General features: G+C 33.4%; 5 protein-coding genes and 2 long non-coding RNA genes across 8 annotated transcripts; 3 read left to right on the top strand and 4 right to left on the bottom strand.

Moving 5' to 3' along the window:
* Positions 1–47,602: 47,602 nt before the first annotated feature.
* On the bottom strand, positions 47,603–48,302 carry LOC122278131. The gene is made up of 2 exons (XR_006229298.1): positions 47,969–48,302; positions 47,603–47,796 (listed from the first exon to the last, which is right to left on the bottom strand). It is a non-coding gene; the product is annotated as an uncharacterized LOC122278131 (long non-coding RNA).
* A 7,846-nt stretch (positions 48,303–56,148) lies between these two features.
* On the top strand, positions 56,149–58,296 carry LOC122278566. The gene is made up of 3 exons (XM_043088744.1): positions 56,149–56,986; positions 57,077–57,233; positions 57,546–58,296. The coding sequence occupies exons 1-3, from the start codon at positions 56,149–56,151 to the stop codon at positions 58,294–58,296; spliced, it is 1,746 nt and encodes a 581-aa protein (XP_042944678.1).
* Positions 58,297–58,433: 137 nt separating this feature from the next.
* On the top strand, positions 58,434–60,395 carry LOC122278565 (ATP-dependent DNA helicase PIF1-like). Its single transcript, XM_043088743.1, has one exon. The coding sequence runs from the start codon at positions 58,434–58,436 to the stop codon at positions 60,393–60,395; it is 1,962 nt and encodes a 653-aa protein (XP_042944677.1).
* Positions 60,396–65,729: 5,334 nt separating this feature from the next.
* Positions 65,730–70,802, bottom strand: LOC122278135 (internal alternative NAD(P)H-ubiquinone oxidoreductase A2, mitochondrial-like). 2 transcript variants are annotated; one of them, XM_043088236.1, is made up of 9 exons: positions 70,563–70,802; positions 69,260–69,886; positions 68,443–68,656; positions 67,851–68,011; positions 67,688–67,753; positions 67,436–67,599; positions 67,210–67,324; positions 66,303–66,482; positions 65,730–66,120 (listed from the first exon to the last, which is right to left on the bottom strand). In XM_043088236.1, exons 2-9 carry the CDS (start codon positions 69,836–69,838, stop codon positions 65,965–65,967), a joined length of 1,635 nt encoding a protein of 544 aa, XP_042944170.1. In that variant the 5' UTR covers positions 69,839–69,886; positions 70,563–70,802; the 3' UTR covers positions 65,730–65,964. The 2 variants fall into 2 exon arrangements, with proteins under 2 accessions (XP_042944170.1, XP_042944171.1); XM_043088237.1 differs by having other exon boundaries at positions 69,260–69,878.
* Positions 70,803–74,441: 3,639 nt separating this feature from the next.
* On the top strand, positions 74,442–76,394 carry LOC122278848. The gene is made up of 2 exons (XR_006229354.1): positions 74,442–74,736; positions 76,052–76,394. It is a non-coding gene; the product is annotated as an uncharacterized LOC122278848 (long non-coding RNA).
* Positions 76,395–80,170: 3,776 nt separating this feature from the next.
* LOC122278809 (endonuclease 1) lies at positions 80,171–84,430 on the bottom strand. The gene is made up of 9 exons (XM_043089012.1): positions 84,204–84,430; positions 82,455–82,635; positions 82,233–82,340; positions 81,901–81,956; positions 81,708–81,791; positions 81,518–81,613; positions 81,341–81,405; positions 81,119–81,192; positions 80,171–80,491 (listed from the first exon to the last, which is right to left on the bottom strand). Exons 1-9 carry the CDS (start codon positions 84,393–84,395, stop codon positions 80,367–80,369), a joined length of 981 nt encoding a protein of 326 aa, XP_042944946.1. The 5' UTR covers positions 84,396–84,430; the 3' UTR covers positions 80,171–80,366.
* Positions 84,431–122,005: 37,575 nt separating this feature from the next.
* Positions 122,006–128,643, bottom strand: LOC122279886 (ankyrin repeat-containing protein ITN1-like). The gene is made up of 7 exons (XM_043090777.1): positions 128,547–128,643; positions 127,642–127,741; positions 126,794–127,273; positions 126,399–126,548; positions 124,666–124,719; positions 124,130–124,563; positions 122,006–122,668 (listed from the first exon to the last, which is right to left on the bottom strand). The coding sequence occupies exons 2-7, from the start codon at positions 127,739–127,741 to the stop codon at positions 122,063–122,065; spliced, it is 1,824 nt and encodes a 607-aa protein (XP_042946711.1). The 5' UTR covers positions 128,547–128,643; the 3' UTR covers positions 122,006–122,062.
* Positions 128,644–144,179: the final 15,536 nt, after the last annotated feature.

The raw sequence follows: 144,179 nt of genomic DNA, 5'->3' as shown, positions 1-144,179 counted from the left end.
AAGCTACATAGAGGCTTGCAGACAGAGACTTTTCTGTTCTGTTCTGTTCTTTTCTTGTTTTTCTAATGGTTTGAGCGAGAGATTTTGAGTGCCCTGTACAGAGAGAGATTATGTATTTAATCTGATATTTCTACGTTCTTGATTCAATCTTGAGTATTCCTTTTTACTTTACCGGTAAATTCAATCAGACTTTGTAAACATCCCATCTCTCTGTTGTCTCACAGAAATATTTACTGCTAGTTTTCTGAGAAATATTATCCTGCGGCGCCAACTCAAAAAGAGTTGTCCTGCTCTGTAGGCAATTGGCATATCTTTTCATCTAATTTTTGGCCACAAGCTGAAAGAAAAAACCCTCTAATTATTACCGGTAATTAGAACTTCCTTGCATTAAACATAAAGCTGGAGGGACCATTCCAACCAAAGGATCGTGGGCATATAAAAAGGGTCCATAATATTTTAAAAACTAAGAAATCTAGAATTTAGACCTAGCATGAGCAGGGCATATAAAAAGGGTCCATAATATTTTAAAAACTAAGAAATCTAGAATTTAGACCTAGCATGAGCATAAACATTACGAAAGAATGGTTAAAAAGAATTAAAAAAGAGACATGCATGGCGTAACTTTTAACAAAAGGATAAAAATAATAATAAGTGATAGGATTGTTCAAAATCCTAAATCTTGATGAGTTCCGATAAATCCTGGAAAATGTATGTGCAACGAACGAGCCTATATATACAGGTAATCTTTAAGGTTTAAGGAGAATAATTATTTTTAACTGACTTGAGCATCGGAGTGTTTTTAGGAGGAGCCCCCTCGAGTTTCCACAAAGAAGAACGGCTAGGCAGTGGGAGATTGGAAGTGAGACACGTCCCAAACACTGGTACCGTCTGTGGGATGTTGTGATTCAGCGTGATTCTCACAATCCAATTGTAACACGCTCAGTAGCAAGCCAAATGATGGACGCCAGACAGTCATCTGTGGAAGCGCGACTAGCAGTAGTAGAGTAGAAATTGAAACAAGCTCTAGAGGCCATGGGAGTCTTGCAAAAAGAGAACGACGACTTGAGACGAAGAAATGCCAATTCTCATAATGACGATGTACCCGCTCACAGTGAACAAGGTGAGCAAGAAGCACATTGCAGGGTCGAAAAGGATGCTGAACGCGAGGAGAAAGAAAAAATGCATAATGAGTTGAAGGAATTGGCAGGGAAATATGAAGAGATGGTGAAAAAGATGGGCGATTCCTCCTCAGTGGAAAGCCTGCTCCACCAAACAGACTTGTCGTACAGTGCCCGTATTATGGCTGTATCGCTCCCACCAAAGTTTAAAGTTCCCCAGATAGATATGTACGATGGGTCCTAGGACTCGGTAGATCATTTAGAAAACTTTAAAGCTCACATCACGCTTCACAGTTTCCAAGGAGAAATTGCATGCCGAGCCTTCCCTCTAACTCTGAAGGGGACCGCTCAAGGATGGTTTGGGACCCTTAAACCAAGGTCGATAGACAATTTCGAGGAACTGGCAAAGCAGTTCTTGACTCAGTTCATGCCCAGACGTCTCTGCGCCCAGTCGCCTACCTGTTAACGATTAAGCAAAGGGAGGATTAGAATTTAAAAGCCTACTTGGTCCGTTTCAACAAGGAGCGGTTAACAACAAATGACCAAGATGAGAAGATCACCCTGGCTGCCCTCTTAGGAGGGGTATGACCGCGCAGTCCTTTCATGGTAGAGTTGGCCCAAAGGACTCCTTCCACCCTCAGGGAATTCATGGACAGGGCGGATGATTTTGTCAACGCAGAAGATACTCTGCAAGTTTTGGTGGACCCCTGTAAAGAGGATGCTCAGGTTGAGTGGAAAAATGGGCGAGTTGATAAGAAGGGTAATCCCAATAGGATAGAAAGAGCAAGAGAAGGGCGGACATATCGCAACCTTAGATTGATGCACAATAATCAAGGCGTACAGGAAGGAGAGAAGGGAAAGGAAAGCCGCCGCCCTACCAAGGCCGACGGTCGGTACTACAAGTACCATCAGACAAGTTCGCACTAGACGGAGGACTGCACGACCATGAGAAAAAGGGTCGCTGAGTTAGCAGGAACTGGCGAATTGGAGCGAATGGTTGCGGAGCGATCAAAGCCTAAAAGGCGTTAGGAGGCTAGGCAAGAGTAAAGTGGAGTTTCAATCTAGAAAGGAAGCGCCATGTCAGTAACTGACAGGACAGGAGAGAGAGATCGCCTCCAAGAGGCGATCGGAACAAGGCACCTATAGGAGAAATAAAGACCATAGCGGGAGGTTTTGCTGGGGGTGGTACTTCCATGTCTAGCCGAAAGGCGTATGCACGAAAGGCAAGATATGAAGAAGTGTTTGTGGCGGATAAAGCACACAAACAACCAAAGCTCAACAATGAGTGAATGGTGATATCCTTCGAAGAGGCGGACTAGGAAGGAATTATATATCCGCATGACGACGCTCTAGTAATAACCCTCGTGATAGCTAATTATACCACTAGGCGAGTACTAGTGGACAATGAGAGCTCAGCTGATATACTATTCTGGGAGGCGTTTGTCAAAATGGGGATTGACGTTGGAAAACTGAGGATCTCTCCTACGCCGTTAAAGGGTTTCTCAAGGGATACCATCCAGCCAATGGAGGCGATCACACTCCCAGTAACTGCAGGCACGGGAGCGAGGACAGCAACCACGATGACCAACTTCCTGGTGGTGAAAGCTCCTTTCTTCTACAATACTATATTGGATAGACCGACACTCAACCATTTAAGGGTGATAACATCCACCTACCACCTCAAGATAAAGTTCCCAATAGATGGCGGCATGTGAGAGGTGAGAGGCGAGCAAGTCTTGACTCGAGAATGTTATGTGCAGGAATTAAAGAAAGTCAAGAAGGAAGTTTACGCGGTCGCAAGACAGGATGGGGCCTTACCGCCTCTACCTCCACCTGTAGCCGTAACTCACGAGAGAGACCTAGAGGTCAAAGATGACCGAGTTTAGTAACATGCGGAAGTCAACGAACCTCTAGAACTCGTGACATTGTACGCCAACGGCACTGGGACCACAACCCGTATCGGGACACAAGTCCCACCGACAGATAGAGAAGCGCTGATACAGTTGTTAATAGAACACAGAGATGTCTTCGCATGGAACCATGAAGAAATGCCCGGTACAGTCAACAACATTATTGAGCATTGCTTAGGCGTAGACCCAGCGCACAAGGCAGTGAAACAGAAGAGGAGATTGTTCGGCGCAGAGAAGTATGCCGCCATTAATGAAGAAGTTGAAGGACTACTTGCGGCCAGTTTCATCATAGAGGCCCACTACCTAGAGTGGTTATCCAATGTTGTCATGGTGAAAAAGGCGAATGGAAAGTGGAGAATGTGTATAGACTTCACAGATTTAAACAAAAATTGCCCAAAATATAGCTCCCCTTACCACGAATCGACGTCATTGTAGATGCTACAACGGGGCATCATATGCTGAGCTTCATGGATGCATATTCGGGTTACAACCAGATACAGATGAACGCAGCGGACGAAAAAAAGACATCTTTCATCACAGACCGAGGACTGTATTGCTACCAAGTCATGCCTTTTGGGCTGAAGAATGCAGGGGCAACCTACCAAAGGCTGGTAAACCGGATGTTTAGGGAGTAGATTGGGAAATCTATGGAGGTATACATGGATGACTTGGTAGTAAAAAGCAAAGAGCCCGCCCAGCACCTTGTAGATTTATGAGCGGCGTTTGGAATCTTACGCCGTTACAAAATGAGGCTGAACCCATCAAAATGTGCTTTTGGATCCAGTCGGGAAAATTTCTAGGCTTCATCGTGTCTAAAAAAGGAATTGAAGTCTCTCCAAATAAGATAGAAGTCATAATCAATATGAAGCATCCACAGAATCTGAATGACACTCAATGACTGGCGGGGTGAGTGGCCGCCCTGGGAAGATTCATAGCTAGGTCAATAGACAAATGCGTCCCCTTTTTTCAAGTGTTGTGGAAGGTACATCCTTGGAATGAGCAGTGCAACAAAGTGTTCGAAAGCTTAAAACAGTATCTGGCCAGTCCACCCCTTTTAAAGCGACCAAATAAGCGAGTCATACTCTATGCGTATCTAGCAGTCTCCTCACACGTTGTATCCGCTGTCCTTATAAAGGAAGTAGAAGCCATGCAACATCCAGTGTATTATGTGAGTCGAGCACTCAGAGGAGCGGAGGCAAGATACCCTCGAATCTAGTTGTTGGCATTTGCCTTGGTATTGGCGACAGGAAACTCCGTCCTTACTTCCAGGCCCACACAGTGAAGGTACTGATGGAGGCTCCATTGGCAAAAATACTGAGGAAGCCAGATTGCACAGGGAGGCTGATAGGTTGGTCAATCGAGTTGACCGAATTCGATATAGAGTACGAACCAAGGAAAGCCATTAAAGGGCAAGCAATGGCGGACTTTGTAGCAGAATTCTCAGACTTTCCCCAAGAGGAGGTAACAGCACCGTCAAGAAAGCCCTGGGTATTATTTATAGACGAATCATCCTGCCGGTTAGGCGAAGGCATGGGAATATATTTACTGAGCCTCGAAGGTCAAGAGTGGTATTACATGGTCACATTAGCGTTCAAAGTAACGAATAACGAAACTGAGTATGAAGCTTTGATAGTGGGATTGTTTATAGCCGCCCAAATTGGGGTAACCGAAGTAGACGCTAGGTCAGATTCACAAGTAGTAGTAAATCAAGTGTTGGGCGTGTACGCAGCAAAGGGTGAAAAGTTGAAGAAATATCTCGCACGAGTTTGGGAAATACGTGACCTCTTCTCATACTTCGCTATAACTCAGATACCAAGGGTGGACAACAAATTCGTAGACAGATTGGCACAAATGACATCAAGAGGGGAGGAGCTTCCCCTGCCATGGCCAGTCGAGAGAAGGGTCGTTGAGATCCTAGCTGTGGGCATCGAAGGAGGAGTTCTGGGGTCAAGTACCCTAGACTGGGCAAGTAGTATAGTAGAGTACTTGGATGAAGGAAAATTGCCAGAAGCAAAAGAAAAGGCAACGAACATAAAGAAAAGGGCGGCTAGGTCTACTCATCGATGGGATCCTTTATAAAAGAGGTTTCTCTGTTCCTTTACAGCAATGCATCTTTGCACAAGAAGCACAGTATGTCCTAGCTGAGATACACGAAGAGATACGTGGAAACCATAGTGGAGGAAGAACCTTGGCTAGTAAAGCGGTTCGGGCAGGATATTACTGACCTAATGCGCTAAGGGATGCACGGGAATTCGCCAAAAGGTGTGCGAAATGTCAGGCCTATGCACCTGTACCGCACACCCCTCCAGAGGAGTTAGCATCAGTAACAGCACCATGGTCTTTCACCCAGTAGGGGGTGGATCAGGTGGGACCCTTCCCGCCAGGAAAAGGTGGTGTTAAATTTATGATAGTAGCTGTTGACTATTTCACAAAATGGGCAGAAGCTAAGTCGTTAGCAACAATCACAGGCAAAGTCGTGACAAAGTTCTTGTGGAAGCATGTCGTCTACAGGTTTGGAATTCCCTAGAGTATTGTAACCGATAATGGGCACCAATTCGACTCAGATCACTATAGGGAATGGTGCGCGGATTAAAGGATCAAGGCAAAGTACTCCTCCCCAGGTCACTCCCAAACAAATGGTCAGGCTGAGGCGAAAAACAAGACATTACTCTTAATTTTCAAGAAAAAGGTCGCGGAGAAGAAAGAGAATTGGGCAGACGAGCTGCCAGGGGTACTTTGGGAGTACAGAATTACAGCAAAGACTCCAACGGGAGAATCCTTGTTTACACTGGGATACGGGTGCGAGGCGGTTACAACAGCAGAAGTAGGGTTGCCAACCTAAAGAACAAACCATTTCTCGGGTGCTCAGAATGACAAAAAGATATAAGAATACCTCGACTTACTTGAAGAAGAAAGGGATATTGTTACGCTCCCAAATTTCCGTTTGGGATTGGACGAAAATTTGAAGCGTCGAGACATGCAACACAAAGTTACCTGCCCCCGTTCATGACATATAAGATGCAATGTTCCTAACATGCTTCTAACATTATGCAATATTCGCAGCGGATAAATTTTTCTTTAGCAATACTATGCACCAAATTGAAAATATCCCAAATGCTTAAAACATACTTCATATATAAAGACCCATTGAACAACTAAGATCATAACACTAGTCCAAAATGCTTATGATCCAAAAAGTACTGGAGATGCAACTCCATCGTACAAGTAGTAATTTATGTTAACTATTATATTAACATTGACGTTGCATCATCGCTCAGTCAACTGTATCTAGTTGGTCAGCTCCTGATTCTCCTTCAGGTCCTGTAACAAGATATACCATTCGGGAGGAATGGTAGTTGGAACTACCACAGTGAGATTTGATTACAAATCTAAGTAAGTTAACAACAACTTCCACACAGGTTAATGATGCATGGATGACAATAAAAGCATGAATGTATAATCAAATTCATAAATAATTAAAGCATAACTTGATGTACAACATAGCATACTTGACATAACTTAAATTGAAACGTGAACTGAACTTGACTTGACATGAACTTGATCTGAAACTTGTCTTAACATGAACTTGTTCTGAAACTTGACTTAACATGAAAAATACATTCTCCACAGTTATTGTGGCCCCATGTACATAGTATAATTGACATAACTTAAATTGAAATGTAAACTAAACTTGACTTGACATGAACTTGATCTAAAACTTGTCTTAACATGAACTTGTTTTGAAACTTGACTTAACATGAAAAATACATACTCCACAGTTGTTGTGGCCCCATGTATTCTACACGTCACAATGCAGTTAAATACATACTCTACAGTTGTTGTGGCTCCATGTATTCTACGAAAACTTATTCTTTAACTGCTTAAATACATACTCCACAGTTGTTGTGGCCCCCATGTATTCTACGTGTTACAATTGCTGTCTCACGTAGTGTATGCGTCACAATTGCTGTGACCCCATACATAAGTAATCAAGATGAAACATGACTGGAATACGAAAAGACTGAAGCTCTGACGTAACATAACGTGACTTGAACATAACTTGAAATACATGACCAACTTGAGATAGAAACATTTCGTAACATGGCATAACATATAATAGACAACATATTTAACATGACATACTTGCAACAGTGAATATTATATGACTTGATATACATGTAATAGATGGCATACTTAGCATGATGTACTTGTAATGTACAGCAATACATGACAGAATATATTATATAATAGATAAAAACTGATGACAGAATAAATTCTGTATAACAAACAATTACGTGATGACTTGGCATGGCATGACATATATGATAACACACATACATACACTGTAGTTCCTTCACTTAGCACACATACACAGTAGACTGCTAGTAAGTTAAAAGCTAACTTACCTTGATCTCCCCGTTTCTTATAAAACCTCAAGGGCAATCACGAGCAACTGCAATTAGTGATTCTAAAAGTTAGCACTAAATCACTAATAATTTGAAATATGTAAAATACTAATTTAAAGAGTAAAATTTTCATTTTACTCTCTACATGTAGGAAAATGACCGTTGTACCCATAACTTAAGGATTTTGCATACTAACTCCAAAAGTCACTAAAATTTACATGCCTCATGTAAATTTTATCCTCAACTCAAATATCAATTTAGAAAAATTTAAAACTAATCACCACTATTAAAACTCCATAGGGCCGAAATTCCCATATGCTATTTCCATTGGTTTTTGTTTCTAACTTGTTTTGATTAATCTTTTGATCGATGACTTATAAAGATGTGATCTTCAAACCAAACCATCACATGGTTTAAAAAAATGTCCTAAAACATATATAAGTTTCTAATTCAAGATCACGTGGTTAAACATTAACCAAAACATAAATTGAGCCAATAACATCCACACTTTGGCCTATCCGAATATCTCTTTGCATAAAATTTCATATATTTGAAACTAATATCAAATATCTTCAAAATAATAATATAACATGTATATAAGATGCTTAGGATCCTCCAATAAAATTATCAAAATCATTGGAATAGGTTTAGACCACCAAAGAGTTAAACTTTCTTAAAACAGAAACTGTTTTTCCTCTTCCAGTTTCTAAGTTTCTAAATCTAAGAAAATATTTCATCAAAACCTTTAATCATGCAAGCATCCTCAACCAATAATCATATAAACATGTTAACAATACTTCATAAAAATTTCGGACCAATATCTATCCATTAGCTTGGTTAAAAACTCCAAACTATAACATATTCTCTAATTTATCTCCCAGAATGACCTTTCTATAGTTTATACAATATTTGACTGATCAAATGATCTTTAAATGAGACAAATAAGATATCCACATAAACTAGACTCCAAAAGAAACAACGTATATGAAGGAGACTTTATGATAAAACACTTACAAAAGCTTTGAAATGGGTGTGCAAAAGAACTCCTAAAAGCTGTCCGAGAGAGAGTGTTTGGTATTCTTTTAATGGAAAGTGTAAATGAAGATAATTTTGTGGGGGGTGGCTGGAGATACTTATGGATGAGATATGAAAGAGATGAGACTGGAGTGAGAGTTGAGTGTATATCTCTCTTACCTAGAGTGAGAGTTAAGTGTAGGACTTTCTTACCCGATAATATCTACAAAAATCATATCAAGATATTTTTTTACCCAATAATATCCATGAAAATTAGTTTAAGATATTTTTATCCAATAATATCCACAAAATTAACTTAAGATATTTTTATCCAATAATATCCACAATTTTGAACAAAAATTTCGTCCGAAAATATGAAAAAGTGTTATTGCGCCATAAGACCTTAAATGACCCTCCGAGTCTAATGGCACAAACCATAATACATTTTGACACTTCTAACTATCTCCAATAATCAAAAACACACTTCTGATAGCATAGTAAATAATAACACTAACTATGTAGTTAGACTAAAACCTATACGATTAATGGATTCGTGAAAACTTATGGAGTCTTTACAAGATTCCTAAAGCTAATAGAAATTTTACAATTGAATTTCTAGGCTATTACAAATATAGTCGAGGCTCGAATGCTGTAGGAAAAGAGAAAAGCCACGCAGTACTTCAACAAAAGTGGGGTAACTACTTGAGGCGAAGGAAAAATGGGACCCCAGTGGGAAGGTCCTTATCTAGTTGTAGCTAACAATCGGCCTGGATCGTACAGATTGAAAGATAGTGAGGGCAAGGAACTACCGCACCCATAGAACGCAGGGCATTTGAAGAAATTTTATCAATAATTTTTGTAGTATTTATCGATTTAAAGTTCCATATCTTTTTATTCCTGTATGAATGATTGAGACTTCACTATTTATGAATATATTCCATTTCATTAAAAAGTTCTATACAAAAAAAAAAAAGGTCCCCAAGGAAAACATCCGCCCCAAGAAAAATAAAAGGAGCGAGAAAGGTCAGGGACCGCTCGACCCTAAACACCAAAGACAAGCCTTAGCAGCTCGTGGTGCCATGAAAAAAGGGCACGTAGGTCCTTAGACCACGGCAACCCTAAACACCAAAGACAAGCCTTAGCAGCTTGTGGTGCTATGAAAAAAGGGCACGTAGGTCCTCAGACCACTCTTACCCTAAACACCGAAAACAAGCCTTAGCAGCTTGTGGTGCCATGAAAAAAGGGCGCGTAAGTCCTCAGACCACGCCAACCCTAAACACCAAAGACAAGTATTAGCAGCTTGTGGTGCCATGAAAAAATGGTGCGTAGGTCTTCATACCCTGCCGACCCTAAATACTAAAAACAAGTCTCAGCGGCTTATGGAGCCATCAAGAAGACAAGAAGTAAAGAAACACAGAAGCCAAAAATGCTCAACAGAACATACCAAAGTCCAATATTACAAATGTACAACATATATCGAAAAACAAATGTTATTTTTCACAATCAAATACAAAAAATGGGGAAGAGCATTCAAGGGGCATCTTTAGGCGGGAAGGCCATGGCACGTTAGCAAAAACGTCGGGGATCTCCTTCCGCCCAAACTCGTCAACCAGTTAGAGGGAACCTTCCTTGGGGTAGAATAAACTCTGGTCGAGATCCTAGTGTTGGCGGCAGGATTAGCTAGAAAATGGTCCCTTAACCTCCTAATGCCACTGCCATACCCAAAAGCAAAGGCATCATCCCTTGTAGTAAGGACATGGGCCAACTAGTCGCGAAGTCGTGCGACCTCCTCTCGAGCAGCAGTCAGCTCCCCCTCCTTCTCGACTAGACTCTGCTGGCTGGCTCCAAGGGCCAAGTTTACCTCTCAAAGACTCTCCTCAGAGGACCTGCAGCTGTCTTGGGAACGGGCCAAGTCTCCACGAAGAGAAGACAGTGCCTCATCACGGGCGGCAAGGCGAGAGCTTTCAACCGTAAGACTCTCCTGATCCTCCAAAAGTTGCCGCCCGGCAGAGTCCCTCTCTAAAATGAGAATCGACGAGGTGAAGTCTGCTTTGGCCTTGGCCTCGTTTGCTAGGTGGGCTGTTTCAGATCTATGCAAGGAGTTCAGCCTCGCGTATCTCCAGATCACCCTGCAAAGAGTGGGAGTAGCCCTCAGATTGCTCAAACAGGATTCTCAGTCCCTATCCTCAGTGAGAGCAGCCAATTTAACCTTGTCTGTCCGCCAACTCTCCAAGGCACGTTTGGCTATGTAGCATAGCTGGCGACGCCAGCTGACCTCCTCCTCTAGATGGGCACGATCGGCAACAATCCATGCCGCCAAGTCATTGACCCCCTGCAAAAAATAAATAAATAAAAAAAGGTCACCAAAACAATAAAAAAAAAAAAAACAGGGCAAAAGTATAAGTGTACACAAGAAAGGATGCAAAATACAATACCTCAAAAAGCTAATTTTTTAGACGATTTGCCATCTGGGTAGTGGCCTCTGCCTGAGAGTGGGCTGATGTTGAAGAACTACCGCCACTAGTATCACCCCTCACGATCTCGCTAGGGGCTGGAAGATTTTCTCCCCCGGACCTCGCAGATGGAGCCATTGCCCTCCTCGATGGGTCAGCCAAGCGTAAGGGGGGCAGACGAAGTGATGGTTGAGCCGAATCGGCATCACGAAGGTGGGCTTCTTCCTCCAAAAACTTCTCCCACTCCATCTCAAGGAAGGAGTCAGTATTTCTGCCAACAAAGGAAGCATGGGTAGGAGGAAGAGAAAGTCCAGGCCCACTGCCAATCGGCGAAGGGGTTTTTCCTCCCGAGATGGTGTCCGGCAAGCTCTTTGGGGAAGTTGGGCATGAACCAACCTCACCGCCTGTCTCATTTGGGCATTGAAGGAAGTCCCTTATGGCACCATCTGCCTTATCCACTGATAAGGCACCTAGTGGTCTATGCCTTGGCATTGGAGTAGCGAGTCTCGTAACGGGCCAATGTCTGCCCATCATCTTTTTTACGAAATCCAAGGACATTGCCCTTGGAAGCCTCCCTCAGGCCATAAAAATACAAAAACTCCCAGGCAGTTAGATCAAGGTAGGGGTCCCCGAGAGACTCCAAAGCCATACGAAACACTATACAGGCGCAGAGGTACGTTCTCAACGCGAAAGGATGCATTTGAGAGGGATCGAGGTTGAGGAGATCCAAAAGGTTGCGGAGAGGGCTGCAAAAAGGGAGCCTCAACCTGTGCTGCAAGTGAGAAATAGTGATAGCTACTCTAGGGGCAAAGCCCTCGCTATCACAAGCCCCATACTCAGGAAGACATAAGACAACGGTCTCAGGAATGCGATAGTCCTCACAAATCATGGGAAGGTTTTTCTCTTGGAGGATTGAATGCCACCAGTACCCAGCAAAGACTGTGCCCTCAGGGATCGCGAAGGGGCTCTCAAAAACCTCCCCTTCAACATAAGAAGCCATTGAGAAAAGATAGTAAGAAGAGAGCAAGAAAAGGCAGAGAATGTAACAGGGAAAGGAATGAAGAGGCAAAGAACGTAACAGAGAAATGAATGAGAGATAAGGAGAAGAATGAAGTTTTGAAGGGTAGTGAAACGCGAAAGGCCAAACGGAAAGAAAAGTAACTTTGCAAGAAGACTAACCAGCATAACTAACTGTCTGTCTTCCCTACCACAATAACAGGAAATGATGACAAATCTACAGCTATTCATAACCAGATCTTCATGGGGGGAAGGAAAGGACACAGCACGGCCAGAGGGTGTAACGGGCTAGAAAACACAAAAAGGCCGTGGGTTGTTTGGGCCCGTGATCCAGTCTACATAATTTCCAAGTACTCAAGCCCATACAGTCACACCCAGCATTCTCACAGTGGTAAAATTCGTCAAAAATAAATTCCATCCGCCAAAGGAAAATAGAATTGGCGGGGTAGTTGGAGGGACTATTCCAACCAGTGGGCCCTGGAGCATATAAAAATGGCCCATAATACTTTAAACACCAAGAAACCCAGAGTTTAGGCCCAGCATGAGCACAAACGTCAAGAAGGAATGGTTAAAAAGAATTCAAAAAGAGACATGCATGGTGCCACCTTTAATAGAAGGATAAAAACAGTAAGAAATGATAGGATTATTCAAAATCCTAAGTCTTCATCAGTTCCAATAAATCCTGAAAAATGTATGTGCAACGAACGAGCCTATATATACAGGTAATCTTTAAGGTTTAAAGAGAATAATTTTTCTCAACTGACTTGAGCGTCAGAGCGTTTTCAGGAGGAGCCCCCCTCGAGTTTCCACAAAGAAGAACGGCTGGACTGTGGGAGATTGGAAGTGGGACACGTCCCAAACAAAAGCATTATAGGCAACATAAAAATATATCTTTGTGCGTTTCTTTATGAGCAAAAAGGGTGTACTGCCACTGCGAGTTGATATAATTGGGAAGGAGAAATTGGGTGAGGAGGACAATTAGGGTGACAGTATATGATACCATCTAAACGAGTTAGATGCATCATATTTAATTAATCTAATAAAATTTAATTGGTGTGTAGTGTCATGTTACCCATTATTTAAACTGGTCGAATCTGAATTTTATGATCTGACCTATTTAATTAAATGGGTTTGATTTGGAATGACCCCTATAATCTAATATTCATTACCACGTAAACACGAATTGACATCCCCTACATTTGCTTGTGGTAAAATTAATGGTTTCAACGACATTGTTGAAGATGACCTATTTGACAATAAATGGCAAAAAAAAAAAATTAGGCATTTATATCCCTTTTTCCTATTGCAAGATGTGATGTTGTATGAATAATAATATTAGAGAAATGCTTTAGTTACAAAAGAAATTTATAATAAAATAATTTAAATTGATATAGTGCGTTAGATTGTAAAGTCATTTGTATTATAAAGTAGATTTAACGTATCATATAAAATCATATCAGTTTGTATGTTTATTTTTATGAAATATTTTTGTGATTTTAGCATTTCTCGACTGACTTGCTCTATATTAGTTTAATGACAAGGAATCTCTCGTTGTTAAAAAAGAAAATAATTTATAAAGATTTAAAATGTCCAAGAATTGAATAATCATTAAAAAAACAGACACAATAAAAAGTGATTTTTATGATTAGGCATGCTAAAGTTTTTTGGTGCCAATCTGTTATATAGCTTTAACAATCCACGATAAATTGTCTGTCAAATATATCTACTACTTTGAATGGTTATAATGGGACTCACTATCATTAATGATAACTTGATATTTAATATAAGGTATAATACTAAAATAAATAAATAAAGAATACCAAAGATAAATTCTTTTTATGTAAAATTAATAAAAAATTTGATTTCTTGGATTTCAGATCCACACATGCTTGTAATTGTCCAGACTTTCTTGAGTAACAAATTGAAGGCTACAAGCTCCTGTACCGTACAATCTCACAACATATGTACTATACTATATATGTCGTGATATTGTCTTAAGGGTGGGGAACATATCTCATACATACATATGTGTGCGCTTTCAAGCAGCCGCCTTATTATTGAAAAATTTAGTTGTAAGTATAACTGTATATTAATATGTATATCAATTTAATTTGATTGGTCAAAAAGTAAATTTTATTAAAAATAGTGTTAATTTTAAATTTTGATTATGAATGAATCAGTATTAATATACAGATTAATATGTGACTTTACTTGTAAGTAGCAAAACTCAATCGCAATTTGATAGGAATATATTCCAAATTCCTCTTTAAACACAATCTGACATGACTTGCATCATTTTAAGTGACTTGAGAACCTTATGAATATATATATATATATATATATATATATATATATATATATATTTAAAGCAGAAAATCTATATTTATAAGTTGGCGTAAGTGGAGTACAAATAGTGCTAGTATATCAAGATTTAATTTGTAAAACAAAATTATAAATTTAAATTTTAAAAATCAAATCATGATGTCACGTTAATTAATTATAGAAATAATGTATTCTCCACTATGATTTAAAAATAAAAAGATTCTCTTTAAGTATAATTTATAATATAATTAGAACATGCACGTTCTACTAATTTAATTATGTCCCCATTCACAGAACATGGTGTTCATTGAGACTTTTAAAAGTTGATTTGAATTCTGAAAACCCATGACTTTCACACTGCCAATTCAAAACGAATGAACAACTCTTAAAAATAATGGGACCAATGGATAAGGAAAGCTAAGTCCTCCCATGATATCATGTATATATAATTAATTTCTTTTTTATATTTTGCAGCTTTTGAATTAATTTGATCGAATTGATTGATAGTGAAATTATGCAAAATTAGATAGGTTGGAAGAAAATGGAAGAAAGTTAGGTTGGAAAGGAGTCATGTTGAAGTGAGCAGTGAGAGATGGGAAATCTAGCTGGGTGGGTGGTGCATTGCACTTCCCTCTAATCCAACGGTTCACCTCATTTGAACCTAATTAATCTGGCAGTAGGATTGATTATTGGCACTTAGAGAAAAAACAAAAGATAAAGATAATACAATATATAATTGTGAAGTGTGTAAGTATCGTATAATTGTTTTAAAAAAGTGAGATTCGTTATTAAAAATAATTTTTTTTAATATGGGTCTGATATTTATTAATTTTTTTAAAGTAATTACACGATAATACTATATTCCCAACTACAAGTTTCATTCCTCAAATTTAAAATCATAACAAGCACATTTTTCTTTTACTTACATGTAGGTATGCAATTGTGGGCATGCGATCTTCCTGTAACATTTTTCTTTCTTTCTTTACATAGACCAGGATCGAATTCAACTCATTTATAATACCATGCATGGACAAAGTAAGTTGGTCACACACACTACTACAGATCAAGACGCAGCCTTTCAGGTCTTGTATTACCCATTTTCCCTTCTAATTTAGTCAACATCAAACTCAAAGGCTTCGAATGAATTCAAAATCAGAGAAACGATGTCGGGTCAAATCCAACAAAAATGATAACGTTTGTGAACACGACAGACAACTGGCAATTAGGTCAAGGTCATCGCCAACAGAAAATCCAATAAATAATGAAGTATAAATAAATAAATAAAGCATCCCACTTATTTTTCATTCATCTTAATGAATATAATTAAATTAAATTAAACTGCAAAAGTATCGTTTTTAAAAAATTTTGAATATATTATATATTAGTTTGGATAATTTGAGAAAGAAGGCATAAAATTCATATTAAAGAGAGAGAGTATATTTTCCAAAGCATAATAGAGAGTTTTGAGGCTTTGATCATGAGCATGATACGAAATGGGTATTCGATTTTTATTTAAGAATGAAATCTTATTGGAACTGTCATAACCAAATGAATAATAATACCCACACAACACATATCACAAATATATGTTTTAAAATAAGGATGTTTTTGTAAAGTGATCTTACTTTTTAAGATATTTTATAAAAATATCCATAATTACGTAAAATATTATGAAAAGTGATATGTATTTATTATATTTTTAACCAGCTCATTCTTTCGAATCATATCACATCCGATGAAATAAAATGAATCGAGACAGAATTTTATAAATAAGTAATTATCTTGAATATATTAACTATTTCTTTCTTTTTTGGTTGGTCAGAAGAAAGAAAAGGAGTACTTGTTGATTCTTCAACAATTTCTTATCTCTAAAGGGACTCTTAAGTAGGATTAGTGACCATCTGTCAGAGAAAAAGAAAAAATGGATCTTGTACGTATTGAAAATTTGGACCTCTCAAATTTACTCATAAGGATCTACCATTTGCAGGAATAACAAGAAAAATAGAGAAATAATAACAACACAATACATTTACATAAAAACTCCTAAACAGGAGAAAAATTACCAGACCCAAAGAAAAAAATTCAGTATGTAAAAAATTCTTACAATCGCACAATTTTTCTCCTCACTCCAAACATACCCACAAATCTTCCCTACTAGCAAAACTTTAACTTTACACCTCTTCTTCTTTTACAAAAAGGCCAACAGAGAAATTTAACTAAAATTAAAAGTTACTAGATAAACTTTCAATTAGTGTACTTAAATTAAGAGGCTAAGCTTTTTATTTATAAGCCTGACATAATTCTCTTTATTTACTTCTCACCGGTGTGAGACTAAAAAAGGAGCAACAAGTCAACAATTTATACCTTTCAATTTTGATTGATCCCACAGCCAAGCTCCACCTCAATGAAGATTTTCATAACTTCCGCTATCATGCTTCACGATAAAAGCATAGCTACTCAGAATAAACCAATTTTAAGCATTTCATTTCGGCCAATGTCGAAAACAACCTTGCTGAAAATTATAGTGTAACTTCCACATTTTGGTTTCTTGGAAGTTGATCAGCCATCAACATAAATTTTCACCACACACCCTGCATCAATGCCAAGCCAATGCCTGTGTGCAAACTTGTGGATCTGCTAACATTAACACATCCTCTATCATGACAACGTTTAAAAATTAACGACACAATATTAGCATCATTTCTAGTATCTCCATTTACTGACTTGGAGCTACTTGTCGAACCTGCTCCAGCTCTTAGACAATTTTTCTTGACTTGCCCAAATCGTCCATACTTCCAATAGACTACTTTCTTCTTCATGGAGTTATTCATCTTCCCATTTCTATCTGCTATCATTACTAAGTTCTCAAGTGAAATATTACTTCCACTACTTAGTCTTCTCTCTTCAGAAAAGATTTTATTGATAACTTCTGAAAAAATTATTTTCTCCTTCCCATGTATCAAAATAGGCTTCATGTGCTCATAGGAAGGTGGAAGAGACTAGATGAGTCTCAAGGTTTAATCCTCATCATCAATTTTAATTCCAATAGATTCTAGTTCAACGACAATGTCATTGAGAACGCTTAAATGATCTGAAATAGTTGTACCTTCACTCATCCATAGTATATGAAACTGCTCATTCAGGTACACACAATTTGAGATGGCTTTCATCTGATACAACTCTTCAAGTTTTTTCCAGAGTTTTTTTACCGTAGATATTCCATTCACATTTGCAAGAATATTTTTAGTCAGGCACAGATGTATCGCACTTGCTATTCTCAAACCCAGATCCTCCCAATTTTCATCGCTCATTTTAGATCTGCTCCTCTCACTAGTCACACTAGTACTAATGCTGACTTCAGGTGTTGATCTGCCTTTCAATACCTTGTGTAATCCTGATTGAATCAAAACATCATTGACTTGTACTTGCCACAAGTCAAAATTAATTCTCTCATCAAATTTCTCCACTTCAAATATGACAAGATTTGAAATCCTACTTCCTGACATTGCTTTGATGAATTTACTGTAGAAATGAATAGTACCTCACTAAGTGAGTATCTAGGAAAGATTAGAGGGTCACAATGTATACGCTTAAAATTTCCAATCTCCTAGACAGAACTTCCTTAGACTGTACGTATCCATACTACCACACAAAACTCCATCCCACAAAAAGAATCTAGTGGCTCTAATACCAATTGTTGGGAATTTGGACCTACCAAATTCACCTACTAGGATCTACCACTTATAGGAATAATAAGAAAAATAGAGAAATAATAACAACACAAGATATTTACGTGGAAACTCCTAAACAAGAGAAAAACCACCAGACTTAGAGAAGAAAATTTATTATGTGAAAAATTGTCTCCTCACCCCAAACACACTCACAAAGCTTTCCCACTGATAAAACTTTAACTTTATACCTCTTTTCCTTTTACAAAAAGGCTAACAAAAGAATTTAACTAAAATTAAAAGTTACTAAATAAGCTTTCAATTAGTTTACTTAAACTAAGAGGTTGAGCCTCTTATTTTCAAGCTTGGCCTAATGCTCTTTATTTACTTCCCACCGGTATGGGACTAAAAATGGAGCAACAAGTTAACAGTACGATAATGGCATACATATGACTGCTCACATGTTGCGTTTGCTCTTTCACCGCTAACCCAACAAGCTGTGTTTCTAAAGCTTCTACTTCATTGGCATATATAAGCTTTGGTTGCACTAATCTATACCAACATCCAACATTTTCACAAGGTAAAACTAAATAGACACTACAAGAAATTAGCCCTTTTGCAGCGCTTAAAATCGTTGCAAATACATTCAAAAAACGCTGTAATTGATCAATTGCAGCGTTATTACCCTCCTTGCATGTTCGCCAGTATAAAAGTGATATTTTTGATCAATAGCAACGTTATTGAAAAAACGCTGCAAAATACTTCATTTGCAGCGTTTTTAAACCGCTGCAAAGTCACTAATTTCACGCTGCAAAAGGCCACCCCATGTGACTGCCATGGCGCTGCATTTGATCAATTGCAGCGAAATTTATCCTTGCTATATCATTAAATTTCGCTGCAATAGCCTCCCAACAACAGCAGCGCTACATTTGGTTCGTTGCTTTTGCCATTTTTTGCAACACTTAAAATCGCTGCAATTGATTTATAAGCGCTGCAATTGTGTACGTCAAAAGCAACATACCATTCTAGCGCTGCTTTTGATACTTTTTGTAGCGTCTATTTATCGTGCAAATTTCCATAAAAATGCTGCAAATGTGCCATATCAGAAGCAGCGCTTGCTTTTTTGTTGCATTTAACATTTTTTGCAAGGACTAAAATCGCTGCAAAAATAAAAAAGCGCTGCAAATGGCCAAAAGCAACGCTTGCTTCCTTTGTTGCATTTTGCATTTTTTTAAGGACTAAAATCGCTGAAACTGATTATTTGCAACGAATTTTGGCCTATTTGCAAGGACTAAAAATCGCTGCAAATACTTAATTACAAAATTAAAAAAAAATTACTATTGAAACATACAGTTTCAGTAATTTTTTTCACTTGTATTAGAAGCAAAGTTAGTAGATCAGCTAGGACTTAATTCCCTTTACTTAATAATACAAAGGGTACATAGAAAATAACAACAAAGTACTCATGGATCCTTACCGAAGTCAAATTATAAATTCATTTACATTATAATTTTAGAAAACAATGACTTGAATAAAAAAGCTTCATGCTCACAGCAAGCAATGTGCAAACTTGTGTTTCTTGAAAGGCAAAGACACTATGCTACAATCAAACAGATTGATATAATAACCTAAAATCTAACCTAAGTCAATCAAAGAAGGCAGTGATGAAAGAAGCTTCAACCACTAATCAGCAATCATGAGTAATTAGTCTAAAACTGGTTAGAAAATAAGGTTTTTTATTAAATCACCATGGAACAAGGACAGCAAAATGTCCAAATCTAATTTCGAGTGGAAAAACAAGAAATTTAGATCTAAAGACTTGCTTGAGCCTTCAGAGATTCAAAGACCACACACACACAACACATATGGAGAACTTGGAAGCTAAAACCAAGGCAGCATTGTTAAATAAATCTTTAGTATTTGCAGTTTGCACAATTTCCGGCCATTATCTACCTTGGAGCATAGACAAAGACATGAAACGGCCAGCCAAACCAACATCTAGTCCAACTCAATCCACTAAACTGATAAGCATTGTATTAGACTCAAAATTTTATAAGCATCCTTTGTAGAGAGATTCAACTCAGGGCATACTACTTCACTCAATAAACAATATACAAAGAGCATACAAAACCACCAAAAAATGGCATTTGACAGCTTTTTAGTAACTTGTTGCAACTAAAATAAGTTTCTTTTTCCACAATTACCTAAAAAAAAACACTCAACCATACAACAAACATTTGGTAGATATCTATGTTTTTGGGATCATTAGTTAGATATTTCAAAAGCAACATTCAAGCAACCAAACCCTTAACCAATGTTATTGGCTTATGCAAGCTATCAAAGTAACCAACTAAACAACCAAAAACAGCAACAATTGATACATTCCCAGACTTAGAAGCCTTGGGACAAGTTTTTCAAAGTTTTCAAAAAACATCTACCTTAATTTATAACTGAAAAAAGTAAGACTCTTTTAACTTCTATGGGACATGTTTATGACAATATCAAGACTCAAAATGATTACAACCAAAAAAGAGATGAAGTTAGAAACTAGTACCACAACTTTCTAATCTAGCAAAACTTAGCACAATCTCAAACATCCAACCCAAAATTATGAAGATATGGTAAAGTTATTGTACCTGGGAACTTTTCCATAACCACAATAATAAACTGCTTGTTAAACCACAAAGACAGCCCAATGCTCCCACCTCCATACATAAGGTCTAGCCTCCTTGATACCTTTACATGCACTGCCCCATTTCCCCAATCCTCCCACCTCCATAGACTATCACTGATCCAATGCACATTGACATGATATTGGTTTACAAACTGGGAAAAAAATGACAAAATTCAAACTACTGCAGCCTCCAACAATGCATAAAGTTTAGAAATTATGTGTGTTTAACTTTAGCATAACAGACACATGATCCCATATTATCATGTACACAATACAACCTATAGAATATAAACATCCGTATACCAAAAAATAATAATAAGGACCCATCAAGATGGCCACTAGCCTGAAAGGAGCAATACAACCCCTTTTGAGGTAGAACTTAAGAGGAATCAGTAGAAAGAAAAGAGAGGAGCTGTGTGTTGCTGTTCCTCTCAGCTCCAGCTAAGGGGCAAGAACTTTAAGAGGAATCAGAGTTAAAGTCATGTCAAATTTTCTGCACTAGCTTGGTAAGCCAATAGTTACACACCCAACTAAACAAGTATTAGGGGAAAAAAATGTAAGGATAGATGAAGTTGCACCAAACCATGATAGAATCTGTTGCAGAAAATTTCAGAGAAGGTTGTGTGTTTGCTGCTATATTTTTAGGAGCAAAACGTGAGGTAAGAGAGGGAAAAATGATGGAGTTTTGAACTTATATTAGCTTAGTCTTCTTACAAATGAAATTAAGCCAACGTTCCAGCCTTGCAAATACAATAAAGTATAATGTTAGCACTCTAATATCACCATAAACTATAATGATAATGTGATAGTGTTAGTTTAATTAAGTGATAGTTCAACTTATAACAAAGCTGAAGTGTAGAAGGCATATAGGGGCTCAAAATGGTCGATGGTCAAGGGGAGGAAATGACCACAATCAATGCAACAAAGGTACCATAAAACTTTGGAATCATGCAACATTCCATAAAGAAGAATGACTAAATATATATGTAGCTGGTGGAAGGCATATAAATTTATATTACAAAATCAAAATACATATGTGGCTCATGGGTGTTAGTGATGGCATGTGTGTGAATTGCATTGAAGTTTGGCTCTAGCTTGTGTATCAATTAAATATGTACTCAGTGAGAATAGTTATTAAACTATTCAGTATGAAAAAAAATGATTTTGACTCAATAATATAGTTTTGGCCAAATGCAAGTACATGATCCATATATATATATATATATATATGGATGAATTGTGTCTCCTGATTTGGCCTAGGTTATAAAATTAATCAACATGTATCAACCAAGATAGCCATTCACACCTTCAAAGAAAGTAAAAGGTTTGAACTTATATTAGCAATTGATTAGAATTTTTGTTAGAAAACAATTTCTACAATAAGTAGCTTAAATTAGCAGCACATATGAACTCAGAACTATAAGTATATTAATTTCCCAATCAAGTTTTCAATATACTTTCCATACAGAAGGCGAATCATTCAAATTATGACTCTTGATCTTACAGAGGGAAAGAAATCAAAGCAACCAGTGCAATACACACAATATTCAACCAACAGCCAGCACAAATATATAGATAAAAACTACCAAACAGTTCAAAATGAGTTCAAGGACTTGTGAAGATGCAAGATTTTAGTAAAAGAATAAGCTATCAAATAAATAACTTACAAATAAATCTAATAAAAAACATGGAGTGACCTGGAAACTTACTGTAGCTAGCTAAAATTTTTAATCAGCGACAGCCCACAATACATACAAATATGTATTATTTTCGAAAGCTTAAAGTAGTTAATACTCAAAGATTTGGTGTGTGTTTTGAAAAGCTAGATGTAGACATATATATAGTGGCAAGTGTTTTAAAATAGTGACCCTTTGGTACGTCACTTCAGTATCTTGTTGGTGGAATTTTTTTAACAGAATTTCAAATTTAATGCTATTAAAGAAAAAAATGAATATGTTTGTTGTTAATAAAAACTTGAAAATTGTTAAAAGTACTTTTCACAATCTCAAAATACTCGAAATCAAAGCTGACAAGGCAGAAAATCATCTCACCTCTTCAAGCAGTAGATAGCATGAATTCTTCATGTTTCTGCCTTCCCATTTATCCTTGGTTACACACCCAACTACATATTTAAGCAGTGAATCCACATTAAAAAAGAATGAGACTCTTGCAAATCATAATGAGGCTACCAATTCAACCAAGTCAAGCTGGCTTTTAAGAAACAAAGTGACCAATAATTGTGTGTTAAGTGACACCAGACAAAGTTTACCTGCTGCTTCCCTTAATTTTAAGAAACTAAAGGCTTAGTATGATAAATAATTTTTAAGGGATGATCACAGATAAATTTAACATTCTTTGGATTAATGAATCTTTTTTCCAAGTCTCTCGGCTTAAGCTTGTATAATAAATAGTTTTACATATATGACCTAAACCATAATTGATGAGGTGTCACTCTATCATGTATATCCCACACAATAATTATTTCCAATTATATAAACAATATACTAGCTTCATATGTTACTTACTTATCACTGTTTAATTCTCAATAAATCAATTTGTTCCTTCAAGGTACTGTGGACATGCCTGCTTGCTTTGGAATATGTTGTTTTGAATGTGGAGTCTTAATAGTATTTGCAGCATAAATGCATTTTAATAATAATTGACTACACCAACATTTGAAGGAAAACTGATTGTGCATATAATTTGAGAGAGATAGGCTAAAAACTTTTCTATAAGAAAAGTAAGAAAAACAGCACCCTGGGGGGGCTAATCGGATCCCCCCAATATGCTTGTATGTACAATGAGGAGAGGCATGAAAGTGAGGAGTTAAAAAAACTAAGGAAGGCACAATATTATAATTAGCATGATCAATTATATTGCCTCCTTAATTTGTTATTAAATAAGGAAAAATTAAATACCAGTTTATGTGTGTGTGTGTGTGTTAGAGTTTATTCCTCTTTCTTAGTCTATCAATTATATTGCCTCATTCTGTATCATTTTGACATTTCTAAAGAAATGGGTCTGCCATCAATCAAGAGCTGTTCATTGACTTAGTTAGCAGTACTACAGACAGTAGTCTTCATTTCATATTATAATTATCATTTACCTTCCATTTAGTGGTAGCCTAACCAATAAATTAGAGTAAATCATTTGGTATGATAATTCAGGTAGGTGAGCACTTATGACATGAATTTAGGGATTTTGATGGTTAATTTCTTTAAAAGCCATTTTATGGAACAAGGCCATAACTTTTTTCACAGTGCAGAGATAGACATGCAGTCTGTTGTGGGGGTAAAGGGGGTTTTTCTATATACAATATTAGTTGCATTCTCGATGGATAAAGAGACGAAGAAGGGATTTCAATTATATATCAGTCAATCGGAAGACACACAAATTAAAACTATCACCCAAAAATTATGAACATCCGTATACCCACATCAACACTCAACCAAAATGCAGATATATATATATATATATATATATATACATAAATCGTGCAAGAAAGGAGATGCTTTCATATTCAAACATCTATCAATAATCTACAAACAAAAAGCTACCATATTTGCAAAGCAACGAGCGCGGATGAAGAGGGAGAGAGAGAGAGAGAGACAAATTTCGTTGCAGAGATACCTGTGGTGACGGAATGGGGTAACCCAACAGTCGGGCTCAACAACATCAACTTCAGGTTCAAGGTAGAAATTGGTGTGAAACTCACTCCGATAGTAATCACCGACAAACAGAGCTCGTATGGGGAGGAAACTATGAACGTAAATTCTACGGAAGGAAAATGAACATTTCAAAATTGGGATCTAGGGTTGGGGACGTAGTCGACGAGGGAGGTAACCGAAGTCGTGATTCTCAAAGGGGGTGAAGTGGAGGAGAAGGGGAAATGGTAAGAACGTTGAAGTGGAGGAGAAGGGGCACTCGGGAACAGAGGGTATATATTTTCGGGGGGAAAAATTAAAGTGCTCGAGTGAATTGCCGCCCACACCCAATAGCAACGAGATTATCCGCTGTAACAAATTTTTTTTCATTGCAAAGCATATTTTCGCTGCTTTTAAGTAAAAAATCGCTGCAAAAAAACAAAATTAATATAACCCCATTTTAAATTGTATATTAATGTGAAAACGTTGCAACGAGTTTAATTTCGCTGTAAAAAGCTATCTATTGCAGCGATTTTAATTGCAACAAAATAAAAAACGCTGCAAAAAGTCATATTTCTTGTAGTGAGAATGATTCAAAAAAATAAAAACTAAATATTTTTAATATTTTAAAACTAAATAGAGTATTGGTATTTAATTGGAGCTTATAAATAATCGTCATACACCACATGAATGTTTCAAGATTCTTTATACTCGCACTCACTCTCTATATATGCCAATTCACCGCAAATTAATTTTGTCACAAAGCATATTTACTATTCTAAATAGGTTATGTCTACTCACTATACATGAATGATCCCTACCTTGATATTTAATATAAATCAGAGCATAATATTTTTTTTTTATAAAAAAAATAAAGAGTTCCAATTAACTTAATCACTTAATTGCTTTGGTACAACGATAAATTCGATCTTGTTATCTAAAGATGGATTAAAAAAGAAATATGATTTCTTGGATTTCAGACACTTTTGAGTAACAAATTCTTATTGTCGGGATATTGTCTCACAAGTGGTCAACATATCTTCCATATAAGTATATATTACAAGAAGAATATATAATATACCATATATAAGCAGATTTTGCGCAATTGTTTTTGTAAAAAATGTATCTTATCAAAAAATAATTATGTATACTTTTTATAAAGGAGTCTATTGGACCTGCACGAGATCTACACATCTAAAACTTATATAAATTATGGAAAAATATGGTTATAAGTACAATTGTACATTAATCTGTGCATCAATGTGATGTGATTGGTCAAAAAGTAGATTTTATTGAAAACAGTGTTAATTTAAATTTTAAGTATGAATAAATCAATATTGGTACATAGATTAGTGCGCGACTGTGCTTGTATGTAGCAAAACTCATAAATTATTATCTTGTATATAATGTTACTAAAATATGAGTAATCAGATGTATAATGAGCTCGGTGTCGAGAAGACTATTTTTTTCTAATTCAAATTTTTATGTTCTTAAATATTTTTTTATAAATAAAAAAATTCACGACATTACTAAAAGACAATTCTTTAATCATTAAGAAAAAGAATCAAAAGTGAATCGGGATACAAGTTCGAGACCCACATTCGGTGGGTTTAGTGTTTCTCTACTAACATATTCATAATTATATGTTCAATTAAGCAACCGCCTAATTAATATCTTAATTATAATTAGATTAGAATATATTCCTCTTTAAACACAGTCCGACACATACAAATTTTTTAAGTGCCTAAAGTCGAAGGATGGCATGCAGCACATTGTACCTTGAGTTTTAGAAAATATATATAATATATGAAATATAATTATAACTTTAGGCCCTACTCATTTATGTTCATCTGAATTCACAGTGCCACTTCAAAAACTAATGAAAACCTCTAAACAATGGCCGGGGGCCAATTGATAAGGAAAGGCGCTAAGTCCTACCATGCAAAATATATTTTAAATGTTATATGTCAGCGCTCAACTTCAGCCACTTCATTTAAATGGGTGGTCAAGATTTGTTGAGTTCGAATAAACTATGGTGGTCAAGATTTGTTCACGAGCTATTTAATTTTGACCAAATAGATTTTTTATATTATATATTAAAATTATTTTTATATATTATTTAAATTTTTATAGGTATTTTTATATAATTTACACATGCATGCGTAGTATTAGAAACATCATCTCCTCTTATATTTTAAATATATATAAGAAAAATAAGTATTTATGATGAAAATAATTATTTACAACGAAAACAGACTCATTTTAACAATATAAATAATTATTTTTACATGAAATAATTAATCATAAATAAATAGTTTTCTTGTATTAATATTTTTTATTTATTTAAAGGATCGAAGAATATGAATAATACAGGTTAGGCCTAATCAAGATTTTTTGGTTAACAAAAAGCCCATTTTCATTCTCAGAGAAAGCACAAAATATCTTCTTCAACTCTTTTTTTGTGTTTTGCCAGAGAGGAGGGTAGATCGACTCCCTAACTCCTCTTTGTCAACGTCCGTCTCCACCTTGTTCACAAGGTTTTCCAAATTTTTCTTGTTCTAGTTTTTACTTACTTTTCTCCTACACAGACTTGATTTAGCTGGCTCCATCTGGCATCTAGTTTTCGGTAACCAGCGGTCGACATGCACCTCACGACGCCTTTCCCTAGCCTTTCCTAATTAGTAATATAATATTTATAGATTTTTCCTCTCACCTTAACATTTACTAATAAACAATTTCATTACTAGTGATTTTACCATTTCCAACTCTATAGATCTCTGACTCACTCCATCCCAACACTGTTCACGAGCCAAAATAGTCACATGCCGCGATTTCTGGCATTTGGCAACTTGGGCGAGTCAAAGTTATCTATCCAACTAATTAAAAGTTTTGAAAATAATAGAGTAGATCTCTCCTTCAAACAATTCAACGACAAACTCAATCGCAGTCCCCTGGTGAGAGAGATATACTAATAAAATGCTAGTTGGAGGATTCTTGAGATTGCGTCAACAGAAAGACAAACGTGCCCGATTACAATATAATTATATGGCGTTCAATAACTGAGCCCGTGATTCCGTGAACATGAACATGAACATGGTCAATAAACGTCAATTTTAAAACAAACAGCAAAGAAAAGCGGCAGCGCCTTTTGATTATTAATATTATATTATTATATAGCTCAATGCATGAAGGGCATTTCCTTTCAATTTTTAATACACCGATCCAAGTCTATAAAACCAACGGTGGGTGTCTTGTCCACCTCCACAAGTTCACAACCAAAGTAAAAAGAGTTCACTTTACTTTCACCCACATCTGCTGCAAACAACCTTTGCTCTTCTCGGCCTCCTCCTACGTTTTCATCTCAAAAAGATTTGGACGGAAAGAAAGAACTATTAGATGGCAGGAGCTAGGAGCGTTCCTATGATCAACGGTGGATACTTCTCTCCGAAGTTTTCTGGGCGTCCGATTCCCAAGAGGGGTCGAGTGAAGCTTGGCATAGTGGTGGGATTGGCTCACTCTGTTGTTTCCATCTTCTCTCTCAATAGGCGTCAGCGATGTGCTGGCTCTCATGACTTCTCTCAGTAGATCGAAACACAACCCAGTCTTTCTACGAGGATTAGGGAAAAAGCTACATAGAGGCTTTCAGACAGAGACTTTTCTGTTCTGTTCTGTTCTTTTCTTGTTTTTCTAATGGGTTGAGCGAGAGAGATTTTGAGTGCCCTGTACAGAAAGGGATTTTGTATTTAGTCTGATATTTCTCTGTTCTTGATTGAATCTTGAATATTCCTTTTTTCCTTTACCGGTTGATTCAATCAGATTTTGTAAACATCCCATCTCTCTGTTCTCAAAGAAATATTTACTGCTAGTTTTCTGAGAAATATAATCCGGTAAGGGGGAAATAAACAATTACGGCGCCAACTCAAAAAGAGTTGTCCTGCTCTGTTGGCAATTGGCATATCTTTTCCTCTAATTTTTGGCCACAAGCTGAAAGAAAAAACCCTCAGAATAGTAATTAGAACTTCCTTGCATTAAGACTAAAGTGATAAAGCATTATTATAAGCAACATAAAAATATATCTTTGTGCTTTTCTTTATGAGCAAAAAGAGTGCACTACCACTGGTCCACTGCGAGTTGATAAAATTGGAGTGGAGAAATTGGGTGAGGAGGACAAGTAAGGTGACAATATATGATACCGTTTAAACGAGTTAAATGCGTCGTATTTAATTAATCTAATAAAATTTAATTACTAAACAAGTCTATTAACAGGTTGTGTAATGTCTTGTTACCCATTTTTTAAATGGGTCGGATCTGAATGTTATGATCTGACCTATTTAATTAAATGGGTTTAATTTGAAATGACCCCTATAATCTAATATTCTACATTTGCTTGCATGAATATTAATGGTTTCAACGACATTGTTGGAGATGACCTATTTGTCAATATATGGCAAAAATAAGTTATTCATTTCTTTAGTTTTTCCAATTGCAAGATGTTAAACAGAGTAATGTTGTGAAAATAATTCTTCTTCATATATTCCTTGCATAAGTTAGAAGGCAATATATAGATACAATTATCCTTTAAGAATGGAAACAACCTATTCTAAGGTAAACTAAATATTCCTAAAAATAGAAGATTGGTGATTACTACCAGATTTTTAGGAATAATTACAGATTACAGAATCAATCTAATATATTACACCTCTCACATACAGCTCATGCAGACACAAGATGCGACTATATATGAATAATAATATTAGAGAAATGCTTTAGTTACAAAAGGATTTTATAAAATTAAACCAATAAAATAATATAAATTGATATAATATATTAGATTGTAAAACTATTTTTATTATAAAATATATCTAACGTTTCATATGAAATTATATTAGTTTGTATGTTTATTTTTGTAAAATATTTTTGTAGTTGTCGCATTTCTTGACTTGTTCTATGTTAGTTTAATGACAAGGAATCTCTCGTTGTTAAAAAAGAAAATAATTTATAAAGATTTAAAATGTCCAAGAATTGGATAATCATTTTTTGAAAAATAAAACAACCCTAAGAAAAAGTGATTTTTATGATTAGGCATGCTAAAGTTTTTTTTATGCCAATCTGTTATATAGTTTTAAAAATCCACGATAAATTGTCTGTCAAATATATAACTACTTTGAATGGTTATGGGACTCACTATCATTAATGATAACTTGATATTTAATATAAGCTATAATACTAAAATAAATAAATAAAGAATACTAACTTAATCACTTGCTTTTTTTTGAAGAGATTGGGTCACATGTCTAAGAGTGATCCATTCTCAATTTTATTAAGTGTCTTCACTTATGACGGACCAAACTTAACCGGTTACACCCCTAAAAACTACCAGTTCTTGTACTGTTCTGTACAATCTAACAACATATGTACTATATATGCGTGATATTGTCTTGAAGAGTGGGGAACATATCTCATACATATCTCTCTATAATAATAAGCGCCTATCGCGCTTCTACAGGAATGAGTAGTGAATTCACACATTCTGTTTTTTTCTTCTGTATTTATTGCATAGTTACTTTTTTAACCTGTTGTTTTCTTCCTTTGTGTCCGTTAAAATAAGGATGTTTTGGTATTTTGTAACTGTGTTAGAGAGTTGGCTGCTTTTCTCGATTCTTCTTCTCTTCGTCTCTCTCTTCTCTCTGATCTCTTTGTCTCCACTCCCCGTCTTGCTAAACCCCCCCCCTCTCTCTCTCTCTCTCTCTCTCTCTCTCTCTCTCTCTCTCTCTCTCTCTCTCTCTCTCTCTCTCTCTCTCTCTCTCTCTCTCTCTTCGTTTATTCCTCTTCACAGAATCTCCATCAACTTTTACCTCCTCCACGACCGCTTTCTTCTTAGTCTTCTTCTATTTTCTTTCATTTTTGTGTTTTTTCTTACTTGAAGAATGATAAAGATTGTGTAATTTTGATACGATGGGCGAGTTTGATTTTTAGGAGCAGACATAGAGCCAACAACTCGCTCAAACCCAGCTCTTAGGTACAAGAGGTCACCACCGCCATCCCCATCCACCTCGGACTTGTTTGGCCCAACTGCTGGCAGAACACCTGCTCCAAAAGAGACCGTCTGCATCTGCTTCAGCACCACCACGTCGCTCGCAGTCATTTGACAGCTTATTGCGAACCCAACCTTCCTGTCGTTGCAGTACATGGACCAAACGGGCACGTTGAAGAGCGAGCAGCTGGAGATGGCGGTGGAGCTCATGGAGGAGGAGCCGGACCTGATCATCATCTCCTTTTGTCTCCCACACTCGAGAGCAATTCTCAGCACGCCGTGCTGCATCTCTCAGGCAAGGTAGGCAGTGGGGACAGCGAATTCCAGCAGCAGAAGAGGCGAGCTTCTGGTGTCATCTTGCAAGCAGAAGCTAACTCGGCCTTTCCTGTAACCGAAGAAGGTGCCTGTTACATGCTTGTGTATTCGGACCCTATTTATCTTGCTTGGTTGATTGGCAGACTGATCACATATTACTGTTTGGACGAATTCCCACGGCTCTCTTTGTTTTGATAGACGATTTTTCCTTGGAAATTGCAGATTTTGGTTTCTCGTTTTCTTTATGACAATTAGATTTTGAAATTAGCTCTTTTGTTTCTTTTGATTTAGAATTAGATACATGAATTATCTGTTCAAGCACACGGGCCCCGTTATTTGGGGCCTCCATAAATTAAAAGCATCTCTCTTTTTTTCTCCTTTGATTTATGGTACTTTTAGGATGTTTGTATTTATTTTAGACATGAGTGGTGATGACTTTTAAAGAAAAATACAAATGTTCTAGTAAATGGGAGATCATATATATGTTAATTATTTCCGGATGTTATCATATATAGATTAAAATATTTTTTTTTCTTGCACTAATTAAAAGTCTCCACAAACACCTCTACCAATCTAACGTTGTTTTCTACATCTCACAATCATTGTTGTTTTCTCAAGACGTGCTCAAGAGCGGAATCCGAGGATCACTGACCTGCTCATATGATGGAAGTCTGTGTTCCTCTCGTGCAATATGCACGCAATTTCCCATTTCAGTGCAGTTTTTCAAGGTCAGTCGCATCATGATATATGACGAATCTTGTGCTTATCCAAAATTATAAATATAACTTTCTTCTTTCTACTTTTGACTTTTAAGACACCTTTCGTTGGATAATTTGCTTTATCGTTTATTGTGCTTTCTATTTCTTACTAATATACGAATCTATTATTGTAGTGTGGGGACACTTGCAATCTATTGTACTTTCTATTTATCCCGTGATAATATATTATGGAGTATAATATAGGAAGTGGGTAGGGTCGGTTGCAAGGGTTGTGGGGTCATTTTCCTTATCTTACGTTTCTTTCCTGTTTCAAAGCAAAAAATATAAAAACAATTTGTCCAAAGTTTGACAATAATGCTTCTCCAATGAAAGCAACCACTCACCTACTCTCTCTCTCTCTAGATTGCTTGTGAGGTATGAATTCAATTTCGTTAAGTTTGCCTACGCCATACGAAATCAGAAATTCTAATTGGACAGCTGGGGAAGATTAGATGCTTACAATATTGCACATTAATATATGTTATAATTGGATTATCATTCCCCAACTCGCATCAGATATATTTAATTATAATAATATAATATAATTTTGTATGATTTCTCATTTATCATCATGTCTTTAATGCTCCAATGGTCGATGTAACATCAGTTGTCAATTGCATATATATATATATTTATATATAGTTAGTTAGGTTCTCCTAATTTTTTTTTTGTCAATTTTTAGAGGATGTAAATTATATTTTATTCTCTCAAATAAGACTAGAAATTTTGGTGGGAGTAGGCCTGCATGCTGTTTCAGCTTAAAGAAATGGCCAGTGATGATTCTCGAAAGCATAACCGGCCAATAAAGAAAAATATATATGCAAGTTGATTTGCAGGCATTTCTTCATTCTTTTGGACATGGTAAAAAGTATCGAACTGATCATAAATTGATTTGATCATCTTCGTTAGGAATTCATGTTAATTTAATTCCTATTATATTGATCTATTTTTTATCGATAAAATTGAAGATAATTAGTGTATGAGATTTTACATTGTTTAAAAATGAGAAATTCTTATTCTTAAAAACAAAGTAAATAATAAACATATGTATGATGAGTTTCATCTTTTATTAATTAACATCGCGCTCGTCATTATCTCTATGCATGCATGTTATTCTTTGTTAAAGAAGAATCCAAGGCAACGAATTATTTACCTAAATTTATTTTAAAGAAAAGTGAATAAGGTACTAACTAGGACAGGTGCCACCTGTTTTTAAAATTAAAAATTAATTATCAAGCACAGTTTGGTTAATTGCATTGTTATGAAAGGACATCATATATTATTATATAATAAATCCATTACAGATTTGATACAATTTAGCTAATAACATCATTAATTACAACTAGCTAGCTAGCTGCTACCTTATCAACATGTTGTCTTTTTTAATACTTATTTCGTTTCCATTGGATAGACAACACCTATATATATATAATAATTATCCTTTGAAAGTATTATATATCTCATTTAACAGTTGAAGAGTGTAGAGATTTTTCATGAGAGAGTAGTTAGATTTGATGAGAAAATAGGTGAGACTATCGGGAAAGAATCCAAAATTTATTGACGTGTTGAATTGAAAATTGCAAAAAATTAATGGAAACCGTTCAGTTATTTTTTTGTCGACTTCTCTCTTATTTTCTTTCTTTAACTTAGAAGTTTAAGCACAATTTTTTTTTTGCAATCTTTAATCAATCATAATTAATATTTTTATATTTTTTTTGTTAAGACTAAATACCAATACTGTAATTGAATGATTGATTAATAATGAACGGGTAACGTAATGTATTAAATATGATGTTATATCATGTTGATGGTGTTGCGAGTAGAGTAGTTAATCTAGGGATCTAACGGGTCGAAGACATACTTAGTCGAGCATCCAAACAAGTCGTAATTCACCAAAAAGCAAAACCGAAAACCGCTTTAAGGACACCTGGTTTTCATTTGGTAGGAGGGAATCCACTTCTCAGCACAAATACATTGCATGTGGGTTTCCCTTGTGTGTATTATCACGTACACAAACCTCCCACATTCCTCTTACGAAATAAAACTGTTTTCCATTGACCCACCCCGACTCCTATCATTTTGCTCCTCACCTTCTCTTTTCTCTCACTTTTTTTCTCTACTTTTTTTTGCCCTATCTCATAGAATTTGCATGTGGGTTTCCGTTTTTGTTGATAAAGCTCTGTACGAAGAGATTTTGACTGTAGTCTTCTTTGGTTTTCTCTTTTTTGCTCTGTTTGGAGGGTTTTCTTATGGAAAACGGTGCGGATTCGACCTCCCGGGATTTTTTCAGCTGTACCCATGTCTAACATCTTCGGTTTCAGTGGTAAACTCTCGATTGCCTTAGAAAAACATAAATGATATACTTTAAGTGTTCTTCTAAATAACATACTTAGTAAAGAATTCATCAAAATTAAGCAGTTAACTTCTCTCTCTCTCTCTCTCTCTCTCTCTCTTAACAAGAGCGGTGGTCCTCTGTTTTAGACCAGACAACTCTGATCCGTAAGATTTTTACAGGTCTTCTGTAGCTGTCAGGCGCCGCACAGCTATGACACTACATTGCTCTTCTGTAGTTGTCAGGCGTCGCAGCTATGATATTACATTGCTCTTTTGTAGCTGTCAGGCGCCGCAGCTATGATACTACATCACTCTTCTCTCTTGTAGAGAAATGCTTCACGAGAGATGATTCGTCATAATTTTCTCCATAAAAGAATTATTCAGTTCATCTTCTTTCGCATCTCATCTTCTTCACTTTTCTGAAATTAGTTTGCATTCTTACTCTGCAATCTCTTTCTGCTTTCTCATTTTGCAATGGCTCAACAATCTTCTCATTACCAATATATGAGGTATTCTGCACCTCGTTCACCAATTGTTTCTGCTTCTTCCGTAGGTGCTATAATGCAATCCAACAATGATCTGACTAATAAGTCAGATAATGAAATTATCTACGAGCTTGTGAGTCTCGGTACCCGATACTCATCAACCATTGTCGCATATTCTCAGCGACTACAATCCAGGACTGGTGGGGTTGACAAACTCCATGAGAATATTTCTATCCTTCAGCGACTTCTTTTGGAATCTAACATGAAGATAGAAGCACTAAAGCGAGAGAACAGAGAGTTAAAATCTTTGCTTAAATCTTCTTTTCGATTGCCTACTCCTTTAGATAGGAAAGACATGCAGATTTTTGAAAAGTAAGAGCGTTTAAAGATTGAGGCGAAGAGCCTCAAATTTCTATAATTTTGCTTCGAGATAATAAAATAATACTTTACAAATATTCATATTTGTATTTCTATCTTCTGTTAGATCTTCTATGTGTTCCATTTTATTTCTCCTTTAATAATGCACACTTTCTTACAAAACCGTAATATGAATCTGAAATACTAATTGTATTTAAGAGATGATATTTTAGATCTAATAATTTCATTCATGTCTCCCATAAATGTTCTCTAAATCCCAATTGAAGTTTCTCATTTTACAAATTTTTTAGTTACAGTTCACTTGTAAAATCTTTGCTTGTTATTTGGAAAAATTCCAGTGGATCAAGATATCAACAATCATGACAATGTTGCTGCTCTCCTTCTAAACAGGTTGATTTACATGAATAACCTCAGTTGCTTCAGTATACTGAATGAGATGTACTTATTTCTTCTGTTCTTTATTTTAGGGCATTCATAAATTTGAATTTGACGATGTACAAAAACTTGCTGCTGAGCTTTGTGGTCGCATTCACCCCCAAGTATCAACAACTATGCCCAACCTTGTTATTAGTGCATCTTATTTGGCTCATGCTTGAGATTGTTTGATTATTTGATTATGTTCCTATTAGGAAAAAATTGTAATTTTAATAAAACTCTAATTTCAATTCCTCCAAATTTGTATCAGTTTTAACTTATTTGTCTTTGACTTAATACTTTAGTAATAGAAAGTAATTATTACTATCATTACTATCTTTTCATGCATTTTATTTATTCAAGCATTGGTCTTTATTTTAGGAAATTTTGATAGTTGTCTGGTAATATTATATCTAATGAACATATTTTTCATTAGATACTATATTTTTTTCCTTCCTACTAGAGAAAGGAAATGGACACATCAAAGGCTGGAACCAGGTCACATGCAGGAACATGAATAGAATAATGATAAGGGGGAATGACCAAGGCAGCATCAAAGATTGGAATAGAAGCATCAAATATGTATTTTAGTCTACCAAGGTTGTTTGAAAATTACAAAGCGATTTTGTTAAGTAGGATATGATATTAATGTGTCCATGGAGTACATAAATTTTGAGTACGTAATAGCAGCTTTTATTGATAAAATAATGTTCTACCCTCGATTTGAATGTCAAGTTATAATGTAGGGACAACAATGGTTACATATTTAATTCACATGCAAAATGTGGCAATAAAACAAAAAGTCCATAATGACTCATTAAAAAAATCACATGTATAGCTAATATATATCGATCGTTTCGTTTTGATCTTATCATCATCATGTATAGCTAATATATAGATATACATCTATATAATATAAATTAACTTGGTTGTTGACATTAGACATCGACTTCTTGAAATAAATTATTGAACTAAAATTTAATATATCAATTTCCAGACTCCATCACTCCAAATAATTTAGTTTCTATAAAAAAATAATTTAATAAACAAGTTAATTGTATGTCAATATATTTAACTGGTAATTAATTCTCATATTTGTATGGCTAAATTAAATTGTTATTATTAAAAGAATATAACCTTAAGATCGCATTAGATTTAAAGAATGATTTTGGATGACATATCTATTAGAATTTTAGATGATAATTTAACGGAGAGACATTTATAAAAAAAGTAATGACATTCTTAACTCATGACATTCTTTTCAACATTTACCTGCACAAGTAAAATTAAATCTATGTCATAGATTTAAATAAAGAGTCTTCATATAAAACTTCTTTATCTCAATCAATTATAGCAATATTAATAATAAAAACACTGCATGTGTATTACCATCTTCCACTAAATTTTGTTTTTTGTAATAAAAACAATGATGTCAAGTAATTGGGCAGACATCATACAAATATGACTAAAGGTATACAGTAATAGATTATAACTTTCGATATATTAAAACTTAATTCAATAATTTATTTCAAGAAGTCGATGTCTAATGTCAACAACCAAGTTAATTTATATTATATAGATGTATATATATATTTATATATATATATATATATATATATAATATAAGGCAAATCCAACGAATGGATCAAGAAGATTGAACTCAATCAGATAGACAAGATATCACACAGATCTCGAGCACAGGCATATCAATAATGTAAAAGTGGAAGTCTCGGAAGATTTTAGAGGAAAGACGTGGGAACTGTAGAGGGTGACATCGAGATGTGTACTGGTTTGTGTCTGTCTAGCTCACTCTATATAGACAGCCATGTAATAACAAATAAACCAATCCTGGCGGTTTGACTTCGAGGTCTCCACTTGCAGGTAAAGAAAACTCATTTTTTTATTGGTGAAAAAGGAGGACGGAAAATGGACACATCAAAGGCTGGAACCAGGTCACATGCAGGAATATGAATAGAATAATGATAAGGGGGAATGACCAAGGTAGCATCAAAGATTGGAATAGAAACATCAAATATGTATTTTATTCTACCAATGTTGTTTGAAGATTACAAAGCGATTTTGTTAAGTAGGATATGATATTAATGTGTCCATAGAGTACAGAAATTTTGAGTACGTAATAGCAGCTTATATTGATAAAATAATGTTCTACCCTCGGTTTGAATGTTAAGTTATAATGTAGGAATAGAAATAGTTAAATATTTAATTCACATGCAAAATGTAGTAATAAAACAAAAAGTCGATAATGACTCATTAAAAAAATCACAAATCCTTTTCCATATGACTTTATTTTATTGGTCCAACAATGAGACAATTTTTAAGGCAGATATTGAAGGGATCAAGAGTGGATGCAAATGTTGAGACAGAGGAGGGATACAAAAATAGTTGGGGGACCTACATCTTGAAATTTGCGATCAACGATTATTTTGAAAATGATATATATGATATAATATTACCCCACAAAAATGATATATATCGATCGTTTCGTTTTGATCTTATCATCATCATGTATAGTTAATATATAGATATACATCTATATAATATAAATTAACTTGGTTGTTGACATTAGACATCAACTTCTTGAAATAAATTATTGAACTAAGTTTTAATATATCAATTTCCAGACTTTATCACTCCAAATAATTTAGTTTCTATAAAAAAATAATTTAATAAACAAATTAATTGTATGTCAATATATTTAACTAGTAATTAATTCTCATATTTGTATGACTAAATTAAATTGTTATTATTAAAAGAATATAACCTTAACATCGCATTAGATTTAAAGAATGATTTTGGAAGACATATCTATTAGAATTTTAGATGATAATTTAACGGAGAGACATTTATAAAAAGAGTAATGACATTCTTGACTCATGACATTCTTTTCAACACTTACCTACACAAGTAAAATTAAATCTATGTCATAGATTTAAATAAAAAGTCTTTATATAAAACTTCTTTATCTCAATCAATTATAACAATATTAATAATAAAAAAATTGCATGTGTATTGCCATCTTCCACTAAATTTTGTCTTCTGTAATAAAAACAATGGTGTCAAGTAATTGGGCAGACATCATACAAATATGACTAAAGGTATATAGTAATAGGTTATAAGTCATCATGAATCTGCAGAAAGATTTGGTTGTAGCAGTGGTTTTGTAGGGTGATAGGACGTCTGGATGATTGAGGACAACACGCACCTTAAAACGGTCTTTATGGCTCATTTGTGTTCACTTCTAACTTGGTCTCGTATAGCTGATTCGGTTTTTGTTTCAGAAGGTACGTATTTCCTTAGTTTTATTTCTTTTTTCATGGTAAGGAAAATCTACCTACACATAATCTGCCTGTGTATATATATATATATATAATACAATTAAAACTTACAATGCCTTTTGTGTCTAAATAGGAATTGTCCTCATCAGGAGATCTAAATATATAAAAGACTCTCTATTATTTATTTCAAGACCTGTAAGTGCCTTTATATATATATATATATTATATATCTCTTTTTGCTGGTTCCTACTTATAATTTTTTGGTGGGTACTTGCTTTGAATGACAAATTAATTTTGAGAAATATTTTATTCAAGAATTTTGATATGTGATATCGATCTATACTTTTTATAAGTTCCATTTTCATGGTATTTTTTCATTCCATGTGTTATTTTCTTATCTTTATTTCCTTATTGATTTAAAGTATAAATAATTTGGTTGTATGTATTTTTCAACATATGAATCAACGAAATTATTTATAGCATTTAAAATGCATCATGGAGGTATAGATTTCGCATAAAGCAATTGTTATTTATTCATTTAGTTTTGGTTGTGTGGAACAGTATCCATCTTTTGGAAGAATCATTTGGTTCGTTAACATAATGAGAAGTGGTAAGATTGTGTTAATAAATTATGTAGCATTTGTTTTGAAATAGTAATATTAATTTTGTAAAAGTTAAGTTTGGAGACTATGTTTTGAAGATCATAGAAAACAAAGTGTGGAGAATATCCCGTATAAAGATTTACCAGAAGAGAAAAAGGAGGAACTCCGTAGAAAACAGAGAGAAAGATATGCAACTTCATCATTAAACGATGTGACATATCGTTCTAATTGTTCGAGTGATTCTATGGATTTTCTTACACGTAAATCAGGAAATACATACATAGATGAAACAACCGTCTCTAATCAGTTTCTGATTCAACAGGTTTTCCTGAAATTATTTTGTTATCTTTCGTATTCAAACATCCTTCTATTCTTTTTCATTGAAATTTGGGAACATTCTATTCAAATAGGCTCCATGTGTTGTTCGAGAACAGTCAAGTTTTGAAACAAGTATACCGCCACCTTGTAGGGGTAAGAAACCAGTATAATTATATTATTCATTCTTCTGATTCCATTGTCAACTCTTGCCACTCTTCCAGTAGTGTCCTTGGTCAAATCATTCAAAGAACAATCGATGAGTTTACACCTATTATCTTATATTCACTTTTGAACTCAATAAGTGAGGGGCATCGTCGCTCTGCTGGACTTAGGCAATTATTACAAATCGTGTCATCTGAAGCATATTCTTTGCCATATGTGCCTTGTTGCAGACATTGTAAAGCAAAGCGATTCTATCATGAAATGAACGGATTTTGTTGTGCTGATGGGACAATTTCTTTGGCCACAAATGTTGTCCCTAATCAACTTTATGATCTTTTCATGTCTAACATAGATGAATCTGTGCATTTTAAGACCTATGTTCGGACTTATAATAACAAGTTCGCATTTACATCTTTTGGAGTTAAATTCGATAAAGATCTTTGCAGACGGAATAGAGGAATTTATACCTTTCGAACTCAGGGACAGATCTATCACTATATCGATGATTTAATCCCTTTAAATGGTCGTCCTTCTTATCTTCAATTGTATCTCTATGATACGGAGCATGAATTAGAAAATCGCATTTCTGATTCAGACAGAATGAATCCATCAATTATAGCTGAACTCATCGATATTCTTCGCATCAATCCATATTCTGTGTTCTTCTGGTCTCTTGATGATTTGTCAAATTTGGAAAATCAAGTAATCCATATAAGATCAGACGTTAGTCTAGATCAATGTGTATTCAATGCCCCGACATCTTCACAAGTTGCAGCAATATGGGTTGAAAATGAAGATGCAGATCAGCTAAGAGGACGAGACATTTGTGTCTTTAGTCATTCTGGTGGAAGTCATATAGTTCAATATTATTTTGTCTGCTATGAACCACTTCAGTATCCGTTGTTATTTCCTCTTTGGCGATACTGGTTGGCACCAAGGCATTCAAAGGGTCAATAGAGGAAGCACATTAACAAGTAACGAAACAACCCGATCAATAGATCCTCACCAATCAATGACAGCAGAATAATTATTTAGAAGAGAACAGCGAGGTTATAGTGTAATCTTAATCTTCTCATTTTGTACTTAGTTTATAGACATCCAATTTTGTAATATTTCATTCCTCTACAACTTTTGCAGCATTAAACAGAAAAAGAAGGGATCCAATTGTTTTGTGTCGTGAATATTATTGCTACAAGTTACAAATCAGAGAAAATGTCAGATCAGTTTTGTTATTGTCTGGTCGCCTATTGCAACAATTTGTTATCGATATGTATGTTAAGATCGAGACGTCAAGATTAGATTATTTTCGTAGCAAACAACAACATATTCGATCTGAGTTATATCACGGTATTGTTGATACCATTACACTTGGGGAAACTGATGCTTCTAATGTTGGAAAACGGATTATTCTGCCTTCGTCATTTATTGGAGGTCCAAGAGATATGCGAAAAAGATATATGGAGGCAATGGCTTTAGTTCAGCGTTATGGTAAACCAGACATTTTTTTGACAATGACGTACAATCCAAACTGGCAAGAAATTTTAAATGAATTGCGCCTGCATGAGGAGAGTCAAAATAGGCCTGATTTGGTTGCTCGGGTCTTTTGTGCAAAATTAGAAGAATTAAAGGATCGATTATTCAAGCAACATATATTTGGAAAAGTCTCGGCATATGTTTATGTTATTGAGCACCAAAAAACAGGTCTTCCACATGCGCATTTTTTAATTATATTACAGAGGGATTGGAAACTCTATGCGCTTGAATCTTTTGATGAGATTGTATCAGCAGAAATACCTGATAAAAATATAAATTTGCACTTGCATAATGCTGTTATCAAGCATATGATGCATGGACCATGTGGAGTGTTGAATCCAACAAATGTTTGCATAAAAAAAAATGGTTGTTGCAAAAGCCAATATCCAAAAAGTTTTGCATCAGGTACGACTGTTGGAAATGATTGCTTCCCAATATATAAGCGTTCTGACAATGGAAGAACTGTCAAACTGAGAGGCCATAATTTGGATAACCGTTGGGTCGTTCCATATAATCCATATTTGCTTGCAACATTTGACTGTCACATTAATGTCGAGATTTGTTCTACGATAAAAGCAGTCAAATATCTTTATAAGTACATTTACAAAGGGCATGATCGTGTTGCTTTCAATTTGGTTTCCGAACAAACCAATCAACAAATTGATGAAATCCAACAATTCCAATTGGCCCGATGGATTGCTCCACCTGAAGCTATGTGGAGAATATACGGCTTCATTGTTAATGAAATGTACCCATCAGTATATAGCTTACATTTACATCTTGAGGATCAACACAAAGTAACTTTTCGAGCAAATGAAGACTTAATCAATGTTCTCAACTCTAATCGGTCTGCAAAATCAATGTTAACGGAATTTTTTGTATTAAACCGAGTGGATGAAAATGCCAGGACATTGTTGTACAAAGAATTTCTAGAATTTTATGTTTGGAGCCAATAATACAAAGAGTGGACTCGTCGGAAAAAAAAAAAAAACTGCTATAGGTCGAATTGTTCAACAAATCCATTTGAAGGTGAGAGGTATTATCTGCGAATATTGCTAAATCATATAAGAGGACCTTTATCATTTGAAGATCTTAGGACAGTTGATGGTGTCGTGGCTCCAACATTTCGTGAGGAAGCAACTATGCATGGTTTGCTACAAAGAGATAGTAGCTTAGAAGATTGTTTATATGAAGCATCTCTATATCAAATGTTGTCCAGTTTGAGACGATTATTTGCAACTATTTTGGTTTATTGTAATCCAACCAATCCGAGAGAGCTTTGGGAACGTTTTGAGCAAGATATGTCAGTTGATTTTAGGTCGACTGAAGATTCTATATTGAATGTAAGAATGCAAATTTTGCGCTCAATCTCTTTTACACTTGAATCGATGGGGAAATACATTAATTCATTCCATCTTCTTGATGATGACATTTGTTTTGGTGAAGACCAACTTGAATCTAGGGAAATCGATGATAAATTGGCTGTTGAAATTCCAGAAGAAGATATTGTTGCATCAGAAGCCCTTAATAGTAAACAACGACATGTTTATAATTCAGTTTTGGGAAAGGTTTTTTCTAATGAAGCTGCTACATTCTTTATTGATGGCCCTGCTGGGACGGGAAAGACATTCCTGTACAAGGCACTTCTTGCCGCAGTAAGATCAAGAAAATTAGTCGCGCTTGCAATTGCTTCATCTGGTGTTGCTGCATCTATCCTTCCTGGAGGTCGAATAGCACACTCACGCTTTAAGATTCCACTGGATATTGATGAACATAGCATGTGTTGTGTCAGTAAACAAAGTGCCATCGCAAAGTTACTACGTATGGCAAGGTTAATTATATGGGATGAGACCCCTATGTCAAGAAAACAACATATTGAATCATTAGATAAAATGCTACAAGACATTAATGATTCAGAGTTAACATTCGGTGGAAAAGTTGTCCTTTTTTGTGGAGATTTTTGCCAGGTTTTACCTGTGGTTCGTAAAGGAACAAGACAAGAACATGTTGACGCCAGTTTGGTTTCTTCTTACTTGTGGCCTACATTGATCAAGTTTTATTTGACTGAAAATATGCGAGCAAGATTGGATCCAGCCTTTTCAGAATATGTGTTAGAATTGGGCAACGGAATGCCACCAATCACAGTTGATGAAACTATAAAAATTCCTGATGGCATGCTTGTTTCGTACGAAGATGACTGTATTTCTTTGGATCATTTAATAGATGCTGTTTTCCATGATATTCATGAATATTCAATAAATATTTCAGCTATGATGAATCGGGCCATATTAACACCAAAGAACAGTTATGTTGATGAAATAAATGCATTACTAATTCATAGATTTCCTGGAGAGCTTAAGCGATATTATAGCTTTGATGAAGTAATAGATACATCTGAACAGTCAATTATGGAAGATTTTTTAAATACTCTAACCCCAAATGGACTTCCTCCTCATGAATTGTTACTGAAGATAAACTGTCCTATCATGCTGCTTAGAAACATTAATCCTTCAGAAGGACTATGCAACAGAACACATCTAATTTGTCAGGCTTTTGATCGAAATGTCATTGATGCAAGAATCGCAGTTGGGTACCACAGCGGAAAAATGTTCTTTATTCCAAGGATCCCATTTTTACCAAATGTTGATGAAAATAGTAGCTTCCCATTCAAACGAACTCAGTTCCCTATCAGATTAAGTTTTGCAATGACTATAAATAAGTCATAAGGGCAAACATTGGATTTTGTTAAAATATATTTACCTCAACCTGTTTTCTCACATGGTCAATTATATGTGGCTTTATCAAGGGCAAAGACTGCATCTACAGTAAGGATTTTAATACGGCTAGTGTCAACTGAACAATCAGAAAAGAACTGCACAAAGAATATTGTCTATACGGAATTATTAAGATTTGCATCTTCAGATTAATATTAAATGGGTAATGATTCGATTGTATAATTTCAGTTTAATTATTTCAACAACATTGTGCACTTAATAGAATTTTCTTTTCTGTATATTTAGTATTGTGTTTTTTAATTTATTATACTCTTAAATTTTCTTTGTAATTTTTTTTTTAATTTAGTATTGTGTTTACTATACTTACACATTTAATATCTTTGTATGTGAACAGCTTTAAAGATGCGGACGGTTTATACATCGATAAAAGATATCACTCCAAATACAAGAGACTGAAAAATCAAAATGATTGTGGCAGAAAAGTCACCCAAACGAACAGGCCAACGCTCACCAGTGAAGTACCAAAGCCTAACATTGATTGATCCAGAGCTATAGTATTTATTTCTATCTATTGTCTTATATTTTTTTTAGTGGATTAAAAACTGGTAAATGATTTTGTTATTTTTACATTCTATCTATTAAGTTTTGTTTTTATTTTTTATTTTTTTACTACTAATTTGTTGGGTCTTTTGATGTTTGACTTTTTAAATCTTTGGCTTCCTTATATAAATGTCGATAATGTTCTATTAATTTAGTTATCTTCCTGTAACACATTTAAAAACAAAAATTTGACATATAACTCAAAACAATTTAAAATCAAAGAAAATCATTATACTCAATTATTTATTACAATTTATTTTTTGTAAATTATTTGTTACAATTTTTTATATTATACAGGGAAATCAACTGCAAGTTACGATATTTGATAAGGATATTGACTCGCGACAAGATACTTTGCACATTTTCCAGTCATATTACATCAGTAATACATATGTGAAGCCATTGGATCTGAAGTATATAATTGAAACACATGAATATCAATGGATCTTGAATGCTAAAACGATAATTGAAGAAGTTCCAAAGGATGAAGGACAATTGGAGCCACCAAAGTACCAACTCATTCCATTCAATAAATTAGATGCTTACAAGAATTCAATTGCAGAAATAGGTAATTCACTCTTTATTTTAGAATATTTAATTATCAATATACTAAAAACTTAAATCTTATTTGTCAGACATTTTAGCTGTTGCAATCCAAATCAAGCCATGTAGAGAGATAACTTTAGCGCATGGACCAACAACTATTCAAGAGATATATGTTATCGATCAAGGGTAAAATATTTTTTGAATAGTTCACTCTTTTTTAATTATGTTTCAATTTTTATTTCTTGCATATTCTGCTAATTCTTTTTTTTTTATTCCAATTTTGTAGCTTAAACCCCATATGTTTAACTATGTGGGGTCGATTCGTGCAAGATGAATGCAAAAAAATCTCAAAAATAATTGAGATAAAGCCAATTATACTTGGAACAAAAATAAGAGTTCGTTCTTATAATGGTATTTTTAATAATTAACAATCTTATATTTTCTTTTACATTGTATATGATTGCATTAATTATGATGCCTATTTCTAATGAAGGATTATCTCTATCATTACGTCCGAAAAGTAAATTTATGATCAATCCTGTTATTCCTGAGGCAACTTCATTGCAAGAGTGGTAATCATTACAAATAAGTCATTATTTGTTTCATACAATTTGAATATTGAAATTTTCATATTTTTATTTCTTATGTTGTATTTGTTTTTATGAATTTTAAGGGCAGTGATTAATGATTTACTACTCAAGAGTATTATTGCAAAAAGCTTGACATATCCATCTGCATCTCTATCTTCTGTTGGCATTTGGGAAATAATCAAGAATTGTGATGTTGCTGAGTTCATCAAAAGTTTGCAACCCATGGCGGTAAAATCCTATTCTTAGTAACAGATTCAAATATTTATACAATCAATTCTTCTAAAAAATTGTCTCTAATGTGATGCAGAAAATAAAATTTTGGATAAAGGCGAAGATAATTGTGGTTGATTTGCACCAGATATTTTTTTACATGTCATGTATTGGCTGTAATAAAGGAACTGGATATGATTACAATGATACATTTCTTTGTTAACACTGCAAACACCAAAGTATTTCCCAACCACGGTATGTATCTTTCAAATCTTTTGTTTGATAATTTATGTAATAGATTTAATGTATAGTTTTTATTGATTCTAACTTAAAATGATATTTCCAACAAATTTATAGCTGCCAAGCATATGTTGAATTTGACGATGGTACAGGAAGACTATCTGCTATTATGTTTGGTGAAATTGTAGAAGAAGCATTCGGTTGTTCGGCAGTTGAGTTTATGAATCATACTGGAGATGTACGTCTTCTTATTTTCCATTCGCTTTATTGTTGCGAGTAGAAAAGTCTATCTCAAAATTTTCAACATATTTAATACATTATCTATAAATACATTGAGGTTTATATTAAAAAAACTTTTAAAAGTAAATTAGAACAAAAATCGTTGAAATTGATTATTATATACTTCTCTATTATGTCAATTTTATTTTTATTTACAACATGCATAGTAATTTAATTAAAAACATTGCATTCAAAAATTTGTGTTAATTTAGAACACATAAATTTTCAGCATATAAGGTATTTAAATTTTTATTAATTATGCAATTATAATTAAAAATTCCCTTTGCAGGAACATTTTTCATATATAGAAAATCTTATGGCACAAGTTTTACAGAAAGATTGGAAGATTGAACTTTTAGTAGACCTCGATCGACTCAACCAAAAGCAGTACAAGAATTTTAATGTCGTCTCTATTGATGCTGTACAGGATGACACAAAATGATGGATCAGAGTAAAAAAACATCAAAGGATTCATAGTTTGAACTGATGTTTTTGTTGGGCTCGTATTAAACTTATCACATGTGTTGTACTAAGTTATGTTTTGAACTGATATTTTTGTTGGGCTTGTATTAAACTTATGACATGAAACTTTGCTAAAACTATCGATATTATAAATATCTGTAGCTGTCAGGCGCCACACTTATAATACTACATCGCTCTTCTGTAGCTTTCAGGCGCCGCAGCTATGATATTACATCGCTCTTCTGTAACTGTTAGGCACCGCAGAACTTTAATACCAAAACCTTTATGTTGTATTGTAATGAATATATATATATATATATTTTATCATTTTGTGTTGATTTAGCAGTGAAGGTTATACATCGGGCTTTCGACCATGATCCATGCCTTTGGATGTCACAATCTATTATTATTGTAAAAGATAACTTGGTATGTTCCAATTTCTCAAACATACAGTTATTTTAATACAATTGCTATATTTTTTTTATACTATTATTTACTTTTATGAAAAAATTTTACATTTATATTTTTCCTCCACTAGGCAAATGTCCCTTGGACGTTTTAATTATACTAGTATATATACACACACAAACATATATATATATATGTATGTATATCTATAGTGATAATATAAACGAGAATCCGCGATGTACAGTGTTAGGAACAGTAAATATTTTTCCCCCACCCCCTTTTTTTTTTTTTCGCTCCAGCGTTTTTTTCTCCATTTTACCCTTCAGTTTATTTGGCAATTACGGTAGCTTATGTTTTAGTTGTATTCCACCGACAGCCGTTTTTGTCATTTTAACTTCCCACCGACAGATTTATTTTTCTCTTTTTTTTTCCCGATTTTACCCTTATTTTTATTATTTGCTTCGTTGTTCTCAGTGTCGTTTTCCTTTGCCGGTTTGGTTATATTGTATTTTTACAGTTAATTCTGATTGGAACTGCAGTTTAAATATTCAAATTTCTTTCACATTTCATTTCGTTGGGGCTCTCTACTACGTTCTGCACTCTCAGCAATTGACTTGTAGGTACGTTTTTATTGTTTTCCTCAGTATATTGCAAAAATTAACTGTCTTGTATGAATCAATGAATTTGTTACATTATGTAATTAGATGATATGTAGATGTATTACAGCAAAAAAAAAAAATTCAAAGATAAAAACTATGTTTGCATATTTACATCTTTATTATTTACAGAGAGTACACCGAACAAAAAAATTTAACGCATCATATACAAATTCAATCTTCTGAAATTTCATCTTCTGGTTTGTTGTTGTGTGCTGAGAATAGGAAAACAAAACTGCAGTTAGTCAAAAAAACAAAACCCAGTTACTAAATTTTTGAGAAAAAAAAACTATCGGATTGAAGAATTTCACTCTACATGTAAAGTATATGTATAGTGATAATATACATCAATACACCAAAAAAATGCACAAATGAAAAAAATTTCACCTTTTGGCGTGGCCGTGCGCTTCCACGGGTGGCCATTTGCTGCGGATGTGAGCGGCGATGTGAGGGACATCCAACAAACAATAGATTCAACCGAGAAACCCACAGATCCAAATAACAAACCAAAAATTTCGTTCAGATAAAAAAAATAAAAAAAATAAAAAAAAAAACCGAAAAACCAAATAGGTGAAAAATATCACACCTTCCGCGGTGGTCGTGGCCTGCTACGCGCCGCCATACCCAGCGGATCTGAAAATTTTCAACTTCAAACAACAAAATCGAAAACAATAAGAACAACATAAGACAAAAGACAAAAACAAGAACAAAAAGGGACAAAGAAAATTAAACAAAAAGAAATATGTTCAGATCTAAGAGGAAAAACAAGAAAATTGAAAAACCATAAAAACATCAACAGATCTGTTGTACAGATCTAAATGTTAAAAAAAAAAAAAACTTGCTGTAAAGATGAGTACTGCGAATGAAACTGCAAAATATTAAAATAAGAAGAAAATACAAACATAAATCAAATAAGAACATGAAAACTGTGAGAGAGAGAGGCGGCGGCAACGGCCGTACATATCGTGACCGTAGTTGTTGTACATATCTCAAAATTTCAAACTTCAAACAACAAAATCGAAGACAAAAACACGACAAAAAAAATCAAACAAAAACAAATATGTTCAGATCTAAAAGGAAAAAAAGAAATGAAAAACCGTAAAAAACAATGTTCATCTGAAAGTATGAAAAAACAACAAAAAATATAGCAAATAAACAGTTTTAGATTATACTCTAAACAACAATCTAGATCTAAACGCACAAAAGAAAAAAAAAAAAAAAAACCCCAAATAAACGGAATAGATGAGTGCTGCGAACGAAACTCCAAAATATTAAAACAAGAACAAAACACAAAGATAAATCAAACAACAAGATGAAAGCTCTGAGAGAGAGAGGCAACGGAAGATGAAACGAGAAGGGACCGAGAGAGAGAGAGAGAGAGAGAGAGAGAGAGAGAGAGAGAGAGAGAGAGAGAGAGAGAGAGAGAGAGAGAGAGAGAGAGAGAGAGAGAGAGAGGACGGAAGATGAGAGGCGGCCGAAATATTAGGGTTAGGTTTAGAGAGGCTTATATAGAGCTTTCTAGGATTAGAGCAAAATGACTTTTCTGCCCTCCTATAATTTGTTTATTACCGGATTATTTAGTTATATATTTATATCTATATTTCTATATATATATATATATATTTACATAGATATATATTTACATAGATATATATCTAGCTATAGACGGACCTTTTAATTTTTAATTATATATATAAATATTTATATATTTATAATCATTTAAACTTTATATTATATTTATTTACTTTTAATTATTTACACTTTTAATCTTACTATATTTAATATAAATTTAAATAATGATTTTAAAAATAATTTAAATAGTTATGGAAATATAAAAAATTTAATTATATAAATATTATCATACTCACAAAAAAATTATTTAAATTTTTGTTTAAAATATTCACTAAAAAAATACAAAAATAGTATTTTAATATAATAAAGAAATTGTAAAGATTGACATATTGGAAGTTTATAAAAATTGAGTAAAATTTAGAGAAAATTTTTTTAAATTATCATTTTTAACTAAATTATAAATAATTTCATGGGAAAGTTAATGTGAATGGGTTTATAACATAAGTTTTTTATTATTTTTTCAAACTTGTCTATTTTGGTTTTTGTTAGATTTTTGTTTTTTTCTCCATTACTTACACAGTTTATATATTAGTATAAAATTAATTTTGAATATTATTTTTTTATTAATATTTTTTTCTAATCATGTAAACTTTTTATTATATTTATTTACTTCCAATTATCTACACTTTTTATCATAATTATATTTATTATCTTTTTAAATAATAATTTTAAAAATAATTATGGAAATATAAAAAATTTAATTATAAAAGTATTATCATACACAATAAAAATGGTTGAATTTTTTGTTTAAAATATTCAATAAAGTAACATTTCAAAACATACAAAAATATATTGAGTTGTTAAAATTCTAAATACAACTAAGATAATAATAAAAAAATAGAAAATTATTATTTTAATAGATTAGATAAACAAACTAAGATAATAAAAAAAAAGAATAGAAAAATATTATTTTAATATATTAGATAAACAATAGCAAATCAAATGTTATAGGTTTTTAAAAACTAAGTAAAATTTGAAAAACAAATTTAGAAAATCTCATTTTTAACTAAATTATAAATAAGTTTATGGGAATTTTAATGTTAATGCCCTTATAAAATTACTTTTTCCGTATTTTCTCAAATTTGTCTATTTTGCTTTCTATTAGATTTTGGTTTTTATTTTTTTCGTTTACACCATTTATAGATTAGTATAAGAAGATTAATTTTAAATATTATTTTCATATTAATATTTCCTTCTAATCATTTAACCTTTTTATTATATTTATTTACTTCGAATTATCTACAATCTTTATTATACTAATATTTATTATAATTTTAAAAATATTTTAAATAATTATGGAAATATAAAAAATTTATCATATCTAATTTTTTGTTTAAAATATTCACTAAAGTAACAATTTAAAAAATAAGATAAAATATTGAGTTCTTAAATTTATAAATAAAGGTAAAAAATTAATAATAAAACAATAATAGAGTAAAATAAATAAAGAATAAGCAATTGAATCTTAGAGGTTTAAAAAAAATAAGTTAAATTTAAAAAAAAAATTAGAAAATGTCATATTTTTCTAAATTAAAGATAATTTTATGGGAAATTTAATTTTAACACTTTTTTAATATTACTTTTATGTTATTCTCTCAAATTTGTCTTTTTTTTTTTTTTCGGTTTTTTTTCCTCATCATTTCCACCACCTATACATTAATATAAGATTGATTTCATATTTATTTTCTTCATTTTGTAGATTTTATTGTTAAGTAAAATTATTTTCCTTTATTTTTTTAACTTTTTAAAAGAATATTTATAAAACTAAATATGAACTAAATTTATAAAAGTAAATCTACTTGTAGGATGGGTGACTAAATCTATTCATGCTTTCCATTTTCAATTGTTGTAGTATTTTTGTCTTCTTTATGTTTAACTTTTTATTTTTTTTAACACAGATGTAATCAATTATTAGAGTAGCCATTTATTTCAATATTCAAAAAATCTTTGAAACATGAATAAACTCAATCTAAAAGTCTTACACATAATAAAACAATAATATTGAGTGATATAAAGGAAAAAACAATTGTAGATGTAGCTAAAAATACAAATATAATTTAATATACTTATAAAATTGAATAATAAATGAGAACATAACATTTCATTTTTATATATGTCAATAATCCATAAAAATAGTCAATATTGTCAATTTATATAAGTATTAACAATGATTAGCTTAAAAATGATCAATCATATTGAGTAATATAAAATAGAGTAAAAATTTTACATGTAACTTAAGAAAAATATATAAAAAATTCATACCAATAAATGACAACTTATCATTTTATTTTTGTACACAAAAAAAAAAAGGGGAACAAATCAAATTAAAATATAAATATTTATTAAAAAAACACTTCAACAACCAAAAAAATTATTTAGAAAAAAATATTATATTGCTGTAAAAAAATTAAACTAAAACAAAGTTGATTCAAGTTAAGAATAAATTGTTCAAATTTTTAGACATATGTTATATTCTGTGAAAAAACAATTTCAATGAAGAAAAAATATATAAAAACATAACAATAAAAATAACAACTAAATTTTTTTATATCTAAAAATATAACATTTAAAAAAAATTATATGCTTTTCTTGTTAATAAAGAAATCAAAATTCAAATCACATTATAATCTTTTGAAAAGAAATTTTGAAATAATAAACAAATTTTGAAATAATAATACATATTTAATCTTAAATATTTTTTATTTTACCTTTTGCTGAAATATTGCAAAAATCTGTTTATCATATTTTGACTTTTATTTTTTAATAAACAAATGCTATGAAACTTTAAAAAAAAAAAAAAATGACTACATATTACTATATGTTTCTTTTATGTAAAATCATTGTATATATTATATACAAATCTCAATTTATTCTTACATATTAATTACACAATTATAAATGTCTTAATTTTTCTTGTTCTTTTACAATATTTGCATTTTATATATCCATTCATACTTCAATAATTTGTTTCTTTAACAATAGTTTCATTTCTTTAAACATATTTCGTGAGACTTATTATATAAATGTTATTTTTTGCAAATATTTATTGATTAACATATGGTCAATAAAAATTTTAATATAGATTTCAATCTAAATAATGGTGTTTCCGTCAAGTTTTAATCTCAAAATCACTATAGAACATAGTGATTTTAAAAATAATACCATATTTGGACAATGATTTGTATGTAAATTTGATTTTATCAAACTATAAAATTTATACCTATAAATTCAAAAAAACATTTTATGACCAATTCTTTGACTGTAAATATTTGCAAAATAAAACATTATAATTTTTTATTATTTCTAATTTAAACTATTTAAATTTTATTTTTTTTAAATTTAACCATTTAAATAAATGTATGAATTAAAAAAATTTAAATTAAATACAAACTTAATATATAATATAAATTTTTATAACTTCTTTTATATAATTCGTTATTTCAAAAATTCAAAAGAAATTTTTAAAAAAAGATTTGAATGTTATCAATTGTATCCCTCGTCAAAATTAATTGCAACAAATTAAAAATTTTTCATCTCCTTAAAAATTTTAAAAATAAATATTTGTTTTTGAAAATAACATACATTTTTTTTAATAGGTACTACATTTTCAAGTAAAAGATCTGCAGTTAACAAATATCGTGCTAGCTAAAGAAACTGTAAGTATTATTTTTCTTTATATACTACAAATTCTTTGCTTTATTCAATTTATGCTTAAAACTATATCTTTATAAAACTATAAAAAATTTATTTGCAAAAATTTATTATTTTGACTGGAACAATAAATTGTTAATTTATTTGCTTAAAAAGTTAGATTATATTTCAGATAAAATTTATCACATTTATTTTGGTGGTTTCATTTCTATAAATGAAATTTATGTTACTTTAGATTTAAAAGAAATATTTTCTTATTAAATAAATTCTAATGTATTATTTGTTGTCAAAAATAGGGACTATCTTATCAACAGGAAGATCAAAATTCAGATAACATTATAATCATTTGGTAAGAAATTTGTAAGTATTCATTTGTCTTATTAATATTAAACATTTATCTTGTGTTCAGTTATATATTTATTGGTACATATTTCTTTAAAAAAAAAAAAATCTAATGCATTATTTGTTGTAAAAAATATGGCCTTTTTTATTAACAAAAAATTCAAAATTTAAATAACATTATAATCTTTTGACATAAAATTTCTAAATATTATATTAAATATTTATTTTTTTATAAATATATATTTAATAGTACATATTTAGTCTTAAATATTTTTTATTTTAGCTTTTGCTAAAATGATGCAAAAATCTATTTATCATATTTGTGTTTTAATTTTTTAATAAACAAATGCTATGAAAATTTTTCAAAAATAACAAATTTACTACATATTAATGTATTGTTCTTTTATTTAAAATCTTTGTATATATTTACAATTGTCTTTTATATTTTGTTAGTTCATAAATTTACACATCATCTCTTTGATGTGAAATTTATTTCCTAACAAAAGTAAATTTATACATTTCTTTTAAAATTATTTCACTTATTAACTGTTTGTATTTTTTTAAACATTTATTTGTCCTTGAACATCAATCCATCCAGAACTTTATTAATAATTGATATCTTTAAAACATTTATTAACATAAAAAAATAAAAATAAAAATAAACTTCTATTTTTTATTTTTGTTCTTTCCAATTCTTAAAAATTTTAAATTTTATAAATATGTTCTTTAAACTTTAATATTTAAATATAAAATCTTTGCATATAAATTTTAATGTTCTGGATGGATTTTTGTTTAAGGATGAATATTTTGTTCCTCTATGTAATAGAATTAAATACCAACAGTTATAAAATATTGTTTTGTCACAATACTATATATAAATCTCAAATTATTCTTAGATATTAATTATACAATTACAATTATAAATGCCTTAAATTTTTTTTCCTTTCAAAATATTTGCATTCTATTTGTCCATTGATACTTTAATATTTTGTTTTTTTAACAACAATCTCATTTCTTCAAACATATTTCATGATAGTTATTATATAAATGTTATTTTTTGTAAATATTTCTTAATTAACATATGATCAGTAAAAATTTTAATATAGATTTCAATCTAAATAATGGTGTTTGGATCAAATTTTAATCTTAAAATCACTATAGAACATGGTGATTTTAAAAATAATACCATATTTAGACATTGATTCTATGTAAATTTGAATTTATCAAGCTATAAAATTTATAGCTATAAATTTAAAAAAGACATTTATGACCAATTCTTTAACTGTAAATATTTATAAAATAAAACATCCTTATTTTATGTTTTTTCTGATTTAAACTATTTACATTTTATTTTAATTAAATTTAACCATTTAAAATAAATGTATAAATAAAACAAAATTAAAATAAATACAAACTTATTATATAATATAAATTTTTATCACTTCTTTTATATAATTCATTAATTAAAAATTCCAAAATAAATTGTTAAAAAAACATTTGAATGTTATTAATGTTTTAAATTTGATATTATAATAACAAATGACTATTCTTACTATTATATATCAACTAAAGATCAAATTCTTGCAATTTCGTTTATCAATTGTATTATTTTTGTATTTACAAATAATTATTATAATATCTCTAATCAAAATTAGTTGCAACAAATTAAAACATTTTTATCTCTTTAAAAATTTAAAAAATTATATTTCTTATTAAAAATAACATACATTTTTCTTTTTTAAAAATAGGGATTATATTTTCAACTAAAAGATCTGAAATCAACAAATATCCTGTTAGTTAAAAAAACTGTAAGTATTTTTTTCCCTTGTATATTACAAATTATTTCATTTATTCAATCCATGCTTAAAATTATATCTTTATTTAGCACGTAATATTTTATTCAATAAAGTATATACTATAAATAAATATATTTATTATATGTTCTTTTTTGTTCCAATTAATAAACTTTCTGAACTTTTTATTTATTGTCAATTTAAAATTTTGAACTTTTAATTTACTTTATTGACATATCAAATGATAAAATTTTATTATTTATTTCGAAAATCTTTATTTCAGGAAATAATTAAATAAAATTCTGCTTCAAAAACAATCAACAAAAAAAATGTCATCTAAAGATCTTCTACAAAACAAAAAAGATCAATTGCAGCAAAGAACAACAAAAAGACATTGTCAGAAACAAGTTTCAAAAAGAGATATGGTTGATTTTCAAGATTCAACGCCATCTGATATTGATCAAATGATTATATCAATCGATGATACATCAAATGATCATCTCGAACCTATTGGCAATATTGAAAATTCTAATATTCAACAATACCATGGAAAGAGGCCCAGAATTTCTCGCCGTAATTTTAACATTCTTGGAATGACCTCTTCAGAAGAGCCTAGCGTATGCCCAAATGTTCACCTCCTTGCTGAAAATTCAGAAAAATCTACACAATTAAATATTTCATACAGTTCTTCTACTGCCTCAAGTTATTCTGTAAATTTCTCGAAAGAAAAGTCAACAAATGCACCAACAGAGACAAGTCAACTTTCTGAACAACTTATGGTCCAATAGGTTTAGTAACTTTTCTTTTTTGTCATCATATATTTTATTTATTTACTCTCTTTCAATAATTATTTTTTTTTCTAAAATAGGTTCTTCTTGTTGATCAATCACAATCAAGTGCTCAAAAAAATATGCGAAGATGTACTTTTGGTAAGAACTAAAAATAAAATGAATTATTTAATAACATTATATTTTATTGTTATTTATATTTAAAATATTGATTGAAAAAAAATTATTTAATTATTTCTAATGAAATTTCTTATATTTGTTTTTCCTTTACCCCAACTCAATAGGCACATTACGTCGTCATAATGTTGTACATAGACAGATATTACAAAATGTTCCAGTTGAAGCAAATTATTTACCAAATATGCCACATTGTCAGCATTGCAAAGCAAAAAGATTCTTTCATGAAACAAACAATTTCTGCTGTGCTGATGGATCAATCTCTTTGGTTACAAATGATGTTCCAGATCAACTCTATAATCTGTTTGTTTCAAATACTGCTGAATCTACACAATTTCGGACATATGTTCGAACGTACAACAACAAATTTGCTTTCACATCTTTTGGAGTTAAATTTGATAGAAATTTATGTCGAAGAAACAGAGGAATATATACATTTCGAGCTCAAGGTCAAATTTATCACTATCTCCCTGATTTGATTCCTTCAGATGGTCAACCTTCTAATTTGCAGCTATATTTCTATGACATTGAACATGAATTCGAGAATCGCATTGTTGACTCAATCAGAATGGATCCTTCTATTATTGCTCAACTTATGGATCTCCTTCGTGTAAATCCATATTCAACATTTTTTCGATCTATTGGTGATTTACCAAATTTAGAATATCAAAAAATCTGTATAAAATCAGATCCTGGTTTAGATCAACGGGTGTTTAATGCCCCAACATCATCAGAAGTTGCAGCTATTTGGGTTGAAAATGATGATTCAGAACATTTAACACCTCGTGATATTTTCGTATTTAATCATGTTGGCGGGAGTCATTTAGTTCAATATTATTTTGGATGCTATGATCCACTTCAGTATCCTCTGTTGTTTCCTCTCGGAGATATTGGATGGCACCAAGGCATACAAAGAATTAACAAAAGAATTGCATCTGTATTTGCCAATAACTGCACAACTCAATTAATTGATCCTCATCAATCAACATCAGCAGAAGAATTACTCAGAAGAGAAGAACAAGGTTAAATTTTCTATCCTATCTTTTTTATACAACTTATTATTAATATATTTGGTATGTATTTTTTTAAATAATTTTTTATTGCTTTTGTAGTTTTAAAGAAAAAGAGAAAAGATCACATTGTTTCTTGCCGTGAATATTACTGTTACAAGTTGCAAATCAGAGAAAATCTGAAATCTATTCTTCTAATCTCTGGCCGACTTCTTCAACAATTTGTTGTTGACATGTATATCAAGATAGAGACTTCAAGGTTAGATTATTTTCGTTGCAATCAACAACATATTCGATCTGAATTATATCAAGGCATTGTTGATAGCATTAATCTTGGACAAACAAATGCTTCAAGAATTGGGAAACGTATAATTTTGCCTTCATCTTTTATTGGAGGACCAAGAGATATGCAAAAAAGATATTTAGAAGCAATGGCTTTAGTTCAACGATATGGCAAACCAGATATTTTTTTGACAATGACATGTAATCCAAACTAGAAAGAGATCTCAACTCAATTGTTACCACATGAGGAAACCCAAAATCGACCTGACTTAATTGCTCGAATTTTTAGAGCAAAATTAGAGGATCTGAAGTATGAACTATTCAAACGAGAAATATTTGGAAAAATCTCAGCATATGTTTATGTTATTGAGCACCAAAAAAGAGGACTTCCACATGCTCATTTCTTAATTATATTGCGTCAAGATTGGAAATTATACGCACCAGAATCTTTTGATGAGATCGTATCTGCTGAATTACCTGACAAAGACAACAACTTACATCTCTATACAGCTGTTATTAAGCATATGATGCATGGCCCATGTGGAGTTCTAAATCCAACAAATGTATGCATGAAAAAACATGGTTGTTGCAAAAATAATTACCCAAAACAGTTTGTCTCAAACACTGTTATTGGAAATGATTGCTTCCCAATATACAAACGCTGCAACAATGGAAGAACAGCCAAAATCAGAGGACATGATTTAGATAATCGTTGGGTTGTTCCATATAACCCTTATTTACTTGCAATGTTTGACTGCCATATTTATGTTGAGATATGTTCTACAATAAAAGCTGTCAAGTATCTCTACCAATACATTTATAAAGGCCATGATCGTGTTGCCTTCAATCTGGTTTCTGAACAAAGCACTCAACAGATTGATGAAATTGAAAGATTTCAATCAGCTCGATGGATTACTCCACCAGAGGCTATGTGGAGAATATTTGGCTTTATTATCAATGAGGTTCATCCAGCAGTCTATAGCTTACATTTACATCTTGAAAATAGCACCAAGTTACTTTCCGTGCACATGAAAACTTAACAAATGTGATAAACTCTGACTTTTTAGCAAAGTCAATGCTGATTGAATTTTTCGCAACAAATCAAGTTGATCAGAATGCCAGAAAATTGTTGTATAAAGAATTTCCTGAATTTTATGTTTGGAGCCAACAATACAAAATGTGGACTATTCGAAAAAAACAGGTTGTGATAGGTCGAATTGTTACAGCAAATCCTTTTGAAGGAGAAAGGTATTATCTGCGGATGTTATTAAATCATATAAGAGGTCCTTTATCATTTGATCATCTCAAAACTGTCAATGGTATCTTGGCCCCCACATTTCGTGAAGCTGCAACTATGTATGGTTTATTACAGAGAGATGACAGTTTAGAAGAATGCTTATATGAAGCCTCTCTTTACCAAATGCCTTTCAGTTTAAGAAGACTATTTGCAACAATTTTGGTTTACTGTAATCCTACAAATCCAAGAGATCTCTGGGAACGCTTTGAACAAGATATGTCTGCTGATTTTCAATTAGTTGAAAGTTCTTCATCAACTGTTAGAACTGAGACTTTACGCTCCATCTCCACAATATTTGAATCAATGGGTAGAAACATTAATTCGTTCCATCTTATCAACCAAAACATTGATTTTGATCAAGATGAGTTTTTGTTTAGAGAAATTGATGATAAATTAGCTGTTCCAATTCCAGAAGAAGATCTTCACGCATCAACACTGCTTAATTGCGAACAACAAAATGCTTATAATTCTATCTTACAAAAAGTTTTGTCAGATGAACCTGCGATGTTCTTTATTGATGGTCCTGGTGGTACAGGAAAAACATTTTTATACAAAGCACTCCTTGCTACAACAAGAACAAAGCAATTAATTGCTCTTGCAACTGCTTCATCTGGTGTAGCTGCATCAATCTTACCTGGAGGTCGAACTGCACATTCACGATTCAAAATTCCACTACATACCAACAAAAATCTCACATGTAGTGTCAGCAAACAAAGTGGACTTGCAAGATTACTACAAAAAGTAAAGTTGATCATATGGGATGAAGCCCCTATGTCAAGAAAAGAATCTATAGAAGCATTGGATAAAATGCTAAAGGATATTAATGATTCAGAATTATCTTTTGGTGGAAAAGTTATTGTATTTGGTGGAGACTTTCGTCAGATTCTACCTGTGGTCCCAAAAGGAACAAGACAACAACAGATTGATGCCAGCTTAGTTTCTTCCTACCTATGGCCAAAATTGACAAAAATTCGTTTAACTGAAAATATGCGTGCAAGATTAGATCCAGACTTCTCAAAATACATATTGGATTTAGGGAATGGGTTACCACCAATCACAATTAATGAATGCATCAGAATTCCTGCAGTCATGTTAATTCCATATGAAAATGATGCTGCTTCTTTGGATCATTTGGTGGATACTGTTTTTCATAATATTTCTGATTATTCAACAAATATTTCAAGCATGATGAATCGAGCTATATTGACACCAAAAAACAGTTATGTTGATGAAATAAACACTTTGTTGATTCAGAGATTTCCTGGAGAGTTAAAACAATATTACAGTTTTGATGAAACAATCGATGCATCTGAACAGGCAGTCATGGAAGATTTCTTACATACTTTAACACCAAATGGACTTCCTCCACATGAATTATTGTTGAAACAAAACTGTCCAATCATGTTATTGAGAAACATCAATCCTTCAGAAGGGCTATGCAATGGAACACGACTAATCTGTCGCAATTTTGATCGTAATGTTATTCATGCAGAAATTGCAGTTGGTCATCACAGTGGCAAAAAGGTTTTTATTCCAAGAATTCCATTTTTACCAAATCCTGATGAAAACAGTGGTTTCCCATTCAAACGAACTCAATTCCCTGTTAAACTAAGCTTTGCAATGAGTATAAACAAGTCACAAGGACAGACATTAGATTTTGTTGGGATATATTTGCCACATCCAGTTTTCTCACATGGACAATTATATGTAGCTTTATCAAGAGCTAAGACTATTTCTGCAATCAAGATTCTAATACGACCAATCTCAACTGATGAACCAGAAAAAAACTGCACAAAAAATATTGTCTACATAGACTTATTAACATTGGCCTCCTCTGACTGATGTTATGCAGGTAACAAATTTTTTTTTTATATTTAATTTTAACTGCTATAAATAGATTAAAATTTTCCTACAATTTTTTTTTTTATATTTCCAATATTCTATTAATTTATTCTTATTAATTAATTAATACATATAAGTTTCTATTAGTTTTTATTTTACAGTTTAATTAATTCCATTTCTTTCCTTTTATGTTTATAGACTTCATTTCTTTTTGGCTTATCAGTTTTCAAAATGCGGATCACTTATACATCAATTAAAAATATTACTCCAAAGACAAGGGACTGGAAAATCAAGATGCTCGTGGTTGAAAAATCCCCTAAACGAGTTGGGCAACACTCATCAATAAAATACCAAAATTTAATGTTGGTAGATGAACAGGTACAATATTTTTTTCTCTACTTACAATTTAATCTACAAATATACTCATATATATATATATATACTTTATATAACATATCTTATACATTCTATGTAATTATAATTACTTGTAAAATTTTTTTACTTTTTTTTAAAAACAAATTCCTTACTTATTATAAAAACTAACAACCAATACTTTCTTATATAATATAGGGAAATCGTCTGCAAGCAACAATGTTCGGAAAAGATATTGATTCAAGAGAATACTCTCTTCAGATGTTTTGATCCTACTATATTATAAACGCATATGTCAAACTACTGGATCCTAAATATAAAACTGAGTCGCATGAATACCAATGGATTATAAATGCAAAAACAATCATCGAAGAGATTCCAGAAAATGAACAACAAGTAGAGATGCCAAAGTACAACCTCCTTCCCATTAACGAGTTGGATGCTTATAAAGATTCAATTGCAGAAATAGGTAAATTATTATCATTTTTTAATTTTTTTTTCCTAAACAGCTAATCATTTCAATATTTTTAATCAGATCTCTTAGCAGTTGCTCTTCACATCAAACCTCCAAAAGAAATAACATTAACAAATGGACCAGCTACTCTTCAAGAAATCTATGTTATAGATCAAAGGTAAATTCTTTTTCCCCTTTTTAATTTTTGAAAATTTTTTTATAATCTTTACTTTTTAAATTCTTTTTAATTTTCTCCTTTCATATCATGTAGCTTCAATCCTATCTCGTTGACTATGTGGGGACGTTTTGTTCAAGACGAATGCAAAAAAATTTCTGAAATAATCGAAACAAAACCAATTCTACTTGCAACAAAGCTCAAAGTTCGTTCTTACAATGGTAATTCTAATAATTCAAATTCTTAATTCTTATTTTAAATCTTACATTTTTTAACTAACAATTATTTATATTAACGAAACAGGACTATCTCTTTCATCTCGACCAGCAAGTGCATTTACAATCAATCCTGTTATCCCTGAAGCAAAACTGCTGCAAAGATGGTAATTCATATTAATTACAATATTTTTTTATTGACATATCTGTTAAAAATGTTCCAATTATAATTTCTTTTTTTCTTTTTTTAGGATTGCAATCAATGATTCAAGACTTGAAGTCATAATTGCAAAATCATTAAAATACCCATCCACATCTTTATCGTCAGTTGGTATTCGACAAATAACAAAAAATTGTGATGTTGCTGCATTACTAAAAAGTTTGCAACCAATGGAGGTAAATTATTTTTCTTAACATCATATTTATATTTATATTCCTTCTCATTAAACAAAATATTGTTCTTAATATAATATAGAAAGCAAAATTCTGGATCAAAGCAAAGATAAATATCATAAATTTGGACCAAATCTTCTTCTATATGTCATGCATCAATTGTAACAAAGGAACTGGGCATGACCATAATGAAAGCTTTCTCTGTTACCACTGCAAACATCAAAGTGTTGCTGAACCACGGTACACATTTTTTTTACTTCAATAATTAACAATTCATTTCAAAATTATTCACATATTAATTTTACCAATACTAACAAAAAATAATACTTTTATTATTTACAGTTGTCGAGCATATGTTGAAGTTGATGATGGGACAGGAAAATTAGCAGCTGTTATATTCAATGAACTTGCAGAACAAGCATTGGGTCATTCAGCCATTGATTTCATGAATCATACTGGAGAGGTAACTTTATTCTTTTTCACAAAATTTTCAAATAAAATTATATATAAATTATTTTTACATTTATTAATTATCTAAACTCACTAAATATTTACTACACAGGAACATTTACCATTTATACAAAAAATAGCATCAGAACCTTCAGAAAATCAATGGATGATTCAACTTGCTGTGGACCCAGAAATATTCAACCAACAAAAACACAAAAACTTCAATGTTATCTCCATCACTCCTATCCAATATGGACCTGAGCTTGAATGACACCTAGACAAAAAAAAACAAATCCATAACTCATTTTGTTGTTTATATTTGTGTAATATTTTTGCTGACAAATTTTTGTAACTTAACTAAACAGTTAACAGTAGAACGAAGCAAACGTGCATCGCACGTTGGTCCTCAACTAGTATATATATGTGTGTATATGTGTGCGTGTGTTTTCAAGCAGCCGCCCTAATATATATCCTAATCGCAATTAGATTGGAATATATTCCTCTTTAAACACAATCCGACATGACTTGCATCATTTTAAGTGACTAGAGAACAATATGATTTATTATTATTATATTTTTAAGCAGAAAATCTATATTTATAAGTTGGCGTACGTGGAGTACACATACTGGGTTTAATTTGTAAAAAAAATTATAAATTTAAATTTTAAAAATCAAATCATGATGTCACATTAATTAATTATAGAAATAATGTATTCTCCACGATGATTTAAAAATAAAAAGATTCTTTTTTAAGTATAATGTATAATATAATTAGAAGTTGCACGTTCTACTCATTTAATTTATGTCCCCATTCACAGAACGGTGTTCATTAAGACTTTTAAAAGTTGATTTGAATTCTGAAAACCCACTTTCACACTGCCAATTCAAACATCTCTTAACAATAATGGGACCAATGGATAAGGAAAGCTAAGTCCTCCCATTATAATTTATATGTATATATAATTAATTTCTTTTTTATATTTTGCAGCTTTTGAATTAATTTGATCGAATTGATTGATAGTGAAATTATGCAAAATTATATAGGTTGGAAGAAGATGGAAGAAAGTTAGGTTGGAGGAGTCACGTTGAAGTAAGCAGTGAGAGATGCGAGATCTAGGTGGGTACGTGGTGCATTGCACTTCCTTCTAATCCAACGGTTCACGTCATTTGGACCTAATCTGGCAGTAGCATTGATTATTGGCAGAAAAAGCAAAAGATAAAAGATAATGTTCCGTATAATTATGAATTATATAAGTGATATATAATTATTTAAAAAAAAAGTAATTTATCATTAAAAATAATTTTTATTAATGTAAATTTTATATTTATTTATTTTTTTAAAATAATTGTACGGTGATAATATTCACGACAGCAAGTTTCATGTCTCAAATTTAAAAATCTTCATATAACAATTTTCTTTCCTTCTTTACTCTAAACAAAACTTAGATCAGGATCGAATTCAACTCATTTATAAGTTGGTCACACACACTACTACATATCAAGACGCAGCCTTTCAGGTCTTGCATTACTATTTTCCCTTACAAATTAGTCAACATCAAACTCAAAGGCTTCGATTGAATTCAAAATCAAAGAAACAGTGTCGGGTCAAATACAACAAAAAAGATGGACGTTTGTGAACACGACAGACAACAGGTCAAGATCATCGCCAACAGAAAAATATCCAATAAATAATGAAGTATAAATAAATAAATAAAGCAAACTGGTAGCAGTAATAGTATATGCATGCATTTGAATCATTCAACAGTACTCGCCCAGATATCATGCATATAAATAAAGGCAGCAAACCACCCAAGTTTGCATACCAAACTACAACGTTTCTTCAACTCTCTCTCTCTCTCTCTCTCTCTCTCTCTCTCTCTCTCATTATTCCTCTCTTCTGCTTTCTCTTTAGACTCACAGAGAGAGCGATCCTTTTGGGTATTTACTGGAAGAGCTTTTTAAGCAGCATAGATCATCGATCATCGAAGAAGAGATGGAGGCTGCAAAGAGGAGGGAATTGATGATCAACGGAGGGAATTTGTGTCAGAGGTACTCTGGCCGTCCGATCCCGAAGCGGGGCAAGGTGAAGGTGGCAATCGGATTGGTTTTGATTCACACCGTCTCTTCCATCTTCTCTTTCAGTGGCCGTAATACCCGACACGGTGGTGCTCACTTTTCTTGATTCGGCTGTCTGAGCCAACTTTGATTCCTTATCGAAACAGACACAGAGCACCGACTGAGGTGGCCCATGTTGCCGTTTACAAAAAAATGTACAGAGTTTGTCATGTAGTTTCTACCTCTGTGGAATTTAATTAATTAATTTTGTTTTTTTTGTTTTTTTTAGATTTTCTATGGGTCTTTGTGTTTTTTCCTACTTTGGTCTGAGGATTTTAATTATTAATATTAACCCAGTAAAATTTTAAATTATTAAAAATTGACATTTTGCAATTCATATGCTTTTGAACTCATCCCACTTATTTTTCATTCATCTTAATGAATATAATTAAATTAAATTAAATTGCAAAAGTATCATTTTTTAAAAATTTTTGAATATATTATATATAATTAGTTTCGATAATTTGAGAAGGAAGGCATAAAATTCATATTAAAGAGTAAAAGTATATTTTCCAAAGGGTAATAGAGAGTTTTGAGGCTTCGATGATCATGAGCATGATATGAAATGGGTTTTTGACTTTTGTTCAGGAATTAAATCTTATTGGAACTGCCGTATCCAGATGAATAATAATACCCACACAACACATATCCATAATATATGTTTTAAAATAAGGATGTTTTTGTAAAGTGATCTTACTTTTTAAGATATTTTATAAAAATACCTATAATTTTAAAACATAATTAAGTAAGATATTGTAAAAAATGATATATATTCATCTTTTTTCTAACCAGTTCATTCTTCGAAACCATATCACATCTGTTTAAATAAAACGAATTGAGACGGAATTTTGTAAATAAGCAATTCTCTTGAATATATTAACTTTTTCTTTCTTTTTCGGTTGCTCGGAAGAAACAAAGGGAACACTTTTTGATTCTTCAAGAATTTCTTATGGGACTCTAAGTAGGATTAGTGACCATCTGTCAGAGAAAAAGAACAAATGGATCTTGTACAATAATGGCATACATATGACTGCTCCCATGTTGCGTTTGCTCTTTCACCGCCAACCCAACAAGCTGTGTTTCTAAAGCTTCTACTTCATTAGCATATATAACATCCAACATTTTCACAAGGTAAAACTAAATAGAATGATTCAAAAAAATAAAAAATAAAATATTTTCAATACAGATTAAAAAATTATTATTCTATTATCATGAGGGTTACATAAACGATTGTATAGAATTTGTGTAAATGTTGTATCTACCATTTCTCTTCCATAAAATGCCTTGAACAAAATTTCACAAATTCGTGGGATCAAAAATTATTTAATGTAACCAGGTCGAAGACTGGACAAACGTGTAGATGAGTAGTAGCGAAGCCAATAGCATATGGCGGTTTCAACCTATTCGGGAATTATCTCTGCCGAAGACCAGTGTTGTTGCCCAGTTTACGGCCACGTAAAACCTGTTTCTCCAGCTGACAACACGCGTGAGATAGGCGGATCGCCAGATCAGCCAGCTTAGAAATCCAGCCATAGATACGCCTTTGGCATCCTGAAAATATACCAATTGCAAGGGCTTGTCAGATTGGTATTGGAGAATCTCATGTCACAAGGACCAATGGAAATGGAGTAGTAGGGGCAAGCTTTACACAAAACATAACATGCAGCACAAAGTGATATTATGCAGTCCAGCTAAAACCAAATCGTGCACCGGTTACCAAGCATTTTGATTACCTTTGATTGGCGTAGATCCACAAGTGCCTTATAACGGCCGACTGATGCCATGCTTCCAAGATGCGTGTAGACAAAAGGCTCTCCAAGGGGGATGTCTTTCACAGAGAAAGCCTTGCCCCCATTCTCCTTCCCCATCCTGTTAAACAGCTTTACTAGAAATTTGCCTTCCCTTTCTGCAACCTGTGTGAATTAAACATCAAACATTTTTTCGCGGAACTTATTAAAACTAGTAAACCATCCCTCCTATCCAGCCCACCTTCCTAATCAAGGGAAAAGACAAAGCAATACTTATAAAAGTAGCACATGAAATTGATACTCTGTTAAAAGCAATGTAATAAATCTTAGTAAGTAGGTAAAAGCTGATACAAAAGCAATCCTCATCTGCAGCATTCATTGATTATCATAATTCTTCCACGTGAAGCTAATACCTAGATCTTACACGGAAGCTCTATTCTGGTATTTGGAGGTTACAAGCACATCATCCCATTGACATCTCACTGGTTTCTCATAATTGTTGACTAACATTTGCAGTTTGAATGATCACAAATTTTACAATAGCCGAATGTGTAGAAAAGTATACTCACCCGGGGGGGGGGGGGGGAAGAGAAAAGAAAAGATTCAGAAGATAGACCAGCTGTGAAACTTCTAGCTTGCTTTATTCCGCGAGAAATTAACCAGCCAAATAATTTTCCTAAGCCATCGATTAACGGGTAATAAATCTATCAACTTCAATTTACAATAGCCATTCTAACATTTTTCTTGGCTTAACAGTTGCAAGATTTTAAGGGGTAGTTTCTTAGGTATTGACATAAAGGGGTAGTTTTTGACTGAAATGTGCAGTTCCAAAAAGCAAATGGAGGATGATGCTAGTAGCAGAGAATTTACAGAAGGTAAAAAAGAATCAAACCTGAGCTAGAGCTGGAAGAACTGGCTTCCCTGTCTGTTCAAGAAAGCCTGCACAATCTCCAAGAGCAAACACATCTTCCACAGAGGGAACCCGCAACCATTGATCAACACCAATCCTAAAATTATTGGCAAGATCGATTAAAGACCTCAATAACAGATAGCAAAGAAAGAAAGGAACAAGCAGTAGACTTTGAAAATATAGTGGAAAGGAATGCTAATGCATATACCTTCCACCTGGAGACTTGGGAAGATTGAGTGACTTCACAAATTTGGAGGGACCAACACCTGTAGACCAGACGAGAAGGCCGTAAGGAACATCAGTCCCATCATTGAGAACTATCTTCTTGGAATGCACCTCCTTCACAACACCTCGCATTAGACGAACACCACTCTGGCATGAAGTTCCAAACGTCAGAAGCAATTTTGAATACTATAAAGAAAACATCTCCCCTGGAATCTCAGAAACCAAACTGATTTACCTTGTTTAAGTGATTTGTTGCATACTGACGTAGCCCTACGTCAAAGGATGACAAAATTTCATTTGCCTGTTCAAGGAGGAAAATAAAATCCAGTCTATTACCATCATAATTCATCTCTTCTATCGATATTAATTCATGGATATGGAAAGAAATTGCAAATAACCTCTATGAGGGTAACTTTTACGTAATCCTTGACATGGGCATAACGGTCACGAACATCTTTCATTATAAAATCACTCAATTCACCACTGAATTCCACCCCTGTAGGACCACCCCCGATAACAACACAATGTAATAATCGCTTCTTCTCTTCTTCTGATATGCCTGCATCATTAAATTACAGATATAAACTAAAATTTCATTCATAAAAAGATGACTACAGAAGTAATTATAAAATCCTAGATGGCAAAAGACCTTGTCCCTTCACCAAACAGTTCTAGATGAGCTTTAGCCACAAGAAGGATTAAATACGTAAGTATGAAGACAATAATAATGAGGGGACATAGTCCATTCCAATTGAACCTATAACACTTTGCAATAAAGGAGAAACCAACTGGAAGAACAAATGTAACCAATAGGCCTAGATTCTCTACTCAAAACGCCCTCCCTCTGGCACTTAAAACTACAAGTGAATTCAAAGCTTAAGATGCTTGATAGGCGAAATCATTATACAACATTTTCTTTTAATCCGTTCTTCTTGAGAACCAAAAAGAGCCTTTAAGAGTTTAAAAGTTCAATAAATAAATGCCTCTTACCTGGGTTTTCAGAGAGCATCAAGTTCAAGAGAAGCTTCTTCCTTATTTCTTGGGCATGGCTCACTTCACGAAGGAAATATGCATGTTCATATACCCCCTTGATTCCAAAAGTCAAGGGCTCAGCTCCGGCAGCAATGACAAGCTTGTCATATGCAACTTTGAATCGGTAAGGGTCACGAGGTAATCCACCATTGCTAACAGTCTCACAATACACCTGATTCCGTCAAAGAGCATGATTAAATATTTTTTATAATTTACTGATAAAAAAATATTGTTTGTAATGACTTCTGAATGTGACATAACATAGAGCAGCAGATTGTATTTTTTTCATTTCTATTTTCATAGCAATAGTCAACCATGAAGCTGCTGCCCATTTTACATGTTTTACCCCACAGTTGCTAAGGTTAAAGTGCCAAATGAAATAATCAAATGACACTCAAACAACATTTTGTAATAATCTAGCTTTCGGTACTGAAGAAGCATCAAGTTGAACAAAAATGATATCATGATTGTGTCGATTGTATGCATGCTTTAACAAAGTATCAAAGGGCACTGCCATTAACAAAGTTTATTGGCCACTACCATGGCAGTAAAAAGCAAATCAATTAAACAGAGTGGGTATTCACATGTGAAATTCATCAAGAACTACCCTACAAATAAATTTTCCAATTTTAAAATAGTTTGCATTAATTGGTGCATCTTTGTTTCATTACATATCCATCAAATTAAAAGGAGAACAGGAAAAAGAAATGCAGGCATATAAATTATTATTGAAAAGAAAGAAAGAATTATAAAGTTGGAACGAGTATTCACTTACTTCATGTTTGTCGGGGTCAACGCCAATGCAAGAAGCTAGATAAAAGTAGGAATTGGGGTCCTTCGCCAATGCAGTCTGTATCTGGCTAACAGGTTCAGCTACAGAGCGAAACTCCAGGGTTCCAACACAGGTTGAAGCAAGTAAAGGAGTGAAGACCATGTGATTCCGTGGTGATATGCAAACAATATCAAAAATATTGTTGTCTAGTCCCTTAAGGAAACGACAAGCAGCCCACCCGGTACCAAGGACAACAACCCTTGGCTTTTCACCAGGTTTGGTTGCTTCTAGACCCGGATACCTTGGATCAACATATTCTGCATCATATTGCTCTGCAATCATCTCAGCAGAAGGAAACTCATAATGTGGTGTTACCCTTATCCCCCTGCTCCAAAAACTCATGTGATTTACCTTCTTGATGCTGGAAAAGTATGACAGATTGTTGTTTTCCCAGGGACTTTCAAGGGACGGTAGGCAACATTGGCGCGAGGATACTCCATAGGAAACATCTTCTATTCTGGAATTGCCAAAGGGGCCTACTGATCTTCTACAGCTATTCCTTGCAAACCTTGCCAATGCCATGAGGGGAGTACGCCGGTCCTTTAAAGCAAGACCTGATACCCTTTGGACCAAATATTGAGAACTCACTTCAGATATTTCAATCTAATTGTTTTATAAGATCAGTTTATTGAACCGATATTGGAGAAGAAGAGAGAGGTAAAGCTATGTAAATTTCAGAACTATAGTTATAGGCAACAAATTTGGCATCCCTGAACACGCGAGCAAGTAAAGACAATATGTTGCTAGAAGGGTGGTCCAAGAAATTCAAGGTTTTTTTAAATAGATAACAACGATTCTTTCCAAGACTGCTGGAAAAGAAAACAAAAAAAAAACCTGGCTTTGCTCAACAGCTGATGGCACAAACAAAGAGAAATGTTTCATATAGTTCTATCACAAGTAAAAGCACATTAAAAAAAAAAAAAAAAAAAAAAAAAGAAGAAAAGAAAAAAGCCTTTTCCCACATGAGCAAACACGTTTGGCAACTTCCATGCAACTTGCTACTGTTGGAGAAAGAAAAAATATGGATTCCCTTAACCAGCTCAGAATCATACCAAACATGACCTGACCATTAATAAATCCCCAAACCCAATCAAATCGAAAAACACAAGTCCCCAACCCAACAAAGTATAAAACAAACTGCTGGAATTTCCGTTAAAATAGTCACAAAAATCCAACATTCAACATTCTCATTACATGGGAACAGTTTTTCGTAAAAATGGAGTTCCCGAATTCAAAAGAAATATACCTTTTGGCACGGGGGCGATGCACGGCTAGTCTCGGAGGTTCTGTGGCTGGATTAGGGGGTAGGAGCTACGGTTTCGAAGGTTCAGGAGGGTTGTGTCCGAGATGAATGCGGCTTGTCCAAGGAGAACGAGGGAGGGAGAGACGAAGTAGAAAATCGAGAGGGAGAAAGTCTAAGGCGTCCGTGTATCTGGGATTGTCGGCACAATTCAAGGAACATTATTGAATATTATAGGAAGCTCTAAAACCAGAGGAAGGTTCAAGGAAGCTTTTAAAATTCGGATCTTTGACAACTGGCGTGGGACTTGAATTTGATTCGTAAACTTAATTGCCTAATTTGGATTAATATTTTCAATTTAAATCTGATTACAAGTAAAGTTTAATTTAATGAAGAAAAAGTGCCAAAGAATACTCTTCAAACAACTACTTTTATGCCTAATTCGAGCTGAAAAAGCTTAAAAATTGATTTTTAAGAAAAAAAAAATGTTTGGTAAATTTATTAAAATAAAAGCAATTTAAATTTTTTTTTTTTTTTTAGAAAAACACAAAATTATAATTTTTATTGAAAAGTTATGCAAACTTTATACTTTTTTAAAAACCATAATTAAGGTTTATTTAGAATTTGAATTAAATTAAGATCAATTTAGTTCAGTTTGATTTTAAATTAAATTTAACATTTAAACATCCAACTCTCAAAGTATTAAATTCATCTCAACTCAAAATATCTTTACACATGAGATTCATAATATTTTTTAACTTCTTATAAATACATATAAACTTATCTTAATATTTAAATACATATAAACTAATCTTAAATACACCTCATAAAACCCATTCCATTATCTCAACTCACTACTATTTATAAAAAAATTCAATTTATTTCAACTAAACTCAATATATAAAGTGTGCCTAAAATTACTTTAGTTGCGTTATTACCAAATAATAAACAGTTTTTTTTTTTTTAGTAATAAGCCTTTTTAGTAAAATTCTACCATTAAAAGCTCTACTACATAATTTATAATCTTCCCTTAAATTATTAAATGCCACAATCACTCTTTCAAACTGTAAAAATTTTAATGAATTATCTTTCCATTAAAAATATCCAAATCCCCCATAATAATTTACAAAAAATATAACTATATTAGATTAAAGAAAAAAAGAAAAGTGACCCAAAGAATTAAACCAAGTAAACAAAAAAAATCAGTATTTATTTTTTAAATTTTAATGAAACATACGTTTTTAAAAATAGTTGTCAGCCCGTCACGTGTATTTGAAAAAGAAAAGAAAGTGGACGACCTCTTCGGTGTAGTGTACACCTTTCAAGGTTTTTTCTGATTTTTCTTGCGTTGGAGTAAAGTTTTAAACAAGAGCGGGGGCAAGTTAGTACTTTCGGACAAAGAGCACTTCTACACAGCAATTTCATATCATAATAATAAAATAGAAGATGGTAAAATAATAAATTTATATTTTTTAATAATGTAAAAATAATATTAAAAAATATAAAGCTAGTATGTAGATTTTCTGTTCGGTCAAAATTGAATTCACTGTCCCAAAAACATCGGATTGTCAGAAACTCCCAGGCTGGCGAATCCAAATTTGCAACACGTTCAGAGGGCCCACCACAATCTATGCCACGCCAGCCCAAAGGCACTGACGCATTGGAGTTGTCGTGGCGCAAAAGGAAGAGAATTCGAGAAATAAAAATATAGTTAATCATAACTTTAGGTCGTGATTAGGTAGCAAATAGATATTTTATAAATAATAATAATAAAATAATATTAAGTAAAAATAACAATTAATAATGAAATATTTATTATTCAGAATTTTAGATTGTGTTTACAAATTGAAATAATTTTAAATATTTTATAAATAATAATGAAAAAGTAATAATAAAATAATAATAAATAATAAAAAAATATACCGAAAATATTTCACCATTCAAATTTTAGTTTTTATTTTTATATATTTTTATGACTTTTTTTAATGAAAAAAATGGTGTCCTTGTCGGGTTCTAGTAGGAGACAAGGTTGACGGAGCTTTCTCTACGATTTCGTCAACATGTAAAATATCTCGACTGGCCGCCAGTCTTGGTCTCCAGCCATCTCGTGGGCCTTTTGTTTTTGTCTTACATTTTTTCCTTCTTTTATCGGTCACTCTCTCTCCCTTTTTTTGGGTCTTTCTTCGCGTGTTTACATACTTGGGGTAGAAACACGCCAAGGAGGAAAAAAGAAAAGAAAAACGGGAGGGCCCCAACATAATTGGAAATTGGGGTATTCAAATTGGAGGTGCTGACTGCTTAGCGCTCATTCTCAAGTTGCCTTTCATAATCTGTTGACACGTTTAATTAATTCAACGGTTTACTTTCATCAATTGTACGAACCATCACATTCATTCGTCAAAAACAAGAATATTGGGTGCATTTTCTAATGATTCTTTAATTATAAGCATTGCTTTCACATGTTACGCATGTTCCCCTCCCCTTGTTATTGTTTCTCGTTTATCATTTTTGGTTTTGGACATGTTTTAATTACACCCGGGGGGCTAAACAACATTGAGTGGTTGGGGGCGGGATAAAAAATGAGTAATATTACATATAGTTATAGAATGTATAAGTATTATATAATAATTTTAAAAAATAGTAGAGTCTGTTATTAAAATATTAATTTTTTTATTTAAATCTCATATTTATTTTTTTTAAATAATTACACAGCGTTTACATACTAACGATTACAAATATAATTTCTCTTTTCAAAAACTTTATTTATTTAGTTTTTTCACGTTTCTTGCACTAATTCTTTTCTCATTAATAACATTCACATTCTCACACTAACTTTTTTTTTTTTTTAATTTTTTTACACATCTCATAATAGCGCAAAAAATTTACTAGATAATTTTTCAAGAAACAAACTATTTGGTAGATTTACGTATTCATTTTGCCTATTTCTTTACACTTTTCATTGTCTTCCACTAGCTAGCTAGTTTGTTTAGGTTGGTTTTATTAGTAACATTTATGTTACCATTGTATTAAAATTAGGAGTAATGGCAACAAATCTCCCATTACCATTTCTATCTATATTAAAGAGGATTAGAACATTCAATTTTAGATTTAGTAAAGATGTTTATTTTCGGTTTTCTTAATTTTTATTCTTTACTTGTACTTTTATGATGGATTTGTATAACAGTTTTGGCTTTTTCTTTAAATTTGATCGATTTTAGACAAGTATAATATTGGTTTTTTTTACTTCAAGTCTTTTGTTAGTAAAGTACATAATAATATAATAAAAATTATAATGAAATTAACATTCAAACGAAATTAATTTAGATTGAGGTACGAAAATATCACTCTCTTTAAGGATATTTAAGCTCTCTGCAGTGTATAAAATCTTGCATTAACCAGTGTAATAAAATTCTTCTTGACTTAACTCATTTAAGATACAACAGTTTAATTGATTATCGTATAACCCGAATCAACTCAAATAGTTGATCTCAAAGCTCCACTAAAAGAATATCTTTTCTTTTATCTAGAAATATTCTAAAAATTATTAACATTGAAGAGCACTTGAATGCCACTAAGAGCACTGGCAATGGGTTATGTAAAACCCAGATTCTTGTATAATTTGAAGAAAAGAACAATGTTACATACAATCGTGAAATTATAAACGCCGCACAATCGCTTTAAAAAAGAGTAGAGTCCACGATTAAAAAGTTAGTCTTTTTTCATGTGAGTCCCATATTAATTCATTTTTTTCAAAGCGACTACACGTCACTTGCACAACCACGATTACAAATATCATTCCTATGAAAAAAATCGTCTGAAAAAGGTGCCCAATGGATGATTTATTTCATTTGTAAAATCCATTTTGCTACAGTACTACCACTACATCTAGTGGTAACTGTTTAGGAATGTAAATTATTTTTTATTCATTTCTCTCTCATCTGTGTAATTTCCCCTCGCCTAGATGATTTAATTAATTTCATTTCAGCCCCTGAAGCCATCAGTTTATTTCGCGCGTCTTCCCTTCCTTGCCCATCTACCTTCTGCTCGTCTCCCATTGTGTGAATGAGAGCTGCTTCAAATCTCTACATTTCCAGTTCAAGCATTAGTGGGGTCACAATTGCCTTCTACTCGTCTTCTCCGATAAGTCCCTGTCGCAACTCCTATTCCGAGTGGGTTTGGCGTATGGTTCAACCTCTTCTCTCTCAATCTCTCTATTCTCCTTCGAATAAGTTATGTGATAATTTTTAGTAGATGAAATCTTGGATTTTCGAGCATGTTGGTCTATTTTGGAGTTTTTTCTTCTTCAAATTTGGGGATGGTCGCATATTTAGGGTTTCTTGTTAGATTCTGGGAGGGACAATGTTCTACTAAAGCCTGGGAGGGACAAAATTAAACGAATCTGGGAGGGACAATGGTTTTGTATATGATGGTAGGCTAACCCGTAGGTTTTGTATATGGTTTTGAGCCACCATGATCGACGGGTTTATGCAAAAAGATTTAGTGGATGAAATCTAAGATTTTCAAGCATGGAATGTGTGATTTTGGATTTTTTTTCTTGTGCAAATTAGGGGATGGTTGGATTTTTTTCAATTGGTTTTTTTTTTTTTTTTTTTTTTTTTTTTTTTTTTTTTTTTCCTTCTAAAACCCAACAAGTTTGGATTTTTTTTTTAATTTTTTTTAATTTTTTTTATCCAGCAACTCACAACCACTTGTTGGAAAATTTGGGTGCTGCCTTGAAATCTACTTCTTCCTAGTTTTCGTGGAAAATTTGGGTGGGAGTTTTTTTGTGGTATGGTTGATGGCTTGGAAAAATTTGCCTTGGTTATTCTACCAATTTCAGTTAGGGAAGATGCAATTTTTAGTGTGTTAGTCTCTATATTTCCATTAGACCAACTTCTCTGGTATTTTTGAAAATATATTTGCAGCACCATGCTTCTGTAGTCAACTTCTGATCATTATGATGCAGCCAAATAAATAGTGTTGATACATTGAGCTTCAGCCATCATCTTCACCATGAAAGTGTTTTTAACATAATTTTAAGGCACTAATTGTAAGGGATTCCGTATGAAAAGCTCTAACAGCAAATTGAAAATGAATTTGACTTTGTAAAATCCTCCCACATGGCTTAAGATTACTAAAACTTCAAACTTATTGATATGAAGAAACTTATCATGCTTATACTTGAAATGCTTATAGTTCGTATTTGAAGTGCATGTCCATCTTCTTTTATACTTAATTTTTTGCCTCCGATACTCCTCTTGCTTATACTTTTTTGCCTATAGTGCTACGTGTCCTCTGTTTTTTGCCTATAGTGCATGTCCTCTGATTGTTTTTATTACTCTTGCTTATACTTCATTTCTATAATTTTTGCAGTAGCTGATTTTGGTTGAGTTTTCATTTTTGGTTGACTATCACAAGCTTTTTAATTGAGTTTGGTTGACTTGCATGATCTCTCTCTCTCTCTCTCTCAATATTTTTTTTTTTTTGATTTGAAGGATGGAGTCACAACTGCATGGAGTCCCTTCCTTCACTACCCTTTTACAGGAGGGGGAAGAAACCTACAATGACCAACTGAAGCCACTGTGCAGCCAGTTCTATAAGTTATGTTTTGATTTGTTTTTGTATAGAATGTAAGCAAAGTTCCCATGCTAAATTGTCTTAATAGTGTAATGTGTTCTCTCTTTTGGAAATTATCATCGTGGCACACTAGATTATGAGTATTAGCATGTATCCAAAGCAGAAAAGAAAATTGACTGAGATTGAAGTTCTTAGAATGTTTGAATATTATTAGTATGAATCTTTATTTTGTGAATGAATGAAATGCGAGTATTATTTGAATTTTGGAATGAATATTATTATGTACTCGTGAATAAATATTCTGTAGTATGTATACATATTTGGATCATATGTAGTATGTGTTTGGATCGTGGTGGTGCATGAAGGTTTGTAGTATGTACGAAGATCATATGTATTGAGGAAAGAGATTATTTTTTGGGGTGCAATAGCAAACCAAAATGTTTGTTGGTGGTGCGCGTGGTAGTAGGTATATACCATGCTCCATTTTATTGAATTAATTTATATTTTGGTTTTTAACTTATAAATTTGGATTAATTTAAAATAAAACATAATTATATGACACTATATATGGGGAGCTATTGTAAATATCAAAAGATATGAGGATATCTTTGATAGTTAGAGAAAATATTTGAAATCAATAAAAAAGAATAAAAAGTAAAATATTTAAATGATATGAAGAAAAAATAGATAAGCTGATATATAATATATTGTAAAAGTCAATATGTAAAATAAAAAAAGTGAGTTTTGATGATATATTTTAAAAGATAAAGATGAAAGAGTTATTGGGAGTGCTCTAATAAAGAGAATAAAAGCAACAGTACTACCACTTGAAAGGACTATAGTGCTCCTCAACAGTAAAAGAAAAGATATTAAAAAATACCAACACTTTTAAACAAAAAGTTTTGTTACGTACAATAAAGTTACGTACTAATCTATACATTAGTATTGATTTATTCATATTTAAAATTTAAATTAGTATTATTTTTAATAAAATTTATTTTTTATCAATCATATTAGATTAATATATATATTAATATACAGTTATAATTGCAATTAGATTTTTCGTTAAATAAATTTTTAACTGTATGCGCGCCCTTATATGTGGAGTGAGACTACGAGAATTTACATACTTCAATATTTATATCGGTTGCCCCCTCCCAAACAAAAGATTCTTCATCGTCCATGATTGTGTACCATTCAATTAATACGAAATTCATTGTCATAATAAATTGACTCTTTTTATGAGATTTTAACGGCTGGTATGGTTTTAAAAACAAAACTATCTTATTTAATATAATTATTATAATTTTATCAAATTTTTATCTTAAATATAATAAATAATTTAATTTTTTTAAATCTTAAAACAAAATTAATATTAAAAAATTATATTATAATCATATTTTATTTAATTTTTAATAAAAACCTCTCATCTTATATCATTTGAACTGCTTAACTAAACGAAATTACGAAAAATTCTATTTCATGTCTTCTTAATTACCATGCTCTCATGATCTCCTTATGCGGTATTCAATGATTCGAGAATAAGTAAAAAGTAAAAGATGATAAATATTTTTTCAATTATTTAGTACCACAATAGAGGATAATGGGAGAATGAGACCAAATGATAATAAATAGCATTCTCTTTAGTTATTCATAAAGTGAAGCACAAAAAGCTCTCTAAGAATGAAGATCGTAATGTGGTGTTTGGTTTGTGAGACTTAACATCCCTTTTAGCATCTATATTTCTAGAAACATGATGTTTGCAAATTTATGTTGTGTTTAGGTAGTGAGGTGATTTCAGATATTTTATAAAAAATAATGAAAAAGTAATGAAAAAATATTAAATAATATTAAATAGTAGTATGCAATAGTAAAAAATATGTGAAAAATAATGATAAGATAATAAATAATAGTGAAATATTCTCATAACACTCAACTATCCAAACTAGCCCTTATGAATAAACTCATGTTTAAAATATTAACGAATATGATCGGGTGCCATGTAATATAGCATCACCCATGTAATATAGCATAAGAGTTTTTCTCCTTTTTATTTCAACAAGTTAAAAGGCATAAAAAGTCAAACATTAACATAAAAATTTCTTAATCAAAGCAAAAAATATCATTAAACTAGATTGTGTCCAACAAAAGAAAACATCGAAACGAAAACAGAACCCAAACAAGTTTATGAAAAAGTTACAAATACCATTTTTTTTTTTAAATAAGAATACTCGAAAATATATTGAAATTATGCTATTACAAGATCGTAAATACAAGGGAGAACAAAATCAACATCAATCTTCTCAGCATCCAACAATACAATCTCCGGGACTTGCTAGCCCATGTGCAATTCGGTTTGCATCCCTTTTGACTTGTTTGAGCATCAAATCAGTTTCTTGCAGCAACTGTTTGATGTTTGCAATAAGAGGATTATAGCTATCATCTTCCCCATTCTGTTGAAGTACGTCGTTCACAACTTGAGAAGAATCACCCTCAAACATGCAATATTCAAGTAACCCCAATTCTTTACCCAACTTGACAGCTTCAAATAAGCCTCTTGCTTCAGCATAGTTGCATCTGAACAATAATCCAGAGATTACATCAGACTCATTAGCACTGCTCCTTCCCAGTCTCAAAGTATATATATTAATGTCAATACCAATCTTATTTGATTGTCTCTTAATAGCAATATCCCAAATAATCTTTATATAACCATTTGGTGGCAACTTCCATTTCACTACAACATTTGGAACTGAAAACTTTTGTTGAGAAATAGCCTCCATAGCTTGTTGGAAAGAATTACACTCATTGATAGCATGCTGAAATAAGAATGAAGGATGAGTAAAATTCTTTTAATTTTATAACATGCTGTTATAAAACGAAAGTATCAAATCATCTACATTTCAGGAGAGTCTAATAATTTTCCATAATGGACTCACGTTTGCATCTGCGAGCACTTGAATAACATAGCCATATTTGTATTCATTGAAAAACATAGTCAATGCTTAGGACTTGTTTGGCTAATGAGATAAGATAAAAACTTTTCAAATCTTTCTAAAATTTTTTATAATTTCATTTTTAAATATTACTCAAATAGAAAATAATTTTTAATTTATAATTTTTAAAATTTTTATTTAATTATTACTTAATCATTGTACCTTTTACAAATTTTAAAACAAAACACAAAATTTAATACAACTTTTTTAAACTTAAAAAAAAATTAAATTTTTTTTTTAATTTTATAATAATTTAATCAACTCTTTTTTTTCTCATTTTTCAAACCTAATAAAATATCTTACTTCAAATTATTTTACTACTATTCACAAACTGTTTAACTAATATTCATAGAATTCTAAAATACTCCAAGTGTCTAAACGAGATCTAATTCTCTTCCTTTGAATATTTATGGCCTAGTAAATTATAGTTTTATATATAAATAAAATTACATGCGTAGTTTAAAAAATTAAAATGGGTAATATTTCAATTTAAAATAAAAAGAAATTCCCAACTCCGTGGGAATGTGGATTCCCACCTATTTAGAAGATCAGAATCCACATTCTGTTCAAATGGATCGAGGACCGGGCATTCTCATATACATCTAATTCTTCTCATGAAGCCATCCAAACCGAGTAAATCTTTAGGATTCCCAACCAAAAACCACACAAGAACTCTTACATTCATATTAAGTGAAAATGTGAGAGTTTTCATGCATTTGATTTTTTTATGCTTGTATTTGTTCTTAAAATTTTTGATTCCCTTAAAATATATGAATAATCTTCACATTTTAGGACTTTTATTTTCTATTTTTGTAACTCTCAAATTTCTTTATACATATAAGTTATTTCTCCGTTATAAGTGAGAATAATCAATTTATAAGAAGTAGATCGATGAAAAACATAGATTCTATTCATTTTTTTCTCATTCATGAAATTAATGAAACATTTATAACGTACTTTATTTATGGTTCAATAAACAAGAAAGCATGATCAGTCGAAAATATTGTTTTTACATGATTTGAGATATACATGAGTCATTTCTACGCAATTATCTATAATAATTAATTAAAAATGAGTCGCCAATGACTAACATTGTAAGGGATTATCATTAAATACAAGTAATGAAAATTATGGAGAAATGGAGTCAAACTAATTCTGTAGGTATAATTGGATAAAATGAAGATCAATATGTAATATTGAACATTGAAAGACATTGCGGGTTGCATGCATGCATGCTTTAAGTTGGTGTTGCAAATCCTTCTTTAGAGTCACCAAAAACTCGGTTCAAAATCATAGCCAATCGAACTCCTCCCTGTGCAATTCGTTTCATAACAATTGGCATCCTTGAGTCAAAGTAATCATCTGCAAGCACACCAAAATTGTATTTAACTCAATTTAATTGATCATTGTCTGTCATCATTTTTCTGATTCATTTCCTAATACATACAATGAATTAAGGCATTAGTTTGTAATATTATTTCTCTCCCTCAAAAAGTTTTACTACATACAAGTACAGTCGCGTATTAATTAATCTGTGTACTAATACTGATTTATTCATACTTAAAATTTAAATTAACACTGTTTTCAATAAAATCTACTTTTTGACCAATCATATTATATTGGTGTACAGATTAGTGCACAATTATGCTTGCAACTATATTTTTCCTAAAGTGTATGTCAAATTTTAGGTAAAATGATACACATACAGTCATTTTTATAATTACTGATCTTTAGGTAAGTATGTTTTAAAATAAGAGTACTTTTGTAGAATGAGTAATGCTATATACAATCGTAAAATCGTTTTGAAAAAAAGTAAGATCTATTATTAAAATATTAATTTATTTTCATGTATATATCGTATTTATTTATTTTTTAAAAATAATTATACAATATTTACACATATACGAATTATTATTTCTCTTGCGAAAATGACAGGATTTTTCAACCATTTTATAGTTTTTAGGAGGTGGGTAGGATTTGCATATATACCCGACAGAGTGGTACCGGGCTCGACTCCTTTGTAACCCCATTTGCAAGCTATGTTTATGCTCTCTAGAGCCCACCTACATATGTGCAAAAATGAATCATATGTCAGCAAATTAAATTAATATGTAAAAGTTGCACGTATATATTGGCTAAAAGAATTAAGAATATTGTGTGAAATGAATTAGAATGAAGAAGAGGGAATTATTCCACAGAGAGAAAGCTCACTTGGTTACACATGAAAGAATATCATCACAATGCTCCCATGATGTAACATCAGAAGACCATATTCCCTGTATTTTTAACGTTAATTAATATTAAAATAATTTTATAGTTTAATACACCATATTAATTTATGAATTTACTTAGAAATAATTGAGGAAGTTAATTAGTTAGTTGTCTTACATCGGTGTAGTTTGTCTCTATGTTTTCCAAAAGGACTTCCATGTCCTTCTCATAATAATCTGACATAGTTGTTGTAATAATGTCCCTATCCCAAACCTGTACAGTCAATAGATTGGTCAACTACAACGTGAAGGGAGAGTTGCAAGGACATGAAAAATTATCTCCACCGTTAATTGGGATATTGGCTTACATGATGCAGATTGGACTTGCGCCTAAACCAGCGTAGATTAATGGTGTTTCCCCCTTCATCACTGGTAAATCCAACATGCATCGGCTGAAAGACCAAGAACAAACACATGATATCATCTTCCATGAATGCTTGAATTGGAATCCCAAAGGCTTTAGAAAATGGATCTTAAACTTTATCACATGTGCATTCATACCTGATGGATATCTCCCATGAAGTGTGACAAGAATAACAAGGCCTCGGTCATATTATCTGCAAAGGCCTTGATCATATAAGAATAGACATTCTTGTTGCTAAACTGAATTAGAGAGTTCAATTTTAGAGAGACACACACATTATTAAATACGGCTAATACAAGGTTTTCTTAGAGAATTAACCTCACATGGGCATTTAATGTTGTGTCCAATAAGATCAAGAAACTAGAGAGAATCTCAATTGAAAAACCAAACATTCTAATGACAAACAACACAAGTTGTTACATAAAATTGACAACACAAGTTGTTACCTAAATTGGATTTATATACTTACATCGACGATCAGCACTTCCTTCTCTGTAGTTTATAAGTTGAGATGTAAAATTCTGAATGGCACCTGCGACACACATGTCCTCCATGCCATGCGGATCATGACAGTCCCCTAAACCCACAAAAGTTTCAAGGTTACCATTTTAATTGATATGACATTGCTATGGGTTTGATGATGATAAGGTGACATGATCATCAAGTTTTTGGTGACAATATTTAGGCTTACTTTCATAGTCGAACGTGCAGTCATTGTCTGGTGTGTCAATGAAGTGAAGAGGGCTTGTCCACCGGTACTTGTACCAGTGTCGAACTTGGTCAGGCCATATACAAAGGGCAGATAAATCGCCATTCACATAATGGGGTAACAAATTTCGAACAACCTCTGCTGCTTCAGACCCTAGAAGTTCCTGTTAATTTTTGGTAGCACAATTTCGTCATGATTTCTGGATTTATAAACCTTCTTGAAATATCCCCTTCTCTTGATCAGGGAATGAACATGAGATGCAAGATGAGCAAACTCGACATGTATTAAGAAGAGAAGTGCTACAATTACAACCATGCACAAATATATCAAGTGCTACACCATAAAAAATTTTATAAAAATAAACTTACAAATTAACGTGACTTTATGTAATACGTTAGATTTACTTTATAATAAAAATAATTTTACAATTTGGTATATCTCATAAACTATGTTAATTTGTCAGTTTATTTTTATAAAATTAATCTTTTATAACTAAAATATTTCTTTATTAAGAAATAAGACAAATAAATATTTTTATATTAATGATCGATACTGCTGTATTTAATAGATATTAATGATACTACTGTATTCTAAAAATTTTAGAATTAATCATGAGCTCAATCACATCTGATTGATTTTTATAATGAAAAATCTAAAACCTTAAAATAAACACTAAACTCATAGAAACTCAAATACTAATATTTAAAAAAAAACGAATAAAAATACTAATTATTTTTAAGACAATCCTTAAAAGAACACCTACTGTTTGGGTGTGGGTATAAAACTATTAATCCCAACTTGCCAACAAGGATTCTCTTATTTTTCAAAAAAATTACATATATCACATGTCAATTTTATTTTCCACATTTTCTTAAATTAAAGAAAAAACCTAGGACAATACTTATAGGATGATCCAGTCGCCTTATAGGTGGCAGCCGCCGCCCCTCAGGATGGCTAGAGATCCACCGGTACACAGCACAGAGAGGTCGCCGAACCAACCACTTGGCTTGTGTTGCGGGCGGCCTACCCAACCACTCCTCTTAGAGTGGTCGGACCATCCTTGAAGGCTGTTTAGCCATCCTTCTACCAAGTGAAGAAGGCTTAGCACTAACTTCAAAGCGCTGTATGCTTTAGGCGTAGGAATCATAATTGATTCATATCATAAATGGATAGAGTGGGTAATACGAGATTTCTATCTCCCAATTAATTTAGAATTGCGGAGCCCCTCATCCTTCTGGTCTGGCTTGGCCTGTCCATCCTCCAAGACCAATTTTAGTTCACCAAACACGAGTAATTATTAAGTATTTTTAGACCTGAGAAATATTGCGAAAGTCTGAAACAAAAGGCATGAGAAAAGAAATGAAAGTAGCTGAATTGGCAAACACAGCAAGATTAAGTCCAAACTTGAGTACTACGTTCACGGATAGGCTCTACATACGTACAAGTGACAAAACCACTCATCCTGATCTGATTGTCAAAAAACCGAGACGACAAGAAGTACAAGGAAAGGGCGGTCAGACGTAGTTCAATTGTTTCTATGGCATATTGACCTATAAACATAAACTAAAAAAATAAAAAATAAAAAAAATACAAAATACAAAATTTAAGTACTTTTGTAAACATCAAGATAAGTGTCAATCGATCCCTTGACCCCCCACGTCGTACAGTTCCCCAGCCATGGAAACAAATCTTGCGGAAAAAAATGGGATAATATATATCAAGATGGATTACCTGCGCTATCCGACATGTCATGATATGCCCCTCTTTGCTCCAGCCCTGTGCTCCTGGTCCTACTACCAAAGCAAAACTCAGCACCAAAACATACCAAAATGCAGGAGACCAGCTCCCCATAATCTTGCCCATTCTCTCTAAGTATCTCGGTTTCCTTTGATCGCCTATTCCTCTTATCTCTTTTTCCAACATTACAACACAAAACAGATGAATTAAGCCCAACCAAAATGTGCAAGCAACAAATAAATACGTACAAGTTTTAGGTACTGGCCATATTGATCATTGGGTACAAGTTATTACTTCCCACTTTTTTAAGCACCCTAATCATGTTGACATATAATACAAGCAAGGTGGTGGATATTCCGGCGTAGAGAAGGAATCCCATTCTAAATTAGGCATGAACTCAGTCGAGTACAGGTAACTACAAGGCAGAAAGTCTTATGTCTTGGCTTAAAAGATAGTTGAGAGAACGTGGAAGGATTGTGATTTGTGAGGTCTTCGAGTATGGGAAACTTGAAGCAACTTTATTCTAATGGTTGAGTGGGGCCCATGCTATACGGCCTATACATCAGGAAGATGCAATATTTCATTTCATAATCATAATATAATAGATTAATTATACAATAAAAGGAGGGTCCTTTCCACTTGGAAAGTCTAGAATACATTGAGGGATCCAGTTTAAGGGTATTCTTCCGAAGACTTGATTAGAAGCCGTCCATTGCACCAGTTGCTGAGCGCATCGATATTGAGATCGATGAATTTTTTTTACAGTCCACTAGTCAAAACCTTGTAGCAAGTGATGAATATCTCTAGTGGTTGTCTGCATGGTCCAATCTGTGGCAACTTTCAGATTGTTGATGGCCAATATTGCTTGTGCTAAGTCACCTTCAATGATTATTTTTTTGAGTCCTCTTTTTGCTCCTTCAGTTATTGCCATTAGTGTTGCTAATGCTTCTCCTATATTGGAATTTGTATTGTGGATGATATCTGTCTATGCAAAGACTGGAGTAACCTTTTTAGATTTGCATATAGATGCTATAATGCTCTCATTTTGTTTGACGACTACATCGAATGAGAGAAAGAAGACTCTTGTAGGTGGTGGATGCCAAGGAGGGTCCTGTTGAGTTTCTATCATGCTCCAAGTTGCTAGGTGCTCATTGAATTTTTGTTTGATTGTTTTAACAAACCAGGGAATGAAAAAACATTGAGGACCATGAGTAGTTTAGTTTCTAATAAACCAGATGTTGTCCATGGCAATGACTGTAAAGATTTGGAATGGGTGGGAATCTTCTTGTGGTATTCCTAGTTTGTTGAGGGATTAAGGATGACTGACATTCCAGTTATGGATGGAAAGATGAGAAAACATTTTGATGTTAATTGGCCATCTAAAATGTCTCCATAAGATTTGAGAGAAAGGACAGTTGAAAAATAGGTGGGACATGTTCTCTTCTTCTATATTGCACAAAGGATAGAGTTCTTGGTTTTTCTCCATTGGGATGAATCTTTTAATATTTGACTTGGTGAGAAGGATTTGATGCATGACTTTCTAGAGGAAATGTTTTAAGTGATCTTGAATTTAATTTTCTACAATATTTTTCCAATCTTCATTAGGGATTTGTGATTGGTTGGGGCAAACAAGAGTATAGTAGGTTGATTTAATCGAGAAATTTCTAGAAGAGTGATGGATCCATTTGAGTTTGTCTTTGATGGAGGAATAGCTAACGATGGAAATTGGGGTTTTTTTAATGGCATTTATTGTGTTAGGGGTGAAGAGGGCCTGGAGTAAAAGAATGTTCCATCTTCTTGGCTATTCTAAGGTTAATTTTGCCACTTTCATTTCAAGATCAATGTTTGTGGTGATTGGATTGGGGAGAGGTGTTAGAGTTGGCATATCAAGGATCCAAGGGTTAGACCACACTTTTGTTGTCGTTCCATCATTGATTTGGAAACAACGGCTATTTTTAACAAAGTCTCTTTGCTTAAGCAAGCATTTCCAAAACCAGGAGTAAGAAGGTTTGCTTCTAACTTTGGCGAAGGAGGAGGCTTTCAAGTATTTACTGGTAAGGAAGTTTTTCTAGTGTGAACTTGTGTTAGTCAAAAGAGACCAACTAAATTTTGAGATGAGAGCTTTATTAAAGGATGGAGAACCTTTTGATACCTAAACCTCCAAAAGAATTAGGCATGCAAATCGAGCTCTAGGCCTTAGGAGTGAATTTGTGAGTGTTCTGATCATGACCCCACCAAAATTTACGGCAGGATTTATCCATTTGTTTGGTTATTGTGGTAGGCATCCAAAGGGTGGACATGGTGTAGGAAGGGATGGCGTTAAGCACTGATTTAATGAGGGCTACTCTACCAGCTTGCTAGAGAATCTTTATTTTCCATCCTTGGATTCTACTTTGAATTTTTTCTTTTATTTCTTGAAAGAGTAATTTTTTACCTTCACCAAGATAAAGAGGAAGCCCAAGGTATCTCAGTTTGGGAGGAGAAGTTTTGTAGTTAAGGATCCCTTTTATTTCTCGGAGGATTTGATTTGGGGTATTACTGCTAAAATGGATAGAAGATTTTTCATGGTGATTCTTTGGCCAGACCAAGCAGTGTATGTTTTTAAGACATTGAGTGAAAGTTTTTGCATTTTGAGGGTTGCTTTGCCAAGAAGGATAAGGTCATAAGCAAATAAGAGGTGAGAGAAGAAAGGGCCCCTTCTGGAGTAACTGATACCTTCAACGTTACTAGCCATTTCTTCTCTAATGATTAATCTTGACAGCACTTCACTATCAAGAATAAAAAGGAAGGGAGATAAAGGGTCTCCTTGCCGAATACTTTGTGAAGGGCGAAGATAGCCAATTGCAGATGCATTAATGAGAATGGAGTAAGAGACTGTAAAAATACATTCTTTTATCCAGTTCACCCAAGTTTGGTTGAAGCCAAGAGCTTTGAAGATTGAAATAAGAAAAGACCATTTCATGTAATCGAAGGTTTTTTCCATATCGATCTTAATGGCCATTAATCCTTGTCTAAATATATATATATATATATATATATATTTTTTTTTAAGGTATGAAAAATTTCCCGGGCCATGATTCTGTTTTATTGAATGGGTCTTCTCGGACGAAAGCCTTTTGGAATGGAGATATGATTTTTAGCATAATGATTTTAAGTTTGTTTGCAAGAATTTTGTAACAGACATTTGAAAGTCTTATCAGTCTGAAGTGTTGAGGAGAATTGGGACTATCAGTTTTCGGGATAAGGGCTATGTTTATATGGTTCCATTCTTTGAGAAGCTTGCCTTGAGTGAAGAAGTTGTTAATCACCGCTAGAATATTCTCGTTTATGACATCCCAGTAGAATTTATAAAAGAGGCCAATAAATCCATCAGGGCTTAGAGCTTTGGTGGGAGGTGTTTGGCCTATGGCACTCAGAATCTCTTCTTCATTTGGGATTTGACAAAGAAATTGGTTTTTCGAGTTTGGGATTTTTTGAGGAAAGAGGTTTTCAAGGTGTTCAGGAAATTCAGGATTTGAAGTTTGGAAAATGTTTTTGAAGTGTTCCTAGAAAGTTTGTTTGATTTTCATTTGGTCTGAGGTCCATTGGCGAGGTTCTGTCTTGAGGCATTCAATTTTATTTTTTCTCATTCTTATGGAGGTTGAAATGTGAAAAATTTTTGTGTTGGGATCTGTTGTGGTAAGCTAAGTGACCCTAGATTTTTGGCACTAAAGAGATTCTTATTTTCTCAAGATCTCATTCAGGTTTTCCTTTAAATTCTCTTTTCTGATGATATTATTATGGGTCGGGGGTTGGCTTTACATCATTGCAAGGGTGGTGTTGATTTTTTTCTTTTTTTTTTAATCTTAGTTTGGATGTGGCCAAAGCAGGTTTTATTCCAAATCTTTAGAGCCGGTTTTGTGACGCCCCCAAATTCCGTTTGGGATTGGATGGACATTTGAAGCGTCGAGATATGCAACACAAGGTTACCTGCCCCCGTTCATGACATATAAGATGCAATGTTCCTAACATGCATCTAACATTATGCAATATTCGCAGCGGATAAATTTTTCTTTAGTAATACTATGCACCAAATTTAAAATATCCCAAATGCTTAAAACATACTTCATATATAAAGACCCATTGAACAACTAAGATCATAACACTAGTCCAAAATGCTTATGATCCAAAAAGTACTGGAGATGCAACTCCATCGTATAAGTAGTAATTTACGTTAACTACTATATTAACATTGACGTCGCATCGTCGCTCAGTCAACTGTGTCTAGTTGGTCAACTCCTGATTCTCTTTCAGGTCCTGTAACAAGATCTACCATTCGGGGAGAATGGTAGTTGAGACTACCAAAGTGAGATTTGATTACAAATCTCAGCAAGTTAACAAAAAAACTTCCACACAGGCTAATGATGCATGGATGACAGTAAAAGCATAAATGCATAATCAAATTCATAAGTAATTAAAGCATAACTTGACGTATAATATAGCATAATTGAGATAACTTAAATTGAAATATGAACTAAACTTGACTTGACATGAACTTGATCTGAAACTTAACTTAGCATGAATTTGCTCTGAAACTTGACTTAACATGAACATGATATGGAATTTGACTTATCATGAACTTGTTCTGAAACTTGACTTAACATGAACGTGATATGAAACTTGACTTATCATGAACTTATTCTGAAACTTGACTGAACATGAAAAATACATACTTCACAGTTGTTGTGGCCCCATGTATTCTACACAAACTTGACTTAACATGAAAAATACATACTCCACAGTTGTTGTGGCCCCATGTATTCTACGTGTAAATACATACTCCATAGTTATTGTGGCCCCATGTATTCTACACAAACTTGACTTAACATGAAAAATATATACTCCACAGTTTTTGTGGGCCCATGTATTCTACGTGTAAATACATACTCCACAATTGTTGTGGCCCAATGTATTCTACACAAACTCAATATGAAACGTGACTGGAATACGAAAGGACTGAAACCCTGACGTAACATAACGTGACTTGAACATAACTTGAAAGACATGACCAACTTGAGATAGAAACATTTCGTAACTTGGCACAACATATAATAGACAACATATTTAACATGACATACTTGCGACAGTGAATATTACATGACTTGACATACATGTAATTGATGACATACTTAGCATGACGTACTTGTAATGTACAACAATACATGACAGAATATATTATGTAACAGATAAAATCTAATGACAAAATAAATTCTGTATAATAGACAATTACGTGATAACTTGGTATGGCAAGACATATATGATAACATACATACATATACTGTAGTTCCTTTACTTAGCACATATACACAGTAGACTGCTAGTAAGTTAAAAACTAACTTACCTCGATCTCCGCATTTCTTATAAAACTTCAAGCGCGATCAGGAGGAAAAAAGTTTCGAAATGGGCGTGCAAAAGAACACCTAAAAGATGTCCGAGAGAGAGTGTTTGGTATTCTTTCAATGGAAAGTGTAAATGAAAATAATTTCGTGGGGAGGGGTGGCTGGAGATACTTATGGATGAGATATGGAAGAGATGAGGCTGGAGTGAGAGTTAAGTGTAGGACTCTCTTACCCGAAGTGAGAGTTAAGTGTAGGACTTTTTTACCCGGAGTGAGAGTTAAGTGTAGGACTCTTTTACCCAATAATATCCACAAAATTAGCTTAAGATATTTTTATCCAATAATATCCACAAAATTAGCTTAAGATATTTTTATCCAATAATATCTACAAAAATTAGCTCAAGATATTTTTTACCCAATAATATCCACAATTTTGAACCGATGTTTCGTCCGAAAACATGAAAAACTGTTATTGTGCTATAAGACCTTAAATGACCCTCTGAGTCTAATGACACAAACCATAATACATTTTGATACTTCTAACTATCTTCAATAATAAAAAACACATTTCTGATACCATAGTATATAATAACACAAACTATGTAGTTAGACTAAAACCTATATGATTAATGGATTCGTGAAAACTTATAGAGTCTTCACGAGGTTCCTAAAGTAAATAGAAATTCCACAATTGAATTTCTAGCGGACTGTTACAATCTCCCCTCCTAAAAAAATGATTTCATCCTCGAAATCGAAATAAGTAAGAAATAACAAGTTAAGAAATAGGTGTTGCTTATCTACCTTTGAGATTATGTCATTTTTTTTAACTCTCTTACTTTAACCAACAATTATATTATACTTCTTTCCATAAGGTTGGCCAAGTTGTATCGACATACTCTCCAAACCTAAAACTTCAAGTAAATAATCTTCCGAAACTCTTCTTTAGAAAAACATAAGCGATATACTTTAAGTGTTCTTGTAAATACCATAGTTAGTAGAAAATTCATCAAAATTAAGCCGTTAATCTCTCTCTCTCTCTCTCTCTCTCTCTTAACAAAATCGGTGGCCCTCTGTTTTAGACCAGACAACTCTAATCTGCATGATTTTTATAGCTCTTCTGTAGCTATCAGGCGCCGCATAGCTATGACACTACTTTGCTCTTCTGTAGTTGTCAGGCACCACAGCTATGATACTACATTGTTCTTCTGTAGTTGTCAGGCGCCGCATAGCTATGACACTACTTTGTTCTTCTGTAGTTGTCAGGCACCGCAGCTATGATACTACATTGCTCTTGTCTCTTGTAGAGAAATGCTTCACGAGAGATGATTCGTCATAATTTTCTCTATAAAAGAATTATTCAGTTCATCTTCTTTCGCATCTCATCTTCTTCACTTTTCTGAAATTAGTCTGCATTCTTACTCTGCAATCTCTTTCTGCTTTCTCACTTTGCAATGGCTCAGCAATCTCCTCATTATCAATACATGAGGTATTCTACACCTCGTTCACCAATTGTTTTTGCTTATTCCGTAGGTGCTATAATGCAATCCAATAATGATCTGACTAATAAGTCAGATAATGAACTTATCTACGAGCTTGTGAGTCTCGGTACCCGATACTCATCAGCCATTGTCGCATATTCTCAGCGACTACAATCCAGGACTGGTGGGGTTGACAAACTCCACGAGAATATTGATATCCTTCAACGGCTTCTTCTGGAGTCCAACATGAAGATAGAAGCACTAAAGCGAGATAATAGAGATTTAAAATCCTTGCTTAAATCTTCTTTTCAAGAGGCTACTCCTTTAGATAGGAAAGACATGCAGATTTTTGAAGAGCAAGAGCGTTTAAGGATTGAGGCAAAGAGCCTCAAATTTCTATAATTTTGCTTCGAGATAATAAAATAAAACTTCACTAATATTCATATTTGTATTTCTATCATCTGGTAGATGTTTTATGTGCTCCATTTTATTTCTTTCAGGGATTTTCATATATATGACATGATCCAATTACTTATATAAATATGCATTTAATCATGCATATCAAACTCTTGGTAATCTTCAAGTTAATAAAAACCTCAAGGAGTTCTACTGGTTTAGGACTAACTTACTTCTTTATAATCGCAACAACCAATCCTCTTCCTATACTTCGATAACTGACCAGTTAATAACTTAAACTTGAGACTTTCTCTCTTATGATTGTCATAACTCTGCCATCCATCATGAGCTATCACTTATTCTAACTCTAAATGATTTGTTCCTAATGTTCACATAAATCCTCAAGACTAAGATTTTACTCCCCATATAATAGTCTCTAAAAGAAGATCGATCTATGTATCCATAAAGATAGTGCTTTGCTAGAAATCATTTACTAGCGGTGTGGTAATACTATTATCATAAATGAATCCTACTAAGATTAAAGCTTCTCCTAATCAAATTACTCTTCCAAACACAATTTCCATCGTATTCTCATAATCAAAACAATTCTCCAAATATGTGGAATACCATTCATCAATCCTAAATATCCTTCCTTATATTACTAAAAGGTATTCTATATCTATATCGGTATGAACAACAATACTTCTAATGAAAATTGTTACTCTTACCACTAGGGTAACAATTCAGCTTCCAAGCTGAATTCTCAAGCACTACCACAATTAATAAAAACAATAACTTATTTGAATCAAACAATATACAATTTACTAACCCCAATGACTTGACTTACTTCAAAATAATAATAATGCAATACTACCATCAATTGCAATTAGATCAACCTTAATTATGTTTAACCACACATAGGTCCTAGTAAAATACTAGTGACGATACCAGCTCTTGCAGTTCCTGGGGCGCTAGCATCTATGTCTCTCTGAGTGATAGAATATATTCTAATGGGTATGTGTACTTGCCGTAGTTGTGGATGTCTAAACACGTTGGTCAGCAAACTTACCACCTCAGCTAATCCTGCATCCATCGGGGAATTCTGATCCTCTTGATTGTTATCTCCCTTAGGATTCAGAGGTATTCTACCACGAGTCATGTGTCCATTCTTGAAACACACAAGTATATGTATTAAAACTACATACTACCTTTCATACCTTAAGAAATTCAAGCCTACTGACGACTAAAATTTCAAGCCTAATGTTTGGTGCATTTCCTAAGGACATGTGGATTTACTGCCCAGAGACGTATTGCTCTGATACCATCCTGTGACGCTCCCAAATTCCGTTTGGGATTAGACGGACATTTGAAGCGTCGAGATATGTAACACAAAGTTACCTGCCTCCGTTCATGACATATAAGATGCAATGTTCCTAACATGTATCTAACATTATGCAATATTCGCAGCGGATAAATTTTTCTTTAGCAATACTATGCACCAAATTTAAAATATCCAAAATATTTAAAACATACTTCATATATAAAGACCCATTGAACAACTAAGATTATAACATTAGTCCAAAATGCTTATGATCCAAAAAGTACTAGAGATGCAACTCCATCGTACAAGTAGTAATTTACGTTAACTACTATATTAACATTGACGTCGCATCGTCGCTCAGTCAACTGTGTCTAGTTAGTTAACTCCTGATTCTCTTTCAGATCCTGTAACAAGATCTACCATTTGGGCGGAATGGTAGTTGGGACTACCAAAGTGAGATTTGATTACAAATCTCAGCAAGTTAACAAAAAAACTTTCACATAGGCTAATGATGCATGGATGATAGTAAAAGCATAAATGCATAATCAAATTCATAAGTAATTAAAGCATAACTTGGCGTACAACATAGCATAATTGACATAACTTAAATTGAAACATGAACTGAACTTGACTTGACATGAACTTGATCTGAAACTTGACTTAGCATGAACTTGCTATGAAACTTGACTTAACATGAACATGATATGAAACTTGACTTATCATGAACTTGTTCTGAAACTTGACTTAACATGAACGTGATATGAAACTTGACTTATCATGAACTTGTTCTGAAACCTGACTGAACATGAAAAATACATACTCCACAGTTGTTGTGGCCCCATGTATTCTACACAAACTTGACTTAACATGAAAAATGCATACTCCATAGTTGTTGTGGCCCCATGTATTCTACGTGTAAATACATATTCCACAGTTGTTGTGGCCCCATGTATTCTACACAAACTTGACTTAACAAGAAAAATATATACTCCACAGTTGTTGTGGCCCCATGTATTCTACGTGTAAATACATACTCCACAATTTTTGTAGCCCCATGTATTCTACAGAAACTCAATATGAAACGTGACTGGAATACGAAAGGATTGAAGCCCTGACGTAACATAACGTGACTTGAACATAACTTGAAAGACATGACCAACTTGAGATAGAAACATTTCGTAACTTGGCATAACATATAATAGACAACATATTTAACATGACATACTTGCAACAGTGAATATTACATGACTTGACATACATGTAATAGATGACATACTTAGCATGACGTACTTGTAATGTACAACAATACATGACAGAATATATTATCTAACAGATAAAATCTAATGATAGAATAAATTCTGTATAACAGACAATTACGTGATAACTTGGCATGGCAAGACATATATGATAACATACATACATACACTGTAGTTCCTTTACTTAGCACACATACACAGTAGACTGCTAGTAAGTTAAAAACTAACTTACCTCGATCTCCACATTTCTTATAAAACCTCAAGCGCGATCACAAGGAAAAAAGCTTCGAAATGGGCCTGCAAAAGAACACCTAAAAGCTGTCTGAGAGAGAGTGTTTGGTATTCTTTCAATGAAAAGTATAAATGAAGATAATTTCGTGGGGAGGGGTGGCTGGAGATACTTATGGATGAGATATGGAAGAGATGAGGCTGGAGTGAGAGTTAAGTGTAGGACTCTCTTACCCAAAGTGAGAGTTAAGTGTAGGACTCTCTTACCCAATAATATCCATGAAATTAACTTAAGATATTTTTATCCAATAATATCCACAAAATTAGCTTACGATATTTTTATCTAATAATATCTACAAAAATTAGCTCAAGATATTTTTTACCCAATAATATCCACAATTTTGAACCGACGTTTCGTCCGAAAATATAAAATAGTGTTATTGCGCCATAAGACCTTAAATGACCCTCCGAGTCGAATGGCACAAACCATAATACATTTTGACACTTCTAACTATCTCTAATAATCAAAAACACATTTTTGATACCATAGTAAATAATAACACAAACTATGTAGTTAGACTAAAACTTATATAATTAATGGATTCGTAAAAACTTATAGAGTCTTCACAAGGTTCCTAAAGTCAATAGAAATTCCACAATTGAATTTCTAGCGGGCTGTTACAAGTTTTGTTACTTTGAACTTTTTTGTAAGGACATAGGCTGGGGTGCTGTGACGCGCCCAAATCCCCATATATGGACACGGAAAAATCGAGACTTCTGGATGATGACAACACAGGTCACCACCCTATCGACGAGTGCCAAGTGTGTGTAAAAGCAACAAATGTGCAAAAGAAACATGCAGCGGATAACGAAAGTCATAACTAAGTACCAGAATTTTTCTTAGTTTAATACAAAACTATTCAAAACATACATAATAAAATATTACAAAACACAAATATAGTTTCAAAGCCAAATACAAAGCATAAACTCCACTCAGAACTTCGGCGGAGCCGCATCTGCGGGCTCAGCCTCCTCCTCTTCCTCAAACTCTGTACCAAAATGTACGGTACAAAAAATGGTACTGTAGGTAAGTAAAATCCAAACACCACTAGATAAAAACATATTAAAACTCAAACAATATGCATGAAAGAAAAGCCAATACACATGTCCCATGAAAACCACATTTTTCCATGCACGCCAAAAATCCATTTGGCCCAAAAACATTACCATTAAACCCATTCCTTGCCATTATCCTAGATAATGGCCCAAAACAGAAACCACCATTTTCCCAGAAAATGTATCACAAAGCCTTAAAACCAAACCTCGTCATTTTTCTCGAAAATGGCTCGTAACTAAAACCATAAAACCGATCCAATTATGCATGCACCACGATCTCCCTTAGGGATTATCCGCACACTCTGGCTCTGTGCCACACTGCAGGTAACGCCTATGCGTGTGACACCTAAACGAGTGATGCCCAGTACTCGCGCCCAGCGCGTCCCTAGCCAGGCCAGCCTCTAGTCCCCACCACTCTAGGGACCACAGAGTCGACACGACAGCGTTACCGGGTTATGCGATCCGGTCGTTGTCCTATGACAACCCAGGGGATGTCACTCAGTATTATCCACTTCCGAGTGACCAGAAGAGCTCCACCGAGATAATGCCCCATCCCGACTTGGGGTTGTGATACACACGCACCCGAAAATCCATTTACGCCAACAAAACATGATTTTCTCAATTTAAATAAAATGCATGTGCATGCACCATGTAAATGCAACCACAAGGCACAAACCAACCAACCAATCACAATTCAACAAATCAAGCAACTCCGTCCTCAATCCATCCGACCCCCGAACTCCTCGGACTCAATCCGGAATCAACCAACCAGCAGATAAATAATTATTGTAAGAGTAAAATATATTTAAATCTAAAAGTAGAGTTTGGAAAATACTTACAGCGCTATACGGTATTTTTTGAAAGCTCGCGGCGTTGCAAACGACGGAGGAAAAGTAACATAACAGTGTAATTTTACACTGTGGCTGTGGGTAATAAATTACCCACTTTCTAACGGGGACAAACCAAGACACGAAATTGATAGGAAAGGGTCTAGGGATGTTAATGAAGCTAGTGGAAGTGAGTTTTGGCCGTGGGTGGCGGTGGAAATGGCAGTGGAAGGCCAAAAAGGGGCTGAACGGAGATGAGCTCGTGGGAGCTGCTCCGGCAACGGATCGGGGCCGGAAATGGGTGGGTTAGGTCGGCAAGAGGTAGAGGAAGAAACTGTGAAGAGGTGGTGGCCAGAGGTGGAGCGACGACGCCAAAATCGGCAAGAATCCGTGCGACCAAACACAATTACAAATGTGAGAACCCAATACAAACATAATAATTTTCGCTCTCTTTTGAACATTTGTCACTCTCTCTCACATTTTATATTCTTTTTTCTGAACTTCAAACTTGCGCATCAGTACGTCATCCAATGTCTTCCAAACCACTCTCTCTTGTATGAATGTTTTCCTCTAGCAAATGAGGCATATCCACCCATATGAAAAATTTACATATCGTTTCTCCTTGGACATAGTAAGAAAATTTAATCAAATCATGATGATGTATGAGTTGCAAACTGAATCAATATGCAAATATAACAAAGATAAACTTGCTTTATCGTGTTAAGAACCTGGAGAAAGAAAGCCAGCATCGACTTGGAGAACTTGATTAATAAGTTGCAGTCAAGTTTTTCCATTTAATCTAACCAGTAGTATGCCACCAAAGACTAATAGTAAAATCCTAATAAATTGACAATAATCAAATTAGCTTGGAAGACAAACTGACAATACAGGATGTCCTCCCTTCCATAAAATGTTTTAGAAGACAACAATACAAACTCTTATTAATTTTGAAAAATAACATTACTTAACAAAAAAAATTGTGAGTATAACATTCTTTATTAATGAAAGTTTTTGATGGATTGAAGTTGCTAATTTGTGTATACAGAATGATCAAGTATACATGTTATTTCAGATTCACAATGATACAATCACACGAAACAACCCAACTTTGTACATTTTCATTTTGCAAAAAACATCTGTTTTGAAGGTAGAAGATCAAAATGATCAATTTTGAAGTTTCACATCTGACAATTAAATGATAGAAGATCAAAATGATTCAAACTTACTATGGAATTCGATGACTTTTCTTTAGTCCTCACACTACGGCAATTCGGCAAACACCTTTCCTTCAAAGAACTATGTTCAGTAATCTTTACTGCCTGCAATGACAACTTCTCCGTATGAATAACAGACCAATGAAAATAATCAAAATAAAATCAATCACTAATTTTCTTTGGAATACCAGAGTAATAATTGCCCGAAACATCCACAAAAATTAAGACTTACTGTTTGTTAGCATAAGTCTAAGACGAAAACAATTACCTTTATAGAAGAGAAATTCTCTTCACAGAAGGAAGATCGAGGAGAAGCATTATATAGGGGATGGGCAAGAGGACGGGCGATGCGGAGGGGGGAGAGGATGGACTAGGAGACCCTGGCAGCCCAAGGGGGGGGGGGGGGGGGGTAGGTGCAGCGGGAGTGGATGGGCAAAGAATTTGAAATGGGTTTCTGTTTCTGTGGCTTGGGAATGGGAGAGATGGGTGCTTTCAAATTTCGAATGAGTGAAACTAGAGAGAGAACGTGCAGCTGCACAGGGAGTGAAAGGGAAATTTACTTAACCACGTAAGGTGTGATCTGGCTACTGCTAAATAGTGGCTAATGCCAATATTTTCTCTTCTAGAAATAGTTCCAAAGAGTGTTTGCATGTTCGTGCGGGCATAGATTTCCATGGAATATAGTTTCAATGCTTCTACAAGTTCAGCCACTACTTCGAAGGAAATTCTTGCATAGATGTACGTGAAATTCAAGTCAAATCTTTTAGCAAAGGGACTAGACATGAAATGATGAAGGTAAAATAATTATTTTTTAATGACTTATGTGATGTTGTTTTATATCATGTTAGATTAATTGAGACTTTTTACATTTTATTTTTTGTTTTTGTATGTAGGAATTTGGCACTTTTCAAACTAACGATTTTGCTTCCCACAAACAAAAAAGTCAATTGAAGTTCTATTTGGATGAACTTAAGACAGATAGAAATGCAGACATTGATATTCTTGTATTTTGGAAAGAAATTTAATTTTGTTGTCCCGATCTTGCTTCCATGGCTCATGACATTTTGGGTGTTACCGTTTCTACAATAGTATATGAATCTACCTTTGTTGTTAGTGGACTTTGTTGATTAGTTTAAGAGTGCAATTGAATAATATATTGTTAAAGCACTAATTTGCATAAGAGACTGGTTGTATGGCAAGAAAAGTAACGCTATTGTAGTGCTTTTAAAATAATAATAATAATATATTCTGACATAAGGCTTTGCTAATTCTATATTTTCTAATAGAAACACATGCAATGAAATTGTACGAGCAAACTAAAGATGTTATGGGACTGGATATCAACAAGAGTAAAGAGAACACTCCACTACCATCTTCAAGTTCTATAAATGTTTAGATTTATGCTAGTTGTTTTTGGGATTGTAACATTAACACTATTACAATATAACTATGTTAGTTATTGTTAGGATTGTAATATGATCTTGGACATATTGGTATTCTCACAATATGTGTATGCTTGTTATTGTTGGGATTGTAATATTGGTTTTAGTATATATTAATATCTCAAAAATATTGGTTTTGTTGGTAGGTATTCCTATTTTCTGAAATACTATAGTTATTACAAACTATTAATTTTAATTTTTATTTGAAATTATATTAATAAATTAAAACGAGTTATGCGGGGTTCTGTGTAGCCTTTAATTAATTTATTTGATATTTTGGCTAACATCAATCCTAGGTTGTTGGTTGGGCCCAAAGGTTCAAGCTGGACACATAGCCCTAACTCTGGGGTGGGTCAAATAGAGTACGTGCTTGTTATTGCCAACATATATGTAGTTGTGTGTATTTTGATCATGTGAACATCCTATATGATTATACATAATGTGTTGAGTTCATGCGGTTGATCTTGCAATGATTGCGTCTTAGTTCTTTATTGAGTGATAGGATATTATCTGTACACGTATGTCGCGCACTGGCACAGGTCTACTTCTGGAGACGTTCGAGTTGAAACTCGCGACTTTTACGTTTCCGATATATAAATATATATCCGTTATACCAGGAGTGATATCAAGGACTGGGGATGTTAATCAAAATTTGAATTATTTGTATAAAAAAATCAAATTAGATTAGGTAAATTTTAATATAGTAATTGACTAAATATAGAAGACCATTTTTATTTACTAAAAATTAAAATATTACTTTGTCACTCATACACTTTCATTTCACCAATCAAAATATTAAAATATTCTACACTTTTATTTCACCAATTAAATATTAAAATATTCTACATTTTCATTTCAAAGGATTAAACTACCTTTGAAAATATGTGTTTTTAATATTAATTTAATTATAATATAATTATTAATAATATTAAATTGGTAGAATTATAAAATGTGATAAAAATAATTTTTTTTTAAAAAAAATATTAATTTAATAATATTTTATTATTATATAGAGAATGAATAGCTAATCCAATGTAGAGATTAAATTTAAATGAAATAGAGGATAATCTGAAGGCTAAGGTTGAAATGCTCACTGGGGAGCTAGAGGTGTTAAAGAATAAAGACTTAAAGTCAACGCATGTGGCTAATCATCTAGAGTCTTTTGGACTATGTTTTGTGTGTGACGGGGTAGATCACTTTGCCCAATAATGTCCCACATTTGCTGAGATGAGAGAGATATATGAGGAACAATATAATACCTTAGGTATGTACAATAAGTGTTTTACACCTTTCTCCAATACCTATAATCCAGGGTGGCATAATTTTAGTTGGAAGTCTGAAAACCAGCCATCTGCACAACCTCCTAGATCATATTTTGCATCATATGATGCACCTTCATCTTCTAGGAGTCCTTTAGAAGACACTTTGCATACTTTTATTGAGGCACAGGGTAAGACTAACCAAAAGTTTGAATATTTGATTACGTAGGTTATTGAAGAAAATAAGGAGATAAAGAGCCAAGGGTCCAAACTGATGAGCTCCTTGAGTGTGAATGAGCGAGGTAAGTTTCCTTCTCAAACTCAATCCGTACCCTATGGTCAACACATGGCACAAGAGAATTTGAAGGATGTGAATGCCATTGTGACACGAAGTGGTAAGTCATTATACATCCAAACAATGAACAAATCAGAGGATGTGGAAGATGATCAAAGCAATAGTGGTGCCGAGCTACCCAAAGAAGCCGAAGTAATAAAGAGCCCAGTTAAGATACCATTTCCTCAAGCTTAAAAACTGAATAAGTGAACTTTGGATCCTAACAATGAAATCTTGGAGAACCTCAAGCAAATAAAAATTAATCTCACTCTTTTGCATGTTATTAAACAAGTTCCTACTTATACAAAACTTATTAAAAATTTGTGTACAGTTAAGAGGAAGCACTATGTGAAGAAGACATCATTTTTGATACAGCAAGTTAGTGCTCTAATTGAGCAACGAATTTCTCCCAAGTACAAGGATCCTAGTTGTCCAACCATTGCATGCAGCATTGAAAATCATGAGTTTGGACAAGTTTTGCTAGATTTAGAAGCTAGCATGAATCTAATGCCATATTCTATTTATTTGCGGTTGGGGTTGGGAGAAATCAAACCAACTATTATGGTATTGCAATTGGCTGACTATTCAGTCAAATTACCCCAGGGTGTGGTAGAGGATGTTCTAATTCAAATTGATAAATTTTAGTATCCTATTGATTTCCTAATCCTTGACACTAGCTCTGTTGTTGATATTACTTTTTAAATTCCTGTGATTTTAGGTAGGCCTATTTGCCACTGCTAATGCTCTTATTAATTGCAGGAATGTGCTCATGAAACTTTTTTTTGGAAATATGAATCTTGAGGTGAATATCTTCCATATTGCAAAATAGCCAGAAGACGATGATAAGGGCCAGCAGACATACATGATTGACTCACTCATAGAAATGGGAGTTTCTATAGCTCATGATTTTGACCCCCTTGAGTATTTTCTTATTAATTCTAAGTTTGATTCTATCAGTAATACATCTAATGTAGTTGATATTTGTACTATCTTTGATAGAAATCAGGATTGTGACACTCAGGCCTGGCAACTGAAGTTTGAGGAGTTGACTGAGAAAGAGGAAAAACAAATTCTTTCAAGTGTGGAAGCACCCAAAGTTGAACTAAAACCTCTACCTAAGGGTTTAAAGCATGCTTTCCTTGGTCCAGATGATACTTTTCCTATTATTATCTCATTTGAATTGTCTGAGTCTCAAGGTGAGAAATTAATTTGGACCCTAAGTGAGCATAAGTCAGCCTTAGGTTGGAGCATTGCTGATATAAAAAGTATTAGTCCCCTAATCTGTTCTCATAAAATTAATTTAGAAGAAGGAACTAGTCCTTGTACAGACCCCCAACGTAGGCCTAATCCCACTATAAAAGAAGTGGTGAAGAAAAAAGTGTTGAAACTATTAGATGCAGGAATCATATATCCTATTACTGATAATAAATGTGTAAGTCCTACACAAGTTGATCCTAAGAAGTCAGGTGTTACTGTGGTGAAAAATGACCTGGGAGAGCTAGTCCCTACAAAACATGTGACTAGATGGTGGATGTGCATTGATTATAAAAAATTGAATGCTGCCACCCAGAAAAACCATTTTCCTCTTCCTTTTATTGATCAAATTCTTGATCATGTGGTTGATCATCATTTCTATTATTTCTTGGATGGTTATTCTGGTTATTATCAAATTGAAATTGCATTAGAAGACCAGGATAAAACCACTTTCATTTGTCCTTTCGGTACTTATGCTTTTCGTAGAATGCTATTTGGATTGTATAATGCACCTGCTACTTTTTAACGTTGCATGATGAGCATTTTTAGTGATATAGTTGAAAATTGCATGGAAGTTTTTATGAATGACTTGACTGTTTTTGGATCTTCTTTTGATGCATGCTTATTGAATTTAGAGATGGTGTTGACTTGGTGTGAGAAGAAGGAATTGGCTTTGAATTGGGAAAAATGTCACTTTATGGTACCTTCAGGTATTGTCTTAGGGCATATTATTTCTTCTAGGGGAATCTATTAATCTCTAAGTTGCCTACATCAAGGACAATAAAGGATGTGAGTTCCTTTCTTGGTCATGCGGGCTTTTATAGGAGGTTTATACAGAATTTTTTCACTATATTTAGACCACTATGTGACCTCCTAGCTAAAGATACTCCATTTGAGTGGACACAAGATTGTCAAGAGGCCTTTAAAACTCTAATTGGCAAGCTTACCTCAGCACCCATAATGCAGTCACCTGATAGGATTTTACCTTTTGAGATTATATGTTATGCAAGTAATTTTGCTATAGGTGCTGTACTTGGACATCGAAAGGAGGGAAAGCCTTTTTTCATTTACTATGCTAGTAAAATTCTAAATAGTGCTCAGATGAATTACTCCACAATTGAAAAAGAGTTTCTAGCTATAGTGTTTGCTTGGGATAAGTTTCGTGCTTACTTGATTGGCTCTCCTATTATTATTTTTATAGATCATGCAGCCCTTAAGTACCTTCTTACAAAGAAGGATGCTAAGGCATGATTAATACGGTGGATTTTACTTTTGCAGGAATTTGACATTACCATCAAAGACAAGAAACAAGTAGAGAACGTAGTGGCTGACCATCTCTCGAGGCTCACATTTGAGGACACCTCTGACCACCTACCAATTAGGGATGATTTTTCCAATGAGCATTTACTATCTATTACTTCTCTACCATGGTTTGCTTATATTGTGAATTATTTGGTTAAGGTGAGATACCAATGGATTGGAGTGCTTAGGACAAGAGGAAATTCATAACTAAGGTACGTAATTTCTAATGGGATGATCTTTTTCTTTTCAATTACTGCCTTGACCAAATTTTAAGGTGTTGTATCCCTGATGAAGAGATTGCTAGTGTCTTAGAATTTTGTCACTCCCAAACTTGTGGGGGCCACTTTTCAATGAAAAAAACCACTGTAAAAATTCTACAGTGTGGATTTTATTGGCCCATCATATTTATATGCTAACATCTATTGTCGTTCATGCGAAAAGTGTCAAAAGTTAGGAGTTATATCCTTTCGTGATATGATACCCTTAAACCCAATTTAGTGATTGAAATTTTTGATTATTGGGGCATTGATTTTATAGGACCATTTCCTCATTCTTTTGGATATCAACATATTATTGTAGCAGTAGATTATGTGTCAAAATGGATAGAGGCATTAGTTTGTAAGAGAAATGATAATAAGACGATAATTAAATTTCTCAAAGAGAATGTGTTATTTCGATTTGGTACACCACGTGCTGTCATTAGTGATCGGGGTACACATGTTTGCAACCGTTCTTTTGAGGTTTTGATGAAAAAATATAAGGTGGTATATAAGATCTCTACTGCTTACCACCCAAGATAAGTGGACAGGTAGAACTTGCAAATAGGAAAATTAAGCAAATTTTAGAAAAAAGGGTCAACCTAGATCACAAATCTTAGCCTTTAAGACTAGTTGATGCATTTTGGGCCTACTGTATGGCTTTCAAAACTTCTTTAGGTATGTCACCTTATGGGTTTGTTTTTTAGAAGTTTTGCCACTTACTTGTGGAGCTCGAGCATCGAGCTTATTGGGTCATCAAGTATTTCAATTTTGACATGGAAGAAGCAGGTAAGTTTAGAAAATTTCAGTTGATTGAATTATAGGAGTTGAGAAATGATGCTTATGAGAACTTTAGAATCTATAAGGTTAAAATGAAAGCGTTTCATGATAAAAATATTTTGAGAAAAATGTTTAAGCCTACTGATCGAGTGTTCTTATATGATTTTAGACTCCATAAACACCGAGGAAAATTTCGATCTAGGTGGACTAGCTCTTTTGTAGTAAATAATGTTTTTGTAAATGGGGTAGTAGAAATAGAAGCTCCTAAGGATGGTCAGATCTTTAAAGTAAATGGTCAATGCCTTAAAGTATTAATTGATAGGCAAGTTCCGGAAGTCGAAGATATTCTACTTGTGGATCCAATTTATTAACCTTGACCACACCACCCAGGTATATTTTTCTTTATTTATTTTGTTTCGCTTGGTTTTATTTTTGTTTTCTCTTTTTTTTTTTTCTTTTTGTTTGCTGTTGTTTTCTTTGTTTTTTATTGCAGGATAGTTTCATTTCGTCATTTCAGGTTACTATCTTTAGTGCTTAGCGAGCTACCATCGTCACTCATAAGGTGTATTTTACCATTTTCAGTTACTCCCTATTCAATTTTGATTCTTAAACATTAAAGACAATGTTTCATTTAAATTGGAGGTGGTAGTGCAAATTCAGTATTTAAAATACTTATTGGAACTTTGTGGCATATTTTCATGTGTCAATTTTTTTTTTAATTTGCATCACACATGTATTATTTTCACATGTGTACTTATTCTCATTCATAGCCATCTTCGTGAATTCACCAAACCCACCATAATCATTTTTGCTGAAGCATTCATAGAATCCTTAATCCACTCATCCAACCTTTGTAGTAAGATGGTAGTTTGACACATATAACTAGAGAACTCTTTTGCTTAAGTATTCATGTGAGTTTGGATAGGATTGAGAGCATACAAATGCATTAAATTGTGATAAATGTTCATTGATCTGTTGAATTGAGCACTTTTTTTGAGAATATTATTACTTGGTTTGTGGTACGATGGTGGATATACTTGGGATATGATGAAGTTTAACTTAGGATTAACGTTTGGGCCTTTTAAGCTATCAATTTCCATTATAGACCCCTAGTAGCCAACTTTGAGCCAATAAACACATGTAGCTTTTTCTTTTCATATGCCCATATCATCCATGCCTCTCCACATTGGAGTATAACCTATACACTGATTTTCTTACCCTTTTTACTTCCAAGTGTATACTAGGTGTATAATTTACATTTTCTTTCTTTTGTTTTATCATTTTCAATTAAAAAAAAGAAGAAAAAGAAAAGAAAAGTACAAGTTGTAAAGTTTTTAATTGAGTGAGCTTCAAAGGCCAAAAAAAAAAAAAAAAAAAGAAGAAGAAGAAGGTTGGGTAGCAATGGCAAGAATACTAAAATGGCATGTATTTGTCCATCAAATTGTTAAAGACAAAAAAAAGAGAGAAGAGGAAAAAGAAGAAAAACAATTATTATTTGATAATTTGAAAAGTTGGAAAGTACATCAAGTGAGAAGTATGGTCTACTGAGATATTTAATAAAATTCTCTTTATATGTACTTGGAAGTTTTTGAATATCTTTTATCATTTTTTTTATATAGCCCCGAACCCAAGCCACGTTACAACCTTTTGTGTTAACTGTTCTGATCCTAAGTAAGCTGTTAGAAAGACTAGTGGAAGTCTCATTTATTAGTGTTCCTATCATAAGATCAATGTTTGTTTGTTGCTTGTACATAATTGCCTAATTCCCCATGAGAGTTTGTGTACCCATTGTCAACTCCATAGAGAGAATCCTCACACAAAACACTTTTATACCCATGAGTTATGGAGTTGAACCTTTTGTTTGAGATTTTTTGATGTTCCATGTGTCAACGTTAGTGGTAAAATGGTTATAGTTTAGAGAACACATACACACCTTGTGAATTGCTATAGGTGGATTAATCTTGATGGGTTATTGGATTTCTTAGATTGCTTTGATGTGTAAACCTGGAAAATGTGACTTTTGGCCTTTGTGTGTGATTTTCTTTGGTCTTTTCCGTTATTTTGACATGAAAACTGCTAAGTACTAACAATGAGTAAGTTGGGAAGTGTGATGAGTGTGTGAAAGTACACTCTAAATAACCTATTATTGAATTAAAATGATAAAATGTGAATAGAAATAATAGAAATTAATGTATATTTTTAAATTGATTTTATATTTACATTGAGATACTACTAAACAGTTTTTTATGTTTAATTTTAGAGTTTATAAAATAGCAAGTCAAGCCCAATCAAATTCAAAGGAGGACATTCATGGGTTTGAGAGCAATTTGGAAGAAAATAAAAAGAAAAAAAAATACAAGAAGTCCAAGTTTGAAATTCTCTAGAGGACAATATGAACATATTTTAGTCTTTTGACTGTAACTTTTTACTCACATATTGGATTGATATGATTCTTACTGTATTAGAAAGTTATCTTAAAGGGTTATAAAGTTGTCTCTAATAAAGATTTCTAAATTCGAACTTCTGAATCACTTACGTGGCTTCCAAGATAAGTCCTAAAATTTAGGCGATTCTTTTATACGAAAATTATGAAGATATTAGGGTTTCTTTCCTACTCTATATAAGCATTTCATTAGCACGAAATAGAGGAGGAAGAGAGGTATAAGAGGCAGATTTGAAGAGATGAGAAAATCACTTCCATGACCACCGTTCGCTCCATCTTTCTCTGGAGATTCTTGTTGTCCATTATATTTATAAATAACTAAATTCTCAAGTAAGATTAGAGATGAACTTGCACATTAGATAGTATTTCTAATTTATTTTTAATTCATGTATTTGATTTTCAATTGTTAAAACTCTTTTGTTTTATAATTCTCAATTTATTGTTGATGATTTATTCTTCAAGTATAATCAAAGAACTAATCTATTCAAAAGAAAAAGTATGACTTAGTCTGAGTCTGAAATTCTCTAGAGGACAATCTAGACATACTTTAGTCTTTTGATTGTAACTTTTTACTCACATATCGGACTGATACGATTCTTATTATATTAGAAATCTATCTTAAAGGGCTATAAATTTGTCTCTAATAAAGATTTCTAAATTTGAACTCCTGAATCACTTACGTGGCTTCCAAGATGAGTTCTAAAATTTAGATGATTTATTTATGCGGAAATTATGAAGACATTAGAATTTCTTTCTTACCCTATATAAGCATTTCATTAGCATGAAATGGAGAAGGCGAAGAGGCACAAGAGGCAAATTTGAAGAGAGGAGAAGATCACTTCCATGACCACCATTCGCTTTATCTTTCTTTGGAGATTCTTGTTGTCCATTATATTTATGGATAACTAAATTCTCAAGTAGGACTAAGGATGAACTTGCACATTAGATGGTATTTCTAATTTATTTTTAATTCATATATTTGATTTTTAATTGCTAAAACTCTTTTGTTTTATCATTCTCAATTTATTGTTGATGATTTCTTCTCTGAATAATTATAGAATTTATTCTATTTATGTATTCAATCATGCTTTTTCTATTGAATGGATTAGTTCTTTTATGATGCTTAGAGAAGAAATCATCAACAATGAATTGAGAATGATAAAATAAAAGAGTTTTAAAAATTAAAAATCAAATACATGAATTAAAAATAAATTAGAAAATATCATCTAATGTGTAAGTTCATCCCTTGCCCTACTTGAGAATTTAGTTACCCATAAATATAATGGACAACAAGAATCTCTAGAGAAAGATGAAGCAAACGGTGGCCATGGAAATGATTTTCTACTCTTTTCAAATCTACCTCTTTTGCCTCTCCTCCTCCTCTATTTCATGTTAATGAAATGCTTATATAGGGTTAGAAAGAAACCCTAATATCTCTATAATTTTTGCATAAACAAAATCGCCTAAATTTTTGAACTCATTTTGGAAGCCACGTACGTAATTTAGGAGTTTGAATTTAGAAATCTTTATTAGAGATAAATTTATAGCCATTTAAGATAGCTTTCTAATACAATAAGAATCGCATTAATCCAATATGTAAGTAAAAAGTTACAGTTAAAAGATTAAAGTATGTCCAAACTATCTCCTAGCGAATTTCTGACTTGGACTTCTTGTGGTTTCCTTTTGTGATTTTTTTTCTTTTCCTTTTCTTTCAAATTGCTCTCAAACCCATGAATGTCCTCCCTTTAATTTGACTTGGCTTGACTTGCTCTTTTATAAACTTTAAAATTAAACATAAAAAACTACTTAGTAGTATCCCAATGTAAATAGAAATACAATTTAAGAATACACATGAATTCCTATGATTTCTATTCACATTTTAGCATTTTAATCTAATAATAGGGTATTTAGAGTGTACTTTTGTACACTCATCAAATAAGTAAATGCAAAGAAGTGTTGATATTGACCAAATTTGAAAATGAATTTGGCCAAGCTTATGAGAATGCAATTGGTAAGATTTACTCTGATCATGACTACTACTCAAGTTGTATTTATGTACAAGGATATGAGTTTTTGTTTCATGATTTCATCTTCTCCCTTCGCAACTCAAATATATTTCTCTATTCCTTTGCTCAGAAATGGCATGGAAATTAACTGAAATCAACATATTTCAATCAACAAGTACAACCAAAAAACGAACACTAGCAAGTTTTCCAAAATCATGCTTCTCTTTAAGATTTTCCTTATTTTCTTAGGAAACAAGCAGACTTTTTCCATCACGAGTGGGACCTAATGCATTTGAAAATCTAAATAGAGAAAACTCAAAAGATGAACAGACCAAAGCATATTTAGGGTTTCCAGGCTCGTCCTTGTAGGCATCAACAATTGACTAAAAATACGGGGGGGAAGTCAACAACTGTAAATTGTGAAAGAAAAAAAGGGCCAGGGTTAGGGCTTTCCAAAAGAAAATAAGAAGTCCTACTTGAACATCACGATCAGAGAGAGAAAAGGGAAGGGGGGCCATGGGAGCCATCAGAGTAGTCAATTGCGCATTGGGAAAAGTAGAGAGCTGCGGTTTAGCGAATGGTGTCGTTTGGAAGCCGAAACCCATAGAAGTTGGCTTATGAAACAACAGAGTTGTAGCTGTTGTTGCTGTTGCTATTGAGGCTGAGAAGAGAATGGTGTGGTGAAGAGAGAGGAGCCGAGTCCAATAGCAAAAGATGGCATCGTTGGTGTCCTGAACGCCTAGGCCAAAGTCAAAGAAGTCAAATGCTGGGGTCAGAGACTCAGTACCAAATGCAAGGGTAGTGGAAAGATGGTATTCGTTTCCCTCCAGACGACGCCCAGCAGTAACACGAAAAATGAAATGAAACGCGCCATTTCATTTGACATGTCAGCATGGTGCATAGAGGGGTACATAATCTGCCTGTAACTAGACTTTTCCTCCAATAAAACCTAATTTGTGATGTTTTAGATAAGCTTATGTTTGATATTATAGTTGGGGATATGGGTACTACGTATAATTCAATTTCTCTTGCAATGACCATTTGTTTTACATGTAACCACACTTATAATATATGATAAACTAGCAAGTGTAATAGTTGGTGTAGTTAAAAACTAGGGCTACCTGCTGACCATGGGCCAAAGGCACTAGGGAAAATGATTGTAATACATAGATGGATAAGAAATAAATACTTAATATATCCTTTTTTGTTTTAAATGTGTTGGGAAACTTTAAAGAATATGCATATTTTTTCTCTCTAGTGGAGAAAATCTTTAAACAAGATGTAGTAAGAATCCTAGATTTAAACATGATTTTAACAAGTAGCGGACACGTAAGCTGTCTCTTTTATTTACCATAGAATCGATTTGAGGAAATAAAGTCCTGCACGAAGCTCCATCTCTCCTCTCAGTCTCTCTCTTTCTCACTCTTCTCCAACCCTTCTCTCTGTCTCTCTCTCTCTATCTATCTCTCTTCCCTCAAGCTAGACACCCCAACGCTCTCCCTTCTTCCCCATAGTCTCTCTCTAGAGCCCATCAACAAACTCACCTTTTTCACATAACCTCAAGTTCTAAGATATCCCTTAGCTTCCGAAAAAAGAAAAGTACTTTGGGACAAAACTCATAATGTAGAAGATTTTAGATAGAAACTAAGAAGGCTAGAGGGCTATGGGCATTTTAAGCCGTAGTGGACTTATGTTTAATTAAGTAGTAGTTTGTCCGGCTTGGACCCAATTATCTTTTACTTAGTGTTGTCTTTTTATTTTTGTATATTTCCAGATTATTTATTATGTAATGGGATTTGGCCCTCTAGAGTGTTAGTATTCTGTTGGGAATCCATGGCATATAGGATACATGCAGAACCATTTTGGAATTATTTGGAATATTGTAGAGAGCTCTCTTTTTCTCTCTCATCTTTTTCTCGAAGGTCCTCACTCTCAAAATGAGAATATCATCATTGTTCTACTTTTACATAAGGGGATCTATTACATTTTGGTATTAGAGAAATGATTTTGTGAATCTAGGAATTAAATAGTTACAGTGCCATGGCTAATGCCACCAAGCTGACAACTTCTGGATGGCCTCAATGCTTTGAAAAAGACCACAAATGCACAAAAGAAGACTTTTGATGCACAAAATCATACCTTGGAAGCTGAAATGTTGGCCTTGAATAGACATGTAAAAGCTATCACACTACAACTTGCAGATTTAATCATAGAAATGTGAAAAAAAAAGGTTAATATCTTGGAGAATCCTTTTTTAGAGGAGAGAGCCACGAAGACAAGGGCAATACACATGAAGAGATGTCCAGACAAGGATAGTGTACTTAGAGTTTCCTGTTTTCCAGAGAGATGACCCCACTAGATAACTATATAAGATACACCATTTCTTTAACTTTCATAACACATTTCTACAACACAAGATCCGACTAGCCTCCTTTCACATGGAAGGTAAGAATCTTGTTTGATTTCAAGACCTAAAGGAGTGTGGGCAATTGATAGGTTGGGAATCACTGTCAAGGCACTCTTGGTCAGATTTGGTCTAAATGCCGATGATGACCCCATGGAGTCTTTAACATGGCTAAGACAAAATGGGATTGTTGAGGAGTACAAAGCAAGAGTTGAGACCCTACCAAAGAGATTAATAGGGTAGTCTAAGCCTTACAAGCTCAATTGTTTCCTAAGTAGCTCAAGAGATAATGTTAGACTACCTGTGAGAATGTTTAACCCTCTCACACTGATAGCATCATAAAGTTTAGCCAATATACAAGAAGAGAACCTAAACTTCCATTAAAATCTCCTAAAATGTTTCCCTCTTTTTCCTCAAAACCAGAAATCTTAAAAAACCTTACCCCATCAAAATCTATCGTACCCATCCAAGGGATTAACCAAACCCAGATAATAGAAATAAGGAAAAAGGGATTGTGTTACTATTTTAACTCAAAATGGGGCCCAAGACTTAAATGTCAAAGTCCTAAGCTCTACTTACTTGAGGAACTTCTATAGGAGGAGGAAATGGAAATGGGAAACCCTCTAGAACCCTAGGATAATATGTAAGAGAAGGAAGCCATACAAGTGAGCATCCTCATAGAAAAAAACCAAAAATATCCCTACATGTCATTATAGAGTTTCTTAATCCAAAAAAAATGTAAGTCGAGGGTAGGATTGGGCTTAGATGGATAACAATCCTTATTCACTTAGGATCCACCCACAACTTTTTGGATTTGGAAGTGGCTAACTGTGACGCCCCCAAATTCTGCTTGGGATTGGATGAACATTTGAAGTGTCAAGACATACAACACAAGGTTAGCTGCTCTTGTTTGTGACATATAAGATGCAATGTTCCTAACATGCATATAGCATTATGCAATATTTACAGTGGATAATTTTATTTTAGCAATACTATGCACCAAATTAAAAATATCTCAATTACTTAAACATATTTCATACATAAAGGCATACTAAATAGCTATGATCACAACATTAGTCTAAAATGATTATGATCAAAAGAGTACTGGAGATACAATTCCATAAGTACGACTAATAATGTAAGTTAACTACTATATTATCATCAACGTTGCACCGTCGCTTAATCGATTCCCAATTCTCCTTTAGGTCTTGTAACAAGATCTACCATTCGAGATGGAATGTTTGTTGGGATTACTACAATGAGATTTGATTACAAATCTTAGCAAGTTAATATAAAACCTTCACACAGGTTAATAATGCATGTATGGTAGTGAAAGCATGAATGCATAATCAAAGTCATAAGTAATCATAGCACAACTTGACATACAATATAGCATAACTGATATAATTTAAACTGAAACGTAAACTGAACTTGACTTGCTTAAACCGAATTGAATTTAAAATGAGACTTGACTTGACCTTAATCTGAGATTTGACTTAACATAAAATTAGAATCTTATTTTTTAACTGCTTAAACTCAACTTCTTAGGTGTTACATGGGTTCCTTAGAGCCATGTTCCCTGATGATTAATACATCACAACACAATTATCTGCATCAACTATGAGTGTGTTGTATGTGTCACACTAATTGTGGACCCCATACCTCGTGTACCACACTGACTGTGGACCCTGGGAGAACTAAATGTGGCTCCATCGGCATTAGTGCCTAGCGCACACCGGTACCCTAATAGTTAGGTCCTTGCCCACTAGCCATTGATAGTATTTCGTCAACTCAAAAAATTTTACACCTATTTAGACACTCCAGTGTGAACAAAGGAGTTTCATTAGGATATTACCCCATTCTAACATTTATGATCGTGATTGACATGAATAACTTGACATAACTGTTGTCGAAATACACAAAACTATATTTGAAACGAGATGTCATGTTTGAACGTTAAAATCACGGGGGAAAACTTTCCTGCAAAATAATTTCACGTTCAAACGGTTAGTAAGTGACTGTTCGAACGTAAATGTTCTACATTTAGACAACAAAACCTCACAATCTCGCACTCATCTCACCGCTCCCAGTGTCGCTCCCAGTTTATTACCTTCCAACCAACGCCATTCTCTCTCAATCCAACCCCCAAATATTAATAGCTTTCATCCATCTCGTATATTTTCGGATTAAGAGGTTATTTTTACTGTTTTTTGATGAGCTTTTTCAAGATTTTGGACATTACGGGTGCTTTTGCAATTTTGTCTATCAAAACCATATATTTATGCTATTTTTGACTCATTTTGGTTTGAATATGAGTGTTTTCGTTTGCTGCACTGAGTTTGTGATATTGTGTGCTTTCGTTTGATGTAATGAGTAACATATATGTTGAAATTTTCAAAGGTTGAAGACGACTAAAATCTGTTCCAGACCCGTTCGAATGGTACACATTTACTGTTCGAACGTTAATATTACGTTCGAATGTTTATGTTCACCATTTAAAAGTTATGTTGGTCAGTGTTAAAATGTTAATTACAAATTAGAATAGTACTAAATCTTTAAATATATCAATTTCAATATTAATTAAACTACAAGTAATTAAGATTCAATAATACTTAAATACTTAATATTTAAATTAAGTATATGAATTTAGTTTAAAATACAAATAATTAAGAGTTTATAATTGAGCAAATACTTAAAATTTAAATTAATCAATTGAATTTAAAAAGAACACAAATAATTAAGATTTAATAATACTTAAATACTTGATATTTAAATTAATGAATTGAAGGTTAATTAAAATACAAATAGTTAAGATTTAATAATACTTAAATACTTAACTATTGAAATTCATAAAATTAATTTTATTTAAAATAAAAATATTCTAGATTTAATAATACTTAAATACTAAATATTTAAATTAATAAAATTAAAGTTTGGAATTAAAATACAAAGAGTTAAGATTTAATAATACTTAAATACTAAATGTTTTAATTAATCAATTGACTTTTAATTAGCATATCTTGCATTGTTTGTATGATACATATTAGCATATCTTGTATTATTTGTTTATCAAAATAAACCTTAGACTTGTTCGAGAGTTATCAATCTGGATGAATTGAAAGATTGATAACTCTTAAATTATCCAGAGTGGACAGTTTGGAATTATAAGATCATTCTCGCAAACTATCGATCTATATCGGTTATAAATCCACCATTAAGATTTTGGTAGATTCATTCATCCCTTATTCTCCAGATATGCATATTTGGTGATGGTGTATGGACGTGTTAATCATCGATGCATACAACCAGACGAGCATATTTGGAGAACTATGGGGAGATGCTACCGAAATTTTGTTGGACGTGACAGATTATAGAGGATAGGTTTGCGACTATGATCTTACAATTTCGAATGGGATATGACCAATTACCCGGTGTAAGATGGCATACTTCTTGATTGATACATGATACATAATACATGTTTGTTTGTTGATGCACACGTGATTGTTTGTAATGAAGATAGTCGGCATGGATAAGAGTTGGATGTGAGTTAGCGATCGATTAGGTCAGAATTACAACGTATATGCTGAAGGTGTTAAGAAATTCTTAGAGTTTCATTGGGTACATGTGATAGTGATGGGCGTATTAGATGCCCATGTAAATAATGCAGAAATTTGCACTCTCATAAGATAGACTTGGTGAGAGAGTATCTGTTTGTGAAAGGTATTGAGATTGGGTCTTACACGGCGAATCATATCCAACTTCATTCGAGGTTCCACATGAAGAAGAAGAGATCGATGAAGATGTACAACTAGATGTTGTTGGAGATGAATATGATGAGGATATGGAGGAAATGTTAGGTGACATTGGTGCGGGAATGTTTATGAATGAAGGTGGCACGGACACATCAAGTTCAAATGATGGGGGTCATAACACTTTTGCACGATTGTGGAATGATTCACAACGTGAGCTATATCTAGGATGTAGAAGACACAGTAAGTTGTCATTTACCGTAAGACTGCTTCACATAAAATCAATGTGCCGATTATTAATTAAAGCTGTCAATATGTTACTCGAGCTGTTTAAGGAGGCACTGCCATCAGATAATACTTTACCTCGTAACTTCTATGAAGCAAAAAAATTGAAACGAGGACTTGGATTTGATTACAACGTAATACATGCATGTAAGAATGACTGCATATTATTTTGGCAAGAGAATGAGCAGTTGAACAAATGTCTCATATGGCACGAATCAAGATGGACATCTGACAAACAAAATGTGTCGCAAAAGGTAGTACACCACTTTGCATTGACACCTAGATTACAACGATTATATATGTCATATGCAATGGCTATAGACATGATATGGCACTCATCAGCCAGAGTTAGGAACGATGATATTTTATCACATCTTGCTGACTCCCAGGTGTGGAAGGAATTTGATAAGAAACACCCATGGTTTGCTGAAGAACCACGTAATGTAAGACTTGGGTTGGCAACAGATGGATTTAATCCGTTTGGGAACATGAGTACTTGGCCAGTTGTACTTATGCCGTGTAAATCTACCATCGTAGAAGTTTATGAAAGATCTATATTTCATGATGAGTTTGCTCATTCTAGGTTCGAGATCACCGGGAAATGATATAGACATACACTTACAGCCATTGATTGTAGAATTGAAAGATTTGTGGGAGAATGGGATTATCACATTTGATTCATCAACAGGCAAGTCGTTCAAGATGCATGCTGCTGTGTTATAGACAATAAATGATTTTTCAGCTTATGAAAACTTGTCAGGTTAGAGTACTAAGGGGAAAATGGTATGTCCAACTTGTAACAAACATACTAAATATGAATGGCTCACTTACGGGAGGAAATTATATTTCATAGGTCATCGTCGATTTTTACTTACTAATCATAGATGGCGGGGAAATTCACAAATGTTTGATGGTACTGTTGAATGGGGCCAACCTCCACCATATTTGTCTGGTGAAGATGTACTTGTACAATTTGTAGATGTTGGTTGTAATGAATTTGGTAAAAAACATCGAAAGAGAAAACGAGCTACATCTGAGTTGAATTGGACTAAGAAGAGTATATTTTTCGATCTTCCATTCTAGTCAAAGTTAAAATTACGGCATAGTCTTGATGTTATGCATATTGAAAAAAATATATATGAATCCGTATTGGGAACATTGATATCAATTGAAGGAAAAATGAAGGATACATTAAACTCAAGGAAGGATTTGAAACAGTTGGAAATAAGACCGGAAATGCAATTGCAAGAAAATGGCTTGTCCGTTTACATGCCGATTGGGTGGTATACATTGTCAAGGAATGAAATGACTACTTTTTGTGAGTGGATAATGAAAATTAAATTATCGGACGATTATGCCTCGAATTTGACAAGGTGTGTGTGAACAAATGACTGGAAAATAACTGGGTTAAAAAGTCATGATTGTCATGTCCTTTTGCAGCGTATCTTGCCTATTGGTATCGGTGGGTACTTGACTAGAGACGTGCACATGGCTTTGACTGAGTTGGGTTTATTTTTCAAAGACTTATGTGCTAGGAAATTAAATGTAGAAGCTTTGGATCGAATGGAACAGGAAATTCCCATAATATTGTGTAAGCTAGAAAGTATTTACCCACGGTCATTTTTTGATATCATGGTTCACCTAACCGTCCATTTGCCATGTGAGACTCGACTTGCAGGACCAGTTCAGTATAGATGGATGTATCCCAATGAACGATTTCTTGGGAAGTTGAAACGTACAGTTGGTAACAAGGCTCGCCCAGAAGGATCAATTGCAGAAGCATATATTAATGATGAATGACATATATTCTGTTCCAAATATTTCCACGGAGTTGACACTAGGTTTGATAGGTCGGAAAGAAACTTTGACGTTGATCGAGCAAGACAACGAAATGTATTTTTTGTGTTTTTCCAACAAGTACGTCCACTTGGTGCAGTGCGTGGTTATGACTTATGTAGAAGAGAGTTTAAGAAATCTCAGTGGTATGTGCTGAACAATTACCCTAAGATAGAGAATTACTTGAAGTAAGTTCTAATCTTTTCTTAATTTAATATTCGCTCATTTATTTTCACAAAATTCTAAGAATATAAAATACATGTGGTAATCATCAATTTCAGTGATCATATTAACATGCTCAAGGAATTAGGAGTAAATGATATAGACCAAAAACATGAAGATGAGTTCCCGAGATGGTTTGAAGAACAGGTAATGACATTGCATATGCTTTACTCATCCAATAGTTCAGAAAATATTGATTATTTTTTTATTGATATAATAGAAGATTTACTCAATTTGTAAGTTATACAAATACATGCGAATAATCCAAACGATATATCAGATGAACTGTATGCATTAGCGTGTGGCCCATCGAGACGCGCTACAAGATATTTTGCATGCATTTCTTGAGAAAGTAGGTATCACACAATGGATTGAGATTATTATAGAAAAACATAAAATAGTGGTGTCTTAGTTGAGGGAAGTCATGATGGAGAAAATATTGATTTTTATGGAGTTATTGTTGATATAATTGGAATGAAATATTTGGAGGAGCTTGCAGTGTATCTGTTTAAGTGTGCTTGGTGGGATTTAAGCAATACTTGAATTGGTGGGATTTAAGCAATACTTGAACTGGAATCTGTGATGATGAATTTCTTTTTAGTATTAATATATCAAGAAAATGGTAGGAGAATGATCATTTTATTTTAGCTTCTCAAGCATATCAAATATTCTACTTAGATGACCCAAAGTTAGGAAATCAATGGCGAGTAGTACAAAAATATTCTCCAAGAAATATATATGATGTTATCCCTCAGGCGGAAGGGCGAGATGAAGAAGAAAATGATGCCTCTACTCAAGAAGCATACCAAAAGAGTTAGCCCGTCTTTAATTTTTTTGTGGATTTGAGCCAGTATGAGATGATTTCATTAAATAGAGAAGATATTGAGGCTGAAATTTTTGATGCAACACTTGAGCAAAATGTTGATTCATCTGAAGTATCTACAGATGATGAAACTGAATTGTCAAATGATACTGATACAGATAGTGATTGATGAATTATGTTTTCACATTATGTGATGATGAGTACTATTTTACTTAATAAATATTATATAAGTTTTCTGAAATTATGCCTCCAAAGAGAAAGGAAGTTCGCATTCCATCTCCACTTGTTCCTATCTCTCCTTCAGACTCACTATTAGAGATTGACTCTACAGAACAAGGTAAAATTTTAATAGTCATAAAAGTTATTAATTAAGGTTATAATAGAAAATTGATTACAATATTATATATCATGATGAGTTCACAGTACAATCTCGTCAAGGTCGAGGCACGACTAGAGGCGTGACGTTGGAAAAATATTGTAAGGTGGGTAAGATCAAGGTTAACATTCTTGACGAACATACCAGAGGCGAAGGACAACCAGCAACTTGGCTTGCATCGCATGTCGGTACTCTTACACGAACTTATGCACCTTTGGCAACAAGTTCATGGAAGAAAGTCCCCCAAGATGTTAAAGAGCTTATCAAGAAGCGTTGTTTGGTAATGTTTAAAACATTTATTTAGTTGGTAAATTTTTTTATTTTACTTAAAGTTAGAATATTATAAATGATAATATGTTTGTCTAAATTTTTTTTACAGGATGATTTCGAATTGAATTTTGGTCGGAGAAATGAGTGTAAAACTGTGGAAGAGCTTATGAGTAATGCATTATGCAAATATAAGGTGATGTGTCATGAGTATTATAATAAGTTCGAGAATATGGAAGATGCACGCCAACATCCTTTTCAAGATATCAAACCTTCTGATTGGAAAAAACTTTGTGACATGTTTGAGGATCCATCATATAAGGTATAATTAAATTAATTATTTTAGTCGTCCTATTTTTAATTTCGCTTTCTAATATTTTCAATTCCTATGTAGGAGCGAAGTTCTTTAAACAAAACAAATATATCAAGATTGAATATTACTCATCATACAGGTTCAAAATCTTTCCACCGTCTCTCTAAGAAATTAGTATTGCTATTTTTTTATTTGTATATAGTTAACCGAATATATGAATCCTAATGACTTTATATCTTAACAAATATTTATTATAGCAAGATTCAGATGTCAATTATGATCTGACAAAATTATATGCTGCATCACATACTAATCGTAATGGAGAGTGGAGTCATCCTGATGCCCATGAGAATCATGTAAGTATTTTAAATTGTTCTAAATAAATATATTAGAATAATTATGATGATATTAACTATTTATCTTATGTGTAGGATAAAATGATTGTCATACGTGCTGAATCTGCGTTAGACCAAAACTCCTCAACAAATGATGTTGAGATTTTCACACAAGTTCTGGGTCAACGTTCAGGATATTTGAGGGGTTTGGGTCGCTATGTAAAACCTTCTCCATCTTCCTCTTCTTCTGGGTCTACCTCTGCGGCCTCTATAGCGCAAGAGAATTTGAATTGCAGAATCGAATAATTGGTTGCAAGGCAGTATGAGTTAGAGGTTCAATGGGTGAAACAAGGAGAGATGGAGACGTGCCTCAAACAACATGAAAAACAACAAGAATAGTTCAGGAGAGAAATGCAACTCCAAATGCAGCAGTTTATGCAACAGTACAGGCCTCCAAACAATTGATGGTTTTTTAGGTATAGATTATGACATTATCTAATTATGTATGAATAATGTCGGTCTCATGGTTATTTATTAGTTCGCACTTATTATAAAACTTTTGTGAGTATTGAACAGTTTCTAATGTATGTTTTTCAAATATTATGAATGTTAAATTGGTTTTTTATTATTATGGGGTTTTAATAAAATAGCTTTCGTTCGAACGACCATGTAACGTTCGAACATTATTGATTGAGTCGTTCAAACGACATTAGATTGGTCAAAAAACGTTCGAATGCAATTTATTATCGTACTGTTCTAACATAACTCAACACTGTTTGATCCCTTTACTGTTCGATTTGTTCTTTTAACATTCGAACGGAAATCTATTTTATACAGTTCGAACGTTATCAAAATGTGTGATCGTTTGAACGTGTTTTCATAACCGTTCAACCAATTTAATTTCGTTTGAACGTCCAATATATTACCATTCAAACGTCATTCTAGAACGAAATTAAACCGTGAGAAAAAATTAACCCGTTCGAACGGTATCGAACGGTCAATTTCAACATCGTCCCTAAAGATATATTTTGAGACGAAATGGTGATTTTCGTCTCAAAAAACTTCTGGGATAGTGATGTAGGGACGACCTTGGGATGATTTTTTTTTTTGTACCAGAATATTTTCTAGGATGAAATCCCTACAATTTGGGACGAAATTTTTCATCTTTCTATTGTTGTGAAGGTTGTTGGTGGAATAGGATTATTTGACACTGTCTAACATCTAAATATGATATGATTTTGGTGGAATAGGATGTTGGAATGGTAGTGAGGAATATTAAGCAAGATTGATTGGTTATGCATGGCCTTAGAAAGAAAGGAGAACTCTTCAAAAATTCTAAATCAAAGATTGGATACCTATTAGCCATCAATGTAGTCTAAGAGGGTAATATCATGGTTTTGCATAAATTCCACTAATAGTGGAATATTGTGGTATGCATGCCTTCTTCTAAATTATTGGAGCAGAATTTTCAAAGTTAAAATGACATGTGTTAACCTGACCAAAAGGCTAGATGAAGGCTCATGAGGCTTTTAGTTAATCTGTATAACTTACAAGTTACAAATTACAATTGTGTCTCATCTTTAACACTTGCAGGTGAATTATTGATGTTTTTGAGTTGTTGAGATAAGGATAGTGGACATTGCAATTTATTTTCAGGCAAAGATGCAATAGAGCAGTGGCTTATAGCAAAGTAGATCAATCCAGATTGTTGAACTAGGAAAATTTTGAAACCCAAATTTCAATAATAGTGCATTTGAATATATGGATCCTCGTCATGTGTAAAGCAAAATGAGACTACCTTTAGAGTTGGACCCACTTGAATGAAATCTAGTGGATGTTTTTGCATTGATAAGTCTTTTGTTCTTATTTATTTATTTATTTATTGGGTCTTTATTTAGAAATGCAACTTTCTAAATAAAACTTGTTGATGTCCTTCGTAGTTATATAAGAACCAGATGGAGACTGGACCAGATTTTGAATAGAAAATACACAGATCTTTCCCAAGCACATATTTTGCACAGATCAAGCACAAATTAGGCATACCCATTAGAGCAAAAATTAGACACCGAAATTTTACATACCAAGCAGATTAGATGAACAATGGGTCCTGCCAAATTAGAGCCTAATGTTGATTCTCACACAACTTCGATTGTCCTGCCGAATGGGTTCTGAGCTACGCCAAGAATAAGAGAGAGCGAGTCTAGGTCTGGTGAAAACAGAGAGAATAAGAGAGATAAAGACCGGTCTACCCTAGAGGGAAGAGAATGAGAGAGAGGAAGGCTACTTGTAAAAGAAACTGAGAAAAAATGAAGGAAAAATCAAGAGTATGAGAGAGAATGAGTTTTGGTTTGGTGTAGAGGGAAGAAAGAAAGGGAGAGGGAAGAGAAAAATAGAGAAAACAAATGGAAAGGGGATTCGGCGAGGGGAGAAAAGGAGAGGAAGGTGGGCATCAAGCGGGAAGAAAACAGACAAGCAATTGTTTTTAATAAAATAATACTTTGGTCTATTCACAGTGACTTCCACAGATGACTTTCTGTTTGGCTTTACTGTGACTCAAAACCTGAATTCTTTTGTTTTAGCTAGTTCAATGCCAGCGTTTTAAGCCTAAACTAGTCAAATTTTGCATTGGCCAATGCAAATGCCAGTCCAAGGCCAGTGCTCTTAAGTAGTTATACAACTTCTTTATGTGTCTATCGTTTTCAAACTTTAGATCCTTGATTAGGATAGAAATTTTAGTGAACCTCAATCCCTTTTCCTTTGCCAAAGTAACTATCTAAAATAGTGAAAATACAAATATATGATTATATTGGGTGATCATCAATCTAAAATACAAAAAATAACAAAATATGCAACATACGTTGGCTAAAGATTCATTAATCTGTCCCATTATACAAGACTCAGCAATGTAGTCAATATGCCACACATTAATGGAACATTGTAACAAGGAAAAAAGTCAAAACCAAGGTTTCATTTTCCTATTAAAGATGCCCCTTCCATAAGTTGAACGAAATATGTCAACTAGAAGGCGAAATGGCATCAATACAAATAAAACGGGAACACTAGCCAAACCAATGATAGGAATGACAATCAATGATTCTTCACGTAACGTAATTAAAAGGGCAGCAGAAAAGGCTATCATCATACTTATGATAGAGAAGAAAAGAGTAGAAAAGCCTATTACCATCTTTTTGGGCAATAATATAAGAAAGTCTTCTTCTGCATAACGTGAGGTGAAGATTCCCAAAAATATTAATACTGCAGTCGAGGAAGAAAATAGCGATATAGAATCAGCTATCATAAAGATCTTAAACAATTTGTCATGTACGAGAATTGTTGAGCCTGTCTCTTGATTGGTACCACCCGGAATAGTAAATGCGGCTGCAAACATAATAGTAACAATGAGAGTACCCACCACTGAACCAGAAGTTATTGTGTTCTTCATCCATTTCTCTCCTTTTTCCCTCAAATCTTGGTGGGTCCTCGTAAACAATTCTTTGGCAGTCAAACAATCATTGTTTAAAAGTTCTTGACACATGGGAGGGCAAATGCTTTCCACCTCCTACATTTATTAAAAAAAATCTTAGAAAGAAAAGCAATTAAAATACAACAGCAAAAATTATCCGTCCGTATTTGACATTCTATTCTCGATCTCCTCTCTAGTTTTTTTGCACTACGCTATGTATTTAATATGAATCGAAAAGAAATAAAAAAGAAAGAAAAAAGGAAAAAAAACCTCCAACCTGGGTGGTAAATTTTTACCAGAAAACCGGTCCGGACCGGACTGAATTGATAGAATTGGTCCGGTTTGAACCGCTTTATAAAATGCCAAAACTAGCTAAAATCAATCCGGGTTCTGGTTTCATGATTTTTAGGACCGGACTGGTTTACTATAATATATAATATTTTTTATATTATATATAATTTTTATATATAATAATATAAATTATAATTATTTATAGGTTAATGTTATTGTTATTATAATTTATAACATAAAAATTTAATTTTAAACATAAAAATTTATTTAATCATATGCAATTTTTTTATATTAGATTTTTTCTTTTTTAAATAGTAGAATTGTTTTTATAAAGCAAGGTCTTTATAGCAGAATTTTTTTACCTAACAGATTTTTTTATAAAGTAGATTTTTGTAAATAGTAACAGAAGTTTACTAAAATAGATAATTTTCATTTTATTAAAACCAAAAAACCAGTAAGATCGGAGGTACCAATTTAAGAGGATTAATCAATTTTAAAAAATATAAAACCGGTATATATCAGTTTGGTCTTAAATTTTGTCTAAAACTAGAGCAGACTAGACTAGTTACACCCCTACCTCCAACAAGTGATAGGGTACTGGAATCTATATAGAGAGGGGATCCTTTTACACAATAAGGAAAAAAAAAAAAAAAAACTAGTTAAAACCCGCCTGTAGTTTCAAATTAAAATATGAAAAACAAGGGGTGGTTCGAACCACTTGTTGAGCAGATGGTTAGCTATTCCTGCAATACCGAGCGAGTCCCAGGCCCCATAGGATAGAGCAACTCTACACAGATTAGTGGAGTTCGTCACCATTTTGTAAGACTTAGTGATCACATTATACGTTTATATCATTTTTCCTTCCTACAAACTTACTTACAGGACACATTTGGTCCGCAGAATGAGAGGAATGCTCATTCATAATCTTTAGTTTGATGACAAAAGATGAATATCCCAATGCCATTGAGGTGAATATTTCAAAACATCCAACCATCATAAACTTTTTATGCAAAAATATAAATATTATTCTTATTTTCAACTTTAAAATAAAAAAAAATGAAAATATATAGATGGTGGCCGGACCACCCATCAAACCTAGGGGGTGGCCAAACCACCCCACATGGCATGACTGAGGGGACTTTTTTCTATCATCAGGTTTAATAAAAATGTCAAATTTATTAGAAAATGCGTTGTTAAGCATGCGTAATAAGTAAAGAGAGTATAGCCGAGAAATATTATGAAGTATTGAGAGATCGAGCTGATCACCTTAAACCATTGCACTTCTCTTTGCATTTGCAAAACTGAACCTGTGATGTGATTAATAGGAGTGAATTCTGTTAGCATCCCTGCCACATGTAATATGTTATTGCCGGCGGCATCTATAAAGCGTATTAGAGCATTATTCTCCTTTAACTGGTATATAAGGCTAAAAATTTCAGCTTGACGACATTGGACAGCAAACTGGAATATGCCCATTCCAAATTCATTCTGGATCCACAACAAATCTGGATTTGCCTTGACTATTTGGAAAACAAACTCAAAGTTCCCTTTGCTGATAGCACCGAAGATGGCTGGCGCAACACTGGAATTTATTATTTCTGGAGTTATCTTTGAAGTCGCTACTGTTTCGCAGATACGATACAGAAGTTTTTGGAACTGGACATGAGCCAACATCGTTTCATGTAGAGTACGCTGGAATCCTTTGTAAATTACGAATTAAACAATAAATAATGTCAAGAAAAAACAAATTTTTAACAATTAATGAAGAAATTATATTAATTGACTGTAAATATGCAATATACCCAAGAGGTTTAAGAGGCTTGAACCTAGTTGGTGCTGATGCATTGGAGCTGTCACTGCAAAGTAAGAGCAAATTTGCTGACCATCACAAACATGAATTAGAAAATTCTTACCAAATGGAAAAAACTAATTGTGTTTATTCTTCAAATGGGCTATTGAGAAGTTTGTGAAGTATTCCATGCATTACTGAAACCACGTGCTAATTTACGTGTTTAGTTATCATCAGCGCCTATATATATTTAGAGATTAGTTAGCATTATCATCTATGTTAATGCACTATATATTTGCTTTCTCAAAATAAGAAGTAGTCTTCTTATTCAAAATGAGTATGCGGTGCCTGCATAATTTATAACTGTATCTACCGGCCATTATTTATAATTTACGTGTTTGGCCCACTCATTGATTAGGGGGAGTATGACACACAATTAAGTGAGTGAGATGTTAAGATATAAAATAAATAATTAATGAATTTACATATTCTTATAATCAACTTAAACTTGATGGTTTAAGTTTAACAGTACCTAGGCAACATGGTGGGATTGAATCTAGCTAGCCATCCCATGCAGTGAAAGACCTACGTTAAGCTTAGGTTTTATTCATAATTTTATATATATAAAAAATGGCCACCCCAAAATTTATAATCCTCGCATGCTCTCCAAAATATTCTAAAATTTCAATATAGTTAGAAATACCTCTTTCTAACTTTTGTTTTTTCTTTAGTCCCAAAATTTTATAGTTTTTATTTTCAAAGGATGTGGCCTCACCAACATTAAATTAAAACTAAGTTTAGGAAAAACAATAAATTTCTTAATATAGATCCCAAATTAATGTTTTTTTATACAATATTAGACTTCTTAATATCAATAAATATTATTTCATAAAACATTATCATCAAAAATCTTAAACATATATATATTAAGCAGTGTTTTTAGAATTTTATTATTATGTGTATGTAACAAATTATCGAGATCTAATCTTCTTATAGTTATGTTTTTATGATTTTTTTATTTTATATAAATGTGTCACATTGTGGGAAAGTTGACCCCTTAGAAAAACTATTTATTCTTAGTTATCCAACAATGGATCAAGTCTTGAACATCACGTGGGAGTGGTCATGAAACTTTTTGGGCTACCAATGAGTGGCTAATATGGGCCACCAAGAAGTGGCTTAGGCCCGTGTAGATGTTGAGATAGTTTTAACCTATTTTATCTTATTTTAATATCTAAATATATATTATTAAAATATAAATATTTTTTAATTTTATATTTTTCTACTTTTGAAATTTTCAAACAACATATAAAAGCAATTCAACTTTTTCAAATCTCAAAACAATAAAAAAAATTAAAAAATTATATTAATCTAACAATATTTTAACTTTATAATTTTACTTTCTATCTTTCCTTTTCGAAAACCTTATAACACATATTAATTCAAACTATTTTATTATTATTTATAAATTTCTATCTCATCTTAGCATCGAGGCTCTTGGGCCACCTCCGATAATGATAAAACTGATAGCAAATCTCGATCGAGACAAAGCATAGAGATTAGCTGAAAACCAGATTTTCTTTTATTTTTGTTATGCATAAAAGAAAGAATTTCTGAGAATTTCTTATCACCAAAAAGACCCCAATATATAGATCAATCGATCCTAGATGCAGGCATACATAGTTCCAATCTTCCAGGACAATTTAAATAAAAAGGTTATAAGATGGAAAGAGTACTGATACTAACAATGACGGTAGATCCATCCTTGTAGAGATGTGGCACTCGGGATCAATGCGTTGGTCACAACAGCCAATGCACCCAAAGGGGTGACAATTCCTCGTCTCTTCAAGGCAAAAGCCAAACGAGGACAACGGTCCATTAGGTCCAAAGCGATATCTTTGTTGTTGTACCGTAGGTGCATGCATGCGCATGATATACATACGACAGTTCATGAAAAATGGAATAAATTAATAATATTATCATAGTTCATGAAAAAAGTAAACTTAATTGATGTATATTGATATTATATGTTAAGTTTATTTTATAATAAAAGTAATCTTACAATCAAGTATATTATATTAAAATATCATGTCAGTTTAAAAATTTATTTTTCAGAAATTACCAGAATGACGCATTATTACCTAATTCTCTGGCATAGATAGCGTAGGTAAGAAGTTCAGAACCCTGGTCACCTTGTTCTGCCTCTAGATCTTGCAACAGAGTCAGTTCATAGAGATAGCGAGCCAATTCTTTATGCCCAAACATCATAGCCATGACAACTGGAAGTTCTGTAAAACCAGGTGATCTGATGTGGACCAAGCGCCGGTTCTTTCTAATCAGGCATTCTGCCATCTTGTAATTACCTCGAAATGTTGTCTCATGAAGAGCTGTAATACCGTTGTTATCCGTTCTTTCCAAGTCAGGTTCCAGCATCATATTCACCAACTCCTGCACTATACGTTCCTGCTGAGCAGCAATAGCAACGTGAAGAATCGTCTTGTCAAAAGGTGCGGTGATAATTGCTGTCAAAGCATCGGGGTGGAGTATAAGGAAGTCTCTCGTAGCATTCCAATTACCACCTCGCACAGCATTGACTAGGGCCGCATACTCGTTGATCATTCCTGTATTTTTATTTTTATTTTTAATCAGGTTCTCATTTATAGAAGGAGATATATAAACGAAACAATTCCGACATGTACATTCCAACTACTACAAAATGATATGTTTTGTACACGTTGATTTTGAATTTCTGGATTTATCAAATATATGTAAAGGCCATTGGAATGAATGAATTAATTAATTACAAGAGCTTTAAATATAGTGCACTCTTGAGAAATTCTCTATTTTTCCTTGGAATAACAAGTCTACTTTTTTTTTCTTGCAATAATGTTTGATCTGCATAGAGAGAGAGAGAGAGAGAGAGAGAGAGAGAGAGAGAGAGAGAGAGAGAGAGAGAGAGAGAGAGAGAGAGAGAGAGAGAGAGAGAGACCTGGGTTGTTTGACATGCTTTCTCCCACATCCATCTGAATCATATGATAATCACCTGCAGTCCGACCTGGGTTGTTTGACAAGCTTTCTCCCTCATCCATCTGAATCATATGATAATTATATATCTGCAGTCCTTCATTAATAATTAATGTTTTGAATACCATTTAGGTGGTCATTTCGGTTAAGGCACTGAAACAAAATATTTCGATACTCTTACCATGACGAGATAGTTTATTATAATAAATTAATTATATATGTATAAATTATCTTTCAAAATAATATCAATGCAAGTTTTAAAAAGTTAAAGCACATATTTATAAAACTCAATAATAATTCTAAGTTAAGATAATAGTGTTCATATTTGAGCATTGAAGTGAAAATTATGAAAATATCAGAATTTTTACATTAATTATAAAAATTCACAAATTTCGGCCGGTTCCGATACAACTGGGACACCAAAATTTGGCCAGTATTGACCGAAACGTACCGATATGACCGGTATTTGAATCAGTACAAAATAGATACATTTTTTGTACCGGCCACTACTCTGATACATTGTTATAATCCTTGGCCTTCAAATTCTTTTGAAATTCCCCGGCTTACATTGTTATAATCCTTGGCCTTCAAATTCTTTTGAAATTCCCCGGCTTACTCTTATTGAGTTGTCCTTAAAAAAATGTAGAGTTAGATGGATCACATCAATCGATCGTCTGGAAACAACGGCTTGACAACTATCATTTGATCCTAACCGGGGTATTCTAGGAAACATTAGTGAGTCATGTTAACATTGTACGTTGCCTTATGCTATATGGGTGATGAAATTAAAAGCTGAACTTCACCTCTACAATGATGCATGCACATGAAAATTCTGATGCAAAAAGTAAGGTAGTAGAAGATCATACTCACAAGGATGGAAGGAGATCTAGCTAGCTGTTCCTAATCTGCTGCTTGTATGTCCCAAGGCACAGCCGGTACGTAGACGAACCTATATAACTGTGTACGGTGCTAATAAGGTACTAGAAAACAAGTTATCAGTAATGCTTTATATAGTCGTAAAGTATATAAATTACTTTGAGAAATAGTGGAATCCATTATTAAAAAATTCATTTCTTTTCATATGGATATTATATTTATTCACTTTTTTTAAAATGATTGTACGATATTTACACACTCACGATTGTAAGTATCATTTCTCTTATATTAAATTATAAAAATGCTATTCATCATTTTTTTAAAATAATTTTATTTGAAAGTCTTTATAGTAGTATATTATGCCATCTACATAACATAATTTAATTTAAAAGATAAATTTTAAAACTTGAATTTTACAAATCAAATTATGTAATACTTTCAACATTTTATGATGTGACATTTAAATAATTGCTTCGTAATTGAAATACAATAAAAAGTTTTCCAATGATCATTTAAATGATACAGCAACTTGAGAATTATTTTATGTACGCAAACATTAGTTTTTTCACTAAGTCAGTGAAAAAAGTAATACAAACAAATATGTAATATTATGATTATATATATATATACATACATATATCTGTGTTTATAAACAGAGAAGATAAATGTTAATTATATGTTTCATGTGCATCTATATACACAAGCACAAAAACATATAAAAATATCTTCTTAATTGCCACAAAAGGAAAACGAGCAAATGGGTGCAGAAGTTTGGACTTTAAACAATATTATATATATATATATATATATATCTAATCGAATGGAAACCTGTCCGTTGGAATGGGTTTTTTGGAAACGAATTATTTTTGTCTTAACAAACTGTTAAAATGGAAACCTATCCATTTGAACTGACACATATTGTTTGAACTATAAGAATTTTTTATTCGAACGAAAGAACATATTTTGAACAGATTTTTTACATTCGAACGAATAAATTTTTTAAATAATTTGTGTTCGAACATAGATTATGTTTGAACAAACTTTATATTTTCAAAAATTGTCTGTTCGAACGGGGTTTTGCACATTAATATTATTTGAACTGTTGTAATAACTATGTTACTTGGTTGTCGTTTGAATGAGTTAGTTTTTGTTCGAATGTGTATTTTTCTTTGTTCAAATGGATTTATAAATTATAATTGACCATTCAAACAAGTTATTTACTGTTCAAACGTTATTAATTTTACAGAACATAATCATGTATTAAAAAACTCAAGAGTTTTTCAAATGGAATGCTTAGTTTTGTCTTATTTCAAATGACTAGAAAAGAAGGATTTAAATCTCCTTGAGTTATTGTCCAAATTCTGAAATATAGAGTGGGTGAGAGATAGACAAATAAAATGAGTCTTACAATATTTATCAAAATTTTGAATACTGTACCGGATGTCATAGCGATCAAGGCACTGGAACGAAATATTTCTATATCGGTATCGTTTTGTGTACCGTTTCAGGATAGTCGATATATGAATAAATTATATTCTAAAATAATAGTCTATATATGAATAAATTATACATAATATATATATATAAATTATAAATAACCTAGTCTGAATTGGGGATCAAAAAATGAGCTTAAAGTTTGAAGAAATAAAAACAAAAAGTAAAGGCCGAAATGCCGAAATATCAGCCGGTATTTGGAGCGGTACGAAATAGATATAATACTTGTACCAGACCAGTGAGCGGTACGGAAAATACCAGCCGCACCAACCGGTACGGTATACGGTATTTCAATCTTTGATATTTATGACTGCCCAAATTAATTTATCTAGTACCATTAAACTACATTATGTCTCTATATCTTTCCCACTCTAAACCCTAGAATTCTGACAAAGCTTATAGGATAAAGGAAAAATCTAGTTACAAGCACAATTGTGCACTAATATGTACACTAATCTATTGTGATTGGTCAAAAAGTAGATTTTATTGAAAACAATGCTAATTAAAATTTTAATTATGAAATAATCAGTGTTGGTACGCAGATTAGTACACGACTTTGTTTGTATGTAGCAAAACTCTATATATATATTGAAAAGGACCTTTCAAAATACAACAAACAATATGTGACGGCCTCTAGGTTAATTCGGAAAAGTCTCATTTGATGATTAAGTTAATACGCATTTGACTACCTTGTATCTCGATGGATTTGGGGATCACACCAATATGTTTTTATTCACGATGGTGAAACTAATTAAAGTGGGATTTTAAAGGGGTGACTTTATTACCTTTGCTTGGATATTGCCAAATGAAAGCAAAGTATTAGAGAGTTAATTCTCAGAACTTTTGGAAGTTGGCAAATAAAAGCAAAGTATTTTTTTATTATTTTTATACATGGGGTGGGGGATTCGATCATTGCATGGTTATCTTAGTGAGAAACTAAGATATTGACAATTGATATAAAAGATCATAAAATTGGGGTACCATCCTCTTCTTAAAAAAAAAAAATCTAAAAGATCTTGGCAAATAAAAGCAAAGTATTAGAGAGTTAATTCTCACAACTTTGGGAAGTCGGCAAATAAAAGCAAGGTATTGTTTTTTCATTTTTTTGAATCATGGAAATCGAGGGAGGATTCGATTCTTAGTTCTCTTTGTGAGAAACCAAGGTGTTGCTGATTGAACCAAAGGATCTTGGCAAATAAAAGCAAGGTAGAAGAGAGTTAATTAATTCCAACAACTTTTGGATGTCGGAAAATGAAAGCAAGGTATTTTTTTTTTCGGTACATGAAGATCGAGGGAGGATTTATTCTTGGTTCTCTTTCTGAGAAACCAAGGTATTGCCGATTGATCCAAAGGATCTTGACAAATAAAAGCAAGGTATAAGAGAGTTAATTAATTCCAACAACTTTTGGACGTCGGAAAATGAAAGCAAGGTACTACGATGGGTTCTCAAAATTTTGTCTCTTTAGATACTCCTCCCATTATCCTCCGCAAAGAGTATTTTGTTCAAAATAAATATGGTTCAAGGATGATGGTTTACTTTTGAATGGTATGTGTTTTTCCATGTTTAGTTTTGATGCTTCTCCCAATGCATGAGATAGTATAACAAGAAACGAAGCCAGAAATATTATTGTGTTGAAACATCATTACAAATAAAATTTAGGGGAAAGGAAAAAATTGTATGTATTGAGAATATTGATAAGTAGAATACCAAAACTTTAGTTAGTTTTAAACTAACAAGTGTATAAAATTAAATGTATGTATATATATATTTGAAAAACAATAAGATAAAAATACAAAAAAGTCCATGCACAAAACGAAGTAGAAGATCATACTCACTGTTCCAAATCGGCTGCTTGTATATCCCAAGGCACAGCCGGTAGATGAACCTAGAGGACAGGATGGTTAGACATATGAGAAATGTTTGGGATTCCGATAACGTGTGCCGAGCATTTCTATCGAGTGTGTATTTTTGTTTTGTTTTTTTTTTTAATTTTTATTTAGTGATTAATGAAGAGTTGTTTTTAATAATGTTGTGAATTTTATTTTAAAAAAATATTTAAGAATACTAAAAAAATAAATGAAAAAAATTAAAAAAAATAGAAAAACTATGTTTTGCCTTCTCGGTAGATCCTCTGGCTACATCCTCGAGTGTTTATAAAGAACCAAAGAACCAGCTATCCGTTATTGTATTAAATTATAAAAATGCTATTCATCATTGTTTTAGAGTAGTTTTATTTGAAAATCTTTACACTACATACCATCTGCACGATATAACTTAATTTAAAAGATAAATTTTAAAATTTGAATTTTACAAATCAAATTATGTAATGCTCAACATTTTATAACGTAACATTAAATGATTGCTCAATAATTGAAATATAATAAAAAAATTTCCAAAGATCGATCATTTAGATGATAGAGCAACTTGAGAATTATTTTATTTTGGCAAACATTAGTTTTTTCACTAAGTTGGTGAAAAAAGTAATACAAACAAACATGTAATATTATAATTATATATATAAATATAGATATATCTGTGTTTATAAACAGAGATGATAAATGTTAATTATATGTTTGTGCATATATATAGACATGCTAGAGAGAGAGAGAGAGAGAGAGTTATCCCTTAGTTCGTCTACGGACTCACCTTTTTCTCGGAACCCTGAGTTACTTCCTAGAATGATTTTGTCAAGATCGGGATCTGGGATCTCATGGCAGAAGGGAAAGTAACACAGTAAGGGAGCAAAACGAAGTACTTCGGTACAAAGCTTCGAACGCGGGAGACTTATGTCCTTCTGGGCTTTTTAAGACACAAATTGAGAAGGCTGGAGGGCTATGGGCTTTTTAAGCTGTACTGGACTTATGTTTAATTAAGTAGTATATCGGGCTTGGGCCCAATGATCTTTTACTCATTGTCTTTTATTTTCGTATGTTTCCTAGGGGTGAAAACAGACCTCATCGGCGCGGTTTTTGGGTAAAACCGACGCCGACCGATAAGGTGAGATTCACCGGAGCAACCGACTGTAACCGGTCGATGGGGGGGAGGAAAACCGTCCGTATCTACTCTGGCGGTTCTCGGTCGGTTGTCGGTTCCTCTAGCAGCACTGGTGCTCGGAGAGAGTAGAGAGAGAGAGAGTTACAGAGGAGAGAGAGAGAAGCTGTGAAACCCAGGTGAATCGGGGGAAGAAGAAGGAGGAGGAAGAAGGAGATCAAAACGACGCCGTTTGGTTTTAAATCCAACGGCGTCGTTCTACTTATTTTTTTTTTCGTTATCATAGATAAAACGGCGCCGTTTGCTTTAATACAAACGGCGTCGTTTACATGTGTTTTATCATAACAGAATCAAATGACGTCGTTCCACTAAGTGGAACGGTATCGTTTTATTTAGGTATAAATTAAAAAATATATATGTTTATGTTGTCGGCCGGTTTAGCGGTTTGAGCCGGCATCAAACCGCGACCGAACCGACGAACGTCGGTTTTGCTAAATCGCTACCGACCGCCGACCGGTTCCTTGGCGGTTTCGGCCGGTCTGAGTCGGTCACGGCCGGTTTGCCGGTTTCGTGTACACCCCTAATGTTTCTAGTTGATTTTGAATTTCTAGATTTATCAAATATATGTAAAGGCCACTGGAATGAATGACTGAATCAATTACAAGAGCTTCAAATATAGTGTACTCTTATGAAATTCTCTAATTTTCCTTGAATTACAAGTTTTTTTTTTTTTTTTTTGTTTCTTCCAATAATGTTTTATCTGCATCTTGAGAGAGAGAGAGAGAGAGAGAGAGAGAGAGAGAGAGATCTGGGTTGTTTGAGAAGCAGCTTCCTCTCTCATCCATCCAAATCATATTATAATTATCTATAGCCAACTTTTCCCAATCATTTTTGACAACTAATTTCACTGATCCGTAATAGTATATCCTTCGGCTTCTGGCATGTACTTTGAATTGCTTGTAAAGCTGCATCATTTTTCTTTTTCCGTGCCTGCACTGCCTGGATTAATTCAGCTACCTCAGCCTCTACTTTAGGGGGTTCCATGCTTGTTTCCACAATATCCCAAAGACCTTGAGCCAACAGATAGTTTTTCATCCTGGCACTCCATTCTACATAATTATCACATGTAAGAGGACGTACAAGATCAGCAGCAGTGCTTGTGCTTGGAATGGTGGTTGTTTCCATTCTTTTCTGTTAAGTTATAAAGTACATGATGTGTCAGTCGAAAATTGGATTGTAATATATTTCAACTCTCAAAGTCTAGAGAATTAAATGTCCTTCTAAGGATAACATTTTCTTGACTTCAATTTTCAAAGTCGAGAATTAATCTCTCTATCTAGGAGAGTTTGTAGTTTCAAAATATAATTCAAATAGGGTATTATTGATATCTTAATATAGGGTATTATTGCTGGGTAATGCTATATATAATTTCCAGAGAAAATGTGCAACATTTATAAAAGTAATTTCTCATCAGTGATTTATATTGGAGTAATGCATCATCTCAATTTTCATCATCCAATGATATAACATTATATGATTGAAAATTATCTATTATATTTTACTTTTGAATCTATCATTCACATCATGAGATAATGAGAAAATTGATGATGAATTAATTTTTTCTATATATTGAATTGAAGATAATATATGAGATAACTAAATGTGGCATAAATGATTTACTTCTCAAATTACGCATTATAATTTAGATTGAAAGTTCATTTAAGGGTTAATAAGTTCTAATAAGTTACAATTTGCGAGGTTTAGGAAATGAGTAATGCTATATATAATCATGGGTTGTGCACGGACCCCTTTTGAAAAATAGTGGAGTTCACTACTAAAAGTTTAATTTTTTTCGTGTAGGTTTCATGTTTCCTACTCACTTTTTTTCAAAATGAGTGGGGGGCGCTTGCACATACTCTATCATGACTTCAAATATAATTTCTATTTAAGAGTAGTTTGCATTGTATTATTATTAGCAAGAAAGCTGAATAAGAGATGTTTAATCTCTTCTTGTTAGAAATAAATCCTTCCAATTTATTGTAAATGAGAAAACATTCTTCCAAATGATTTTCTCATATTTTATAAGGAAAACCACATGCCAATGTGATCTTTACAAGATCATATCTCACCAGTTTCGATATGGTTGAATCTTTGTATATATGTATCATGTATGTATGTGTGTATATATATATGAATACATGTACATTAGCATTCAACTCGATAAATTTAAAGTATGTAAACGATTAATGATATGATACACCATATTGCCACTACAACAAAATCAGCTTTTTGCCACCATTTTTTTTCCCGCAGAAAATAAATTGCCACTAATACATATGTTTTCTCACAAAAATCTTGTCTCCAAAAATATCCAATGGAATTGACAATAAAAATGGGTATTCTCAGCAAGTAATGCACACCGCAAATTTTTTTGTCACATTAAGTCAAATTCTTCACGTTTTGTGTTTGTTCTAACGACTTACAGTCGTCATTGAAAGTGGTGTCCATTAAATTGATCACTAAATCCTTTTATGACAAGTAAAAGTCGTCATTATAGCCGACTTATATAAATAGCCCTTACTTAGCGCTCGCGAGACCTTTTCCCTCTCTTCTCGTCAGTTGACCCTCTATCATTTCCATACCATATTTTGGGCGAAACCCACAACCCTAGCTCTGAAAATTCCTACATATTATCAAAGATTGTAAATGCAATTGCTATCATAATCCATCTGTGATGAACCAGCAACCACTGAATCGTCGTCGACGGTGACGGCACAATCTAGCTTTCCGATTGATTTTGCTACCTTCGATTTGCAGTAGTATCGGCATATTTTTTGGACCCTAGCTGTCTCTGCTAGGTCATCCCCTTCCCTTCACTGATCCTTACAAAAATCTCCCCTATGTTTCGGCTCCCTTTACTGTGAGCTATCAACAATGAGTGCACGGAAGCTACGGTTAGGTAAACAAGCCTTCGTTTTTGGTGCGTTGCTGCCCCTGTTATGCTATATTTGTTTGTTTGTGAGGCTTTAAATTGTCGAGATGTAAGATGAAGGGATAAAGCCGTATTTCTTGGTTGATTTATATCACACAAGAGTATTTCATGGCATTGATAAAATGCGTGAGAAATTTATATAATGCCAATAGTCTGGGACACGGCAGATGTGAGAAGCTTTTATAACTCTTTTTTTTATTTAGTTAATTTGTGAGTTGTTGTCATTGTATCTTTGATTATTGCTTGAAATGTTGAGTGAAGATCTAGTTTACCAGCTATTCTTCACCGTTCTATTACTGCAACTCTGTTTTTCTCTCTTTCTTCACTGGCATGCCGTCTCTTTTCATTTCTTCAGTTTTTTCTCTTGGCTTCATAATTTTGGTTCCTGCAATTTATAGGGTGGATATCTTGATCAAACCTGAACCCTCTGTATATGTGTAGTAATTGATGCCTTGATTGAGATTTGATCAAATCTTTAATTTTAGTGGTCTATTCTAGGGGTTTTTCCATTTGGTTTCCTAAATTACATTTTTTGTTTGGGAGATTAAAACTAGATGAATATATTTTTGTACCTTTATTGTTTCGCTAACAGTTCTTGAAAATGTTTGTTTTGGATATATATTTAACTAACATGTCAGTTATATCGAAGGTTTGGTACTGTTTTCTTGTTATCTAACCTCATGAAGTTTCCCATTTGATTGGTTGCAGAGTAGCGTGCAAGGGTTCGGCGTCGAGTTGTGGTTCCAATTCGTTATACCCTTTGTGCTTGCTTGGGCTCTTGCCTCCATCGCCGACAGTATGATTACATTCTTTCAGAACATCCTAGTGTAATCGGATATAGTTCTTCCCTTTTATCAGTTGCTGCATGGTTATTTTTTTTTTTTTTTTTTTTAAAAATAGACAAAGGTCTCCTGTCCATGAGAGACCCCGTCCCTGACTTTATTAAAAGACCCTCACGTATGGCGGAGGAATACCATAAAACAATCACAAAATAAATGGATCAAACAATCCCCACCCTTGGAATACAAAAACAAACCCATTACAAATCATCTTCTCAAATAAGGCATCCCTATTTTATCTAGCCTTACCAAACCCCGAAACTGCCCATGAATTTTCGAAGCATCAGTGAACTCTAACGCCAATCCTCTCGCTCCTTGTTTTGCCAAAAAGTCCGCCACCATATTAGCTTCTCTATATATATGCCGAAAATGAACATTCAACTCCCTCACCATGATTTGCACTTCGTCCCAAAAATCCCAAAGGAACCAATATTTGCATATCCCGGAAGCTAGCCAACCAACAATAACTGCAGAATCCGATTCAACTAAAACATCCCGTAAATTTAACCGTCTACATAACCGAAGACCATCATATAAGGCCCTGCATTCAGCAATAGTATTAGTAGCATTTCCATATTCCTGTGCAAACCCCCCAATCACATCTCCTCTATAATTCCGTAAAACTCCCCCTCCCTCCGCTGGACCCGGGTTTCCACACGATCCACCATCTATATTTAACTTTATTCTACCTCTATTTGGGGGCCTCCATGCAATCAGCTTAACAGACTTTGGTGAAATAGGAATTACCGGACATGCGAGCAGCTTCATTGTCTCTCTATCCTCTCCACCTATGTGCTGAAAGGTTTTTATTTTGTATGCCAAGTCTCTAATCCAGACTTTAACTGATCGGATTATCTTTTGAGACATAAATTTTCCACCCTCCATCCTTGCCTCACATCTTGCCCTCCATATTGCCCAAGATATGATAATAGGAAGAGAACCTCTAATCCATCCCACCTGAGAGTTCATAGACACTTTATTCCACCAGCAGTGCATCATACCTTCCCAGGTTCTAATGTGTGCAATATTTATACGGCATGCATCAGCAAAGAACTTCCATACCTCTTGAGCTCCTGCCCCCTCACAGAATAAATGGTTAAACGTTTCTGCCTTGGCCTGTTCGCAGCACTCACACTTTGAAGCTATGGGTATTCCAAGTCTTCGAATAACCTTATCAATCGGTATTGCTCTCTTTCTAGCTCTCCAAACAAAGAATGACATCTTCCTTGGAATCCATTCCTTCCATAGCCATCTTTTCCAAGTACACACTGCTCCCCTGTTTCTAATAAACTGCCACGCTGATTTTGTAGTGAACTCCCCATTTGTTGTATGTTTCCAGACGCAAATATCTGGTCCTGGTTTAAGCCGCATACCTGCTGCCATAATTTTTGCCAAGTTTGCGTCATTAACCAGAGGCTGTATCCGATGCAGTATAGGCCCTGAAGCATCCCACACATCTTTGACCTGCAACTTTTCATCTCCAATAATGGACGTAGACGCTATTAAGGGACCATCGCCCAACCAGTTATCCATCCAGAAATTAACATTTCCGTTCCGAATTAACCACTTGGAATTACTCAGCACTTTCGGCATAATATCTATTACTCCTTTCCAAAATCTGGTTCCTCTGTTTTTCTGCATAGCTGAAAACACATGATCATTTCCAACATATTTTGAAGCAAAAAATTCAGACCACATCGTACCACCTTTTATTAATTTCCAAGCAAACTTCATCATCAAGGATTGTTGAACTTCATGAAATGCTCGAATACCCAGCCCTCCCTCCTCTACCGGTAAACAAATTTGCTTCCACGAAATCCATTTCCTCTTTTTATTTTCTGCCGAGTAACCCCATAGAAAATTTGACAAAATCTTTTTCAGCCCCGAAATAACCCCTTTTGGAATATTCATCACTGATAACATGTGGATAGGCATACTATTAAGCACATGTTTGATAAGAACAATTTTTCCCCCGAAAGATAAGATTTTACTCTTCCAACCAGCTACTTTCTTCTGAACTCTAGCCAAAAACGGGTCAAAAAAATTATTTTTCATACGTCCCACATAAAGAGGTACCCCCAAGTAGGTGCACGGCCAATTTCCTTCGATAAAACCAGAAATATCTTTCAAGGCCATCTTTCTTTCAGCCGAAATAGAAGAAGAGAAAAAAATAGACGACTTACTTGCATTAATCAGTTGACCCGACATTCCCTCATATCTCCTCAACACCTCCATAATATTACGTAAAGACACCCTTCCTCCATTAGCAAAAATAAGGAGATCGTCCGCATACAATAAATGGGAAATCACATAACCTCCACTAGAATTAAAAGGTTTAATATGTCCCGTTCGGAACTCTTTTTTCAGCATACGCGACAGAATCTCTTCCGATAAAATAAATAGATAAGGTGAAAGAGGATCACCTTGTCGAAGCCCGCGCGAAGCCTTGAAAAAACCTCTCGTACAACCGTTAAGCATTACTGAATAGTAAGGAGATGAAATAGCATTAAAAATGATGCTACACCATCTTTCCGAAAAACCCAACCTCCGAAGTATCGTCAATAAAAAATTCCAGTTAACTCGATCATAAGCTTTTGCCATATCAATTTTCATCATCACATTTCCCCCTCTGACTTTCCTGTTAATGCCTTGAACTAACTCTTGAGCAATCGACATATTATCAAAAATACTTCTTCCTCTAATGAAAGCAGCCTGCTCATTAGATATAATTTTTTCCAAAATCGGAGCCATTCGGAAAACCATAATCTTTGTCATAATTTTGTAAACAACGGAGCAAAGACTAATAGGCCGAAATTGGCTAAAACCAACAGGTTCGTCAACCTTCGGAATCAATACTAAGTTTGTAGCACCAAAGAAAGTAGAAAACATTTGGCCTGCAAAAACATCTGACGCCATTTCTAACAAGTCATTTTTCACAATATCCCAAGTAAGCATGAAAAAACTTGCAGCAAAGCCATCAGGCCCCGGGCTGCTATCAGCTGGAATCGACCATAGAGCATCTTTCACCTCCTTTAGAGAAGGTTCAGCACATAAACTGTCATTCTCAGCCCCCGAAACAACCTGTTCCATTAAACCCAGATCATCCGATTCCCAGTTCGCGCTTGACGTCTTAAGCAGTTCCTGGAAAAACCGGACGGCCTCCTCATGCACTGCATCTGCAGATGTGAGTAACGTACCATCTGTTAAACGCATATTTTCAATTTTCTTACTTTTCCTCTTTAACCTCATAGAAGCTTGAAAGAATTTAGTATTAGCATCCCTCTCAGTCAGCCATTTAATTCTGGACTTTTGACAAGCCAACATCTCCTCTCTATGCACCCATTTCAGGTGTTCCTGTTTACAATCTATCAATTCATTTTCTCGTTGCTCCGAATATGAGTTTGTAATGTTCAATTCCAGTTCTACCATGCGTCCTTCCAGCCTTTTTATTTCCTCCTCTACTCGACCAAACGTTTCCTTATTCCATTTCCTTAAGACACCTTTCAGTACTTTTAATTTTCTGCTTATACGGACCATAGCACATCCGTTAATATCAGAGTTCCACACATCCTGAACCAGAGGAAGAAAGCTATCGTGCGAGCGCCAAATCCGAAGAAATCTAAAAGGCCGAACACCAACCTCCCGTTCTCGAGTAAGAGTTATCAGCATTGGTGCATGATCGGATGACGTCCTCAGCAAATAAGATAGTTTTACATCTCCAAATAAATTCGAAAACATCAAATTAACCATCACACGATCCAATCTTGCCCAAATTCTTCTACCTCCTCTTCGTCCATTACACCACGATAATTTATTCCCAATACAAGGAATATCCATTAACGCACAATCCTGGATACAATCGTTAAAATCTCTTTTCGCACGAGGGGCCCTTAAAAGACCTCCTATTTTTTCATTATCATACCGGATAATATTAAAATCTCCCCCAACAAACCAAGGACTACCACCAGAATTCTGTCCTCGTAAAAAATCCCAAAGCTCCATTCTCTTCTCCCTAAAACAGCTCGCATAAACAAGCGTAACCAGAATCTTTTTATTCTCTTTGATAAACCATCCACTAATAGCTTGATCCGACATAGCTATGAATTCAAAATCAATCTCATCCTCCCAAAAAAGCCATATTTTTCCTCCAACCCCTACATTATTAGCAAACGACGGCAGCTTCATCCATCTCCCCCATCTACTACAGTTATTCATATTTACAAAAGGTTCTAAAATAGCCACCACTGATGGTCGGTAATTATTCAAAATACGTCGTAATCTACTTTTCGACGAAAGAATTCCTCTAATATTCCAAATCAGAATATTCATTAACTTAAGTAAATTTTTTTGAGCGAGTCCGCCTCTCAATCCGCACAATAGATTTCTCCTTCCTTAACCCTTTCAAATTTTTCAACGGTACTTGCATCTCCGGTTCTGACTCAAAATTTTTTTCTGCTAGTTCATTTAGCCCATCCTCATCCTCTCCCTCAGATCCTGCTCTATACGGAACCACCTCCATTACCAAGTCCTCCCCACTCAACCGGAATTCGCGATCCCCTCCTTCACCTAGTTCAAACTCCAATGCCTCATCCACCAAACGAAGTGAACTTCTCGGCTCCGCAAACACACCAATTTCCTGGTTTTCCTCTTCCGAGTCTTGTGCTATAATATAATCCCATTTACCTCCCTGATTCCTTTTCCGAACATTACTGACTTCCTTTAACATTTCATCACTAGCTGTTTCATCTTCTTTTTCAGCCTGAACCTCTCCACCATTACTACACGTCTCCCGTACGACTTCCTCACATTGGATATCCTCCCATTCCTCATATACTTCCCCCCCTAGCGAAACAAACCACACTTTCGGAGTTTCCACTCTACTGCCTTCATTACGTATCCGGATTGACTCAAGGATAGCCTCCCTTCTAGCTTTCGAAGATTCCCCCATCTCCTTATCCGTCCCAGCATTATTTCTGACCCTGTTTCCGACCATTTTCCATACATTTTTGTCCTGATTTTTCTTGTTTTCATCTACTGTAGCACTCTGTTTTTGCTTTTTGTCCACCATTAGTCGTTCACGCCTCAAGCACCTTGCTTCCAGGTGACCCTGTTTATTACAAACCACACAAAATTTCGGCATGGATTCGTATATTACCTCCTGATAAAGACTCGTAGCAAGACCCGGTGGCCCCAACCAGAAAAATTTTTGAACCAGCTGTGCAACATTTACTTCGACACATATTCTCGCAGCTTCTGGCCGAGTCACACACGCCGTGGCGTTATCTCTCTTCAAGTACCGACCGAGCCCATTCCCAATGCTCCTTAAAATTGATTCCTGGAAAAAATTTGGTGGCAGCCCTGGTAACATAATCCATATTGGAACCCACGGTGAATCATCATCTTCGTTGAACTCCGGACTCCAATGGGATACACGAAACGGCACCCCATGAATCTCTGAGTTACCTCGTGCCATCACAGAGGTGAAATCCTCTTCTTTCGCCATCCGAACCAGAACATTCCGTGGATTTCTTAATTGTCCAATCACCGGTGTGGACTTTAAGCCCCATCTCGTCTTAATGAAACCCCGAACATGATCCAGCGATGGCCTACGTCGTAGAAATTTCAACACCACAGAGTAACGAAATGGCTCAGCAGATTTTTGAATCTCAGCCTTTGTAAAGTGAAAATACATTTCACCATCTTGAAACCGCGGCTCACGAACAGGCAGATTCACACTCGGAAGCAACTGTGGGTTCGTAGCAACCACCTCCGCAAAACCCTGGATAGGATTCGCAACCTGCCCCCCCTGTTCTCCATGTATTACAGACTCCCTACCAACGTCCTGCCCTGCCGGCGGCGGCAAGGAACAGGCAGCTGAACACAGGCAACTTCTTTGACATTTAATAATTGCGGTGGCTTTTTAATGGCCAATTTACAGAATGAACTTAGTACTCTTTTATTGCTTTTTACTGGTGTGATTGATAGGATGGTAGCCTGGGTTTATGTATAAACTCTTTTATTGCCTTGTAATTTGATTGAAGGTGAAAAGTTATTTATCAGTGTCATTTTCGCAATTTGGTGAACCTATAGTTCGATTTAAGCTACTCCTTCAATTTCACAGCTTTAGTCATGCACATTTGATTGTTCTGTCACCATTTAGTTTGCCTTTGTTCTGCTTATATGTCTAGAGTTGTGTGATGGTTGGCAATTGGCAACAGCATGCACTCTCATTTCAAGTTACTTAGCCTTTTGGATCATCCCATATAATTTCGAAATAATGGCCTCAGGTATAACCCTCATTGTGGATTTGACTCTCCTTCACATGTAGCTATAAACCACCATCTGAACACACTTGTGTACTATTTTCCATTTACATGTTTTGTTCTCTCATGCATGCTTCTGTTGTCCACTTCTAAACCATTTCTTACTTCAGGTTGGCCAATGATTGAGTGTTGAATGTATCATGTTAATGCAACTTCCCTTTGTTGACATTACCTCTTGATTCTTTTTATTAATTTAACAAATAATGACTTCCAAGATGATACAGTTTTATAGATTATGCTAATGCATTTGTGGAGCCTAACCTGTTATTAAAGTGTGTATGCACATCTGCATACACACTAAAGGGGAGCCCTGTTTGGCTACTTTAAGTGAATGCTATTTAATATCCTTTCCCTACTATTTTCATTTCTTTTTCTATTGGTTGTTTTTTTTTTCACTGAATTTATTAGACTTGTAATCTTACAAAATGTTTTTACCTACCCACTCAAAGAGCCACTTAGAGGAAAAATGTTGGATTCATTTAGAGCAACAATGTCAATCATTAAAAAGAAACTTCAGTTTTTATTGGCTGGGTTAACTACTAATTTATTTAACTAATTCTTTAACTAGTATGTGAAGTCTATTTGTAACATATTAAAAAAATGTTGGCAACTATGCATGCAACTTGTGGTCATTTTAATTTTATTTAGACTTTAAGATAGGTAGTCCAATGTTGACAAATCAATCTAGAAGTCCATGTTCTATAGCCTATTTGTTAACATTCCATGTCATAATGGAATCTGTTTATCATCATCTACCAACTTATTTTCCACTCATCACTTCACAAGAAATTGGATGAAGATGGGGAAGACATACAAGTCTTCCCCTATTTGGACAACATCCTTTTTATCCTCGCTTAATATGTAATTGCTTACCATCCTTAAAATGCTAATAGTCACATTATCTTCTAAACACCTCTATTTACCTTTTCTTTTGATAAAACATTTGCTAGAGTGTAAAAAACTTTGGAGAGCCATCATTGAGAGGAT

Source organism: Carya illinoinensis, chromosome 10 (assembly GCF_018687715.1).
Source record: "Carya illinoinensis cultivar Pawnee chromosome 10, C.illinoinensisPawnee_v1, whole genome shotgun sequence".
Lineage (NCBI taxonomy): Eukaryota > Viridiplantae > Streptophyta > Magnoliopsida > Fagales > Juglandaceae > Carya > Carya illinoinensis.
This window is presented reverse-complemented; position numbering and strand designations above follow the sequence as displayed.

Bases quoted from the DNA above. Each gene is read 5' to 3' on its own strand.
- LOC122278566 (XM_043088744.1), top strand. From the start codon at position 56,149: ATGCCACATTGTCAGCATTGCAAAGCAAAAAGATTCTTTCATGAAACA. The intron at 56,987-57,076 runs GTTAAATTTTCT...TTGCTTTTGTAG, and splicing joins ACTCAGAAGAGAAGAACAAG to TTTTAAAGAAAAAGAGAAAA. The intron at 57,234-57,545 runs GTTAGATTATTT...TCGAATTTTTAG, and splicing joins ATCAAGATAGAGACTTCAAG to AGCAAAATTAGAGGATCTGA.
- LOC122278565 (XM_043088743.1), top strand. From the start codon at position 58,434: ATGTGGACTATTCGAAAAAAACAGGTTGTGATAGGTCGAATTGTTACA.
- LOC122278135 (XM_043088236.1), bottom strand. From the start codon at position 69,838: ATGGCATTGGCAAGGTTTGCAAGGAATAGCTGTAGAAGATCAGTAGGC. The intron at 68,657-69,259 runs GTAAGTGAATAC...TGACGGAATCAG, and splicing joins TTGACCCCGACAAACATGAA to GTGTATTGTGAGACTGTTAG. The intron at 67,325-67,435 runs GTATATGCATTA...CAATAATTTTAG, and splicing joins CCCAAGTCTCCAGGTGGAAG to GATTGGTGTTGATCAATGGT.
- LOC122278809 (XM_043089012.1), bottom strand. From the start codon at position 84,395: ATGTTGGAAAAAGAGATAAGAGGAATAGGCGATCAAAGGAAACCGAGA. The intron at 82,636-84,203 runs GTAATCCATCTT...AAAAATTAACAG, and splicing joins TGACATGTCGGATAGCGCAG to GAACTTCTAGGGTCTGAAGC. The intron at 80,492-81,118 runs GTATATATGCAA...GTGTGCTTGCAG, and splicing joins GCCCGGTACCACTCTGTCGG to ATGATTACTTTGACTCAAGG.
- LOC122279886 (XM_043090777.1), bottom strand. From the start codon at position 127,741: ATGGATGAGGGAGAAAGCTTGTCAAACAACCCAGGTCGGACTGCAGGT. The intron at 127,274-127,641 runs GTCTCTCTCTCT...ATAAAAATACAG, and splicing joins AAGCATGTCAAACAACCCAG to GAATGATCAACGAGTATGCG. The intron at 126,549-126,793 runs GTAATAATGCGT...ACAACAACAAAG, and splicing joins TATCTATGCCAGAGAATTAG to ATATCGCTTTGGACCTAATG.